We start from the raw sequence: 144,179 nt of genomic DNA, 5'->3' as shown, positions 1-144,179 counted from the left end.
ATTGGCAACATCCTTCTGAGGCGCGTAGCCGGTGGCCGGAGCACCGAGGAAGTAACAGACTCCACGCATTACTTCAAACAGCGGCAGGACAGTTGATTACAGGTTGGCTGTCTGACTTAAATCACCTAAACGGACATAGGAGGCAATCGTGGGAGAGGGGCGTCTCTAGGGTCCCAGAATAACTCCAGGCCTACCTGTCATAAAGGTGCGTCCTAGCCATATAATCTGGGGGACGGAGGGAGACAAGGAACAGATACGACAGTTGTGAGGACTATCCCGTGGTGCTCAGCAGGGAAGGACTACAACACACAGGCGCTAGAAGGTAGACACTGATTCCCACCTGCAAAGGGAACTCTGGATGTGCCTTCGGACCGGCCGGTCTCAGCCAGCCCCGTTAGCAGTGCTCTGAACTGCGGACCCCAAAGCCTTCAGTAAAGGTAAAGAGACTACAACCCTGTGTCCTCGTTATTCCTCGCACCTTGCACCACGCACCATCACCTTTCATTGGACGCCCCTTAAAAGGGTCACGGACCGGGTCTAGCCACCGTGCCAACCCCGGATCGAGTACCCCATGGCCCTGTGTCTGGGGGCGCTCCAACTTGGCGTCACGAACAGGATGTACTTAAGCCTGAAGAATCAGGTCATGTGTGCCTTGGAACTGTGATTGAACTGTGACTTGTTGCAAAGACTGTGTATCGCTATTTGCCGCCAAAAATCCACCATTGTGGAGTGCGAGGGGAGGAGCCATAGCTTCGTGGGTGGAGCCGGCTGGAAAAGAGCGCGGAGCGGAAGACGCGGTAAGGTGCCGATCCCGGAAGAAGAGCCCGACCCCGGCGCCGATCCCGAAAGGAGAACCCCAACCTCGACAGGTTAGCAAGGGGGGAAGAACGGCCATGTCGGATCCCGGAGGAGCGGAGGCGGCGGCCACAGCTGCAGACTCGGCAGCACTTCCAGATTCCGCCGTAGACGCAGCCATGGGTCTGGCATCACCGCCGTATGCCGTTGGGCTTGCCGCTACCATCAACCAGCCGGATACTGCCGCTGCTACAACAGCCATAATGCCCTTCTCTATGCCGTACCTACCAGGAGCCGCCTTGCTCCAGCGATACTCCGGAGAAGCTCATACGTTAACTGACTTTAAAGAGAGGATTTGTAGCCTGCTCGAGTTTTATCTCTTGACAGAGCCTCAGAAAGTTCATATGATAACCGGCCAACTCTTTGGAGCGGCATTGAGGGAAGTGAAGTCCTGGCCCGTTGCAGACAAGAAAACTGTGCAACAGGTATTTGCAAAGCTTAAAACCATCTTTGACACCCGCACCGCTACGGAAATTAAATTGACGTTCTATGGGTGCAAGCAGAAGCCGCAGGATAGCTTACGGGACTATGCCCTTAATCTTCAGGAGGCGCTGCGGGCCATCAAGCAAAGTGACCCAAACAGCATGCAAGATGAAGATAAACTCCTGAAGGAGCGGTTCATCGAGGGGCTCCTGTGCAGTAACCAAAGGGCCCAGCTACACTTCCCGGCCATGCAGAATCCAGACCTGACTTTTGCGCAACTCAAAGATAAAGCCATCCAGGCACTACGAGAGCGACAGCCCAGCCGTGCCACACTTCCCAGGCGTCAAGCCCTCACGTACCACCAGGAGGTGGCGCCGGACGCACCCTTCTCCGCCGAGGCCGATGCCCAGATCCTGGAAGACGACTCCCCTGCAGGACTGCGCCTCCAGGTACAGGAACTGACCAGGAGCGTTGCTGCCCTAGCCCGGACCGTCCAGTCCCTACAGGAGGCCCCCAAGGAGAAGACCCAGCTGGCTTCCAGACCGGAAGATGTCCCCTGGCAGCGACCAAGGAGAGTTCCATCGACCAGAGGCAGAGACGATGATCGCTTTCATCGGGATGGACGACCTATCTGCCGCCGCTGCCAGCAGGTGGGCCATCTTGCAAGGTACTGTCAGTTAAACGAGCAACCCCTGGGGCCAAGGGCCGACCCCCAGGAGTAGAACGCCCAGGCCCGCAAAATTGGAGAGCCAAATACATCGGGGGGCGACCAGTTCTCCCCATCGTGATCGACGGTATCCCCATGAACGCTTTGCTGGACACCGGTTCCCAGGTGACAACTATGCCCTACATTCTTTATAGACGTTATTGGGAGGACACCGACATTACCCGTGCCCCCGATGATGATTTTACCATAATAGCTAGTAATGGTCAGCCGCTGCCGCAAGTGGGGTATAAAGAGGTCACTATTAAGGTGGGACGGGTAGAATTGGAGGCCCAGGGAATTGTCATTGTTGATATTGACCGACGCGAATGTAACCCCATGATGACCATCGGTACTAATGTCATAGAAAATTGTCTTGCAGAAGTTATTGTCTTGTTGCAGCAAGTAGCAGAGACAGCTGGTTACAGTGAACAACGTGCCTTGCAGAAAGAAATCAGAGCCCTAATGCGGAGACAGCAGGTGGAGCTGACTGGTGGTGAAATTGGCCGGGTCACAGTGAGTGATTCGAACCCCATTGCAATACCCCCCAGGAGTGAAATGTTAAAGGGAACCTGTCACCTGAATTTGGCGGGACTGGTTTTGGGTCATATGGGCGGAGTTTTTGGGTGTTTGATTCACCCTTTCCTTACCCCCTGGCTGCATGCTGCCTGCAATATTGGATTGAAGTTCATTTTCTGTCCTCCATAGTACACGCCTGCACAAGGCAAGATTGCTTTGCGCAGGCGTGTACTATGGAGGACAGAGAATGAACTTCAATCCAATATTGCAGCCAGCATGCAGCCAGCGGGTAAGGAAAGGGTGAATCAAACACCCAAAAACTCCGCCCATATGACCCAAAACCAGTCCCGCCAAATTCAGGTGACAGAGTCCCTTTAATATGGTGTCGGGCAGCCATAGGCCTCGGGGGTAAAGACTATCAGGCCCTGGTAGAACCCGTGTATTCGGATAATAGGCCTACCCTCCTGACAGCCAGAGGGGTGGTTGACGTCCGCAAGGGGAGGGTGCCGGTACGTGTTCTTAACTGCGGGGAGGAGGAAGTCCACCTAACCAAATATGTCACACTTGCCAAGCTGTTTACTGTTAATAATAGCGTGATACAGGCACCCGGGCCCTTGGCTCCATCCAAGTCGGCGGAGGACAATGGCTCTGCAGAGCAATCGAAAGATTGGTGTAAAGAATTACATGTGGGCACTGATTCTACTCCATCTCACCAGATACAGGGGGCCTACAGGGCGGTTCACGAGTATGAGCGGGTATTCAGCAAACAGCCCCTTGATTTCGGGCGGGTAAAAGGGATTCAACATCACATCCCCACAGGAGATCACCCACCCGTAAAAGAAAGATACCGTCCTGTACCCCTAGCTCATTATCAGTGTGCCAAGGACATGTTGCGAGAGATGAAGGAGGCTGGGGTAGTGAGAGACAGCTGTAGCCCCTGGGCAGCTCCATTAGTCCTCGTTAGGAAGAAAGATGGCACCATGAGGATGTGTGTGGATTATAGGCAATTAAACCGCATTACACATAAGGACGCATACCCCCTGCCTAGGATAGAGGAGTCCTTGGCTGCATTAAAGTCTGCTAATTACTTCTCTACCTTAGATCTCACCAGTGGGTACTGGCAGGTTCCCGTGGCAGAGGCGGACAAGGAAAAGACAGCCTTCACGACGCTGATGGGTCTCTGCGAGTTCAACTACATGCCCTTCGGATTGTGTAACGCCCCAGGGACGTTCCAGAGGATGATGGAGTGCTGTTTGGGACACAAGAACTTTGAGACCGTGCTGCTATATCTGGACGATATCACTGTCTTCTCTAAGACCTATGAAGACCATTTGAAGCACCTGGCCGAGGTATTTGAAGCGCTGTCCAACTATGGCTTAAAGGTGAAACCGTCCAAATGCCATCTGCTAAAACCCAAAGTACAGTACCTGGGCCATGTGGTGAGTGCTGAAGGAGTGGCCCCAGACCCCGACAAGGTCACAGTGATCAAGGACTGGCCGCAGCTCGGTAACCTTCATGAAGTCCAGCAGTTCCTCGGGTTAGTGGGCTACTACCGGAGGTTTATCAAGGACTTCACCAAGAAGGCCGCGCCGTTGCAAGACCTGTTGGTGGGCCAGCCCAAGAAACCCAAGGGTAAGAATACCTCGTTGGATTGGAACGACGGACTGGAAGGATCGTTCACTTGCTTAAAATCGGCACTGACAGGAGAAGAAGTACTAGCCTACCCTGAATACGACCAACCGTTTGTATTGTATACAGATACCAGCAACGTGGGGCTGGGAGCTGTGCTGTCCCAGGTCCAGAAGGGCAAGGAACGAGTAATCGCTTACACCAGCAGGAAACTTCGCCCCACTGAAAGGAACCCAGCCAACTACAGTTTCTTTAAGCTGGAGTTCCTCCCCGTCGTTTGGGCCGTGACGGAGAGGTTCAAGCACTATCTGGCCTCAGCAAAATTCACCGTCTTCACGGATAATAATCCACTAACGCACTTGGACACAGTGAAACTCGGTGCCTTGGAGCAGCGGTGGATGGCCCGGTTGTCCAATTACGACTTCCCCATCAAGTACCGGGCGGGGCACAAGAATGCGAATGCCGATGCATTGTCCCGAATGCCTCACCTGCCCGAAACGGAGGAAGATCCAGAAGCATTTGAAGAAGTAGAGCTGCCCGCCTTTCATCGCCCCAAGGCAACTCAGTGTTCCCATCAGGTGGAGAACAGGCGCAGAAACAAACAGGGCGCCCCGTTGAATCCCCTGACCCACCACGGGTGGACAGAGAACCAGGATGGTGACCCTGCGGTCCGTCGGGTGAAAGAGCTCCTGACGCAGGCAGGTTTGCATCCCGGCCCGGATGATCCACCGGAGGCATTACAGTTGTGGAAGGAGAGGGGCAAACTGTTTATTCACGATGGCAAGCTGTGCCGAAGGAGCATCGACCCCCGCACTCACGAATTGGTATGGCAGATCGTGGTCCCAAGACAAGATGTGCCGATGGTCCTGGGAGTGTACCAAGATGGGGCAGGACACTTCAGATGGAGGAAGCTGGAGAGGCTACTCCGTGGGAGGTTCTACTGGATCAGCATGAAGAAAGCCATCGAGAAGTGGTGTCGAGAGTGTCGCCCCTGTAGCCTATGCCGGAAGGATCGTGACAGCCGACGGGCTCCCTTGCAGCCCATCATCACCAAACAGCCGCTCGAGCATTCTTTGCGTCTGGAGGAGAGAAGGTTTTTCCACCAACATAGAAGAGGATTCTTTACTGTTAGGGCAGTGAGAATCTGGAATTGCTTGCTTGAAGAGGTGGTGATGGCGAACTCAGTCGAGGGGTTCAAGAGAGGCCTGGATGTCTTCATGGAGCAGAACAATATTGTATCATACAATTATTAGGTTCTGTAGAAGGACGTAGATCTGGGGATTTATTATGATGGAATATAGGCTGAACTGGATGGACAAATGTCTTTTTTTGGCCTTACTAACTATGCTACTATGTTACTATGAGTTGGTCGCGCTGGATTACGTAAAGCTAACACCTAGCCGGTCAGGTTATATCTACGCCCTCACCATGATGGACCACTACTCCAGATTCCTGATAGTCGTACCAGTCAAAGATCTAACAGCTAGGACGGCTACCAAAACCTTCCAGCAGTACTTCTGTAGACCCCATGGGTACCCGGAGAAGGTGTTGACCGATCAGGGGCCAGCATTTGAAGCGGAGGTGTTCCTTGAGTTCTGCAATTTGTACGGGTGTAAGAAGATCAGAACCACGCCGTACCATCCACAGACCAACGGGATGTGTGAGAAGATGAACCAAGTGGTGATCGACTTACTGAAGACCTTTCCTGTATAGGAGTGGAACTTGTGGCCCACAAAGTTACCAGACTTGGTAGATATGTACAACCACATCCCGGTGAATTCCACCAACTGCACCCCAGCGTACCTGATGCAAGGAAGGTCTAGCAAGTTACCCGTCGATCTGGACATGGGGGTCCTGACCCCCGAAGATATATCGCCAGATGCAGATTGGGACACCGAGAGGCAACAAAGGTACCACAAAGTACAGGAATGTGTAGAAAGGAGTCTCGCTCAAGCCAGACAAAAGCAAGAGAGGGACTACAACCAGTATGCTCCCGCGGCTCCATTGTCACCTGGTGAGCAGGTACTCAAACGAAAGAGGAGGCTACACAAGCTTGATGATCAATGGGAAGCGGAACCGTATACCATTCTGTCCTCCGATTTCGACAATACGAAGGTCTGTCTCATCAGTAAAGACGGAGGGGAGACCTCAACGGCCATATCCAGAGACCACCTGAAAATATGCCCTGATAAGCTGAAAGATGGGGAAACAGATCCCAGGACTTCTCCGCCCGTGGAAGAGGAGAAGATGATACACACTGTTCTTGGCGATTTTCCAAAGTCCTGGACTCAAATAAATCAGGCCATTGTGGTACCTGTCTTAACGTTTCGTCAACTGAGACCTCCAGAACTAAATGTGGTGCAAGGGCATCTGGACCTGCAAGCGCAGCTGACCCCACCAGAAGATGCGATGCCAACGGTCGAACCAGCGGGCCCTCCCTCTGCCATTGGTGAATCTGCCATGCCCACCACTAATAGTGGCAGCACTGGGAACTCCAGCATGCCAGTGCTGCCCAGACTCACTAGAAGTGTAGCTAGAAGACAGTGCACTACACCAGTGATAGCAAGCGTAGCGGACCCGGTTAGGCCAATAGCCACCCCTGCGCTGCGAAGGTCTACACGTAGCACCTAGAATCAGACTCCACTTCGCTATAAAACGTGGAGATATTAACGATAGTTGCTATTTGGTTGAAAATGCTTGTGTAAATATCTGTGTTATAGGTTTAAAAATGGACAATGGTGTGATGGACAGTGAATCACTCCAAAACTTTCACAGGGGCCCCTTTGTTTACCCGGGGTCCCTGCTGTTCTCTGGTTGCACCTACTGAACTGGGAGTCATGGACTGTGCATGACCAATCTTTTGCAACGTTCAAGCGTCCTTACCTTCCATAACGGAAAGCACTGTTATATTTACTTGTTCATAGTATGTAAAAATTTTGTGTGTTTTCTATTAACATGTATTGTTATTCTTCTTCTCTCAGTCCGGGAGTACTGGATTTAACCAGGGGGGAGTGCAGCGCCCCAGAGTCCTGGTTGTTGCAGTAATGTCGCTCTGCCGCTAAGGGGAGTGATGTTATGTCTGATTGCACTAAAGGAGTTCACCTGACCAGGTATCACAAGCACACATTACACTTCACACTCCGGCCACCAGGGGGAGCAAAAGGCACTATGTATTAGGCCACTCCTCACACTTTGGTAGAACTGGGGGTTGGATAGGAAGTTAGGGGAGAACGCAGCCTGGGAGAGCTCCAGGGAGGACCTGTCAGAAGTGGGAATCTGGCAGGTACCTAGCAGAAAGGACAGATTGTTACGGGACCGCGCCTGCACTACCTTGCGGCGGTATTTCAAGGAAGGACACGAAGAGAAGGATATTGTGGAGAAGTGAGAAGTGGGATCATAGTACGAAGGAGATAAAACCAGAAGGAGTCGTGCCCCGAGATTGGCAACATCCTTCTGAGGCACGTAGCGGGTGGCCGGAGCACCGAGGAAGTAACAGACTCCATGCATTACTTCAAACAGCGGCAGGACAGTTGATTACAGGTTGGCTGTCTGACTTAAATCACCTAAACGGACATAGGAGGCAATCGTGGGAGAGGGGCGTCTCTAGGGTCCCAGAATAACTCCAGGCCTACCTGTCATAAAGGTGCGTCCTAGCCATATAATCTGGGGGACGGAGAGAGAGAAGGAACAGATACGACAGTTGTGAGGACTATCCCGTGGTGCTCAGCAGGGAAGGACTACAACACACAGGCGCTAGAAGGTAGACACTGATTCCCACCTGCAAAGGGAACTCTGGATGTGCCTTCGGACCGGCCGGTCTCAGCCAGCCCCGTTAGCAGTGCTCTGGACTGCGGACCCCAAAGCCTTCAGTAAAGGTAAAGAGACTACAACCCTGTGTCCTCGTTATTCCTCGCACCTTGCACCACGCACCATCACCTTTCATTGGACGCCCCTTAGCAGGGTCACGGACCGGGTCTAGCCACCGTGACAACCCCGGATCGAGTACCCCGTGTCCCTGTGTCTGGGGGCGCTCCAGTTTCATAACTAAAATGGAGGTTGATTTTGGCTATAAGTTCGTTCCTAGAGGGAACAATAGGAGACTTCCAGTATTTGGCAATGCAAAGCCTAGCTGCTACTAGAATGTTAGAGATCACAGGTTGAAGGGGGGAAGGGAGGTCCAGTAAAGAAATACCCAGTACTGCCAAGGGGCCAGTCAGGGCGAGGGGGAGATGGGTCACTTCAGCAAGAATAGATTCAACCTGGCGCCAAAAAACTTGGATCTTGGATGTGCAGACAGCTCCACCACACATGGGCAAGGGAGCCATTGGCATTGCATTCCTTCCAGCAGAGCGGGGCGGAGGCACGATGGAATTTAGCCCATCTGACAGGAGTGATGTACCATTGGAGCTGAATCTTTTTAGACTGCTCAAGATGTCCGAGGCACGAGGAAAATTTAGAGAGGTGAATCAGCATATGCCAGTCTTCCAGAGAGGCTTCGAAAAAGAGGGAGGACTCCCAAGATACCATGAAGGGAAGCTTGTCTGCAACACCGTGGGTCAATAGTGCCTTATAAATGATAGAAATACCATGAGGAACGGTACTCTGGTTTTTGTGTACAAATTTTACCCATGGAATAACACTAGATGAAAAAATTCTGCAGGTGAGAAACCCCTATGCTGTGAAATTGCACTAAAAATGCATGTAATCTACACACATTAATAAGATTTTGTCACAGCCAAATGCCAGGAAATGTCAAAGACAAAGCAGCTTCATTTAAATCATGATAAACCAAAAATAGACAAAAATGGAATAAAAACGCACTAAAAAATGCAATGAAAAAAAAACGAAAGTAACCTAATTTAGCCAATAGGTGGAGAAATGGCACAGAAAGTCTGAAACATGAAAAACATTACACAACAGCCAAATCGGCTACAAATCAGCTCCCAAAACAGAATGTAATAATGAGGTCACAGGAAGGGAGGAGTCAGGAGTCACATGATCAAGGGCCTCAGTCAGTGGCGTAACTACAAAGTTATGGGCCCCGGTGCGAACTTTCAAATGGGGCCCCCCACCATGCCAAAATATTTTCCACCCAAATTCACATTTTCCCTATTAATATTGCACACTATAGCTTTATTGCAAAGTTGTATAGTGTGACCTCAGTTGCATAACTATCCAGTGCCCCATCCTGGCATATATTTGTCCCCCGTACTGCCATTGTTATGTAATGTATAAAAGAAAATAAACCATTATACTCATCAGGGGTTAACATAGAAGTCATGGGGATCCATATGAGAACTATAATGTACTCCTTATAGTATAATACACTCCCCATAGTCCCTCATATAGTATTGTACACTCCTCAGTCCTCCATATAGCATAATACACTCTTCGTAGTGCTCCATATAGTATAATACACTGCTCAGTCCTCCATATAGTATAATACACCCCTCATAGTCTTCCATATAGTATAATACACTCCTCAGTCCTCCATTTAGTATTATACACTCCACATAGTCCTCCATATATTAAAATACACTGCTCAGTCCTCCATATAGTATAATCCACTGCTCATAGTGCTCCATATAGTATAATGCACCCCTCATAGTCCTCCATATAGTATAATACACTCCTCAGTCCCCCATTTAGTATTATACACTCCACATAGTACTCCATATATTAAAATACACTGCTCAGTCCTCCATATAGTATAATACACTCCTCATAGTGCTCCATATAGTATAATGAACCCCTCATAGTCCTCCATATAGTATAATACACTCCTCAGTCCTCTATTTAGTATTATACACTCCACATAGTCCTCCATATATTAAAATACACTGCTCAGTCCTCCATATAGTATAATATACTCCTCATAGTGCTCCATATAGTATAATGCACCGCCATCGTCATCCATGTTGTACAATTCACTTCCCATAGTATGATGGACCATAGTTCTTCATATAGTATAATATATTCCCCATAGTCCTCGATTCAGTATAATGCAGCCCACATATAGTATAATACAGCCACCCCACAGAGTATACTGCAGCCCGGCCATACAATACAATGTAACCCCCATAGAATATAATGCAGCCCCCCTCACAGTATAATGCAGCCCCTCATACAGGGGCAGTGAGAAAGACATGAGCAAATGGTGACTAGGGGGCAGGGGACAAGGACACAAGGGGAGTAGGGGAGACAGGCACAATAGTAATATAGGGGGGCTAGGGAGCAAGGAAGACAGGCACAAGGGGACACTTGGGGGCTAGGGGGCAGGGGAGAAGGTTAAAAGGGGACTAGTGGGCAAGGGAGACTGACACAAGGGGACAAGGGAGACTGGCACAAGGGGACACACAGGGACTAGTTGGCCATGGAGACTTAGAAGGGGACACACAGGGACTAATGGGCAAGGAAGACTGGCACACGGGGACAAGGGACACAAGCATAAGGGGACAAGGGAGACAGGCGCAAGGCGACACACAGGGACTAGTTGGCAAGGGACACTGACACACGGCTACACACGGGGACAAGGGATAGAAGCACAAGGGGACTCATAAGGACTAAGAGGAAGGGGAGAAGGGCACAATGGGACACACGGGGACTAGGGTGCAATGGAGACAGGCACAAGAGGACACAAGGGGACTCCGAGGGCAGAGTAGATAGGGACGCAAGGGGACAGAGGAAGATGGGGGGGGGGAAACTTGGGAGGAGGGAAGAAGGGGGCACAGGGATTACAAGGACAGGGTAGATGGAGAACACACGGTGAGAAAGGTGACAGGGGAGACTTGAGAGCAGGGCAGACGAGTCACACGGGGACAAGGGGCAGGGAATGCATGGGGGGTGCAGGAGGACTCAGGTCATGGGAGATGAGGAGCATTGGGAGACCAGGGGAGGAGGAACAAGGTGTGTACGGGGAGCCCAGAGGAGCACCATGACCTGAACCTGGGGACCTACTAAGACATGGGGCACGGGACAGCAGGGAGGAAACGGGGCTGGTGTCACAGGGGGCCAGGGACGCTGGGGGCCGAGACGGCGACACACGGGCAGCAGACACACCTCACTTCCGCCGGTCCCGTACACCTCCATGTTCATCCCCGGATCCTCCATATGGCTGAGCCGCTGCGGCATCCCCCTCCTGGGCGGCTTGGTCCACGTGCCCCCCACTAGCTCCGGCACTACCTGTTCCCGGTCCCAGCAGCCGCCTCAGGCTTTGCCAATATGGCGGCCACCATCACCAGAACCTGCAGAGCTGAATCCTGACATTGCAGCTTCTGAATTCTCACAACGCATGCACTGCACACTACTAGGATTCTCCCTTGCCGGTGGACGGTCATGTCAGCACAAGTATGCGATTTATATACCTCTGGCCACATTCCAACTAGACATGCCCGGCCTCGCTCAGTTCATTTTCACTGACGGAGGCTACACATGTCTAGTCAGCATGTGACCGCACGTATGTAAATCGCCAGCACGACAGAATCCTGACAGCGTGCAGGGCGCACTGTGAGAAGTCAGAAGTCTGCAGTCACAAAGAATGACTGCAGACTCATTACAAACCTGGACAACCCCTTTAAAGCTCCTAACATAAATAAAAACATGAGAGTTAGTCAGTATCACAAATAACATTTACATCCAGGTACCTTATAGATGACGTCGTCTCTGGAGCCATTCTTCTTTTCTTCATCTTGTCCAGATCCCATGATGAGTTTTCTCATCCACAGCCGTCTCTGCAGACTTCCATCTTTTCCGCTCTTTTGCAGAAAGTCTCCACAAGATGCTCTTAAAGATACAAGTGTCATTATAATGCTCTGGAATAAAAAATTGCCCCTCACTATATTGTCTGCACAAAATATGACCCCCACACTGTCCTTCTTATGGTACATACTCTTCACACTGACCTCTCCTTTCTATACCGGCCCCCTCTTCACACTGTCCACTCACACTGTGTCCCCCCTATAGGGCCCAGTATTTATACTCCATATTTATACTCCATCCTCCCACCCTGTGTGCATGGCTCCCCCATCCTTCTCCCCTGCGTTCACGGCTCCCCCATCCTTCTCCCCTGCGTGCTGGGCTCCCCCATCCTTCTCCCCTGCGTTCACGGCTCCGCCATCCTTCTCCCCTGCGTTCATGGCTCCCCCATCCTCCCCTGCGTTCACGGCTCCCCCATCCTTCTCCCCTGCGTTCACGGCTCCCCCATCCTTCTCCCCTGCATTCATGGCTCCCCCATCCTTCTCCCCTGCGTTCACGGCTCCGCCATCCTTCTCCCCTGCGTTCACGGCTCCCCCATCCTTCTCCCCTGCGTTCACGGCTCCCCCATCCTTCTCCCCTGCGTTCACGGCTCCCCCATCCTTCTCCCCTGCGTTAACGGCTCCCCCATCCTTCTCCCCTGCATTCATGGCTCCCCCATCCTTCTCCCCTGTGTGCTGGGCTCCCCCATCCTTCTCCCCTGCGTTCACGGCTCCCCCATCCTTCTCCCCTGCGTTCACGGCTCCCCCATCCTTCTCCCCTGCGTTCACGGCTCCCCATCCTTCTCCCCTGCGTGCTGGGCTCCCCCATCCTTCTCCCCTGCGTTCACGGCTCCCCCATCCTTCTCCCCTGTGTTCACGGCTCCCCCATCCTTCTCCCCTGCGTTCACGGCTCCCCCATCCTTCTCCCCTGCGTTCACGGCTCCCCCATCATTCTCCCCTGCGTTCACGGCTCCCCCATCCTTCTCCCCTGCGTTCACGGCTCCCCATCCTTCTCCCCTGCGTTCACGGCTCCCCCATCCTTCTCCCCTGCGTTCACGGCTCCCCCATCATTCTCCCCTGCGTTCACGGCTCCCCATCCTTCTCCCCTGCGTTCACGGCTCCCCCATTCTTCTCCCCTGCGTTCACGGCTCCCCATCCTTCTCCCCTGCGTTCACGGCTCCCCCATTCTTCTCCCCTGCGTTCACGGCTCCCCCATCCTTCTCCCCTGCGTGCATGCCTCCCCTATCCTCCCACCCTGCATGCATGGCTCCCCATCCTTTTTCCTTGTGTGCATGGCTCCCCATCCTTTTTCCCTGTGTGCATGGCTCCCCGTCCTTTTTCCCTGTCATACTTACCTCTTACCGCGCAGCACAGAACAGAACTTCCTTCCTGGCATCTCTTCTGCAGCGTCTTCCTTCCTGTCTTCAGCGGTCACATGATAGCGCTAATTAAGGTCATGAATATGCGCATATTCATGATCTTAAATTAGCGGTACCATGTGACCGCTGAAGACAGGACGCGCTGCCGGCGCTGAGATGCAGTTGCAGCCACCGCTGGAGGAAGGTGAGTATTACGTCTTCAGGGAGGGGGAGCGGGAAGGAGGGAGGAGGGGGGGCGGGAAGGAGGGAGGTGGGAAGGAGGGAGGAGGGGGGGTGGGAAGGAGGGAGGAGGGGGGGTGGGAAGGAGGGAGGAGGGGGGGCGGGCACTTGACCCCAGAGTTTTATAAAAAAAAAACAAAAACTAGCAGCGCAAATCCAGTTCTGCCGCCCTCTCTTCTGCCGCTAGTAGCGTCCCTGGCCGCACTGCAGGGGCCCCCCAGAGCTGCACCGGTTGAACCGGCGGTATGTCCGCCCATGAACATGGTGTCGGCCGGTGCCTCTGATCTGCCGGGGGGAGGGCCCCTGACCAGCCCGGGCCCCGTCGCAATGGCGACCGCTGCGACCGCGGTAGTTACGCCACTGGCCTCAGTGTAGTGCAGGACTCTGCTGGTTATCATGGTGCTGGACAAGGGTAAGCTTTTGTGTGGGGTCAGGAATGGTTAGTGTGGATGTAGCAGAGCTGTGTATGTACGAGGTGTACAGAGCGGAAGCCGTGTGTGCAAGGTGTATGGAGCGGAGCTGGGTATGTACGGAGCGGAGCCGTGTGTGTACGATGTGTACAGAGCGCAACTGGGTGTGTGTACGAGGTGTACGGAGCGGACTGGGTGTGTGCAAGGTGTATGGAGCGAAGCCGTGTGTGTACGAGGTGTACAGAGCGGAACTAGGTGTGTGCAAGGTGTATGGAGCTGAGCCATGTGTGTACGAGGTGTACGGAGTGGAGCTGTGTGTGTACGAGGTGTACGGAGCAGAGCCACGTGTGTACGAGGTGTACGGAGCGGAGCCGTGTGTGCAAGGTGTATGGAGCTCAGCCGCTTGTGTAGGAGTAACTAGGTGTGGCCATTATACTGTATGCAATATGTGTGTGTGTTTGTGCGTGCAAACTATAAAGTAGAATAAAGGTAAAAATAAACCAAATACTACAGTAGTAGTATTTGGTAGTATTTAGTATTTGGTTTATTTTTACCTTTATTCTACTTTATAGTGGCGATAAGTGTGACCAGTCTTCTATATATATCGCTGATGGATTTCGGCATTACATTGCGCATGCGTCAGCTTTACCCTGCTGTAGCGGCAGCTACATATATGCGATCTACTCCTAGTATCCTTGACTTCGGCACTCCGGGGATACACTGCGCATGCGCGCGCTTTATCTCTCACTTCGGGTTTTTCCGGACTATTTAGGAATCCTGTACTGGAAGTGACATCACTTTTTTTGAGGCATTTAAACCCCGCTTCCAACTACAGTGTACACTCCACCTCCTGGGAGCACTGGACACACACCGGCCTTTTACCCCGCTACAGGTATATTTGATTGTCCACTTAGGTTAGCAATTTGTCTATTTATATCATCTTAGAGACATTGGGTCACTTATTGTAAATATTTATGGACTTTGCTTCTGATTTTTTTATTTTTTGTTTTAGCGCTGTTTCACCTATTTGCCTGAAGGCACTTGATATATCTTACGTACTTCTTACCTCATACAGGTATTTTTTGACCGCTTTCCTTCTAGTGGCTCCATTTAGAAACGTATTATTTCCTTCTTTTTTCCGGTGTTGACATGTTAATGTTGGGGTTAGTATGTGTATTGACACATTCTATATGGGATTTTTCTTTGTTCTTTTTTTTGCTTATTTTGCTTTTTATCCACCTCCCTAGGACTTTTGTGAATTTGCTATATCTGGTTTTGAGGACACTGTTGTCCCTCTTTTCTTGCAGCTGTCTGCTCACATGTGTTAAACTGGTTTTCTGGTCCCTTTGTCTTGCACTATTTTTACTATACCATTTCACTGGTTATATTTCTATCATTGGTTCTCATTCAGCCGTATGTCAGTGACTTGCTTTATTGTGTTTATTAATTTTTGACGATGAATATTTTTTATTATGATATTGTTCATTTGTTTTTTTTCTAATGTTATAGACTTCCTTGAAAAAGGCAGAGTTTGCCGAAAAGTTGGAATACTATGATGTCTGTTGTTCTATAATGCCGGCTGATTGTTAATAAAGCCACCTTTCCAAAGCAAAACTATCGTGGACTACTTGAGTGCTAAAGGTTATCTCTTTTTGGAACACAACTCCAGTCACATTTATGGGAGGTGAGGGACACTTAAGGCCGGCCTCACACTAGCGAGTTTTACGGACGTAAGAGCGCAGAAACTACGTCCGTAAAACTCGCATAACATACGGCACAATTATTCTCTATGCCCCTGCTCCTATTTGCCGTATTTTACTGATCAGTATTATACGGCTTTCTACGGCCGTAGAAAATCGCAGCATGCTGCGTTTGTCACCGTATTGCGCAAATAAAACGTCAATGAAAGTCTATGGAAGCCCCAAAAATACGGATTACACACGGACCAGCAGTGTGAATCGCGAGGAATACGCAGCGCTGTTAGAGAGAAAAGCCGGTAATTCAGTGCGGTGTACAGTAAAATCACACTGACAGCTTACAGTAGAATAGGTAGAATAAATGTGTACACATAGAATAGGTATATATATATATATATATATATATATATATATATATATATATATATATACAGTGGGGCAAAAAAGTATTTAGTCAGTCAGCAATAGTGCAAGTTCCACCACTTAAAAAGATGAGAGGCGTCTGTAATTTACATCATAGGTAGACCTCAACTATGGGAGACAAACTGAGAAAAAAAAATCCAGAAAATCACATTGTCTGTTTTTTTTAACATTTTATTTGCATATTATGGTGGAAAATAAGTATTTGGTCAGAAACAAACAATCAAGATTTCTGGCTCTCACAGACCTGTAACTTCTTCTTTAAGAGTCTCCTCTTTCCTCCACTCATTACCTGTAGTAATGGCACCTGTTTAAACTTGTTATCAGTATAAAAAGACACCTGTGCACACCCTCAAACAGTCTGACTCCAAACTCCACTATGGTGAAGACCAAAGAGCTGTCAAAGGACACCAGAAACAAAATTGTAGCCCTGCACCAGGCTGGGAAGACTGAATCTGCAATAGCCAACCAGCTTGGAGTGAAGAAATCAACAGTGGGAGCAATAATTAGAAAATGGAAGACATACAAGACCACTGATAATCTCCCTTGATCTGGGGCTCCACGCAAAATCCCACCCCGTGGGGTCAGAATGATCACAAGAACGGTGAGCAAAAATCCCAGAACCACGCGGGGGGACCTAGTGAATGAACTGCAGAGAGCTGGGACCAATGTAACAAGGCCTACCATAAGTAACACACTACGCCACCATGGACTCAGATCCTGCAGTTCCAGACGTGTCCCACTGCTTAAGCCAGTACATGTCCGGGCCCGTCTGAAGTTTGCTAGAGAGCATTTGGATGATCCAGAGGAGTTTTGGGAGAATGTCCTATGGTCTGATGAAACCAAACTGGAACTGTTTGGTAGAAACACAACTTGTCGTGTTTGGAGGAAAAAGAATACTGAGTTGCATCCATCAAACACCATACCTACTGTAAAGCATGGTGGTGGAAACATCATGCTTTGGGGCTGTTTCTCTGCAAAGGGGCCAGGACGACTGATCCGGGTACATGAAAGAATGAATGGGGCCATGTATCGTGAGATTTTGAGTGCAAACCTCCTTCCATCAGCAAGGGCATTGAAGATGAAACGTGGCTGGGTCTTTCAACATGACAATGATCCAAAGCACACCGCCAGGGCAACGAAGGAGTGGCTTCGTAAGAAGCATTTCAAGGTCCTGGAGTGGCCTAGCCAGTCTCCAGATCTCAACCCTATAGAAAACCTTTGGAGGGAGTTGAAAGTCCGTGTTGCCAAGCGAAAAGCCAAAAACATCACTGCTCTAGAGGAGATCTGCATGGAGGAATGGGCCAACATACCAACAACAGTGTGTGGCAACCTTGTGAAGACTTACAGAAAACGTTTGAACTCTGTCATTGCCAACAAAGGATATATTACAAAGTATTGAGATGAAATTTTGTTTCTGACCAAATACTTATTTTCCACCATAATATGCAAATAAAATGTTAAAAAAACAGACAATGTGATTTTCTGGATTTTTTTTTCTCAGTTTGTCTCCCATAGTTGAGGTCTACCTATGATGTAAATTACAGACGCCTCTCATCTTTTTAAGTGGTGGAACTTGCACTATTGCTGACTGACTAAATACTTTTTTGCCCCACTGTATATATATATATATATATATATATATATATATATATGTCAGTGAGACACATATATGTATATATATTAATATTTCATCGAGCGCGATATAGCAGAAAGCCGGTAATTCAATTACCGGCTTTTGCTTTCTCCTTCCTAAACCCGACATGATATGAGACATGGTTTACATACAGTAAACCATCTCATATCCCCATTTTTTTTGCATATTCCACACTACTAATGTTAGTAGTGTGTATATGCAAAATTTGGCCGTTCTATCTACTAAATTAAAGGGTTAAATGGCAGAAAAAATTGGCGTACAATTTTCTCCGCCAGAGTAGTAAAGCCAGTGACTGAGGGCAGATATTAATAGCCTGGAGAGGGTCCACGGTTATTGGCCCCCCCCTGGCTAAAAACACCTGCCCCCAGCCACCCCAGAACAGGCACATCTGGAAGATGCGCCTATTCTGGCACTTGGCCACTCTCTTTCCATTCCCGTGTCGCGGTGGGATATGGGGTAATGAAGGGTTAATGCCACCTTGCTATTGTAAGGTGACATTAAGCCAGATTAATAATGGAGAGGCGTCAATTATGACACCTATCCATTATTAATCCAATACTAGTAAAGGGTTAAAAAAAACACACACATTATTAAAAATTATTTTAATGAAATAAAAACAAAGGTTGTTGTAATAATTTATTCTACGCTCAATCCAATCACTGAAGACCCTCAATCTGTACCAAAAAAAAACAAAAAAACAACAATATCCATACCTTCCGAGGATCTGTAAAGTCCAACGATGTAAATCCATCTGAAGGGGTTAAAATATTTTGCAGCAAGGAGTTCTGCTAATGCAGCGCAGCTCCTTGCTGCAAAACCCTGGAGAATGAAGGTAAAGTAGGTCAATTACCTATATTTACCTTCATTTGCGATGAGGCGCCCTCTGCTGGCTGTTCCTAGATCGTGGGAACTTTCCTAGAAAGCTCCCAGGCTCGAGTTCATATGAGGACAACCAGCAGAGGGCGCCTCTTATGAACTCGAGCCTGGGAGCTTTCTAGGATAGTTCCCACGATCTAGGAACAGCCAGCAGAGGGCGCCTCACCGCAAGTGAAGGTAAATATAGGTCATTGACCTACTTTACCTTCATTCTCCGGGGTTTTGCAGCCACGAACAATGCAAAGCTCGTGGCTGCAAAATATTTTAACCCCTTCAGATGGATTTACATCGTTAAACTTTACAGATCTTCGGAAGGTATGGATATTGTTTTTTTTTTTTTTTTTTTTGGTACAGATCGAGGGTCTTCAGTGATTGGATTGAGCGTAGAATAAATTATCACAACAACCTTTGTTTTTATTTCATTAAAATAATTTTTAATAATGTGTGTGTGTTTTTTTTAACCCTTTACTAGTATTGGATTAATAATGGATAGGTGTCATAATTGACGCCTCTCCATTATTAATTTGGCTTAATGTCACCTTACAATAGCAAGGTGACATTAACTCTTCATTACCCCATATCCCACCGCTACGCGGGAATGGGAAGAGAGTGGCCAAGTGCCAGAATAGGCGCATCTTCCAGATGTGCCTTTTCTGGGGTGGCTGGGGGCAGATGTTTTTAGGCGGGGGGGGGGCCAATAACCGTGGACCCTCTCCAGGCTATTAATATCGGCCCTCAGTAACTGGCTTTACTACTCTGGTGGAGAAAATTGTGCGGGAGCCCACGCCAATTTTTTCCGCCATTTAACCCTTTAATTTAATAGCTAGAACGGCCAAATTTTGCATATACACACTACTAATATTAGTAGTGTGGAATATGCAAAAAAAAGGGGATATGACATGGTTTACTGTATGTAAACCATGTCTCATATCATGTCGGGTTTAGGAAGGAGAGAGCAAAAGTCGGTAATTGAATTACCGGCTTTAAAGCCAACTAGCACTGTATGAAGTAATAATATATATACATATATGTGTCTACTGACATATATATATATATATATATATATATATATATATATATATATGACAGTATATATGGTTTTTTTTTTTTTTAAACATGGATCCCTTGTATAGCCGTATGTTGGTTTTGCAAGCCTGCAAGAAAAACACGCAGTACGGATGCCATACGGATTACATACGGAGGATGCCATGCGCAAAAAACGCTGACACACCCTGCCTACGGAGGAGCTACGGACCACTATTTTGGGGACTTTTCAGCGTATTACGGCCGTAAAAAACGGACCGTATTTTCATACGCTGAGTGTGAAGCCGGCCTAAGTGTCACATCAGACAGTTCAAAATTGCTTACATAAGCGTGTTCTGCGTGCTAGACGACCTGCAAGGGTACAGGAAACCTGACCACACTACCAGGCACAGGCGACTGTTTTGCATGGGCCAGAGAGCATCTACGCTAGACGAAGAACCAGTGGGCCTCAGTACTGTTCACTGATGAAATTGGCCGGCAACAATATCGGAGACACCAAGGAGAGCGCTATGCATTAGCCACTGTTGTCACCAGAGGAGTCTTTGGTGGTGGTGATGTTACAGTGTGGGCAAGTGGTCTAGTCAATACACAACTGCCCTTTATTTTGTTAATGATACAGTCACAAATCTCTACTACTTGAATAGCATCATTAATCCAGTCATTTGACTAGAAACAAACAACACTGGCCTAATTACATTTTTATGGATAACAATGCTCCTTCTCATCGAGGTGGCATTATTAGGGAATGGCTGCTGGAGACTGGGGGACCTCAAATAGTGCAGGCTGCTGTTTCTCCAGGCCTGAATCCCGCAGAAAACCTATGGAAGCAGCTGAGTTGCTGTGTAGAGGCTCGTGACTCTGTACCCTAGAGCCTCAATGACCTGAGGGCCCCCTTTCAAGAAGAGTGGGACACCGTGCCTCAGCAGAGAATAAGTCCACTTGTGAACAGCATGAGGTGACGTTGTCAAGTTGTAATTGATGCTCAAGGCCTCATAACAAGTTATTGAGACACTGACATTTATTGTGGGAGCAGGGGCGCCGCTATCATGAGGCAAGTCGTCACTGAAAGACAGGGGGCGGCAGAGCGGCAGTCAGAACACGTGCCAACTCTCCATAATCCCTGACATTTGCTGAGTGTCACTAGTGCAGTGCGTGCCCCTGCTCACAACCCACAACCTAACCGTTAGGTTAGTCACAACCCACGGTGTGCAATATCAGCTGGTCATCCCTGCACCCACAGACCAGCACACCACATATTGGCTGCTCTGTGCACACAGGACCTGTGATGAGGTCACAGGAGGGGAGGAGTTGGGGGGTCACATGATCGGGAGGACCGCCGTGGATTGCAGGACTCTGCTGTGCTGGTTGCCATGGTGCTGCTGGAGGTAAGCTGCCTTATGTGTGGGGCCAGTGTTATGTTTGCTAATGACAGGTGTTATGAAGGCAATCCAGAAACACAGTGTGCTTAGCGATCAGAGCGCACACAGTGATCTGACAAATACCCAAAAATACAAGAACGAGCTCTGAGACGTGGAAACTCTGTAGACTGCACACCTGATCCTATCCTAAACACAACTAAAAGCAGCTGTGGATTGCGCCTAACAACTACCTAGGCAACTCGGCACAGCCTAAGAAACTAGCTAGCCTGAAGATAGAAAAATAGGCCTGACTTGCCCCAGAGAAATTCCCCAAAGGAAAAGGCAGCCCCCCACATATAATGACTGTGAGTAAGATGAAAAGACAAAAGGTAGGGATGAAATAGATTCAGCAAAGAGGGGCCCGATATTCTAGGACAGAGCGAGGACAGTAAAGCGAACTTTGCAGTCTACAAAAAACCCTAAAGCAAAACCACGCAAAGGGGGCAAAAAAACCCACCGTGCCGAACTAACGGCACGGCGGTACACCCTTTGCGTCTCAGAGCTTCCAGCAAAACAAAAGACAAGCTGGACAGAAAAAAAGCAACAAAAAAGCAAAAAGCACTTAGCTATACAGAGCAGCAGGTCACAGGAACAATCAGGAGAAGCTCAGATCCAACACTGAAACATTGACAAGGAGCAAGGATAGCAGCATCAGGCGGAGTTAAGTAATGAAGCAGTTAACGAGCTCACCAGAACACCTGAGGGAGGAAGCTCAGAAGCTGCAGTACCACTTGTGACCACAGGAGTGAATTCAGCCACAGAATTCACAACAGTACCCCCCCCTTGAGGAGGGGTCACCGAACCCTCACCAGAGCCCCCAGGCCGACCAGGATGAGCCGCATGAAAGGCACGAACAAGATCGGAAGCATGAACATCAGAGGCAAAAACCCAGGAATTATCTTCCTGAGCATAACCCTTCCATTTAACCAGATACTGGAGTTTCCGTCTAGAAACACGAGAATCCAAAATCTTCTCCACAATATACTCCAATTCCCCCTCCACCAAAACCGGGGCAGGAGGCTCAACAGATGGAACCATAGGTGCCACGTATCTCAGCAACAACGACCTATGGAATACATTATGTATGGAAAAGGAGTCTGGGAGGGTCAAACGAAAAGACACAGGATTGAGAACCTCAGAAATCCTATACGGACCAATAAAACGAGGTTTAAATTTAGGAGAGGAAACCTTCATAGGAATATGACGAGAAGATAACCAAACCAGATCCCCAACACGAAGTCGGGGACCCACATGGCGTCTGCGATTAGCGAAAAGTTGAGCTTTCTCCTGGGACAAGATCAAATTGTCCACTACCTGAGTCCAGATCTGCTGCAACCTATCCACCACAGAATCCACACCAGGACAGTCCGAAGACTCAACCTGTCCTGAAGAGAAACGAGGATGGAACCCAGAATTGCAAAAAAATGGAGAAACCAAGGTAGCCGAGCTGGCCCGATTATTAAGGGCGAACTCAGCCAACGGCAAAAAGGACACCCAATCATCCTGGTCTGCAGAAACAAAACATCTCAGATATGTTTCCAAGGTCTGATTGGTTCGTTCGGTCTGGCCATTAGTCTGAGGATGGAAAGCCGAGGAAAAGGATAGGTCAATGCCCATCCTACCACAAAAGGCTCGCCAAAACCTTGAAACAAACTGGGAACCTCTGTCAGAAACAATATTCTCAGGAATGCCATGCAACCGAACCACATGCTGAAAGAACAAAGGTACCAAATCAGAGGAGGAAGGCAATTTAGCCAAGGGCACCAGATGGACCATTTTAGAAAAGCGATCACAGACCACCCAAATGACTGACATCTTTTGAGAAACAGGAAGGTCAGAAATGAAATCCATCGAAATATGTGTCCAAGGCCTCTTTGGGACCGGCAAGGGCAAAAGCAACCCACTGGCACGAGAACAGCAGGGCTTAGCCCTAGCACAAATCCCACAGGACTGCACAAAAGTACGTACATCCCGTGACAGAGATGGCCACCAGAAGGATCTAGCCACTAACTCTCTGGTACCAAAGATTCCAGGATGACCAGCCAACACCGAACAATGAAGTTCAGAGATAAGTTTATTAGTCCACCTATCAGGGACGAACAGTCTCTCTGCTGGACAACGATCAGGTTTATTCGCCTGAAATTTTTGCAGCACCCGCCGCAAATCAGGGGAGATGGCAGACACAATGACTCCTTCCTTGAGGATACCCGCTGGCTCAGATAAACCCGGAGAGTCGGGCACAAAACTCCTAGACAGAGCATCCGCCTTCACATTTTTAGAGCCCGGAAGGTACGAAATCACAAAGTCGAAGCGGGCAAAAAATATTGACTAACGGGCCTGTCTAGGATTCAAGCGCTTGGCAGACTCGAGATAAGTCAAGTTCTTATGATCAGTCAATACCACCACGCGATGCTTAGCTCCTTCAAGCCAATGACGCCACTCCTCGAATGCCCACTTCATGGCCAGCAACTCTCGATTGCCCACATCATAATTACGCTCAGCGGGCGAAAACTTCCTGGAAAAGAAAGCACATGGTTTCATCACTGAGCAATCAGAACCTCTCTGTGACAAAACCGCCCCTGCTCCAATCTCAGAAGCATCAACCTCGACCTGGAACGGAAGAGAAACATCTGGCTGACACAACACAGGGGCAGAACAAAAACGACGCTTCAACTCCTGAAAAGCTTCCACAGCAGCAGATGACCAATTAACCAAATCAGCACCCTTCTTGGTCAAATCGGTCAATGGTTTGGCAATGCTAGAAAAATTACAGATGAAGCGACGATAAAAATTAGCAAAGCCCAGGAACTTTTGCAGACTTTTCAGAGATGTCGGCTGAATCCAATCCTGGATGGCTTGGACCTTAACTGGATCCATCTCGATAGTAGAAGGGGTAAAGATGAACCCCAAAAATGAAACTTTCTGCACACCGAAGAGACACTTTGATCCCTTCACAAACAAAGAGTTAGCACGCAGGACCTGAAAAACCATTCTGACCTGCTTCACATGAGACTCCCAATCATCTGAGAAGATCAAAATGTCATCCAAGTAAACAATCAGGAATTTATCCAGATACTCACGGAAGATGTCATGCATAAAAACTGAAACACAGATGGAGCATTGGCAAGTCCGAACGGCATCACTAGATACTCAAAATGACCCTCGGGCGTATTGAATGCAGTTTTCCATTCATCTCCTTGCCTGATTCTCACCAGATTATACGCACCACGAAGATCTATCTTAGTGAACCAACTAGCCCCCTTAATCCGAGCAAACAAGTCAGATAACAATGGCAAGGGATACTGAAATTTAACAGTGATCTTATTAAGAAGGCGGTAATCAATACACGGTCTCAGCGAACCATCCTTCTTGGCTACAAAGAAGAACCCTGCTCCCAGTGGTGATGACGATGGGCGAATATGTCCCTTCTCCAGGGATTCCTTCACATAACTGCGCATAGCGGCGTGTTCGGGCACGGATAAATTAAATAATCGACCTTTAGGGAATTTACTACCAGGAATCAAATTGATAGCACAATCACAATCCCTATGCGGAGGTAGAGCATCGGACTTGGGCTCTTCAAATACATCCTGATAATCAGACAAGAACTCTGGGACCTCAGAAGGGGTGGATGACGAAATCGACAAAAATGGAACATCACCATGTACCCCCTGACAACCCCAGCTGGATACCGACATGGAATTCCAATCCAATACTGGATTATGGGTTTGTAGCCATGGCAACCCCAACACGACCACATCATGCAGATTATGCAACACCAGAAAGCGAATAACTTCCTGATGTGCAGGAGCCATGCACATGATCAGCTGGGCCCAGTATTGAGGTTTATTCTTGGCCAAAGGTGTAGCATCAATTCCTCTCAATGGAATAGGACACCGCAAAGGCTCCAAGAAAAACCCACAACGTTTAGCATAATCCAAATCCATCAGATTCAGGGCAGCGCCCGAATCCACAAACGCCATGACAGAAAACGACGACAAAGAGCATATCAAGGTAATGGACAGAAGGAATTTGGACTGTACAGTACCAATGACGGCAGACCTAGCGGACCGCCTAGTGCGCTTAGGACAATCAGAAATAGCATGAGTGGAATCACCACAGTAGAAACACAGACCATTCAGACGTCTGTATTCCTGCCGTTCAACTCTAGTCATAGTCCTATCGCACTGCATAGGCTCAGGTTTAACCTCAGGCAGTACCGCCAAATGGTGCACAGATTTACGCTCGCGCAAGCGTCGACCGATCTGAATGGCCAAAGACAAAGACTCATTCAAACCAGCAGGCATAGGAAATCCCACCATGACATCCTTAAGAGCCTCAGAGAGACCCTTTCTGAACAAAGCTGCAAGCGCAGATTCATTCCACTGAGTGAGTACTGACCATTTCCTAAATTTCTGACAATATACTTCTATATCATCCTGACCCTGGTACAAAGCCAGCAAATTTTTCTTAGCCTGATCCACTGAATTAGGCTCATCGTACAGCAATCCGAGCGCCAGGAAAAACGCATCGACACTACTCAATGCAGGGTCTCCTGGCGCAAGAGAAAATGCCCAGTCTTGAGGGTCGGCCGCGCAAAAAAGAAATAATAATCAAAACCTGTTGAATAGGATTACCAGAAGAATGAGGTTTCAAGGCCAGAAATAGCTTACAATTATTTTTGAAACTTAGAAACTTAGTTCTATCTCCAAAAAACAAATCAGGAATAGGAATTCTTGGTTCTAACATAGATTTCTGATCAATAGTATCTTGAATTTTTTGTACATTTATAACGAGATTATCCATTGAAGAGCACAGACCCTGAATATCCATGTCCACACCTGTGTCCAGAATCACCCAAATGTCTAGGGGGAAAAAAAAAAGTGAACACAGAGCAGAAAAAAAAAAAAAAAAAAAAAAATGATGTCAGAACTTTTTCTTTCCCTCTATTGAGAATCATTAGTTAGGCTCCTTGTACTGTTATGTTTGCTAATGACAGGTGTTATGAAGGCAATCCAGAAACACAGTGTGCTTAGCGATCAGAGCGCACACGGTGATCTGACAAATACAAGAACGAGCTCTGAGACGTGGAAACTCTGTAGACTGCACACCTGATCCTATCCTAAACACAACTAAAAGCGGCTGTGGATTGCGCCTAACAACTACCTAGGCAACTCGGCACAGCCTAAGAAACTAGCTAGCCTGAAGATAGAAAAATAGGCCTGACTTGCCCCAGAGAAATTCCCCAAAGGAAAAGGCAGCCCCCCACATATAATGACTGTGAGTAAGATGAAAAGACAAAACGTAGGGATGAAATAGATTCAGCAAAGAGGGGCCCGATATTCTAGGACAGAGCGAGGACAGTAAAGCGAACTTTGCAGTCTACAAAAAACCCTAAAGCAAAACCACGCAAAGGGGGCAAAAAAAACCCACCGTGCCGAACTAACGGCACGGCGGTACACCCTTTGCGTCTCAGAGCTTCCAGCAAAACAAAAGACAAGCTGGACAGAAAAAAAGCAACAAAAAAGCAAAAAGCACTTAGCTATACAGAGCAGCAGGTCACAGGAACAATCAGGAGAAGCTCAGATCCAACACTGAAACATTGACAAGGAGCAAGGATAGCAGCATCAGGCGGAGTTAAGTAATGAAGCAGTTAACGAGCTCACCAGAACACCTGAGGGAGGAAGCTCAGAAGCTGCAGTACCACTTGTGACCACAGGAGTGAATTCAGCCACAGAATTCACAACAGGCCAGGAGGGGTTTACAGTGTGGATGCAGCAGAGCTGTGTGTGTACGAGGTGTCTGGAGCGGAGCTGAAAGTGTACGAGGTGTACGGAGCGGAGCCGTGTGTGTATGAGATGTACGGAGCGGAGCCGTGAGTGTATGAGGTGTACGGAGCAGAGCCATGTGTGTATGAGGTGTACGGAGCAGAGCCGTGTGTGTACGAGGTGTACGGAGCGGAGCCGCATGTGTATGAGGTGTACGGAGCAGAGCCGTGTGTGTACGAGGTGTACGGAGCGGAGCCACGTGTGTACGAGGTATACGGAGCGGAGCCATGTGTGTACAAGGTGTACTGAGCGGAGCCCAGTGTGTACGAGGTGTACGGAGTGGAGCCGGGAGTGTATGAGGTGTATGAAGCAGAGCCGCATGTGTACAGAGCGGAGCCATGTGTGCAAGGTGTGCGGAGCGCAGCCAAGTGTGTAGGAGTAACTATGTGTAGCCATTATACGGTACACAGTATCATGTACGGCCAATATACAGTATGGAGCATCATGTGTGGCCATTATACTGTATGGAGCACTATATGGTACCCAAAATACTGTGAGGAGCAATATATGTGGCTCATTATACTGTATGGAGCAATATATGGGGCATGTTATTCTGTATGGAGCACTGTGCGGTGCCCACAATACTGTAAAGAGGACTATGTGGTGCCCATAATACTGTATGGAACAATATATGGGGCTCATTATACTGTATGGAGCAATATATGGGGCATGTTATTCTGTATGGAGCGCTATGTGGTGCCCACAATACTGTATGGAGGACTATGTGGCGCCCATAATGTATGGAGCCATATATGGGGCTCATTATACTGTATGGAGCAATATATGGGGCATGGTATTCTGTATGGAGCGCTACGTGGTGCCCATAATACTGTATGGAGCATTATGTGGGGCTCATTATACTGTATGGAGCAATATATGGGACATGTTATTCTGTATGCAGTGCTGTGTGGTGCCCACAATACTGTATGGAGGACTATGTGGTGCCAATAATACTGTATGGAGCAATATATGGGCTCATTATACTGTATGGAGCAATATATGGGCTCATTATTCTGTATGAAGCACTGTAATGCCCAGAATACTGTATGGAGGACTATACTGTCTAATTTGTGACCTACTGTAGAATCTACAATAGTTATCACTCATGTAATGTATGGGGGGACTGTATATGAGATGGGAGCCCTATAGGGGGTCTATACTGTATATGTGTTTGGGGGGAGCGCCGTTTTGAAGTTCGCCTCAGGCAGCAGGTTCACCCATGTGTGGGAGTATACCCCCCACTGTTGTTGACTCTTGTTTCAATAAATTGTTTGAGATGAGGAAATCACCATTGCATACTTCTACTTAAATGCCCAGTTTTCATTTTCATGATATATTACTGTAGTGTGAACATTTTGTTTTCCATAAATTTCACCCAAAAGACAAATATCACTAACTTTTTGAGAGTAGTGTAGATAAATGCAGACTCCCAAAATTATGACGTATGTGACATATAAAAAGGGATAGAGAAATCCAGGTACAAAGAGCCGAAAGAGCAACAAAAGACTAGTGAATCTGAAGAAATAGCACAGCTCCACATAGGAGGGTCTAACAAAAAAAGATACAGTGGTGTAAATAAGTATTTGATCCTTTGCTGATTTTGTACGTTTGCCCACTGACAAAGACATGAACAGTCTATAATATTAAGGGTAGGTTAATTTTAACATTGAGAGATAGAATATTAAAAATAAAATCCAGAAAATCACATTGTATAAATTATAGAAATGTACCGGTAACTTATTGATTGTGGGGTCTGACCACTGGGACCCACACTGATCAGCTTAATGGGTCAGCGCTGCACATGCCCACCAGCCACTCCATTCATTCTCTATGGGGTTGCCAAAAAGCTGAGCTCAGTGCCATAGAGTGAGTGGAACATTGTTCACATGTGCACTGCTGCTGAATTCTAAAGCTGTTTGGAAAAGGTTCAGGATTTTTTGCATTTTTTTGCTTTTTTTCGCTATAAAAATGCTTACAAAACGCATACATATGCACCCCATGATTTATAATGCATTCCGCAATTTTTGTGCATATGTTGCGTTTTTTTCCTGCAATGCGGTAAAAAACGCATGTTCATTAATTTTGCGTATTTTTCACGTTTTTACCGCTATTTATTTGCATGGGAAAGCTCCGGAAAAAAAGCAGTAAAAACGCAAAAAAAACGCATGCGGATTTCTTGCAGAAAAAGTCCGGTTTTGTTCAGGAAAATTCTGCAGAAAATCCTGACGTGTGCACATAGCTTAAGGCTATGTGCACACATTCAGGATTTCTTGCAGAAAATTCCGGACATTTTCTGCAAGAAATCCGCAAGAAAACCGCATGCGTTTTTGCCGCGATTTTGCCGCGGTTTTGACGTGTTTTTGCCGCGGTTTTGACGCGTTTTGTGCCGCGGTTTGTTCCGGACACTTCCCAATGCATTTTGGAGTGGGAAATCCGCAAAAAAAACGGAAAATTAATTAACATGCTGCGTTTTTTGCCGCAATGCATTTTTTTCGCGGAAAAAAAACGCATCTTGTGCACAAAACATGCGGAATTCATTCTAAATGATGGGATGCTTATTGTATGCGTTTTTTTGTGGTTTTATAGCATTTTTATCGGGAAAAAACGTGAAAAAAACGCCAAAAAAACGCAAAGTGTGAACACAGCCTAACAGGGAGAGAAGCGTCCTACTTTGCCGATCGGTGCTGGTCCCAGTGGTCAGACCACCACGATGAGTAACAGACTCCACTGATCAACTAGGTCTCATCTATCAGATGGATACGTTATGACTGGGGGATTTTCCGACATGTCAGATTTAGTCCCACTTTTCAAGACACTTGAAGATCTAGGTGCAAACATCTTTTTTGATATTTATCATTTATAAATATGTCTGTTAGGGTATGTTCACACGTTCCTGATTTCCCTCCTTTTTTTTTCAGGACTGAAACCGCAGCTCTTTGCAGAAAACGCAGGTCCTTTTTTTGGTGCTTTTTTGGTGCTTTTTTGGTGCGTTTTTTGATGCGTTTTTTGATGCAGTTTTCTATGCAGAGTCTGTGTGTTTTCTAGGAAGTTTTTTAGGGTTAAAATGGTTGAAAATACCCTAACCCTACCCCTAACCCTACCCCTACCCCTAACCCTATTCTAACCTTAGTGGAAAAAAAAAAAAAAAAAATCTTAATTTTTTTATTGTCCCTACCTATGGGGGTGACAAAGGGGGGGGGGTGTCATTTACTATTTTTTTTATTTTGATCACTGAGATAGGTTATATCTCAGTGATCAAAATGCACTTTGGAACGAATCTGCCGGCCGGCAGATTCGGCGGGCGCACTGCGCATGCGCCCGCCATTTTGCAAGATGGCGGCGCCCAGGGAGAAGACGGCCGGACGGACACCGGGAGGCCGGTTAAGTATAAGGGGGGGAGATTAGGGCACGGGGGGGGGGGCATCGGAGCATGGCGGGGGGCATCGGAGCACGGGGGGGGCATCAAAGCATGGGGGGTGGGATCGGGGCAGCCACACTCCGCCCACGCACTTCCGCCCGCTTCCCCGCACTTCCTGCTGCAGCGGTTCGGCACCACAAACCGCAATAAAACCCGCAGATATATTTTTGATCTGCGGGTTTTACTGCGGGTTTGACCTCACAATGGAGGTCTATGGGTGCAGAACCGCTGCGGCTCCGAAAAAAGAAGTGACATGGTGGTACTTTTTTACCGCGGCTATTCAGCGCGGCTTTTTTTCCCGATTCCCGCATCATGTGCACAGTGGTTCCTGTTTTCCATAGGGTACATTGTACTGTACCCTGCATGGAAAACAGCTGCGGAACCGCAGCAGCAAAAACGCTGCGGTTCCGCAGAAAAAAACGCATTGTGTGAACATGGCCTTAAACAGTTTTTATTTAAAGTTGTTTTTTTTTTTGTTTCAATAAAATTTACAAATAATTAAATTGTTTCAATAAATAGAAATGAGAGAATATATCCAAATAAGATGAGTTACACATTAATTATTGGCCTAGTAAAAAAGTAATATGAATGTACATTTTAGCAAGAGAGGAGAGGCTTATAAATGGGGTCACACGGCAAGAGAAAAGAAGAGGGAGAATGGAGCCTTTTTTTTATAGGGGAAGATTGACAGAGTAGGTTTTCCATAGATCCTAAATGGTAGAAAACATATCCATTGTATTGTTAAGAAAAGCAGCCATATACATAAATCTCTTTTAAACTGATTTGTGCCAAAATTCTCCAATATTGTGGTCTGGTGCAACTGCAATAATTAATCTGCCCCATTGTGTCTAGGAAGTAGCTGGATGTGCGCATTTGATTATCTAAAATTCCACAGCTGTCAATTATGTAAGAGTTAGGCCGGCGTCACACTAGCGAGTTTTACAGACGTATGAGCGCATAAAATACGTCCGTAAAACACGCATTACACACGGCCCAATTATTTTCTATGCCCCAGCTCCTATCTGCCGTATTTTACTGATCCATATCATACGGCTTTCTACGGCCGTAGAAAATCGCAGCATGCTGCGTTTGTCACCGTATTGCGCAAAAATATCACCAATGAAAGTCTATGGAAGCCAGAAAAATACGGATTACACACGGACCAGCAGTGTGACTTGCGAGAAATACGCAGCGCTGTTACAGAGAAAAGCCGGCAACTCAGTGCGGTGTACAGTAAAATCACACTGACAGCTTAGAATAGAATAGGTAGAATAAATGTGTACACATAGAATAGGTATATATATATATGTCAGTGAGACACATATATGTATATATATTAATATTTCATACAGCGCTAGATAGCTTAAAAACCGGTAATTCAATTGCCAGCTTTTTCCTATCTCCTTCCAAAACCCGACATGATATGTGACATGGTTTACATACAGTAAACCATCTCATATTCCCAATTTTTTTGCATATTCCACACTACTAATGTTAGTAGTGTGTATGTGCAAAATATGAGCGTTCTAGCTATTAAATTAAAGGGTTAAATGGCGGAAAAAATTGGCGTGGGCTCCCGCGCAATTTTCTCCGCCAGATATTAATAGCCTGCAGAGGGTCCACGGTTATTGGCCCCCCCCTGGCTAAAAACATCTGCCCCCAGCCACCCCAGAAAAGGCACATCTGGAAGATGTGCCTATTCTGGCACTTGGCCACTCTCTTCCCATTCCCGTGTAGCGGTGGGATATGGGGTAATAAAGGGTTAATGTCACCTTGCTATTGTAAGGTGACATTAAGCCAGATTAATAATGGAGAGGCGTCAATTATGACACCTATCCATTATTAATCCAATAGTCTGAAATGGTTAAAAAAAACACAAACACATTATTAAAAAGTCTTTTAATGAAATAAAAACACATGTTGTTTTAATATTTTATTATTCTGGTAATCCACCTGAAGACCCTCGCTCTGTGACAAAGAAAAAATAATAAACCAACAATATCCATACCTTCCGAGGATCTGTCACGTCCCACGATGTAAATCCATCTGAAGGGGTTAATTTTTTTTACAGCCAGGAGCTCTGCTATAATGCAGCTATGCTCCTGACTGTAAAACCCCGGCGAATGAATGGAAACTAGGTCAATGACCTGTAGTTACCTTCATTTGCGGTGAGGCGCCCTCTGCTGGATGTCCTTCGAGCGTGGGAAAAAATCAGAAAAGTTCCCAGGCTCGAGTTCATATGAGGACAGCCAGCAGAGGGCGCCTCACCACGAATGAAGGTAACTACAGGTCATTGACCTAGTTTCCATTCATTCGCTGGGGTTTTACAGTCAGTATGAAAACCATGTCTCATATCATGTCGGGTTTAGGAAGGAGAAATGAAAAGCCGGCAATTGAATTACCGGCTTTTAAGCTATCTCGCGCTGGATTAAATATATATATATATATATATATATATATATATATATATATCTCTATAATATAATGCTGGGAGCGTCACTCTGTCCGAAGCCTTTATAGACTGCGCAGGCGCAAGCGCCGGCGCAGTCTGGCCCCCACAGAGTGACGCTCCCAGGAGATCGCGGTATGCGTAAACACTGAACGCATACCGCGATCTCCACCGGAGAGTCAGGGACCGCCAGGAGGGTAAGTATATTCACCTTTCCCCGTTCCAGCGCTGCGTGCGGCTCCGTCTCCCGGCTCCTCTGCTGTGACAGTTCAGAGGGCGCGATGACGCGCTTAATGCGCGCCGGCGCCGCCCTCTGACTTACCAGTCACAGGCAGAGGAGCTGGAGTGTGTCTTCAAGAAAATGGCGCCGGAAAGCGCGGACTGCGCAGGCGCCAATTCCTGCTGCCAGAATCGGCGCCTGCGCAGTCCGCGCTTTCCGGCGCCATTTTCTTGAAGACACACTCCGGCTCCACTGCACGTGTGTCTTCAAGAAAATGGCGCCGGAAAGCGCTGACTGCGCAGGCGCCGATTCCTGCTGCCGGAATCGGCGCCTGCGCAGTCCGCGCTTTCCGGCGCCATTTTCTTGAAGACACACCTGCAGGGGAGCCGGAAGATAGGTGAGTATGGTATTTTTTTTTTTTATATGGCAGCAGCATACGGGGGCATACACACTGGAGCGTCTTATGGGGGGCATATCATACAATGGTGGCGCAGGATGGGAGCAGCACATGACAGAACGGGGGCAAGATGGCAGCAGCACATGACAGAACGGGCGCAGGATGGCAGCAGCACATGACAGAACGGGCGCAGGATGGCAGCAGCACATGACAGAACGGGCGCAGGATGGCAGCAGCACATGACAGAACGGGCGCAGGATGGGAGCAGCACATGACAGAACAGGGGAGCAGGATGGGAGTAGCACATGACAGAACGGGCGCAGGATGGCAGCAGCACATGACAGAATGGGCGCAGGATGGGAGCAGCACATGACAGAACGGGCCCAGGATGGCAGCAGCACATGACAGAACGGGCGCAGGATGGCAGCAGCACATGACAGAACGGGCGCAGGATGGCAGCAGCACATGACAGAACGGGCGCAGGATGGCAGCAGCACATGACAGAACGGGCGCAGGATGGCAGCAGCACATGACAGAACGGGCGCAAGATGGCAGCAGTACATGACAGAACGGGCGCAGGATGGCAGCAGCACATGACAGAACGGGCGCAGGATGGGAGCAGCACATGACAGAACAGGGGAGCAGGATGGGAGCAGCACATGACAGAACGGGCGCAGGATGGCAGCAGCACATGACAGAACGGGCGCAGGATGGGAGCAGCACATGACAGAACGGGCGCAGGATGGCAGCAGCACATGACAGAACGGGCGCAGGATGGGAGCAGCACATGACAGAACGGGCGCAGGATGGCAGCAGCACATGACAGAACGGGCGCAGGATGGGAGCAGCACATGACAGAACGGGGCGCAGGATGGGAGCAGCACATGACAGAACGGGGGCGCAGGATGGGAGCAGCACATGACAGAACGGGGGCGCAGGATGGGAGCAGCACATGACAGGATGGGGAAGCAGGATGGAGCAGCACATGACAGAATGGGGGCGCAGGATGGAGCAGCACATGACAGAATGGGGGCGCAGGATGGAGCAGCACATGACAGAATGGGGGCGCAGGATGGAGCAGCACATGACAGGATGGGGGCGCAGGATGGAGCAGCACATGACAGGATGGGGACGCAGGATGGAGCAGCACATGTCAGGATGGGGATGCAGGATGGAGCAGCACATGTCAGAATGGGGGTGCAGGATGGGAGCAGCACATGACAGGATGGGGACGCAGGATGGAGCAGCACATGACAGGATGGGGACGCAGGATGGAGCAGCACATACCAGGATGGAGACCATATACCAATATAAATGCTCGCCACCCGGGCGTAGAACGGGTTCAATAGCTAGTATATATATATATATATGTGTGTCTCACTAATATATATATATATATATATATATATATATATATATATATATATATATATATAGACAGTACATATGTTTTTATTATTTTTTGAGCACATGGATCCCTTGCATATCCGTATGTCGGTTTTGCAAGCCTGCGAGAAAATCTCGCAGTACGGATGCCATACGGTTTACATACGGAGGATGCCATGCGCAAAATACGCTGACACACCCTGCCTACGGAGGAGATACGGACCACTATTTTGGGGACTTTTCTGCGTATTACGGCCGTAAATTATGGACCGTATTTTTATACGCTGAGTGTGACGCCGGTCTTACTGAAGAGTTTAGCACCCAATGTGCCCCAAAATCTGATTGTATTATTCCCGTTTCAGTTGTCACTCAGAACTGTGATTGTACCGCTGCTCATCTGTCCTGACCCCATCACTGACTCCCATCAGTTTGTATCTGGGATTCTGGTTTCTCCCTTTGCGTTGCTGTACTGCAGCTACTTCCTGCTACTGCACTGCCAGACATGACATTTGGCCCTAGAGGGGTGGCAAGAAATGTATGTGGACACTAAAGATGGTATGTTCTAAATTCATTAGATATGAAAGTGAGATTACCTGTGTTCTAAGCCTGTGATGTGTTATGTGGACATGCGGATCTTAAGGGTATGTTTCCACGTTGTGTATTTGCTGCAGATTGGACACTCCGTACAGCAGCAGCATCCAATCCGCAGCGTCCAGATGTTACAGCATAGTTGGGATTTTATGAAATCCCATATCCACTATGCGTACAAAAACGCAGGTGGCAGACCTGCGTATACGCACATGTGGCTCGTCTTTATAGACCGCAGCATGTCTATTTATCTTGCGAAGATGCTCAGTCTGGGACAGGCCTCAACTTCAGTCCTATGCTTTTAGAATTTTGTTGTTTTTAGTATGCAGCGGTGATGGAATTATGGCATCAGAGACAACCCCAGGTTCTCTCACCGGAGCAATACTGAGGGAACCCTGATGTGTACGGCTACGCTCCCATCATGAACTTTTGATGTTGCAGATTTTCTACACCTGTTATGTAAATCGGGTTACTTGTGATTTTTTTTTTTTTCATTGTGTTTTTATTATGTTTTTGACACTGCAGTTTTTTGTCTGTTGTTGGTTTGTCTTGTTTTATACAAAGTTGCTTTGTTTTTGATACTTCCTGGTATTTGGCTTTGACAAAACCTTATTTATCAGGTGCAGATTACATGATTACATGAGTTTTTTTTACTTTGGATTTTCTGCATCTAATGCAAGACTGCACTTATCTCGGCGTACCAGGAAGAGAAATTTTGACATGCACCACAGTTCAGTTCACACTGAGTAAAGAAGCACAGTAGGTGCAACATGTCTATAAATCCCATCCAATTTTGCTAGAACGGATAACGCCGGTGTGTTTGTGCCTTGTGTCCCCGGCGTTACTCTGCGTTTCTGTGCTCTTACCCTTTATACCTTTCCCCCAATCAGCTGGGATACTGTTGACTGTTAGGGTACAATCACACAGTGGCACTTTGGTCGCTATGACGGCACGATCCGTGACGTTCCAGCGATATCCTTACGATCTCGCTGTGTCTGACACGCTACTGCGATCAGGGACCCCGCTGAGAATCGTACGTCGTAGCAGATCGTTTGAAACTTTATTTCGTTGCTGGATCTCCCGCTGTCCTCGCTGAATCGGCGTGTGTGACACCGATTCAGCGATGTCTTCACTGGTAACCAGGGTAAACATCGGGTTACTAAGCGCAGAGCCGCGCTTAGTAACCCGATATTTACCCTGGTTACTAGTAGTGTTGAGCGATACCTTCCGATATCGGAAAGTATCGGTATCGGATTGGATCGGCCGATATTCAAAAAATATCGGATATCGCCGATACCGATATCCGATCCCAATGCAAGTCAATGGGACCAAAATATCGGAATTAAAATAAAGCCTTTCTTTCCTTGTAAGTTTATTCTACATGAAGGTGAACAACTAAGAATAATGCAGGATGTATTTGGGGAGGTGGCGGAGACATTAAAGTCATAGAGGCGTAGCCCAATCAAATAGAATAACATGATTTTTTATTTTTTTAAAGATGTTAGGATTGACAAAGATATTGACTATGTATTTTTATTTTAAATATTGATGTTTCACTATTCCACGCCCTTCCCCTTTTTTTTTTTTTTTTTTAAATTTTCCCACACTTTCATCTTCATCATCATCAGCATCTTTGACATCAACTTCTTCACCTTATTCATCTTCTTCTAAATCTTTTTTTTTAATTACATTCTTCATATTCATTTTATCCAACTAATATTATTCTTCCTATTCTACTTTTACATGATATACACATTTGTGACAGGCATTCCCGTAGTTGTTATCTATAAAAGTTTGAAGATTACACCTTCCGTTCTGCCAGTCACAAAAGTTACATTTGTCCGCGTTCAGTTTGGCCTGCAGCATCAGGCTTTATCCAGGGGCACCACGAGGAGGAACGGACTCACCCCCATACACTGCTTAGTCTTCTTCTGCATATAATTTACATATCTTTTGCTCTGATATTAAGTGTTATGCTTAATGTTCTTCTGCTCTTTGTTCTGCAGCCTCTTGTTCTTCTGCTTCTCGGTCTTCCATGTCGTCGTCTCCAGGGTCGTCGTCTCCGCCGTCGTCGTCTCCGCCGTCGTCGTCTCCGCCGTCGTCGTCTCCGCCGTCGTCGTCATCGGGGTGGTCTTCAGGGTCGTTATCTCCAGGGTCGTCGTCGTCATCTTAGGGGTGGTCTTCCGTGATGTCGTCTTTAGGGTCTTCAACGTGAAAACGTAGCAGAAGGTACAAGAAGGCTGAGAAAATGCCGAGAACCAGCTGATGGAACTGGAACTCGGCTGGCTACCCGAAGGTCCAAGAGCCAATGGAACTACTGAGGACCAGCTGACGTTACTGGAACCCAGTTACTAAGCAGGAGGTACCCGTGCTAAAAAGCACTACCAAGGACTGCCTGACGTTGGCGGAACTCGGATACCCAGAAGGAGGCACCTAAGCCAAAGGCTCTGCCCGGAACCAGCTGACATTACTGGAACCAGGATGGGGAGCAGAAGGTACAAGAGCAAAAGACACTGCCGAGAACCAGCTGACGGTACTGGAACCCGGATGGGTAGCCGAAGGTCCAAGAGCCAATGGAACTACCGAGGTCCAGCTGACGATACTGGAACCCGGTTACTAAGCAGGAGGTACCCGTGCCTGAAAGCACTACCAAGGACCACCTGACGTTGGTGGAACTCGGATACCCAGAAGGAGGCACCTAAGCCAAAGGCTCTGCCCGGAACCAGCTGACGGTACTGGAACCAGGATGGGGAGCAGAAGGTACAAGAGCAAAAGACACTGCCAAGAACCAGCTGACGGTGCTGGAACCAGGTGGTGGACCCGAAGGTCCACAGGAGAGAACAGCTAGGCCGCGAGGCAGCCGCAGTTACCGAACCCCAACAGTCCTACAGGGGGAGCTGGGCCTACTGGCACTACAGAACCAGCCTTGACTACCAGTTCACGCAGCCCACATAGGAAGCTCCTAAACTGGAGGCACCCTGGAGTTGGCTAACCCGACCGCACCACGACGGGGCAACGCATAGGCGTCTCAGTGAGCTTGACACAACCCGGAAACAGCTGACGGTGCTGAAACCAGGCTTGGCACGAGGGAGTACCTGTGACAAGAACACTGCCGAGAACCAGCTGGCGGTGCTGGAACCCAGATGCGTTGCCCCAGTGTGCAAGAGCCAATGGCACGACCGAGGACCAGCTGACGGTGCTGGAACCCGGTTACTAAGCTGTAGGTGCCCGCGCTTAAAAGCACTACCAAGGACCGCCTGGCGATGGCGGAACTCGGATACCCAGGAGGAGGCACCTAAGCCAAAGGCTCGGCCCGGAACCAGCTGACGGTGCTGGAACCAGGTGGTGGACCCCATGGCCCACAGGAGAGGAGAGAACAGCTAGGCCGCGAGGCAGCCGCAGTTACCGAACCCCAACAGTCCTACAGGGGGAGCTGGGCCTACTGGCACTACAGAACCAGCCTTGACTACCAGTTCACGCAGCCCACATAGGAAGCTCCTAAACTGGAGGCACCCTGGAGTTGGCTAACCCGACCGCACCACGACGGGGCAACGCATAGGCGTCTCAGTGAGCTTGACACAACCCGGAAACAGCTGACGGTGCTGAAACCAGGCTTGGCACGAGGGAGTACCTGTGACAAGAACACTGCCGAGAACCAGCTGGCGGTGCTGGAACCCAGATGCGTTGCCCCAGTGTGCAAGAGCCAATGGCACCGAAGACCAGCTGACGGTGCTGGAACCCGGTTACTAAGCTGTAGGTGCCCGCGCTTAAAAGCACTACCAAGGACCGCCTGGCGATGGCGGAACTCGGATACCCAGGAGGAGGCACCTAAGCCAAAGGCTCGGCCCGGAACCAGCTGACGGTGCTGGAACCAGGTGGTGGACCCCAAGGCCCACAGGAGAGGAGAGAACAGCTAGGCCGCGAGGCAGCCGCAGTTACCGAACCCCAACAGTCCTACAGGGGGAGCTGGGCCTACTGGCACTACAGAACCAGCCTTGACTACCAGTTCACACAGCCCACATAGGAAGCTCCTAAACTGGAGGCACCCTGGAGTTGGCTAACCCGACCGCACCACGACGGGGCAACGCATAGGCGTCTCAGTGAGCTTGACACAACCCGGAAACAGCTGACGGTGCTGAAACCAGGCTTGGCACGAGGGAGTACCTGTGACAAGAACACTGCCGAGAACCAGCTGGCGGTGCTGGAACCCAGATGCGCTGCCCCAGTGTGCAAGAGCCAATGGCACCGAAGACCAGCTGACGGTGCTGGAACCCGGTTACTAAGCTGTAGGTGCCCGCGCTTAAAAGCACTACCAAGGACCGCCTGGCGATGGCGAAACTCGGATACCCAGGAGGAGGCACCTAAGCCAAAGGCTCGGCCCGGAACCAGCTGACGGTGCTGGAACCAGGTGGTGGACCCCATGGCCCACAGGAGAGGAGAGAACAGCTAGGCCGCGAGGCAGCCACAGTTACCGAACCCCAACAGTCCTACAGGGGGAGCTGGGCCTACTGGCACTACAGAACCAGCCTTGACTACCAGTTCACGCAGCCCACATAGGAAGCTCCTAAACTGGAGGCACCCTGGAGTTGGCTAACCCGACCGCACCACGACGGGGCAACGCATAGGCGTCTCAGTGAGCTTGACACAACCCGGAAACAGCTGACGGTGCTGAAACCAGGCTTGGCACGAGGGAGTACCTGTGACAAGAACACTGCCGAGAACCAGCTGGCGGTGCTGGAACCCAGATGCGCTGCCCCAGTGTGCAAGAGCCAATGGCACCGAAGACCAGCTGACGGTGCTGGAACCCGGTTACTAAGCTGTAGGTGCCCGCGCTTAAAAGCACTACCAAGGACCGCCTGGCGATGGCGGAACTCGGATACCCAGGAGGAGGCACCTAAGCCAAAGGCTCGGCCCGGAACCAGCTGACGGTGCTGGAACCAGGTGGTGGACTCCAAGGCCCACAGGAGAGGAGAGAACAGCTAGGCCGCGAGGCAGCCGCAGTTACCGAACCCCAACAGTCCTACAGGGGGAGCTGGGCCTACTGGCACTACAGAACCAGCCTTGACTACCAGTTCAAGCAGCCCACATAGGAAGCTCCTAAACTGGAGGCACCCTGGAGTTGACTAACCCGACCGCACCACGACGGGGCAACGCATAGGCGTCTCAGTGAGCTTGACACAACCCGGAAACAGCTGACGGTGCTGAAACCAGGCTTGGCACGAGGGAGTACCTGTGACAAGAACACTGCCGAGAACCAGCTGGCGGTGCTGGAACCCAGATGCGCTGCCCCAGTGTGCAAGAGCCAATGGCACCGAAGACCAGCTGACGGTGCTGGAACCCGGTTACTAAGCTGTAGGTGCCCGCGCTTAAAAGCACTACCAAGTACCGCCTGGCGATGGCGGAACTCGGATACCCAGGAGGAGGCACCTAAGCCAAAGGCTCGGCCCGGAACCAGCTGACGGTGCTGGAACCAGGTGGTGGACCCCAAGGCCCACAGGAGAGGAGAGAACAGCTAGGCCGCGAGGCAGCCGCAGTTACCGAACCCCAACAGGAGCTGGGCCTACTGGCACTACAGAACCAGCCTTGACTACCAGTTCAAGCAGCCCACATAGGAAGCTCCTAAACTGGAGGCACCCTGGAGTTGGCTAACCCGACCGCACCACGACGGGGCAACGCATAGGCGTCTCAGTGACCTTGACACTACCCGGAAACAGCTGACGGTGCTGGAACCAGGCTGGGCAGGAGGGAGTACCCGTGACAAAGACACTGGCGAGAACCAGCAGACGGTGCTGGAACCCGGATGCGTTGCCTATTCAAGATTGTCTTCCTAAAGCCACAACTAGCGGTGCTGGAGCAAAGGGTAAGCAGGGGGAGCAGAGTGTAAGCCGAAGCCTGCACTGGAGGCAGCTTTGTGTCTGCGTTGCGTTTGCAGGACACGTTGCTGGCTACACAGCGGGGGAACAGCTGGCGTAGCTGAACCCCACTGACACATTGGCTGGTGTTTTTCTCTGTGCAGCTAGCACGTCCGGGCCCCAAATGGCGGTGTTAGAGCCCAGGGTCAGCAGGAGGAGGAGAGGAGCAGAGTGTAGGCCGCAGCCTAATTGAACCAATTTCAAAGGTCACCTTTAACCCACCCTCAGGTGTTTAACTTTAGAAGAGCCACATCTTGTGCAACAGTAATGCTACACAAGTGAAAGGTTGCTCTTTACATTTTGCTTATTGCACACGCAGAATGAAAGACGTACACAATTTAGCCCAGTATACAGTAGAACTGTAGTGGAGGCGTGACTTGTCTTTTTAATGACACGCAGCACAGGTGTCGAAAAATAACGCCTTTGTGCTGGGCGCTGCTTCCTGAGCGTTGTTATTTGCTGTACAGGAGTCTGCGCTCTTGTGTTATCCCTTGGCAACGCCCTGTGACTGTGAGCGCTGCCAATCTTCTGACCTCATTTCATGTTGGCCGGTGCGGTTAGCGATGGCCATGAATCCCAGAGCCACAGTGTGATTTCTAAAATTCACACTGCGGGTCTAGAATTCATGGCCTTGTGCAGTAAATATGTCCGCCGCTCACTCATGTCCTTACACCTGCCTCAGACTGTGCGGCCTCAGCTGATCCCTTATCGCATGCCGCGGCCATGAGGCCGCATAGTCTGAAGAAGGCGGAAGGAGGGGAGTGAAGACAGGCGAATATATGCACTGCTTGTGCCCATCAAGCACACCCTCGCTGTCAAAATAAATGAGACAACGAGGGGCGTTGTGTTGGGCAGGGCGTACGCACAGGCACAGCCAGCCAACCAATGATGTCAGAAGACGGGCAGCGCTACCAAGGGGGGTGCTGCATGTCATTGAAAAGGAAAGTCACACCTCAGGGACAATGTAATGGTCTCTACTGAGACACATTTTGTACGTGTTGAGTTCCACGTGGGCAAGGAGAAAAAGTCAGCCACCTTGTACAAATGCAGCAGTACTGCTGTACAAGGTGGCTGTTATACATAGAAACACCTGGGGGTGGGGGGCAGGCTTCCTTCAATTTCAGTTCAGGTGCCTGCGTGGCGTTTGCAGGTCACGTTGCCGGCTACACAGCAGGGGAACAGCTGGCGGTGCTGAACCCCACTAACACATTGGCTGGTGTTTTTCTCTGCGCAGCTAGCATGTCCGGGCAAAAACTGGCGGTGTTAGAGCCCAGGGTCAGCAGGAGGAGGAGAGGAGCAGAGTGTAGGCCGAAGCCTGCACTGGTGGCAGCTTTTGGTCTGTTGTGCCAGCGTGGCTTGTGCTGGACATGATGCCGGCTACACAGCAGGGGAACAGCTGGCGGTGCTGAACCCCACTGACACATTGGCGGGTGTCTTTCTCTGTGCAGCTAGCAATTCCGGGCAAAAACTAGCGGTGTTTGAGCCCAGGGTCAGCAGGAGGAGGAGGAGGAGAGGAGCAGAGTGTAGGCCGAAGCCTGCACTGGTGGCAGCTTTTGGTCGGTTGTGCCAGCGTGGCTTGTGCTGGACACAATGCCGGCTGATCAGCAGGGGAACAGCTGGCGGTGCTGAACCCCACTAACACATTGGCTGGTGTTTTTCTCTGTGCAGCTAGCACGTCCGGGCCCCAACTGGCGGTGTTAGAGCCCAGGGTCAGCAGGAGGAGGAGAGGAGCAGAGTGTAGGCCGCAGCCTAATTGAACCAATTTCAAAGGTCACCTTTAACCCACCCTCAGGTGTTTAAATGTTGAAGAGCCACATCTTGTGCAACAGTAATGCTCCACAATTGAAAGGTTGCTCTTTACATTTTGCTCATTGCACACGCAGAATGAAAGACGTACACAATTTAGCCCAGTATACAGTTGAACTGTAGTGGAGGCGTGACTTGTCTTTTTAATGACACGCAGCACAGGTGTCGAAAAATAACGCCTTTGTGCTGGGCGCTGCTTCCTGAGCGTTGTTATTTGCTGTACAGGAGTCTGCGCTCTTGTGTTATCCCTTGGCAATGCCCTGTGAGCGCTGCCCGTCTTCTGACCTCATTTCATGTTGGCCGGTGCGGTTAGCGATGGCCATGAATCCCAGAGCCACAGTGTGATTTCTAAAATTCACACTGCGGGTCTAGAATTCATGGCCTTGTGCAGTAAATATGTTCGCCGCTCACTCATGTCCTTACACCTGCCTCAGACTGTGCGGCCTCAGCTGATCCCTTTGTCGCATGCCGCGGCCATGAGGCCGCACAGTCTGAAGAAGGCGGAAGGAGATGAGTTAAGACAGGCGAACATATGCAGTGCACATGCCCATCAATCACACCCTCGCTGTCAAAATAAATGAGACAACGAGGGGCGTTGTGTTGGGCAGGGCGTGCGCACAGGCACAGCCAGCCAACCAATGATGTCAGAAGACGGGCAGCGCTACCAAGGGGGGTGCTGCGTGTCATTGAAAAGTAAAGTCACACCTCAGGGACAATGTAATGGTCTCTACTGAGACACATTTTGTACGTGTTGAGTTCCACGTGGGCAAGGAGAAAAAGTCAGCCACCTTGTACAAATGCAGCAGTACTGCTGTACAAGGTGGCTGTTATACATAGAAACACCTGGGGGTGGGGGGCAGGCTTCCTTCAATTTCAGTTCAGGTGCCTGCGTGGCGTTTGCAGGTCACGTTGCCGGCTACACAGCAGGGGAACAGCTGGCGGTGCTGAACCCCACTGACACATTGGCGGTTGTCTTTCTCTGTGCAGCTAGCACTTCCAGGCTACAACTGGCGGTGTTATAGCCCAGGGTCAGCAGGAGGAGGAGAGGAGCAGAGTGTAGGCCGAAGCCTGCACTGGTGGCAGCTTTTGGTCTGTTGTGCCAGCGTGGCTTGTGCTGGACACGTTGCCGACTACACAGCAGGGGAACAGCTGGCGGTGCTGAACCCCACTGACACATCAGCTAGTGTTTTTTCTGTGTAGACAACACTTCCAGGTGGCAACTGACAGTGTTGAAGCCCAGGGAATCAAAGAGGAGCAGAGTGTAGGCCGAAGCCTGCAGTGGAGCAAGTTGAAAGGGAACCTTTAACCCCCCCCCCAGGCATTTGTTGCTGAAAGAGCCATCTTGTACAGCAGTAATACTGCACATGGAAAATGGTGGCTCCTAAAATTATGCTCCTTGCAAACGCTGAAGTACACACTCATATAATGTGTCCCCTCATACTGTCAAACCGTCCCGGAAGTGGGACTTTCCTTTGTAATGTGACACAGCACAGCCGTCATTCCAACCCCCTTGGTGCCGTGCGCCACCTCCTCAACGTTGTTTGGTTCTGTCACGGAGCCCGCGCTGTAATGTTATCCCTTGGACATGCACAGTTAGCGGTGCCCGTCTTCGGACATCATTTAGGTGTCAGGCTGGCAGTGCCTGTGCGTCCAAGCTGCCCGAGATCCAACCTTGCAGTGTCATCTAATGTAATCCCACTGCGGGCCAGGGTTCCATGGGCATGCGCAGTGCATATCATCGTCTCTCACTCACCTCCTTCCTGCTTCTTCAGACTGTGCGGCGTCACGGCCGTGGCATGCTATAAGGGATCAGCTGACGCCGCCTAGTCTGAAGAAGCGTGAAGAAGGGGAGTGAGAGGCTAGTATATGCACTGCGCATGGCCATGGATACCAGGCCCACTGTGGGATCACATTAGACAACACTGCGAGGTGGGATTTCGGGCAGCGTGGACGCACAGGCGCAGCCAGGATGACAACAAATGATGTCAGAGGACGGGCAGCGCAAACTGTGCATGGCCAAGGGATAACATAACAGCGCAGGGTCCATGACGGAATCAAACAACGTTAAGGAGCCAGCGCACGGTGCCAAGGGGGTAGCAATGACGTCTGTGCTGCGTCACATTACAAAGGAAAGTCCCACCTCCAGGACGGTTGGACGGTGTGAGGGGACACATTACATGAGTGTGTACTTCAGCGTTTGCAAGGAGCATACTTTCAAGAGCGACCTTTTCCTTGTGCAGTATTAGTGCTGCACAAGGTGGCTCTTTCAGTAACAAACGCTTAGGGGGGGGGGGGACAGGTCCCCTTACATTTTAGTTGTGCCAGCGTGGCGGTCGCATGACACGTTGCCGGATACACAGCTGGGGAACAGCTGACGTTACTGAACCCCAATAACAGAGGAGGGACTGTTGACTGTGCAGACAGCACTTCCAGGCACCAACTGGCGGTGTTAGAGCCCAGGGACAGCAGGAGGAGCAGATTGGAGGTATTGCCGCACACACAGCTGGGGATCAGCTGACGTTACTGAACCCCAATAACAGAGGAGGGACTGTTGACTGTGCAGACAGCACTTCCAGGCACCAACTGGCGGTGTTAGATCCCAGGGACAGCAGGAGGAGCAGATTGGAGGTATTGCCGCACACACAGCTGGGGATCAGCTGACGTTACTGAACCCCAATAACAGAGGAGGGACTGTTGACTGTGCAGACAGCACTTCCAGGCACCAACTGGCGGTGTTAGAGCCCAGGGACAGCAGGAGGAGCAGATTGGAGGTATTGCCGCACACACAGCTGGGGATCAGCTGACGTTACTGAACCCCAATAACAGAGGCGCGACTGTTGACTGTGCAGACAGCACTTCCAGGCACCAACTGGCGGTGTTAGAGCCCAGGGACAGCAGGAGGAGCAGAGGAACAGAGTGTAGGCCGAAGCCTGATTGGAGCAAGTTGAAAGGGAACCTTTAACCCCCCCCCAAGACGTTTGTAGCTGAAAGAGCCATCTTGTGCAGCAAGATGCAAAAGGAAAAGGTTGCTCTTTTAATTATGCTCCTTGCAAACACAGAAGTAAACACTAAAAATGTGTCCCCTTATACCGTTAAACCGTCCCGGAGGTGCGAATTTCCTTCGTAATGGGGCGCAGCACAGCTGTCATTCCTATCCCCTTGGTGCCGTGCGCTGCCTCCTCAGCGTTGTTTTAAGCTGTCACGGAGCCTGCGCTGTTCTGTTATCCCTTGGCCATGCCCAATTAGCGCTGCCTGTCTTCTGACATAATTTGGTGTCAGGCTGTCAGTGCCTGTGCGTCCACGCTGCTCCAGATCCCACCTCGCAGTGTCATCTAACGTAATCCCACTGCGGGCCTTGGATCCATGGGCATGCACAGTGCATATCCTCGACTCTCACTCCCCTCTTTCCCTCTTCTTCAGACTGTGCGGTGTCACGGCCGTGGCATGCTATTAGGGATCAGCTGACAGCGCACAGTCTAAAGAAGGCGGAGGGAGATGAGCGAGAGCCCAAGGGGAAGATATGCACTGCGCATGCCCATGGATCCCAGGCCCCCAGTGTGATTCAATCAGAAGACACTGCGAGGCGGGATCTCGGGCAGCGCGGCCGCACAGGCGCAGCCAGCCTGACACCAAATTATGTCAGAAGACAGGCAGCGCAAATAGGGCATGGCCAAGGGATAACAGAACAGCGCAGCCTCCGTGACAGCTTAAAACAACGTTGAGGAGGCAGCGCATGGCAGCAAGGGGGTAGGAATGACGGCTGTGCTGCGTCACATTACGAAGGAAAGTCCCAGCTCCGGGACAGTATAACGGTATCAGTGAACACATTTTATAAGTGTTAAGTTCTGCGTGTGCAAGGAGCTAAACTAAAAGAGCTACCTTTTCCTTGTGCAGCATTACTGCTGCACAAGGTGGCTCTTTCAGTAACAAATGACGGGGGGGGGGGGACAGGTTCCCTTCCATTTAGGATGTTGTGCCAGCGTGGCGGTCGCAGGACACATTGCCGGCTACACAGCTGGGGATCAGCTGACGTTACTGAAACCCAATAACACTGGGTCGTATGTTTTTACTGTGCAGCCTGCACTTCTGAGCCGCAACTGGCGGTGTTGGAGCCCAGGAATAGCAGTTCAGGTGGTAGAAAGATGAACACAGCAGGAGACCTGGATGACACCCAATTACTTAATCAGGCAGAGGAGTGGCAAATTCCTGCGAGATCCAGGCTTGGTTCATTTTCAGGAAAGTAAGCCGGTCAACGTTATCGGAGGATAGTCGCATGCGACGGTCTGTTAGTACACCACCTGCGGCACTAAAGACACGTTCCGATAAGACACTAGCCGCAGGGCAAGCCAGCACCTCCAATGCATACTGGCTTAGCTCTGGCCATGTATCCAGCTTAGAGACCCAAAACTTGAACGGGGAAGAGCCGTCTGGGAGTACAGTAAGAGGGCAAGCCATGTAGTCTGTCACCATCTGACGGAACCGTTGCCTCCTGCTGACTGGAGCCGCCGGTGATGGTGTAGACATTTGGGGCGGGCACACAAAAGTTTGCCACAGTTGTGCCATACTGGGCTTGCCTTGGGCAGAGGCACTGCTTCTGCTCCCTCTTTGGGCAGAGCCTCCCCCACTGCCTCGACGCACTGAGCTGCTTTGTAAAGCACTAGCAGCACTCCTCTCAGTTGGACTGGAGAAGATGATGGAATTCACCAGTGTGTCGTGGTACTCCCGCATTTTACGCTCCCGGGTCAACGCTGGGATGAGGTTTTGGACGTTGTCCCGGTAGCGAGGATCGAGGAGGGTGAACACCCAATAATCAGGCATGTTGAGAATGTGGTCGATGCGGCGGTCGTTTCTCAGGCACTGCAGCATGAAATCCACCATGTGCTGCAGACTGCCAACTGGCCCAGAAACGCTGTCCCCTGCTTGAGACATGATCTCTGTCCGCTCGTCATCACCCCACCCTCGCTGTACACACTGACCACTGGACAATTGTGTCGCTCCCTCCTCTGGACGGAGCTCTTCCTCCTCCATTGACTCCTCCTCATCCTCCTCACAAAGTGGCCCCTGCGTACCCCTTTGTGAGGAACCACGTGGCGCTGACTGTCCAGAAGCTGATGGAAAAGGTGACTCCTCATCCTCCACCTCTTCCACAACATCATCCCTTAACCCTTGCAAAGTTTGCTGAAGCAGGCAGATAAGGGGGACAGTCATGCTGACTAGTGCATCATCTGCACTTGCCATCCGCGTGGAATAATCAAAAGGACGCAAAACCAGGCAGACGTCCTTCATAGTGGCCCACTCTGTGGTTGTGAAGTGTGATCGGCGCTGACTGCGACTTTTTTGCGCATAACTGCTTGCTGCTGCTCACACAACCGCTCCAACATATGTAACGTGGAATTCCACCTGGTAGGTAGGTCACATATGATGCGGTGTTCCGGAAGGCAGAATCGGCGCTGCAGAGCAGCAATGCGGATCTTGCCAAGCTGGAACGCCACAAGTGAGCACACTCTAGGCGGACCTTGTGCAGCAGTGCATCAAGATCCGGATAGTCCCTCAGAAAACTCTGCACAACCAAATTGAGCACATGTGCCAGACATGGGATGTGAGTGAGGTTGCCAAGGGCCAAAGCTGCCACCAGATTTCGGCCATTGTCACACACTACCATGCCTGGCTGGAGATTCGCTGGCAGTAACCACACATCGCTCTCCTGCTTGATGGCATTCCAGAGCTCCTGCGCTGTGTGGCTTCGATTCCCCAATGAAACTAGTTTCAAGACGGCCTGCTGACGTTTGGCCACGGCTGTGCTCATGTCGGTCATAGGTAAACGTTCACGGGAGGTGGACTGTGACGGCTCCTGCAGAGATGATTATGAGGAACTTGTGTATGAGGAGGAGTCAATGCGTACAGACTGGATTCCTGCAATCCTTGGAGTGGGCAGGACACGTCCTGCGCCACTCGCACGATCTGTACCTGGCTCAACAACATTAACCCAATGGGCAGTGAGGGAAACGTATCGCCCCTATCCATGCTGACTGGTCCACGCATCGGTGGTGAGGTGGACCTTGCTACTGACGGCGTTCAGTAGCGCATGTTTTATGTTTCCCTCAACATGCCTGTGCAGGGCAGGGACAGCTTGCCTGCTGAAGTAAAAGCGGCTGGGCACCTTATACTGTGGGACTGCCAATGCCATCAAGTCACGGAAGCTGTCAGTCTCCACCAGCCTGAATGAGAGCATTTCCAGGGACAACAGTTTGGCAATGCCTGCATTCAGAGCCTGTGCTCGGGGGTGGTTGGCCGAGAATGCCCGCCTTTTCTCCCATGCCTGTACTACCGATGGCTGTAGAGTACACTGGGAGTGTGAGGATGACTGGGAAGGTGGTGCTGTGGGTGGAATTACACGAGGTGTCTGGACAACAGTGGAGGAAGAGGCAACACGAGCTGAAGAGGTGGTAGCTGCCGCTGTTGGTTGGCCTACGTCTTCACTGTGTTTCTGTAACTCCACCGCGTGCCTGGTCCGCACATGTTTCCACATATTTGTGGTATTGAGGTTGCTGACACTTTTACCTCTTTTGACTTTCTGATGACACAGCTTGCATTTGACAAAACAAATGTCATCTGCAACTGTGTCAAAAAAGGACCAGGCACTGCAAGTCTTGGGAGCGCCCTTTTTGGCTTTGGAAAGAGACAGGCTCCTAACGGGCGCAAAAATGGAGGCTACAGGCTCCGCAGTCTTCCCCCTCCCTCTCCCTCTTTGGCCCGTAAGGGGAATCTCTTCCTCTGAGCTGCTCCCACCACCTTCCTGTTCCTCACGCCACGATGGGTCAAGGACCTCATCATCTCCACTACCCTCTGCCACCAACTGCTCCTCCTGGGTAGTCTCGGCAGCACAGTACGCACCAGAAAGCGGCACCTGAGTTTCATCATCAGATGCGTACTGCGCTGTGGTCACCGCAGGCACTGGCCCACCCGCCTCTTCAGAGTCAGAGAGACAAAGCTGTTGGGCATCACTGCACACTGCCTCTTCTTCCATTTCTCCAATGCTGCTTGGCTGGCCCCCTGTTTCCAAGCCAAGAGATTCAGAGAACAGAAGTAGAGACGGCTCCTGTCCTGGGCTCTCTGACTGCCTGGCCAATTTGGCAGGTGGTGAAGAGACAGATGGCTGCTCTCCAGTGCTCTGTGCCTGAGAGGATGTGGCACTAACTGAAGTCGATGCCGAGGCGTTAGCTGCCATCCACCCAACAACGGCTTCAATTTGATCTTCACGCAGCAGCGGTGCACGGCGCTCTCCGACAAAGCTGCGCATGAAGGACTGTTCCCTGCTGAAACTGAGTGACGACGAGTCACCGGTGGCCGCAGCAGGCACAGAATCACCACGTCCTCTCCCTGCTCCGCGCCCACGTGCCTTACTCCCTGCCCTCTTCATCTTGGTTGACAGATAAAGATAAGCAGAAAAGTACTAAGGCCTTAGTGTGCTTATTCCTGAAATGCTCCTCCTAACAGGTGTAAGAAACACTAATGTTGTAAAGTGTGGACTAAACTTTATTATTTTTCAAATGTGGCCTACACAAGTGTTAAGTGGTGTTTGGTGAACTTTACTTTTTTTTGTTTTCTGCAAATCGGACTACAGAGCAAGTTTAACTCACACGGGGACCGTGCAGACAGCCGTAAACGGCGCTGCAAGGCCCAAAAACCCTCCTCTAGGTTATCCTATGTAGTGTTTTTCCACAATTTAGCTGGAGACGGGTGGAAAAACACTAATAGGAAATTTTTTTTTAAATTTTAAACAGGCTGCTCTATTTGAAAAAAAGGAAAATTTTTTTCAAAATATGAGGCAGTAACGAACCCTGAGCTGAATCCAACCGGCTATGGCTGCACACAGACTACAGGGCGAGCTGCACTCACACCGAGACCGTGCAGACAGCCGTAAACGGCGCTGCAAGGCCCAAAAACCCTCCTCTAGGTTATCCTATGTAGTGTTTTTCCACAATTTAGCTGGAGACGGGTGGAAAAACACTAATAGGAAATTTTTGTTTAAATTTTAAACAGGCTGCTCAATTTGAAAAAAAAGGAAATTTTTTTTCAAGGTATGAGGCAGTAATGAACCCTGAGCTGAATCCAACCGGCTATGGCTGCACACAGACTACAGGGCGAGCTGCGCTCACACCGAGACCGTGCAGACAGCCGTAGACGGCGCTGCAAGGCCCAAAAAACCCCCTCTAGGTTATCCTATGTAGTGTTTTTCCACAATTTAGCTGGAGACGGGTGGAAAAACACTAATAGGAATTTTTTTAAAAATTTTTCAACAGGCTGCACTAGTTGAAAAAAAGGAAAATTTTTCTCAAGGTATGAGGCAGTAACGAACCCTGAGCTGAATCCAACCGGCTATGGCTGCACACAGACTACAGGGCGAGCTGCGCTCACACCGAGACCGTGCAGACAGCCGTAAACGGCGCTGCAAGGCCCGAAAAACCCCCCTCTAGGTTATCCTATGTAGTGTTTTTCCACAATTTAGCTGGAGACGGGTGGAAAAACACTAATAGGAAATTTGAGAAAAAATGTGCAGCAGGCTGCACTAGGAGCAAAAAAGGACAACTGTGTGAGGCAGTGTGAACCCCCCCTGAGCTGAATACAACCGGGTATATGGCTGCACACAGACTACAGAGTGAGCTGCACACACACACACACAGAGACCTTGCAGAACGCTGTTAAAACAGCGCTGCAAGGCAAGAGCAAGGTGAACAGTGAAGAACACACAGCGTTTTGCTAAATTAGCCTTTGGAAAGGAAAATAAAGCAATCAGCGATCTCAACTGGCCCTCAGTTAGAACACAGCGTCCTGTCCCTAACTGAAATCACAGCAGAGTGAGCGCAAAATGGCGGCAGCGTTTTTTTATAGTGCTGAGTGACATCATTTCAGCATCCAATCACAGCCTTGCCAGTAGTTACATGCCCACCATGTTAAACAGGATATGCCCACACTTCAATTCATTCCTCATTGGCTGCTGCGTGCTGTTTGAATTTCGGCAACTTCCGATTCCGGTATCCGATACGCGGGAAGTATCGGAATTCGGTATCGGAATTCCGATACCGCAAGTATCGGCCGATACCCGATACTTGCGGTATCGGAATGCTCAACACTAGTTACTAGGGTAAATGTTAATAAAAAATAACACTACATACTTACATTTCCGGTGTCTGGTCATGTCCCTCGCCTTCAGCTTCCCGCACTGACTGGTGAGCGCCGGCCAGCTGTAAAGTACAGCGGTGACGTCACCGCCCTGCTTTCCGGCTGTCCGGCGCTGTCAGTGCAGGGAAGCACAGCGCCGAGGGACGCGACAGGAATGTAAGTATGTAGTGTTTGGTTTTTTTAACGTTTACGTTGGTAACCAGGGTAAACATCGGGTTACTAAGCGCGGCCCTGCGCTTAGTAACCCGATGTTTACCCTGGTTACCGGGGACTTCGGGATCGTTGGTCGCTGGAGAGCTGTATGTGTGATAAAGTTATAGTCCTGAGAATAAAGCGATGCAAAAATAATTATTTTTTCTATAAAATAGTTTTTATCGTATAAAAGCGCCAAAACATAAAAAAATGATTTAAATGAGGTATCGCTGTAATCGTACTGACCCGAAGAATAAAACTGCTTTATCAATTTTACCAAACGCGGAACGGTATAAACGCCTCCCCCAAAAGAAATTCATGAATAGCTGGTTTTTGGTCATTCTGCCTCACAAAAATCGTAATAAAAAGCGATCTAAAAATGTCACGTGCCCGAAAATGTTACCAATAAAAACGTCAACTCGTCCCGCAAAAAACAAGACCTCACATGACTCTGTGGACCAAAATATGGAAAAATTATAGCTCTCAAAATGTGGTAACGCAAAAAATATTTTTTGCAATAAAAAGCGTCTTTCAGTGTGTGACGGCTGCCAATCATAAAAATCCGCTAAAAAACCCGCTATAAAAGTAAATCAAACCCCCCTTCATCACCCCCCTAGTTAGGGAAAAATAAAAAAAATGTATTTATTTCCATTTTGCCATTAGGGTTAGGGCTAGGGTTAGGGCTAGGGTTAGGGCCACAGTTAGGGTTGGGGCTAAAGTTAGGGTTAGGGTTGGGGCTAAAGTTACGGTTAGGGTTTAGATTACATTTACAGTTGGGAATAGGGTTGGGATTAGGGTTAGGGGTGTGTCAGGGTTAGAGGTGTGGTTAGGGTTACTGTTGGGATTAGGGTTAGGGGTGTGTTTGGATTAGGGTTTCAGTTATAATTGAGGGGTTTCCACTGTTTAGGCACATCAGGGGCTCTCCAAACACGACATGGCGTCCGATCTCAATTCCAGCCAATTCTGCGTTGAAAAAGTAAAACAGTGCTCCTTCCCTTCCGAGCTCTCCCGTGTGCCCAAACAGGGGTTTACCCCAACATATGGGGTATCAGCGCACTCAGGACAAATAGGACAACAACTTTTGGGGTCCAATTTCTCCTGTTACCCTTGGGAAAATACAAAACTGGGGGCTAAAGAATATTTTTTGTGGGAAAAAAAAGATTTTTTATTTTCAAGGCTCTGCGTTATAAACTGTAGTGAAACACTTGGGCGTTCAAAGTTCTCACAACACATCTAGATGAGTTCCCTGGGGGGTCTAGTTTCCAATATGGGGTCACTTGTGGGGGGTTTCTACTGTTTAGGTACATTAGGGGCTCTGCAAACGCAATGTGACACCTGCAGACCATTCCATCTAAGTCTGCATTCCAAATGGCGCTCCTTCCCTTCCGAGCCCTCCCATGCGGCCAAACAGTGGTTCCCCCCCACATATGGGGTATCAGCGCACTCAGGACAAATTGGACAACAACTTTTGGGGTCGAATTTCTCCTCTTACTCTCGAGAAAATACAAAACTGGGGGCTAAAAAATAATTTTGGGGGGAAATTTTTTATTTTTTTATTTTCACGGCTCTGCGTTACAAACTGTAGTGAAACACTTGGGGGTTCAAAGCTCTCACAACACATCTAGATGAGTTCCTTAGGGGGTCTACTTTCCAAAATGGTGTCACTTGTGGGGGGTTTCTACTGTATAGGTACATTAGGGGCTCTGCAAACGCAATGTGACACCTGCAGACCATTCCATCTAAGTCTGCATTCCAAATGGCGCTCCTTCCCTTCCGAGCCCTCCCATGCGGCCAAACGGTGGTTCCCCCCCACATATGGGGTATCAGCGCACTCAGGACAAATTGGACAACAACTTTTGGGGTCGAATTTCTCTTCTTACCCTCGGGAAAATACAAAACTGGGGGCTAAAAAATAATTTTTGTGGGAAAAAATGTTTGTTTTATTTTTACGGCTCTGCATTATAAACTTCTGTGAAGCCCTTGGTGGGTCAAAGCGCTCAAAACACATCTAGATATATTCCTTAGGGGGTCTACTTTCCAAAATGGTGTCACTTGTGGGGGGTTTCAATGTTTAGGCACATCAGTGGCTCTCCAAAAGCAACATGGCGTCCCATCTCAATTCCTGTCAATTTCGCATTGAAAAGTCAAACGGCGCTCCTTCCCTTCTGAGCTCTCCCATGCGCCCAAACAGTGGTTTACACCCACATATGGGGTATCAGCGTACTCAGGACAAATTGTACAACAACGTTTGGGGTCCAATTTCTTCTCTTACCCTTGGGAAAATAAAAAATTGGGGGCGAAAAGATAATTTTTGTGAAAAAATATGATTTTTTATTTTTATGGTTCTGCATTATAAACTTCTGTGAAGCACTTGGTGGGTCAAAGTGCTCCCCACACCTCTAGATAAGTTCCTTAGGGGGTCTACTTTCCAAAATGGTGTCACTTGTGGGGGGTTTCAATGTTTAGGCACATCTGGGGCTCTCCAAACGCAACATGGTGTCCCATCTCGATTCCAGTCAATTTTGCATTGAAAAGTCAAATGGCGCTCCTTCGCTTCCGAGCTCTGTCATGCGCCCAAACAGTGGTTTACCCCCACATATGGGTATCGGTGTATTCAGGACAAATTGTACAACAACTCTTGGTGTCCATTTCTCCTGTTACCCTTGGTAAAATAAAACAAATTGGAGCTGAAGTAAATTTTTTGTGAAAAAAAGTTAAATGTTCATTTTTATTTAAACATTCCAAAAATTCCTGTGAAGCACCAGAAGGGTTAATAAACTTCTTGAATATGGTTTTGAGCACCTTGAGGGGTGTAGTTTTTAGAATGGTGTCACACTTGGGTATTTTCTATCATATAGACCCCTCAAAATGACTTCAAATGAGATGTGGTCCCTAAAAAAAAATGGTGTTGTAAAAATGAGAAATTGCTGGTCAACTTTTAACCCTTATAACTCCCTAACAAAAAAAAATTTGGTTCCAAAATTGTGCTGATGTAAAGTAAACATGTGGGAAATGTTACTTATTAAGTATTTTGTGTGACATATCTCTGTGATTTAATTGCATAAAAATTCAAAGTTGGAAAATTGCGAAATTTTCATAATTTTCGCCAAATTTCCGTTTTTTTCACAAACAAACGCAGGTACTATCAAATAATTTTTACCACTATCATGAAGTACAATATGTCCCGAGAAAACTGTCAGAATCACTGGGATCTGTTGAAGCGTTCCAGAGTTATAACCTCATAAAGGGACAGTGGTCAGAATTGTAAAAATTGGCCCGGTCATTAACGTGCAAACCACCCTCGGGGCTTAAGGGGTTAAAGTAATGATGGCCACTCGTTTTTCTTTACTTAGCTGCTTTTTTCTTGCCATAATACAAATTCTAACAGTCTATTCAGTAAGACTATCAGCTGTGTATCCACCAGACTTCTGCACAACACAACTGATGGTCCCAACACCATTTATAAGGCAAGAAATCCCGCTTATTAAACCTGACAGGGCACACCTGTGAAGTGAAAACCATTCCCGGTGACTACCTCTTGAAGTTCATCAAGAGAATGCCAAGAAAAGTGCAAAGCAGTCATCAAAGCAAAAGGTGGCTACTTTGAAGAACCTAGAAAATAAGACATATTTTCAGTTGTTTCACACTTTTTTGTTAAGTATATAATTCCACATATGTTAATTCATAGTTTTGATGCTTTCAGTGTGAATGTACAATTTTCATGGTCATGAAAATACAGAAAAATCTTTAAATGAGACAGTGTGTCCAAAATTTTGGTCTGTACTGTATATAGCCACACACACATACATGTATATATTACATAGTCTCCTCTATTGTGTATATTGCCGTCCCTTATTATACAGTGCCCTCTCTTTTTATGTACAGCACCGTCCCTTACATATTGGATTTTATAGAGCCCTGATTTTTATTACATACCGTCCTGTCTTGTTAGCTGTATAATGCAATGATGGCTGATGGAGCATGGGAAAGCTTCTTTTCTAAAGGAGGAGCTGATGGACTGGTAGTCTGGTCACCGGGTCCTCCATCCGTAGTCATTTTCTATCTAACAAGAGAGGGGACTATGTAATAAAAGAGTGTGCTGTGAATAACAAAAATAACAAGAATATATGTAAGAGATAGCACTATACATAGCAGAGGAAGCTATATAAAGTAGGGCATCATATATAACTAGAGAGGATGGTACGTAATAAGGGACGGTGTTATGCGTAACAAAAGAGGAAACTGTAACGAAGGATGGTGTTATACATAATAAGTGAGTACACTATATACTAAGGGACTGTGCTATACATAATAAGTGAGTACACTTTATACGAAGGGACTGTTAGACATAATCGATAATAACATCTTCCTCCACTTCCCCCTGTTCCTAAATACATTATAAATCCCCTTTCTTCCCATCCCAATATCCCTCATTGTCCTCCTCCCCCTGCATTTAATTATTGCCCTCTCCCCCACCCCCATGATTACCCTCTTCACCACCTTCATCATTGCTTTCTCCCCACCACCCTATTATTGTCCATTCCACCACCTCCATCATTGCCTCCTCCCCACCACCCCCATAATTGTCCTTTCCACTGCCACCATCATTGCCTTCTCCCCCACCACCCCATCATTACCCATTCCTCCACCTTCATCATTTCCTCCTCACCCACCATCCCCATCATTGCCCTTTCCACTACCATCATTATTGTCTTTTCCCCCACCACACCATCATTGGTATTTCCACGGCCATCATCGTCTTCTCCCCATCATTACCCATTCCACCACCTCCATCTTTTCCTCCTCCCCACCATTGCCCTTTCCACCACCACGCCCATCATTACCCATTCTACCACCTCCATCATTTCCTCCTCCCCACCACCCCATTATTGCCCATTCACCACATCCATTTCCTCCCCCCATCACCCCCATTATTGCCCTTTCCACCACCTCCATTATTGATTTCTCCCCACCACCCCTATCATTGCCCTCTACGTCAACCCAATCATTGCCTTCTGCCCCATCATTGCTCTCGGTCAACCCAATCATTTCCCTCTCTGTGTCAACCCAATCATTGCCTTCTGCCCCATCACCCCCATCATTGCCCTCACCTCTACCGACACACACAGCACCATTGAACTCTCTGCATACACACACACCTCACCTCAGAATATGGTATCCTGAAGCAGCACCATTGCCGGCAGCTTCCTGTCTCGCACAGCCACGGCGCTGAATGATGATGGCATTCAGCCACTGCTGCGTGAGACAGGAAGTGCGGGCAGGACGGATCCATTCCCTGCTGCTCCGCTGCCATTTTCTCTTGCATGCAGTGGAGCTGCAGGTATTTTTCCCTGCCCACCGCACATGAGGGCAATCTGGCCAGGGGCCCTACAGAGCCGGATAAACTGGCCAGATTGCCCTCATTATTAGCCGCCCTGCATGGGCCCCCAGGAGCCTCTGGGCCCTGATGCAGCCGCATTTGTTGAACAGACGGTATATCCGCCCATGACGTGTATCCCGGCTTGCAGCTGCTGCCAGGTGCCTTATGTTTCAGTTCCTGTGCTGGTTGTGCTGTACTGGTTTCTGTCTGTGTTTAGGGTGTGTGCTTTTATTAGGGGCAGTGTGTGTGCTTGAATTGCTGTCCCCAGCCTATTGCTGAGGGGAAGCTCCTATTTAAAGTTCCTCTTACCTGTTGGGCGTGGCCAGAGCTTCTCATTAGGTTGCAGAACCTATTCATGTGTGTTTGGTCCTCCATGTTGCTCCTGGTCTTCAGCTTCTGTTCTGCCTGCTATCAGTTCTAGGAAAGCTGATGTCTTTGTCCCTGGACCTGTCCGGTCTATGTGTTGGTACCAAAGTCCTTGCCCTTGAATGGGAATTCCTGCTGTGTGATATTATTGAAGTCCTTATGTGTCTTGTACCAGTACCCAGTGACTTTGAGTTTCTAGAGACCGGGGTCTTGAAGATTAACCTGTGTTTGTCTTTTGAAGATGGGAGTCTGGTGTTCCTGCTGAGTGTCTACTATGCTGTGCTCAGCTTATGCGGTGGTAGCTTGCCCCATACTGCTTGAGTTCCTTTCTAGGATGTGTCTGATGTCCGGCAACCGCTGTCTAGTGACTGAAGCCTGACGACCGCTGCTCGATGTCCTGCCGATGGCTCTGATGGCCTGCCTGGATCCTGATGTTCTCTACCTGGAGCCGTGTCAGGTGTCCGGATGTCCTGCTTTTGTCCTAGATGTTCAGCTAATGTCTAGATATCCAGTCCGTGGTCCAGCTGGTGTTTTAGAGTTGGTCCCACTCGTGTTCCTGGACGGGCTCCTCCGTGTTTCTGGGGAGTCTCCAGTCTTGCTTCCTGGTGATGGCTCTGCCTGTGAGTCCTGGATCTGACCAGCCAATATCCTGAGCTGCCATGTCTATGTTCCTGTGTTGTCAGTGTCTTGCCTGTGTCCCTATGTCCAGCCGGCGTCTTGATATCCAGTCCATGGTCCTAGTGGTCCAGCCCTGCACTATACTTGAAGCCTGAGAGAGGTTCTCCTGATATGCCTGTGCCAGATGACCCTGGACTGCATGAACCCGTGATGACCTCTTACCATTGTGTGACGTCTGCTGACCTGTGATTTTCACCCTTGCGTGATATGCGGAATCGGGAGCCTAGCATTAAGTATTGTTTCTGTTGTGACTTTGTTTTGGTAAACATGATTCTTCATACCTGAAGTGCCATCTAGTCCTGCATGTTACCACCTTGCCCACATGCTCAGCTACCACAGACCCCGGTCGCTGCCCTTCCCTAGTCCGGGTATGCCTGGGTTCCCCTCTATGGTCCAGTGGGGCCACATTCTATTACTACCTGGGACGCACGCCCCATGTCGTTGTAGCCTGGTGACGTGGGAGCGTACACTATTGTCTATCGTATGCAAACTCGGCTTCAGGAAAATGGCCGCCGCGATCTTCTACGCACGCGCGGCATCCCGCGGCCATTTTCCTGAAGCGCCGTGCAGCAGAGCACTCCATCTGCGCACGCGCGGCCCCAGGAAGATGGCCGCCCCCACCGAAGACAGTAATAGCGCAGATCACGCGGTTTCTTCACGTGCGCGCAAGTGGATTCGGCACTGGGACATGCGCACACCACTACGCCACCAACGTAAAGCTGGGGAAGAAACAGCGCTGTGACCACGCCCACCCAACCCGACCAGCCTGATTTGACCACGCCCACCCGACCAGCCTGATTGACAGGCGAAAACGGCGACTTTGGTAATGTATTTCGCAGCATAGGTGGGGAATCAGGGTACACTACATACACTATTGTAACGCACAGCGCAGGCCCTATTTAACAGTATTTATATCTCAATCTGAAAAAACGGGGTGACAGGTTCCCTTTAAAGGAACTCTGAGTGTGGCGGTTTATCCTTGGGATTACATTTTGTGGATTACTCCACGTTCAGTCAGCACCACCGTGGCAAGAGTGCACTTCTTTTTTCTTTTCTAGCTCCAATGAGTGGCGCTAGTGAGGAGGCGTCTTCCTTCTGGCAGAGAGCTAATTTGCATAGTTCTGTTTCCCAGGAATCATTGCCTGGCTTCAGTCTACCTCAGCTGGTGGCCCATGTCTACCCCCGGGGCAGCGCCCCCACATGTCCTGTACGGGTCACCAGGAGCCTCCACTGCAGGGCACAGGGTATAAATAGCGGCTGCTGCCGGACAATGAGCTGCGCTGACGACTAGAATAGAGGGAAGTCATGGAGGAGGGTCCTGGGGCCTCCGCCTGCCCAGTCACACTGGAGGCCTCCTGCAGTGTAGTCCCAGACGTGACCCCTGGGGCCCACCCAGGAGACAGTGGCCATCCCAGCCTAACACTAGCCCCAAACGGGGCTCACATCAGGCCGCTGATCGTGCAATCACCCCCGCACTAGCTTTTCTCTGCCATTCCCGGCCACTCCATGGAGGGGGGGAAGGGAAGGAAACACCAGGGCGGTGCTGGGAGTTGTAGTCTGTTCACGCCACTTACTTTCATTTCCTGCAGTAGCAGCGCATGCGGCCCAGAGACTACAAATCCCGATGGGCTGTGTGAGTTTGGCGCATGCGCGCTGCTCACTTCGAACTCTTCTATTATGCTGCCTTGGTGAGGATAAAAAGAAGAGGCGCTGGAGGGGCTGTGCGGGGAACATTACGGAGCGGCGGGGGCGAAGTAATGCTCGGCGCTAGCCCTTCTCTTCTTGTGTCTGTGGCTCTGTGTGCGGACTGTGGGGTGCGCGGCCGCCGCCGAGGGAGGGGGCAGAACAGCCGCGGACCAGGGGCTCCCCCTCCCCCGCCGCTCTGTGGTAGCGGCCGCTCCGGACGAGCCTTTGTGATACATTGTAAAACAAAAGCTTCCGCGCGGAGCGCACTGATACATTGTGGCCGCCGGGAACGGACGGGTGGGAAGCCGGGGCGCCGCTGCCTTCCCGGGCGGGCCGGGGGCTGCCGAAGGAACTCCCAACCCGGGGAGCAGGGGACATCTTCCCTGCCCGCCATCTTTTAAAGGGGAGATATTCAGGGAGGGGGAGCAGGAGGCGGATCCGGACAGCGGCCAGGCTGAGAGTGAGACTGGCCGGGCCTTCATCAGTGCGGTACCGGAGGACCCAGCAGGTAGAGGCGGCTGTAGTGTCCGGTCCGAGTGATGTGTGATGAGCCGCGATTACCCGTGACTGAACTTGCCACTGCCGGCGCTGTGTGTGACAGGTCAGCTACCTGGGGCCGGCTGCGACCGGTGCAGGGGTGAGGTGGATGGTGGCCGGAGTAGTGTGTGTATGGTGGCTGGAGCAATGTGTGTGTGTGTGTGGATGGTGGCCGGAGTAGTGTGTGGATGGTGGCTGGAGCAATGTGTGTGTGTGTGTGGATGGTGGCCGGAGCAGTGTGTGTGTGTGTGGATGGTGGCCGGAGTAATGTGTGTGTGTGGTGGATGGTGGCCGGAGTAATGTGTGTGTGTGTGGTGGATGGTGGCCGGAGTAGTGTGTGTATGGTGGCTGGAGCAATGTGTGTGTGTGTGTGGATGGTGGCTGGAGCAATGTGTGTGTGTGTGTGGATGGTGGCCGGAGCAGTGTGTGTGTGTGTGGATGGTGGCCGGAGTAATGTGTGTGTGTGGTGGATGGTGGCCGGAGTAATGTGTGTGTGTGTGTGGTGGATGGTGGCCGGAGTAGTGTGTGTATGGTGGCTGGAGCAATGTGTGTGTGTATGGTGGCCGGAGCAGTGTGTGTGTGGTGGATGGTGGCCGGAGTAATGTGTGTGTGTGGTGGATGGTGGCCGGAGTAATGTGTGTGTCTGTGGTGGATGGTGGACGGAGTAATGTGTGTGTCTGTGGTGGATGGTGGACGGAGTAATGTGTGTGTCTGTGGTGGATGGTGGCCGGAGCAATGTGTGTGTGGTGGATGGTGGCCGGAGCAATGTGTGTGTGGTGGATGGTGGCCGGAGCAATGTGTGTGTGTGTCTGTGGTGGATGGTGGCCGGAGCAATGTGTGTGTGTGTCTGTGGTGGATGGTGGACGGAGTAATGTGTGTGTCTGTGGTGGATGGTGGACGGAGTAATGTGTGTGTCTGTGGTGGATGGTGGACGGAGTAATGTGTGTGTCTGTGGTGGATGGTGGACGGAGTAATGTGTGTGTCTGTGGTGGATGGTGGCCGGAGTAATGTGTGTGTGTGTGTGTGGTGGATGGTGGCCGGAGCAATGTGTGTGTGTGTGTGGTGGATGGTGGCCGGAGCAATGTGTGTGTGTGTGTGGTGGATGGTGGCCGGAGCAATGTGTGTCTGTGGTGGATGGTGGCCGGAGTAATGTGTGTGTGTGTGTGTGTGGTGGATGGTGGCCGGAGCAATGTGTGTGTGTCTGTGGTGGATGGTGGCCGGAGCAATGTGTGTGTGTGTCTGTGGTGGATGGTGGCCGGAGTAATGTGTGTGTGTGTGTGGTGGATGGTGGCCGGAGCAATGTGTGTGTGTGTCTGTGGTGGATGGTGGCAGGAGCAATGTGTGTGTGTCTGTGGTGGATGGTGGCCGGAGCAGTGTGTGTGTCTGTGGTGGATGGTGGCCGGAGCAATGTGTGTCTGTGGTGGATGGTGGCCGGAGCAGTGTGTGTGTCTGTGGTGGATGGTGGCCGGAGCAGTGTGTGTGTCTGTGGTGGATGGTGGCCGGAGCAATGTGTGTCTGTGGTGGATGGTGGCCGGAGCAGTGTGTGTGTCTGTGGTGGATGGTGGCCGGAGCAATGTGTGTCTGTGGTGGATGGTGGCCGGAGCAATGTGTGTGTGTGTGTCTGTGGTGGATGGTGGCCGGAGCAATGTGTGTGTGTGTGTCTGTGGTGGATGGTGGCCGGAGCAATGTGTGTGTGTGTGTCTGTGGTGGATGGTGGCCGGAGCAATGTGTGTGTGTGTGTCTGTCTGTGGTGGATGGTGGCAGGAGCAATGTGTGTGTGTCTGTGGTGGATGGTGGCCGGAGCAGTGTGGGGTTGGCGGAGGTAGATGGTGGCCGGAGCGGTAGCGTTTGTGTGGGGGGGTGCCGGATGGTGGCAGAGCAGTGTGGTGGATGGTGGCTGGAGCAGTGGTCTGTGTGTGGGGTTGGCGGAGGTAGATGGTGGCTGGAGCGGTAGCGTGTGTGGGTGTGCCTGATGGCAGAGCAGTGGGGTGGCAGAACAGTGCCTGTGTGGTGTATTGTGAGGTTTCTTCTATTGCTCCGAGGGTCTGAACGTGGCTCCATATGTGCTGTGCTCCCTTTTTCCCTGGTTCGTAGTACTGACCCCTTGGTTGTCTCCCACCTGGCATGGCATCGGATGTGATCATGTAGGTGGCCGACGGTCACATCTCCTCTCCATTTACCTTGTATGTGTGATATGTATATATGTGTGTGTTCTAGTAATGTTTCATCTGCGTCTCTCCAGTTGTTGTGAAACTACAACTCCCAGAATAGTGTTGCCCCCTGGAGAGGATGGGAGTCTGCTGTCCTAGATGTTTGTTGTGACAGTGTAGTGGGGAGGGGGCTTGCCCTGTGTCTGTGGGTTACTCAGTATTCCTTCAGGGCACCTGATTACCGGCTTCTGCTCTGGGGGATCAGATATTCTGTCTTTTGGGGAATAACCTGATGCTTTTGTTTGTCTGTGATTAGTAGACACTGATTTTCCGCCATCTCGTGTTTGTCTTTGCTGAAACCTTAGAATAGGTTTCCTCCTGCCTCTAGGATGGTAGCGTGACACCCCGCGGTCACTCGGAGGCAGCCGCTCTGCTGCTGTAGAATGAGAAACGCATGGGCGGTTTATGACTCCGATCTCGTGATGTTCTTGTATGCAGGACTGGATGTAGTGTAGTAGTTAGGCCATGCTGGGAGTTGGGATGTCTCCTGCCGCAGACGTAGGAGCCAATGTGCCCAAACTGTCACTTTTTCTTGCTGTCGGAGTGCCCACCCTGTCCAGAGCATCTTGTGTTCTGACACTGGGCACACCATGTTTGCTTTTTATATCCGCAGACTTCGCCCCGTTGGTGTCCTGCAGCGGTCGCCTGTGTTGGCAGCGGTGTCGGGCTGTATGACATGCACTGCAGCCCTGGTCGTACTTGTAGACAAACTTTGTTATCTTATGTACAAGATCTGCAGCGAATACACTACATTATAATCTAGCTGAAAGATGGAAGTTTCCATTTGGTTGCCATGGCTTCATCCAGTTTTGTATATGCCGTGTGTATGGATTTCTTTTATTGCAGCTCATTAAACGTCACACATGGCTGTAGATGCGACAAATGAAAACTCAGATTCCCGTTCTGTATACTGCAGCCTGGATCCACAGACCTATAGATCCAGCCAGGCATCTTCTATATCTGCACACTGATCCTGCAAAGTTAACATAGAAACTTATTTCAGAATTGATGCAGTGTGACCTTATGCTGTGACTGAAGACGCTGTAACATCTGTGCTCATTTCCTATGATCTGGGCATGTAGTGGTCTGATCAAGCAGCTTGTATATTAGCCCTGTGTCTTGTGGAAGTCCCTCAGTTATTAGGCAGCTTTCAGAATTAAACTGGAATGTGGTCATGTGACCTCCAGTGGCCGCGCGGGCATGAGAGGGTCTCCGTAACAGCTCCCGTTCACATGGAAGTTTTGTAGGCCATATTCACATGTGGCGGTTGTGCTGCGGATTTCCAGGATTTGCTGGTGGAAGATCTGCACCTATTACAGTAACAGCAGAGTGGACGCCATTTTATCAAATTTCATCCACAACATGTCAAATTCTATTGCTAATTCTCATTGCTGATTTTCAACTTGTAATGTCTGCAACAAATCGGCTCATAAAGTGTGACTGCACCCTGAAAGTGTAAGGCCATGTGCACACGTTCAGGTTTTTTCGCGCTAAAAACGCTATAAAAACTCATTAAAAACGCATACATTATGCATTCTATCATTTAGAATGCATTCTGCATGTTTTGTGCACATGGATGCGTTTTTTTCCACACAAAAAACACATCGCGGTAAAAAAATGAGCATGTTCATTATTTTTGCGGATTTTCTGCGTTTTTCCCGCAATTCTATGCATTTGGGGAAAAACGCACAAAAAACGCATCAAAAACGCGTCAAAATCTCAGTAAGAACGCATGCGGATTTCTGGCAGAAATGTCCAGTTTTTGTCAGGAAAATTTCTGCAAGAAATCCTGACGTGTGCACATACCCTTAGGCTTGCGAGACACCGGTGTGCGGTTGGTGGCAGTCGCCACTGTTATTCATTCATTCATTTTGGTCAGGCCTGGACTAGTTGGACTTGCTTGTTAAGGGGCAGATGTGTAGTGTCTCATTGGTCCTTACTGTCGGCGTTTGTCTTTTCAGGCTGATGGGAGAGCAGTGTGTGGGTCGATTATGGCGTACCTGCTTGGGACAGCTCTTCTGGGGGATGAAGGGATGATTGCCTCTTACGCTGCATGGGTTCTTGGGTGGGGGGTGCTATGTGTGGCCAGGGCTGTGGAGTCTGTGTCCATTTTGTTGGAGTTGGTATAAAATGGACAGACTCCTAAAATATATAATACATTGGGTACAATAGTACAATGCAATGCAATTTTCTTAAAAAATTTGGGAAAGTTCTGAAATGTCATATAAATGTCTGTTTTGTTCCTGATATAAGGATCTGGGCTTTTAGTTGAGATGAATCTGTGCTGCACTTTTTGTATATGTTTATGCTCAGCAGTGACCAGTGCTGAGGAGTCGGCCCTGCGTTGGTGACTGGCAATGGCAGAAACTGGATTCCTTGTTTTCAGTTATTGGCAATTTGTGCAGTAATTGGGTCCTGTTTACATTAATCGGTTCCATGTATGAGAGCAGCTCCCGTGTGGATCAGACCGATCTCTGACCATTAGTCATTGAACCACTTTCGTGTGAGGGTCTGTGTGTGCAGCCGTTGCTTTGCTTTGGTCCCATTCCTGGATGATTCGGTGTGCAGCGTGTGCTTGTGGGCCGCACTGACCTCGTCTGAACAAAGCTCATGTGCATTCATTATTTTATGGTTTCCCGTTTATATTACATAAAAGTTGTCACTCTGTGGCACAGCGTCCTCATGTTGTACCTCCTGGTAGTGCTATCACTGCTGTCTGTATAACATGAAGCCTTCTGTTCTCTGGATGTTTGACTGGTTCAGATGACAATCTGCCGATTCTCTGCTTTGCCGCTTTATTTTCCTTGTTGGGTGCAGAAGGTGTCTGATATTTTTGACAATCAGTGCTTCTGGTCCTGTAAATGTGTACATGGCATTGATCCAGAAATACGTGAAGTAATGCAGCCGGGGGTCTCGTTGTTTCAGGTCTGATATAACAGCAAGGTTCATCTGTGTTGTAAGGAATAGTCCTAAATGGAGGAAAGAACAGTCCCCCAACACTAGAGTATTTCAGGAGAGGCGGGTGCTGATCTTGCAGGTGGTTTTAGATGGTCAAATAGGAGGTGTAGGGCTTCATAGCGGCACATAGCATTTCAGGAGAGACGTGTGGTGATTGGGGCAGAGCTCCTCTAAACTGGATGTGACGTGTTTATAAGGGGGTAGGGGATCCATTGCCATCTCTGTGGTCTTGTGGTCCTGCTTTCTCCCCGCTGTGTATGTGATCGTTGTATGGATTCCTCACTGGGCGTTTTGCTTTTTTGGAAATATCATTAATTTGCTGATTTTTACACCGCAGTCTTGAGCCTTTTCTTGGTGTTTCTGAGGAAGCAGAACGACAGCCGGTGAGGAATCTAAATGCTGAACTATAGGTCCTCTTGAGAATGGCCTCCTGATCCACGATGGCAGCCTCCTGACCTCCGCACAAGAGCGTAAGAGCACCCCATTTTATCTCTTGTCATCCTGAGTCCCTTAGGGCTGCATATATTGAACGTCTGAAGCTTGCAGTTGGCTCCTGGGAGCAGACCTTTGAGTGACTTGGATCTTTCCTGCTGTCCTGAAACCTTCTAGTTAGTTTGGATGTATGTGGCACAGATGCTGTAAGTTGCATTGTAATGGTTCTTCCTGACGCTTTTTTCTTCCCGCCCTGTAGGTTCTATGGTCGGACTCCTGAGATGGGATGTCCTTCCTCGGCAAGGGCCATAAAGGTAGAGATTGTGTTGCCGATTTACTGTGAAAGGAAGTGACCCAGAGGAGAGCAACATGTCTGCTGTCACAGTTGCGGCTCAGGCCCCTCAGGGGCCCGTGAACCCACCGCCCCCAGAAATCACAAACTCCAACAAGCCAGGCCGCAAAACCAACCAGCTGCAGTACATGCAGAATGTGGTGGTGAAGACTCTGTGGAAGCATCAGTTCGCTTGGCCCTTCTACCAGCCCGTGGACTGCATCAAGCTGAACCTGCCCGTGAGTCTTCTCAGCGATGGCAACCCAAATTCTTCAGCTTTATACGATCAGTTTCTCACCAGTTTCAGCATCTCTGCTTGGTGTCAGGGGCTAAAAAACTTACCGAAATTTGCAACCAGAGACAGAAGACATATCCTGGCCTTGCTTTGCTCACACAGCTGTTGGTTTGCTGCAGTTTCATCCAGTGGAGATAAACCTCTGTAACCTAGACAGGCAAATATCCTAACCACACGGACACATTGTAACAAACCATCAGATTTTGTGTCCCAGCTGCTCATGGAGTAACGTTGTAGCAAACACGTGGCTGCAGTTTTGTTTTTCCTCTGACAGAAAGCAGAGATCTTAGCCTGTGAACTGTACTTCCTCTGCATTAGTCATCTGCTTGCTGTGAAGCCTCTGAGCCTTTTCTGTTTCTGTAGACGTGCAGATGTTGAGCCGCTGCAGCTCCGTGTGACTCGCTTTACCACTGCACATCGGCCTCTGACGTTTGCTCATGATGTGACTTTTACTTTCAGGACTATCACAAGATAATTAAGAACCCAATGGATATGGGGACGATAAAGAAGAGACTTGAGAATAATTACTATTGGAGTGCCAACGAATGCATGCAAGACTTCAACACCATGTTCACAAACTGTTACATCTACAACAAGGTAGGCGCTGGATCAGGAGAGCAGGGGGATATTGCTGTGTGGTCTTGGTGAGCAGGCATAAGTTTCGCGTCAGGTCTGGAGAGATGGCACGCTGCTGGACTACAACCACATACACAGCAGCTCCACTGAGATGGGGTCCGACCTCCCCCGTGTGTCAGAGCAGGTGCTGAGATGCCACGTGAATGACTGTTGTCTAGTTTCTTGTTCTTCACTTAATGGCTGTTTATCTGCCTTAGTCCACAGATGACATTGTCCTGATGGCTCAAGCCTTGGAAAAGATTTTCCTTCAAAAAGTAGCACAGATGCCACAGGAAGAAGTGGAGCTATTGCCTCCTGTCCCAAAAGGCAAGGGGAAAAAGCTGCCGCCCCCTCCGTCCACGCAGACACCAGGTACCCACATAATCTATCTCCTAATCACTCTGAAGCTTGACCAGAGGGGCACCTGTCTCTGCACGTGGTTAAAAGACCTGCTCCGAATGCAGCCTCTATCAACATACACAAGGCTGTCCAAGTCACAATCGTTCGTTTTAGTAATGGCGTCCTCGTAACCAGTTGTGTGTTTTTTTGTTTTTTTTTCAGTAATCACAGAACCAGAGCCACCTGTTGAGAAAGCTGCTCCATCTCCCAAACCGGTGGCTGTGGAGCGCAGCCCTCCCAAAGCACCTGTAGTGGAGCGCAGCCCCCCCAAGCCTGCTGTAGTGGAACGCAGCTCTGGAAGACGAGCCGAGCCACCTGTGGAGAGGCGCCGGGAGCGATTTAAAGGTCTCCAGTAGTTTTGTGTAATGACTTGAGACCCAGGCTTGGTGTAATGACTGCATGGATCACTACCAAAGATGCAGCACCGTTGTGTCCGGTGTAGAGGTGACTTGCAGGATAGGTTTGTTCTGGCAGGACCATTCTGCATGTCTTTCACTCGCCTCTGGTCTGTAGCTGATCCTCCAGTCTGGCATCTCGCCTGCGTTCTATGGGGTGGATGATGGGGGACGTCACTGGGCAGTCTCCATGTTAGATGCGAACGACGATGATCTTGCTGCCAGTTACATTTGTCCGTATTGTCTCCTTTCAGCCGCGGCCCCGGCCTCCAGCATCTCCACAGTCAATCCCACAGTCCAGCTCACCAACATCGCTCCTCTAGTGTCCCAGACGCCAGTCATCGCTGCCACTCCTGTGCCAACTATCATTGCTAATGTAACAGTACCAGTTGCCACCGCTGCTCCTCAGCCGCCTCCAGCCGCCCCAGTCCCAGTAGCACCAGTTGTTCCTCCGGCTGCCCCAGTTGTTAAGGTAACGGAGAATATTTGTTGTTTTAGAAATTTTTTTTTTACCCCCTCATAGGCTCAAGGTGCTCTAGTCAACCAACCCGTCTTTTGTCCCCCATGCTTTACACTGCCATTGCAACACACTTTTAGCAGTTACATTAATGGATGATAAACTACAAGTAGCTAGAAGATAATCAACAAAGTCTACACCATGAAATGACCCCAACAATTGAGAACCTGGTATGGCAGTGCACTTAAATAACCACCCAGCCTTAAAGCAGCTGTATGTTTGTGCAGCTCCAGTTCCCTCATTATGTTCTCCTGGTCATGCAGAAGTTCTGAGCCCCTCATTTTACAGGAGACTTGTTTAATTTAAGCTTACCTTTAACCCCTTCCTGACTTCTGCCGTACATGTACCGTGCAGTGGAAAGTGCGTACTTGGAAGCCCAACTCGCAAGCAGAACTATTAAAACAGTGGGCGTCAGCTGTCCCTCATATCGGACACTGCTGTAAAGTTTACAGTCAGTGCTAGCTCTGATCATGGCCGTTTAACCTTTCAGGTGTTGCTGTCAATACGGATGGCGGCATCTGCTTGCATATGTGATTGAGGGGGCTCCCTCTCTATCCCCATCGGCACCCCGCGATTGCAATGTTCCTATGGTAGCCATAATGACCCCAGACTGACGAATTGCTATGGGTCACCCAGCTACAGTGGCATGTAAAAGTTAGGGCACCCCTGGTCAAAATTAGTTATTGTGAACAGTTAAACAAGTTGAAGATTAAATGATTTCTAAAAGGCCTAAAGACACTTTTCCTTTGTCTTTTAGGCAACAAAAACAATTTGTTCTTTTACATTTTAAGAATTGCAAAAAGGAAAATGGGCCGATGCAAAAGTTTGGGCACCCTGCATGGTTAGTGCCTGGTAACACCCCCTTTTGAAAATATCACAGCTTGTAAATGCTTTTTGTAGCTAACCAAGAGTCTTGGAAATTTTTTTTTTTTTAAACTCTTCTGATTGAAGGATTCCTCAAAATAAGATAAAACATATATCATAACGTCAAAATAATCCATATATTAATATTGACATAGATACGACAATACCTTCAATAATAAAGTATACAAACAAACCATAACTTTCAGTATAATACATTCTACCAAGCATTGCACTTCCTAATCAACAGAGTTTTTATGAAGGTTTTAAAGCTCATATCCGATCAAGTTATAATAGATACATGTTATTAATCATACATAGGTAATCGCATTCATAATCCAGAATAGATATACACATCAGGGACTATATCGCAAGATTGAAGAGACCATAGCTCCAGGAGTCAGGTGCGTCAGTGGCGAGTCATACCACCTTTACCAAATCTTCTGAAATTTCTGGGGACCTCCTCTTTTCCTGTATAGTATGTTTTCATAAGGAATTAACGTCATTCACAAGTTTCTTCCACTGATTAATCGAAGGAGATTTCCCCCATCCACCTCAATACTATCGCTTTACTAGCCATAAATAGAGCTTCCCGAAGAAGTATTCTATCATGGTGAACCCACATCTCCTCATCCACGACCCCCAGAATGCACAAGTCGGGTCCACATTCAATCAGTATTCCCATTATCCGCTCCAATGTATTGGAATTCTTTTTTGAGGGATTTTTATCCATTCTTCCTTTTGAAAATTCTTCCAGTTTTGTGAGATTCCTGGGTCATTGTGCATGCACTGCTATTTTGACGTCTAGCCACAGATTTTCAATGAGGTTCAGATCAGGGGAATGTGAGGGCCATTGTAAAACCTTCAGCTTTCATCTTTTGAGGTGGTCTATTTTGGATTTCGGTGTGTGTTTAGGATTATTATTCATTTGTAGGAGCCATCTTCTTTTCAACTTCAGGTTTTGTACAGATGGTGTTGCATTTGCATCAAGAATTTGTTTAAATTTCATTTAATCCATTCTTCCCTCCACCCCTGCAATGTTCCCCGTGCCATTGGCTGCAACACAACCTCAAAGCACGATTGATCCACCCCCATGCTTATAATGGTTGGTGAGATGTTCTTTTCCTGAAATTGTGCCCTTTTTTCTCCACACATAACTTTTGATCTTTGTGGCCATAGAGTTCTATTTTCACTTCAGCAGTCCACAGGACTTGTTTCCAAAATGCATCAGGCTTGTTTAGATGTTCTTTTGCATACTTCTGATGCTGAATTTTATGGTGAGGACACATTTGAAGTTTGCTTCTGATGACTCTTTAATGAGGCCATATTTGTGCAGGTGTATCTGAACAGTAGAACAATGTACCACAACTCCAGAGCCTACTAAATCTTTCTGAAGGTCCTTTGCAGTCAAGCGAGCTTTCTGATTTGTCTCTCTAGCAATCCTACGAGCAGTTCTCACTGATATTCGGCTTGGTCTTCCAGACCTTATCTTGACTGCAAGTGTTCTGCCATTTCATTCCATTTCAAACTGAGGAAAGGGCAATTTGAAAATGCTTTGCTGTCTCCTTTATAGCCTTCTCCTGCTTTGTGGGCTTCCATCATTTTTCATTTTCAGAGTGCTAGGCAGCTGCTTAGAAGAACCATGGCTGCTGTGTTTTGGCGCAAGGTTAGAAGAGGCTGGGTTTTTATAAAGCTGGGAAATTTGCATAATCTGGCCTTTCCTAAAGATGATGGTGTCTGAACAAGCCATAACCCTAAGAGGCTAATTAACGTCTTTAACCCAGAAGGTCGTTTGCACATTAATGACCAGGCCAATTTTTACAATTCTGACCATTGTCACTTTGAGGTAATAACTCTGGAACTCTTCAACGGATCCTACTTAAGGCCCCTTCACATTAAGCGACGCTGCAGCGATACCGACAACGATCCGGATCGCTGCAGCGTCGCTGTTTTGTCGCTGGAGAGCTGTCACACAGACAGCTCTCCAGCGACCAACGATCCCGAAGTCCCCGGGTAACCAGGGTAAACATCGGGTAACTAAGCGCAGGGCCGCGCTTAGAAACCCGATGTTTACCCTGGTTACCAGCGTAAAAGTAAAAAAAAACACACTACATACTTACCTACCGCTGTCTGTCCCCGGCGCTGTGCTTCTCTGCACTCCTCCTGTACTGGCTGTGAGCACAGCGGCCGGAAAGCAGAGCGGTGACGTCACCACTCTGCTTTCCGGCTGACCGACGCTCACAGCCAGTACAGGAGGAGTGCAGAGCACAGCGCCGGGGACAGACAGCTGAAGGTAAGTATGTAGTGTTTTTTTTTTTTTTTTTTTACTTTTACGCTGGTAACCAGGGTAAACATCGGGTTACTAAGCGCAGCCCTGCACTTAGTTACCCGATGTTTACCCTGGTTACCAGTGAAGACATCGCTGGATCGGTGTCACACACGCCGATCCAGCGATGTCCACAGGAGATCCAGCGACGAAATAAAGTTCTGGACTTTGTTCAGCGACCAACGATCTCCCAGCAGGGGCCTGATCGTTGGTCGCTGTCACACATAACGATTTCCTTAACGATATCGTTGCTACGTCACAAAAAGCAACGATATCGTTAACGATATCGTTATGTGTGAAGGTACCTTTATTCTCAGACTTTTTCCCGTGACATATTGTACTTCATGATGGTGGTAAAATGTCTTTGGTGTGACTTGCACTTATTTTTTATTAAAACAAAATAACTGAAATTTGGCAAAAATTTTGAAATTTTCCAATATTTGAATCTTAATGCTTTTAAATCAGATATGTCACGCAACATAGTTAATAAATAACATTTCCCACATGTCTACTTTACATCAGCACAATTTTGGAACCCAATTTTTTTTTTTTTATAGGGCGTTGTAAGGGTTAAAAGATGACTAACGCTTTCTCATTTTACCAAGAAAATTTGCAAACGTTTTTCTCTATCGCTTCATTGGGGGACACAGGAACCATGGGGTGTATGCTGCTGCCACTAGGAGGCTGACATATGCAAATAAAAGTTAGCTCTTCCTCTGCAGTATACACCCTACCGACAGGAAGTAGGATATCCAGTTTAGCTTAGTGTCAGTAGGAGGTGGACACGGGTCTTTCATTAGACCCTTATCTACCTCAATGTGCGTGAGACGTTTGGCTCACCTTCCTGCCGGGACTTGGCTCCGCCTCAGCACTTGGCTCTGCCCCTGGTCCCACGGCTTAGCTCCGCCCCTTTTCCTGTTTCAGAGCAGGCTTTTCAGCATGTGTCCCTGCAGTGTGCGCTTTTTCACTCCTGGACCTGGGCACCCTCTTGTGACTGCCATTTTTCCTCTTGGTGGATCTAGATTGTACCTTTTTTTTTTTTCTTTCTTTTTTTTTTTTTTGTCCTGTGGAGCCTCCTCTTCCTGGCACAGCAGCCCTACAGTCTGGAGCTGAATACAGGATGACTGCACGTACTGTAAGTAGCTGCTCTGCAGCCTGACACTCTCCTCGGCTCTCCTGTCCCCTAGCCTTCTGGCATCAGTTAATGGGTCTGCTCATTATGCCTAACTAATTCTAAGGGAGAGCGCTCTCGTCTTCCCACCTCCTCTTCTACTTCTTCTTCTTCTGCTCTCATGAAACACTTTGTGCGCTCTTCGTGCAAATGCAGGCTCCCTTCAGGTCAGTCCTCTCCCCTCTGTCAGTACTGCAGCAGCCCCCTGTGCCCACCGCCTAGGAGTGCCCTTCTGTCCCAGGTGGGAGTGAGGCCCTATTCCAGGGTGGGCTTCCTCTGTCAGTCTGTAGTGGATCTCACCAAGGTGTCCCAGACCCTGGTGTCCATACTTGATAGGTTGCCCCTCCTGACTTCCGTAATTGCTAGTGGGTCACAGGATTCTCCGTCTGGGCCTTCCAATGCAGATGCAGGAGCACCATCTTTGGTTCCTCATCCCGCTCCATCTCACCCCCCCACCCCACCCCCACACCCGGTCCTTCCTGGCAGTCTGCCTCTTCCCAATCTTCCTCTCCCGAGCCAGGCGAGGCTTTTTTCGGATGCACCATCAGAGGATGATTCAGACCTTGTTTCGGAACAAACCTGCAACATGAGGGATATGATCCAGAGCCTCATTGTTGCGGTCAACCACATCTTTAGCATCATGGACACCTCTACGGAACCCTCAGATCAGGCGGGTTCGTTTAGACTGTCTAAACCATCTTCCAAGGTCTTTGCTCCTCATAAAGAATTTGAGAAGGTACTTGCCAGGGAAAGAGAACCCGACCAGGCGCTTTCAAAGAGGGAAGCGCCTTTGTGTCCTGTATCCCTTTTCTCCCGAGCTCACCGTCAACTGGACCGCTTCTCCGGCGGTGGACCCGCCAGTTTCCAGACTGTCCACCAACACGGTCCTCCCACTTTCTAATGGAGCATCCTTCAAGGATGCCAATGACAGAATTATAGAATCCTTTGCAAAATCAGCCTTTGAAGCGGCCGCTTCTACATTATGTCCGGCTTTTGCCTCTGTTTGGGTCTCGAAATCCATAGCCAGATGGGCCAAACAACTCCGTCAGGGCATTCTTGCTGGAGCTCGACCGGAAGATCTGGCAGATCTCGCTGACCAGATTTCTCACGCAGGGAACTACCGTATATACTCGAGTATAAACTGAGATTTTCAGCCCAAATTTTTGGGCTGAAAGTGCCCCTCTCTGCTTATACTCGAGTCATGGTCGGCGGCGGGTGAGGGGGAGAGAGGACTGTCGCATACGCGCCTGCTTCCGGGGCTCCTGGCGCTCCCCCTGCCTGTCCCATGGTCTTCGGGTGCCACAGCTCTTCCCCTGTTCAGCGGTCACGTAGTACCGCTCATTAAAGTTATGAATATGGACTCCACTCCCATAGGAGTGGAGCCGCATATTCATTCCTCTGATGAGCGGTGCCAGTGACCGCTGACAGAGGAAGAGGCTGCGGCACCCAGAGACCATCTGTCCGGGATAAGGAGCCAGGTATGCCGGGAGCAGGTGAGTATTACATATTTACCTGTCCACGTTCCACCCGCCGGGCGCCGCTCCGTCTTCCTGTCCTCTGCACTGACTGTTCAGGTCAGAGGGCGCGATGACGTACTAATCTGCGCGCCGCCCTCTGCCTGAACAGTCAGTGTGGAGAGACGCCGAGACGGGATGCTGAGGAGCTGCGGGCAGCAAGAGAGGTGAGTATGTCATTTTTTTTATTTTTTTTTTATTGCAGCAGCATTCTATATGGCACAGCTTTATATGGAGCATCTATGGGGCCATAATGAACGGTGCAGAGCATTCTATATGGCACAGTTTTATATGGAGCATCTATTGGGCCATAATGAACGGTGCAGAGCATTCTATATGGCACAGTTTTATATGGAGCATCTACGGGGCCATAATGAACAGTGCAGAGCATTCTATATGGCACAGCTTTATATGGAGCATCCATGGGGCCATAATGAATGGTGCAGAGCATTCTATATGGCAGTTTTATATGGAGCATCTATGGGGCAATAATGAAATGTATGGAGCATTATATGTGGTACAGTTTTATATGGAGCATCTATGGGGCCATAATGAAATGTATGGAGCATTATATGTGGCACAGCTTTATATGGAGCATCTTATGGGGCAATAATGAACGGTATGGAGCATTTATTTTTATTTTTGAAATTCACCGGTAGCTGCTGCATTTCCTACCCTAGGCTTATACTCGAGTCAATAAGTTTTCCCAGTTTTTTGTGGCAAAATTAGGGGTGTCGGCTTATACTCGAGCATATACGGTACTTGTAGAAAAATAGAAAGAGTCCACAGCACTGTTGTGCCTATGTATCACCACTTCCTCAGATACAAAGTGCTGCTGAATGCCGCTGCTGTGCCATATTTGCCATTTATAGACGCTGAGACCCGTAGAAGCGCGGCAGCGCGAAACGGCTGTCGTCTTTTGTCCACGTTCTCCCTAAGTGTGCCTGCACATGTTCTGAATAAAGGACTATCGCACAAGAGACCGGTGAGTGGATTTCTGTTTCTTTTTCTTCGGTACTTGGTTTCTGCCTCCATGGATGCCGCGTCTTGCGCAGCTCAGGCGTCCAGCAATATTGTGGCTATACGTCGGAATATTTGGCTTAAGGCCTGGCAGGCAGACTTGTCATCAAAAAATTCCCTTACCAGCCTGCCTTTCCAGGCGTCACCTCTGTTGGGCTCCATGTTGGACCAAATTATTAAGGATGCCATCGGGGGCTCGAGTTCCTTTCTTCCCCAGTCCAAATCTCGCCGGCCTGCTCCGAAGCTCCGTTTCGGTCCTTTTGCCGTTTTACGGCGACAGAGGAGATTTCCTACCAGCAGAGGCCGCAGTCTCGCCAGGTTGGGAAGAAGGTTTCATTTAAACCCACCAATTCCTGGCATTCCAGTAAATCCCAAGGTAGATCCTCCAGACCTGGACAGGGCAGATCTTCCTCGGCATGACTCGTACCAAAACCTCAGTGTAACTCCCAGGCTGGGCGGTCGTCTTTTTTTTTTTTTTTTTTATTTTTTTTCCCCTTCCAGAGACATTTGGCTCACCTCAGAGGAGGACACAAGGGTCAGGGAGGTTGTATCATCAGGATACAGAATAGAGTTCGATTAGTGACCCCCGAGATCGATTCTTCGAATCCCGTCCCCTAAGAGATCCTTCTCTGGTGCCGGGTTTCTTTGCATCCATCGCCTCCCTTCTCAGTTTGGGGGTAATCACTCCAGACCGGGAACGTTTCACAGGTTTCTATTCGAACCGGTTTGTGGTGCCGAAGAGAGACAGAAGAAGAGAGAAGAAAAAAAAAAAAAAAGCGCGGTTCGGCCCATCCTGGATCTCAAGTTACTGAACAAAATGGTGCTCCATAGACATAATACATACCATGAGATACGGCCTTCCCAAAACCCTGTCTGATGACAAATGCACACTTAGCAGGATGCAGCAGGCCTCCACTGAAAAAAGGCTAGGGGCGGCACAGGTGCAAACTACTTGATAAAAACAGCCACCCGAACCAAACATTGCAGGGGTTGGCTGCCTAGCAGAAAAAATGCACATTGATAAAACTCACATAGGATGCCAGTCACACTGATAAGTGTGGTGCACAGTGTCTGGTATGCAACCTATTAATGACGCCCCTTGTATTAACAGGCGGGCTGCCCAGCACTAAAAAATGCAGCACACAGTGACAGACGCCCCAGAAAAACCTAGCCAACATAGAGGCCTGGCCGCATCCTGCAAAAAAGGATATGATATAGTGCAAAAAAATGCATGCATATGATAAACACATACACTATATGGGGTATTGGTTTAATATTTTGGCCAAAATAAAGTAAGCCCGCAACCCAACGTCAAGGGTCCCCATAATATTGCGGGTCCTACCACTAATATCAAAAAACAGCTAACATAGAAAAAACTCAGAAAAAATACATACAATGAGATACGGCCTTCCCAAAACATCCAAGACGCTTATCTCCATGTTCCTATTTTCCCAGGGAATCAGAGATACCCGCGTTTTGCGGTACAGCACGACAGTTTCCAGTTTGTCACCCTGCTGTTCGGACTCGCAACTGCTCCCAGGGTTTTCACAAAAATCATGGCAGCGTTGATGGCCATTTTGTGGATCAGTGGTTTAGGGCTCTTGCTGTATCTCGATATCATCATAAAGGCTCTGTTTTTTTTTCTTTCTCAGGCCCAAGAAAGCCTGGCCATCTTTCTCGACACCTGTCCCGTTTCGGGTGGCTTGTCAACAGGAAAAAGTCCTGCCTTGTTCCGACTCAGCGCTTGTTTTTTCTAGGCATGCTGTTCGACACCTGTCAGACAAGGGTTTTTCTTCCCAAAGAGAGGAGAGCAATCATCCAACAGGGAGCTTCTCTCTCTACAGGGCCTTCAGCTTCTACCCTTCCTGAAGGTCCTAGGGAGGATGGTGGCGGAGGCGATCCCTTCCACCCAATTCCACTTAGGACCACTTCAGCAGGCCATCCTTTCACAGTGGGATGGGTCTGTTCTCTCTCTGGATCGTCCGGTTCGGCTCTCTTCCAGAGCCAAACGATCTCTCAATTGGTGGCTGTCATCCCCTCTCATCCTACAGGGCCGGTCCTTCCTAACCGTTTACTAGTAGGTGGTGACGACGAACGCCAGCCTTCTCGGCTGGGGTGCAGTGTTTCACCATCTGACTGTCCAGGGACGTTGGTCGGCAGAGGAATCCTGTCTGCCGATCAACATCCTCGAGATAAGGGCCATTCTTCTGTCCCTCGGTCACTGGGGAAAGGCTTCTCATGAATCTGCCAATCCGAGTTCAGACGGACAATGCCACGGCGATGGCATATGTTAATCACCAGGGAGGGAATCGAAGTGCCTTGGCAATGGCCGAGGTATCCAAGATCCTCCTTTTGGCAGAGGTGACACTTCCAGCGATATCCGCGGTGCATATTCCCGGTGTGGACAACTGGGCCGACTATTTTCAGATTTGCCTTCGATAGGGGACCCCGGATGTGTGCTTCATGGAGTCCCGACTGATCATGAAGGTTCCACGGATCGTCTCCAGGTCCTGTGATCCTCTCGCGGTTGGCGCCGATGCCCTGGCCATTTCTTGGTCGCAGTTCGTGCTTCCCTTTCTGTTTTCCTCCCCTTCTTCCCAGGCTGTTGAAGAAGATCAAGGCGAATGGGGTGCCGGTCATTCTGATGTTGAAACTGCGGTTCTGAGAGCGTCAGTATTTTCTGATCGGGTGATTCACACCATGATCCAGGCTAGGAAGCCGTCATCTTCCTGGGTCTATAAGCAGACCTGGAAAGCCTTTTTCTGCTGGTGTGAGTCTAATGACATTCCGCCGATGTCCCTTTCTCTCCCTTCCATTCTGGCATTTCTCCAGGCAGGACGCTGACGCTGGCCTTGCCCTTAGTTCACTAAAGGGTCCGGTATCAGCCCTTTCCATTCTTTTCCAGAAGACCTTAGCTTCCCGCTCTCAGGTCAGAACCTTTCTTCAAGGAGTTGCGTAAGCGGCTCCTCCGTACCGGACTCCTGTGGACCCCTGGAACCTCGATCTTGTTCTGAAGGCCCTGAGGGGCTCTTCCTTTGAGCCTCTCCGGGAGGTTTCCCTGTCCGTTCTGTCCTGGAAGGTGGTGTTTCTTGTGGCCATCACCTCCATTAGGCGCGTCTCGTGGTTGGCGACACTTTCCTGTCGCTCCCTTTCTTGGTTCTTAACCAGGATAAGGTGATTTTGCGACCTCCGCCTGCCTTCCTTCCCAAGGTGGTGTCCACCTTTCACTTGAATGAGGGTATTGTCCTCCCTTCCTTTTGTCCTGCTCCGACTCATTCTCTGGAGCGTTCACTGAACAGGTAGGTCCTCCCCACCCTGACCAGGACTAATATGGCTAGGACCGCCCCCTTTAGGAAGAATGACTCTCTATTTGTCATTCCAGATGGTGCGCGAAGAGGCCTGCTGGCCTCCAAGGCTACGATTGCTCGCTGGATCAGAACTGCAATTTCAGAGGCTTACCGGGTCAAGAACAGAATGCCTTCCCCCGGGATTGAGGCCCACTCTACCCGGCAGTAGGTGCCTCCTGGGCGGTACACCATGGGGCATCTGCCCTACAACTTTGCAAAGCGGAAACCTCGTCTTCCATTCACACGTTTGCCAAATTTTATAAGGTCCATACCTACGCTTCGGAAGATGCCAGCCTAGGCAGAAGGATCTCTCTTACAGCAGTGACGAGTTCTCCGACCTGAATTGAGTTTTCTGCTGTCCCCTCCCCGGGGACTGCTTTGGGATGTCCCATGGTTCCTGTGTCCCCCAATGAAGCGATAGAGAAAACAGGATTTTTGGTTGCTTACCGTAAAATCTGTTTCTCGGAGCCTTCATTGGGGGACACAGCACCCTCCCAAGTTGAACTGCTCTGTTTTATTGTGTTATATTGTTAGTTTGAGTTTTCTATCTTTTACATGGTGCTTCTCCTACTACTTTCTCACTAAGTGAATATCCTACTTCCTGTCGGTAGGGTGTATACTGCAGAGGAGCTAACTTTTTTTTATTTGCATAGTGTCAGCCTCCTAGTGGCAGCAGCATACACCCCATGGTTCCTGTGTCCCCCAATGAAGGCTCTCTGAAACAGATTTTACGGTAAGCAACCAAAAATCCTGTTTTTTCTTTAGGGACCACATCACATTTGAAGTCACTTTGAGGGGTCTATATGATAAGATACCAAAAAGTGACACCATCCTAAAAGCTGCACCCCTCAAGGTGCTCAAAACCACATTCCAAGAAGTTTATTAACCCCTCAGGTGCTTTACAGGAATTTTTGGAATTTAACTCCCCCGCCCACCCACAAAAAAAATGTATTTCAGATCCAATTTTTTTTGTTTTGGCAAAGGTAACAGGAAAAAATGGATCCCAACATTTGTTGTGTAAGTTCTCCTTAATACGCCGATACCCCATATGAGAGAGAAAACCACTGTTTGGCCGCACGGCAGGGCTCAGAAGGGAAGGAGCGCCATTTGACTCCTTGAATGCAAAATTTGCTAGAACAATTGGCAGACGCCATGTCACTTTTGGAGAGCCCCTGATGTGCCTAAACAGTGAAAATCCCCCACAAGTGACATCATTTTGGAAACTAGACCCCCTCAGGGAACTGATCTATGGATGTGTGGTGAGCACATTGGACTCCAAGGTGCTTCAGAGAAGTTTATAATGTTGAGCCGTAAAAAAATAATTTCCTCACAAATATTTTTAGCCCAAAATATTGCGTATTAATAAGGGTAACAGGAGAAATTGCACCATAAAATTTTTTGTGCAATTTCTCCTGAGCACGCCGATACCCCATATGGGGGAGAAAATTACTGTTGGGGTGCACGGCTCGGAAGGGAAGGAGCATCGTTTGACATTTTTTTTCCTGAATGCGTCAATACCTTACACGTCATAGGGAGATCTTTTTCAGGCACAGTACTAAGCTCTATTCTGATTTTTCTGGAGACTGAAAAAAAAAAAAAAACCGAGTGAGGAAGTTTTGGTGGTGGGGCAGGTATTATGCCATTTTGTGTGTGGTAAAATTGATAAGGCAGCTTTATTCTTTGGGTCAGTATGATTACAGCCATACCTAATTTATTATTATTTTTTTTTGTGCTTTTACACAATACAAACTATTTTCTAGAAAAAAAATATTTTTGCATCGCTACATTCTGAGAGCTATAACTTTTTTTTAATTTTCCGCTAATGGAGCTGTATGGCCGCTTGTGTTTTGCGGGACAAGATCATGTATCAGAGCTGCCATGTTTATTTATATCAGTCTTTTTGATTGCATTTTACTGCACTTTTTGTTTTGCACTGACAGAGAAAGTTGTTGATCATGCACTGCGCATAATCAACTTTTCTAGCTCTGGTGACTCGGATGTTGTCATGACAACATCAGGTCACCATGGCAGCGATTGGCACCCCGTATCACGCCGTGGGGTCTCCCATTCAAAGCTAGAGGGGCGGTCACCCCTATGACTGCTCCTGGAATGCTGCAATTGCATTCGATCGCAGCATTTCAGGGATTAAGTGGCTGGTGTCAGAATCAGATGACACCCGGTGGCGATTGCCCACGCACAGCCGGTGTGCTCTGGCGATCGAGAGGATGTAATAATCCGTCCCTGGTCAAATGGGCCCAGGGCGTATGGAAGGATTATTACGTCCGCTGTCAGAAAGGGGTTAAGGTCTGAAACCTTGGTCAGTTATCTGCGCGCATAAAGCTCCAAGGGTGTCCCAAACTTTTGCATTGGCAAATAATAGCCTTTTTTTGCCTAAAATACAAAGGAAAAGTGTCAACTTTAACTTTAGGCCTTTTAGAGATCATTTAATCTTCAACTTGCTTAACTGTTCACAACAACAGTAATTTTAACTTGTGCCCAAACTTTTACATGTCACCTTACAAAACCTACAATAAGCAAAAGGAACATAAACCCTGCTGTAACTAAGTAAAAAGCAAAAGTGGGTTTAAATAACATGAGTTTTGTAGTAACGCCTTATATATATTTTTTTTTTAATTAAAAAAAAGCATAAAAGCCATTCCACAGTTGGCAAGGTGACCCCAGCCGGGATGGTCCTACACTGTCTAATATTAAAAACCTTACCATGTGTCAAAGTTGACATCAGTGTGTGAATGGGCAGACAAATGACCGGGTCCCAAACTGTGGACCTCAGCCTTGAGAAGCTGTTAACTCAGCTTAATGAAGGGAGTCCATGCCCCGGCTTGCATAAAATGCAAAAATACTGAAAAAAAAAACAAATTGAGCTTGGTTTAAGTTGGTATAAATGCAGCACATAAACGCATGTTCAAACTGGCCATAAAGCATATTGTGTGGTGGCCTGTAAATTCCTGCCATCAGCAGGACCCAACCATGCTCCTGTGAGTGCAAGAATAGTCATCCTCGCATTTACCACACAGTGAGCAGCGTTTAAACCCCAACTATTTCTGATTTGCTGCTTATTAATTTGTTCTGTTCCACAAAAATCGGAATAAACAGATTAAAAAAAAAAAAAAAAAAGTTCTCCAAATGGCACCCATAAGATTTCAAATTGTCTCGCCAAAACCAAGCCCCAATTAGATCTGTCAACGGAAAAAGTTTTCACGTCACCAGTAGTTCCAAAGGTGCTGGAGAAGCAACATGGCTCGCAAAAAAACAATGGAGTGACATGCATACTCCCAAACCACAGCTAACATCAACACGTACGGCATGGCTGCAGAGGGGATCAAGCACTTAAAGGGGTTTTCCAGGTTTATTCATTTATGAGCTCTCTACCTGTTGGGTGATCAAAATGAGATCAGTGGCGGCTGAGTCTAAGCAACTTGCTGGCGGAACACGGCAGCCCTACACACTAGGCCACAGACGAGACTGCGCTTTATCTCCCAGTGTAATGAATGTGCTGCAGCCCTTTGCAATGTATGGGAGAGGTGTTGCTGTATTCAGCCCATACATCACTTAGGTGGGCTTTGCTGGAGCAGTTTTCAGCTGATTAAGGGAATGTCACTCACCCAGTCTCGTGTTGAGATGAGTCATTATTAGATTCCTGTACCACCCACCCACCAATTTGTAGCGCGTTTCTCCAGAGGCACAAGCCCTACACTAAAATGTCAACCTCTACTGCGCACTTACTATATCTGGAAAATGCCAGTGGGGTCAATATTCAGTACACTCACTCACCAATGATTCTGAATATAACTTGCAAATTTGGGGATTTCTGTTTGGCACCACAGATGGGGAATCTGCAGATGGCACCAAGATGCTGTTCCAGGAAACTCTGGGCCCCAAAAGCAACTGGTGCTCCTCGTCCCCTGAGCCCTGCTGTGTCGAACTAAGTATTTGACTACATATGTGGTATTGCTGTACTTGGACAAATGGCGTAATCAATTAGGGGGTGCCGCTCCCTTTTTAGTCTTGGTAAATATGAAGCAAAATGATCAAAGTCTAATCATTATTGTAAGAAATGTTTTTTTTTTTTGTTTGTTTTGTTTTTCATTTTCCCAGCGTCCGATGGTAAATCTGTGAATCTGTGGGGGTATAAATGCTCAGTACCCCTGATGAATACTGAGGTGTGTAGTTTCCAAAATGCTGTCACTTTGGGGGTTTTCTGCTATACCGGCACCTTGGGGGCTCTACAAGTGGTGACTGCAGACTACCCCAGAAAAATCTGCTATTTAAAAGCCAAATAGTGTTGCTTCCCTTCCAAGCCAACTGCATTAACTGTAGTTACCAACCACATGTGGGGTATTGCCCTCTTCAGTAACTGCCCATTATTTCTGCTTACAATTGTAAAATTGAAAAATTTGGGGCTAAAACATTTTAGTTGAAGGAATGTAATTTTTCACTTCATTCCACTTTCCATGAATTCCTGGGTTTGGAGGGTGGGGGCTTTTCTTATAAAACACTGCAAACCTGAATCTAACACCTTTCTGACATGCGCCATATCTATATGGTGCTGCGTTCCTGCAAATCTAATAAAATAAAAATATTATATTATACAACCCCTGGCAAAAACTATGTAATGACCAGCCTTGGAGGATGTTCCTCAGTTGTTTAATTTTGTAGAAAAAAAAAAAGCAGATCAGACATGGCACAAAAGTCATTTCAAATAGCAACTTTCTGGCTTTAACCCCTTCCTGACCTGTGACACAGCGTATGCGTCATGAGTCTGTGCCAATCCGACCTATGACGCATATGCTGGGTCACAGAATGATCGTGTTCCTGCAGGTCGTGTGAAGGGGTTAACTGTAATTTCACCCGACCCGCAGGGACAGGGGGAGAGCTGTTAAAAGTGACTTTCACTTTCAATCAGAGCTCGTAATATTTCACCAATGAAAATTGGTGAAATATTACTATCCAGCCATGGCCGATGCAATATCATCGGCCATGGCTGGAGACCACGATCTGCCACCGCCTCCGATCTCCTCCCCTCCGTCCTGTCCTCTACTGTCCTCCGCTCCCCCCGTGCTCCGATCCCAACCCCCATACTTACCGAGCTCCGGTGTCCGTCCGTCTTCTCCATGGTCGCCGCCATCTTCCAAAATGGCGGGCGCATGTGTAGATTCATTCCAGGTACATTTTGATCACTGTGATGGGACCTATCACAGTGATCAAAATAAAAAAAAAAAGTAAATAACTTCCCCCCCCCCTTATCACTCCATAGGTAGGGAAAATAAAGAAAATATATTTACTTTTATTTTTCCACTAGGGTTAGGGTTGCAGTTAGGGTTAGAATTGGGCTATGTGCACACGGTGCGGATTTGGCTGTGGATCCGCAGTGGATTGGCCGCAGCGGATTCGTAGCAGTTTTCAATCACGTTTACCGTACCATGTAAACCTGTGGAAAACCAAATCCGCTGTGCACATGGTGCGGAAATTACAGCGTGGAAACGCTGCGTTGTATTTCCCGCAGCATGTCAATTCTTTGTGCGGATTCTGCAGCGTTTTAAACCTGTTCCTCAATAGGAATCCGCAGGTAAAATCCGCACAAAAAACACGGGAAATCCGTGGTAAATCTGCAGGTAAAACGCAGTGCCTTTTACCTGCGGATTTTTCAAAAACTGTAAAAATCCTCACGCGAATCCGCAACGTGGGCACATAGCCTTAGGGTTAGGGTTGGAATTAGGGTTTGGGTTCGGAAATAGGGTTAAGATTAGGGTTAGGGGTGTGCTGGGGTTACGGTTATGGTTGGGATTAGGGTTAGGGGTCTGTTGGGGTTAGGGTTGGGATTAGGGTTAGGGGTGTGTTGGGGTTAGTGTTGGCGTTAGAATTGAGGGGTTTCCACTGTTTAGGCACATCAGGGGTCTCCAAACGCGACATGGCGCCACCATTGATTCCAGCCAATCTTGCATTCAAAAAGTCAAATGGTGCTCCCTCTCTTCCGAGCCCCGATGTGCTCCCAAACAGTGGTTTACCCAAACATATGGGGCATAAGCGTACTCAGGAAAAATTGCACAACAACTTTGGAGGTCTAATTTATCCTGTTACCCTTGAGAAAATAAAAAAACATGGGGGCTAAAAAATTTTATTTTGTGGGAAAAAAATTATTTTTTTATTTTCACGGCTATGCGTTATAAAATTCTGTGAAGCACTTAGGGGGGGTTCAAAGTGCTCACCACACTAATTTACGCTTGGGGCGACGGTTCCGATTCCCCCCATCCCCTGTAAGATGGCGAGCACATAGAGTTCAGGCTCTTATATACCACTCCTGGGCTCCACCGCATATCAAAGCCCTCACCTGATGGCGTCATGTAGTCCCCACGACAGCTGTAAGTCCCCTGCGACAGGCACAGATGACGGAAGGTCCTCTCCATCCCCCGACAAAGGGAGGATGGATTGAGCTCATACCCTCGCAATGGAGGCTGCATTCCTACTCTGTGGCGGTCAGTAGTTCCCTTCCTCACGCTGCCTGCATGGGAATGTGCGGTTCTCGTCCCCGGGGAGAGGTGCTGCTGACTGGACGCCAGCGGTAGTCAGTCGGCGCTCCGTCGCAGCGCGCAATGTCGGCAGGCTCCAGAAATTTAGTCCCCGGCTTTTCAGCCGGACTAGGCTGCAAGCTTAATTCCCCACCCACCGCCGGAGCTCCGCCCTCTATCCAGGTGCTTCTTTTTTGGAATGAGAAGCGCCCTGCAAATCTCGGGGGGCCATCTTGGGACTCCACTTCTGCTGGAAAACTGGCCAAAACGCTGACCTCACTACTCTGAAGGCGCCGATCTCCTATTCCTCCCTGGGGACACAGGCACAGGACTGCGGGGTAAGCTGTACAGGAGAGCTTAACCCTTCCCTGCAAGCGCATACTCCTGCATATCTGGTCCTCATCTTTAAAGGCACACTATGTCTCACCCTAAAGAGGCTAAAAAGGTTAACAAAAAGCACACTGTGTTTTTTACCTCATGTGCCACTTGTCATACTGCCTTGCCTTGCGCTCCAATACCCCATTATGTGCGGATTGTGATCTGGCCTGTGTGCAGTCGCCTCCCGCCGCCTTTGACCCTGCGGAGCCTAGTCCCCCTGAGTGGGCTGCTTCCCTGTCACGTTCTATGACTTCACTGGCCAAAGCAATATATTCCCTCTGGGGTCCCTCTGTCAGAACGCCATGTTGTCTACCGCAGAGGACTCTGGCGACCTGTCACTAAGGGCTCAGGGTGCCAGAAAACTGACCCATGTCGCGTCCCCTGTCCACGGCCGCGCTTGTGCTTCAGCCTACGCGAGTTCAATATCTCGTTCTCCTTCTCCTGAGAACCGCAATGCACATGAATGAGTCCGATGCATCTTTAGTTCAGGATTCCTCGACTTCTCAAGAGACGCTGGATTCTCTTATTGAGGCAGTCAACAAGACCCTGAAGGTGGACGAGGAATCCGTTTCCACTCAGGAACACGTGGTGTTCAAAGGGTATTTGTCACTCATCCTGAATTTAAGGACATTGTCCAGAAACACAGGGACCGGCCCGATAAACGTTTCACGGGTCAAAAGTAGATTGAGTCAAAATACCCCTTCGCTCAGGAACTAATGAAGGACTGGCTGCAGTATCGCATCTCACCTCCAAGACGCTCCTTTCTTTGTCTGACGGTTCTTCAGTCAAAAATCCCTCTGACTGCCAAATTGACTACATGGCTCGGTCTGTCTTTGAGGCGACAGGAGCGTCGCTCTTTCCATCTTCTGCCACTACTTGGGTAGCTAAGGCTGTGGTCGCTTGGGCTGAGGTACTGACCACAACCATCCACGACAGTAATCTCCCCCCTGAGGCGATCAACCTGGCCAACCAGATCGCTCAAGCTGGGGACTTCGTAGTTAACGCCTCAATAGACGCGGCCAATTGCGCTGCACAAGCAGCCGCAAATGCAATCTCTTATCAGAAGAGCTCTGTGGCTCAGAGATTGGCGAGCAGATTCGGTTTCCAAAAAATCTTTGACATCTCTGCCATACCAAGTGGGTCGCTTATTCGGTGAAAAGCTAGACCAAATTAGCTCTGACGCCACCGGAGGAAAGCGTAAATTTCTTCCTCAACAAAAGTCTACCCGGCTGTTTCGATACCAACAACAACCTCGATTCCGGCCCTTTCGCAACAATCCCAATTGGTCTCAACCCCCCCCCCCCCCGTTCCCGGATCAGGACGAGCTTCGTATGGAGACGGGGGTTCCCAGGTCTCATACAGACCTAACCGTAGCTGGAAACCCAGACCGAGGTCATCTGGATCTAAGGGATCCAGATCCCTTAGACCTTCCACTCAATGACTCGTTGCAACATCCGGGGACCATCAAACTAGTAGGCGGTCGTTTACTTTCGTTCCGCCAAGCCTGGCTCTCGGTCGTCCACGACGAGTGGGTCAGAGAACTGGTGTCCTCCGGATACAAAATATCCCCCCCCCCCCCCGACACGTTTCCCTTAGTCGTGTCCTGCCAAAACAAAGACAACGGCTTTTCTCCAGGCCATAAGGGCACTACAAGGGGACGGAGTCATCATTCCGGTTCCCTAGACCAGGGGTGTCAAACTGCATTCCTCGAGGGCTGCAAACAGGTCATGTTTTCAGGATTTTTTTGTACTGCACAGGTGATAATTTAATCACCTACACACATAATGATTGCAGCACCTTGTGCAATGCTAAGGAAGTCTTGAAAACACGCATGGTTTGCGGCCCTCGAGGAATGCAGTTTGACACCCCTGCCCTAGACCAAAGTTTCAAGGGGTTTTACTCGAACCTATTTGTGGTCCCAAGGAAGGATGGATCGCTAAGACAGATACTGGACCTAAAGCTTCTGAACCACTTTGTAAAAATTTGGCGCTTCAGAATGGAATCCGTCCACTCTGTCGTCGCATCTATGGAAAAGGGAGAGTTCCTAGCATCCATAGACATCAAGGATGCTTACCTCCACATCCCAATTTTTCCTCCTCATCAACAGTTCCTTCGCTTCACCTTTCGCAAGGAACACTTCCAGGTTGTGGCCTTACCTTTTTTGGTATCGCCACCGCTCCCAGAGTTTTCACCAAGGTCATGGCCTATCCTTCATGCTCGGGGAGTGGTGGTACTTCCGTACCTGGACGACCTGCTGATTAAAAGGCCCGTCATATCCAGCCTGCGAGGAGTCCGTAGACAAAACGGTGGATACTCTTTCTCGCCTGGTTTGGAAGATAAACTTCGAAAAATCTTCCCCGGTTCCAGCTCAGCGGATTTCCTTCTTGGAAATGACCCTGGACACTTCCCGCGGCTTGGTCATTCTCCCTCCAGAAAAGGCCTTGCAGCAGGGAGCTCGGAGTCTCTCCCGCCCAGTCTCTCACTCCATTCATTTCAGCATGCGCATTCTCGGCAAATAGTAGCCGCCATGGAAGCAGTTCCATTCGCGCAGTTCCATCTCCGTCCCTTACAACATGAGCTGCTGTTGGCTTGGAATGGGAACCCCTCTTCTCTCGACCGTCGCTTCCGAGTGTCTTGGCAGGTCAGGCAGACTCTCAGGTGGTGGACGCTGAAGTCCTCTCTGAACCAGGGGAAGTCCTTTCTCCCAGTGCACTGGCTGGTAGTGACCACAGATGCCAGCCTTTTGGGCTGGGGTGCAGTGTTCAGTAACCACACAACTCACGGGCGGCGGTCCACTCTGGTCGCGAAGTTTTCCAGCAGATTTGCCATCGCTGGGGGACCCTGGATGTGGACCTCAAGGCTCAACAAGGTCCCCCAGTTCATTGCCCGATCACTCGATCCACGTGTCATCGGAGCAGATGCCTTGGTTCTACCGTGGCCTCAGTTCCGCCTTCCGTACATTTTTCCTCTCCCCCTGCTACCGAGGGTCATCGAGAAGATCAGGGCAGAGAGGGTAACAGTGATCTTAATTGCGCAGTACTGGCCGCGGCGGCTTCCAGATCGCATGGATCTCCTCTCACAGAGCCTGATGCACCACCAGAACTCTGGGGCCCTGTCTTTGACGGCGTGGCCATTTTAGCCTGGATTCTAGCCCAAGCTGGATTCTCTCCTGAGGTGTCCTCCACCATGATTAGTGCTAGAAAGCTTGTCCATGCGCATTTATCACCGCACCTGGCGAATCTTAGCGTGGTGCAACGCCCGTGAGCAATCCCCTCTGGTATTTTCCATCCCTTCCATACTGGAATTTCTCCAATCAGGACTAGAATCAGGTCTCGAACTTAGCTCCCTCAAGGGACAAGTGTCAGCATTGTCAGTTCTTTTTCAACTAAAAATTGCCGCCAGATTACAGTTAAGACGTTCATTCAGGGGGTTTCCCGTGTGGCACCTCCCTATAAAATGCTTTTGGATCCATGGGATCTTAATTTGGTCCTTGGAGCTCTTCAGGAAGCCCCTTTCGAGCCACTGCAGGACGTCTCTCTGACCTTCCTTTCCTGGAAGGTAGTCTTTCTAGTGGCTATTACGTCAATCAGACGTGTCTTGGAGTTGGCGGCTTTCTCCTGCTGACCCCCGTTTCTAATTTTTCACCCGGATAAGGCAGTCTTGAGGACTTCTCCCTTTTTTCTACCCAAGGTAGTTTCCTCCTTTCACCTCAATGAAGAGATTATTCTGCCTTCATTATGTCTGGCACCAGTCCATCGCGTTGAGAAAGCTCTGCACTCTTGATGTGGTTAGGGCTCTTCGACGGTACATCTCACGGACAGCTCCCTTCTGCAAGTCAGATGTTCTGTTCGTGCTTCCAGAGGGACAACGGAAGGGCTTGCCCACTTCCAGGGCCACTCTAGCCAAGTGGATCCGATCGGCTATTCAGGAATCCTATCGTGTCAAGCGTGCTCCTATCCCAGCAGGGATTAAGGCCCATTCTACTCAGTCAGTGGGCGCCTCTTGGGCCATTCGGCACCAGGCGTCGGCACAACAGGTCTGCAAAGCTGCAACTTGGTCCAGCTTGCATACTTTTACAAAGCATTACCACATTCATTCTTTTTCCTCTGCAGATGCCGCCCTTGGCAGGCGCATTCTGCAGTCGGCAGTAGTACCTTGTCTTTCGTTTAATACTCCTACTGCTTTTCTACCGAACTGGTTTGAATATTGCCCAGTGAGAGGGTGTGCAGGGCCGGCGTCAGCACCCGGCACAGCGGGCAAATGCCGGGGCCCTGGGGAGAGGGGGGGGGCACTCATGCTGTCATACATACAGCTGGGAGAGCAGAGCAGGAGATAACATGCTCTCTCCCCCCACAAAGTCAGCTGGCTGTGTTCTCTTAACCCCTATGTGCCAGCTCTAACACAAGCATCTTCTCACTCAGTCAGTGCAGCCAGGCAGACACACATAGGGGTTAACAGAAGGCAGCCAATGTGACATTGTGGGCGGAGAGAGCACGTTCTCTGCTCTCCCCACTGGGTGGCTGCAGACAGTGCTGAAGTTTATCAGGCAGATTCCGAGGAGCTCCGTCCTACTAGTGCCTGAGTGAGTGTTATGGTATCCAGCAGTGGTTGCAATTGTGGCTCAGTCTGCTGTTGTCTTTCTCCGCTGCCTAAAAATGTGGGTGATGTCTGGAGGAGCAGCTGGTGGGGTGCAGCCTGTAGCCGCCCAGCTCTCCCAGAATACATGCATGCTGCACCAAACCTGCACCAGTGGGGTAGGAAGAAGCTTAACCCCTTCCCATCTGTATGAAGGTTATTGCTGAACCTTAAAGATAACAATCCGACCCGCATAAATGGGGTTAACCAGATGCCAGGAGGAAGGGGAGCTGCTGCCATGGATAAAACTGAGCTGTGGGCTGTACATTGGGGCCCCGTGGCCCCAGGCTGGTGACTGGAGGGACTCTGCCCAGTGCTGGCATGTGGGTGATTTCTGCTCCGGAGTCTCAGCTTCTCTCCTCCAGGTCATACTGTGCAGTCACAGCAACATTGGTTGTCTCTGTCCAGGTCCCAGCAGCTGCCACTGCTCCCACCAAGGACATGGCATCACTTAACCCTTCCCCTGCAGCCACCGGCAACAAATCCACATTATTCCCTGATTAAATCAGGTTCCAACCCAATAGAGGAGCAGACATTTCCTGCTGCCATTAGGGTCCGGGAGGGGGTGACATTGGCTGCCCTGCTACTCTGTAGTGGGGGGTGACAAGTGTAACATGGGGTAACGATGACAGAGAAATGCACAGGATAATAGTGAGAGCGACAAAGGGCAGTGTATGGTATGGAGCAGTCAGGGGGTGGGCTGCAGATCCCCCCCCATACTGTACATGACTGCTCGGGACAGGGAGGCGTTTAATGAGCTTCTAATGACAGGGCACTAATTGGGTCATTAGGGTTTGTGGAAAGGATTCAGCATCAGGTTCCTCATTAATGCCCGAGCCGCCTGTTACTTTGTAGCACAGATCTGTTGGGGCCGCAAAACCAAACAACGTTGTTTATGTAGAAAAGTCTTTGTTTCATAGAAAAACTCAAAACAGAAAAGCACCTCTCCTGTATATATACACTGCACAGCACCTTTCCTCCTGTATATATACACTGCACAGCACCTTTCCTCCTGTATATATACACTGCAGAATCTACAATAGCTGTCACTCATGTAAGTGAAATCTGGCATTGTACTATACATTTCTCTGCCGTATCTGTGCATCATAAATCGGGGTATGTGTTAAAGGGGGGGCCCACTGAGACTTTTTCGCCCGGGGCCCTCGAAAACCTGGAGCCGGCCCTGAGGGTGTGTATACTGCAGGGGAGGAGTTTACCTTTGTGTTGACATAGTGTCCTCCTAGTGGCAGCATAACACCCATGGTCCTGTGTCCCTCAATGTTTGGCTCAGAGAAAAGGATTTTACGGTGAGTACACAAACATCCCTATTTTCATTTGTATGGATCAATTTGTGAAGCACCTGGGGGTTCAAAGTGCTCACTATGCATCTAGATAAGTTCCTTGGGGGGTCTAGTTTCCAAAATGGGGTCACTTGTGGGGGAGCTATAATGTTTAGGCACATAGGGGCTCTCCAAACGTGACATGGTGTCCGCTAAAGATTGGAGCCAATTTTTCATTCAAAAAGTCAAATGGCGCTCTTTCCTTTCCGAGCCATGTCGTGCGCCCAAACAGTGGTTCCCCCCACATATGGGGTATCTGCGTACTCAGGACATATTGTACAACAACTTTCGGGGTCCGGTTTCTCTTTTTACCCTTGGGAAAATAAAAAAAAATGTTGCTAAAAGATTATTTTTGTGACTAAAAAGTGAAATGTTCATTTTTTCCTTCCATGTTGCTTCTGTTGCTGTGAAGCACCTCAAGGATTAATAAACTTCTTGAATGTGGTTTTGAGCACCTTGAGGGGTGCAGTTTTTAGAATGGTGTCACTTTTGGGTATTTTCAGCCATACAGACCCCTCAAACTGACTTCAAATGTGAGGTGGTCCCTAAAAAAAAAAAAAAAGTTTTGTAAATTTTTGTTCTAAAAATGAGAAATCGCTGGTCAAATTTCTCCTTCGCCTCATTGGGGGACACAGACCATGGGTGTATGCTGCTGCCACCAGGAGGCTGACACTAAGTAACACAAAGAAAGTTAGCTCCTCCCCTGCAGTATACACCCTCCTGCTGGCCCCCAGCTAACCAGTTCTTGCTTAGTGTCCGTAGGAGGCACACGGACGGGTCTGCTATTCAGACCTAAAGATTTTACCTTTTACAACGGACGAAGGGGGCGACGGATTCTTTCATGGTCCGATCTCCCCCGAACCAACAACAGGCGAGCACGGGAGTTTCACCTCTCCGTATCCTCTCCTGCGACGTGGGAAGCCACTGCCTGAGCTGATTTTAGGGGCGACGGGCCTCTTCATGGGCACCGATCTCCCCCCTCCCTTATCAGACGAGCACTGGAGTTTCACCTTCAGTATCCTCTTCTGCAGCCAGGCCTATTTCCGGACATTCAGCCCTGTCCACCAGGTTTTACCCTCGGCTGTACAGAGGCACCTTCCAGCGTGGCGTCCGAGCAGCCCCCACTGCATCACCACTGAAAAAGCGGATGATGGAAGGAGGCAGACGGTTCCTCTCCACCCCTCTTCTGCAGGTATGGTGGATGGAGGCTCCCCAACCCTACACCGTCCTATCTTCCCGGGCACAGCTCCTACCTGTACGGGGTAAGTGCACGTTAATAATTGACTTTTTTGGCGGTCATAGGTGGGCTCCATAGCGGCAGGATCCCCACAGAGCTTCGCGGTCCCTTTCCCTTCAGTCCGCGGGTGCGCGCCGGCCGACTCTATAAATTTAGTCCCCGGCTTCGGCCCTGTTTAGGCCGCATTCCAGGAAGCCCCGCCCCCCGCCGGCTTCACTCTAGCGGCTCCGCCCCCCTATTCTGGCGCTTCTCGTGCAGGACGAGATCTTGGCGGCCATCTTCTCCCTGACCTCAGGAAGGGGCTGCGGAGTTTCCGGCCCCTAGTTCTTCTGGAAGGGGCTGCTGCCGGCGGTTTTCAGCGCTGAAGTCAGCGCTATTCCAGACGGGGGACTCAGAATCCCGGTAAGGTGAATCGCTCCCCTCCCCCGCAAATCCGCACGTCCGGCAGCATAAAGGGACTAACATCACGGTTTTAAATACTTGGGACCCGCATTCTCTGGGGCTCAGGTCCCCTGGTCTTTAAGTCTCTTGCCCAGTAGCCGCTGGGCTTGTCTCATGCCCAGTAGTCGCTGGGCTTATAGGTGCATCCCCAGTCTTTTTCCATGGTTTTTCTCATAAACCCTTCACCAGATTCCCTGGTCTTAAGAGTTCCCTAGTGTAAAAGGAGCACATTACCAGCGGAGCCGGTCACTTTTCTCATAGTGCTTAATCAATTGAGCTCAGGAGCCTTCGCTGCGCCTATCCCGGCTCCTCCCAGAGTACCTAGTTCCCCTCCTGGGATTCCATCTCTGGCATTATCCTTTTAAAAGATGCCCCGGTCTTGTCCAGCATTCCTGGTCTTAAAGGAGCATGACCAGCATTCCCGGTCTTAAAGGCACACGACCACACATGACAAGTATGCCCTGGCCTTAAGGGCACGTGACCAGCATGCCCTGGTCTTAAAGGCACGTGACCGGTACTCTTCGGTCTTAAACGCTAGTGACCAGTATGCCCTGGTCTTAATCTCCCATGACCAGTACGCTCATGACCAGTATGCTCTGGTCTTAAAGGCACATGACCAGTATGCCCTGGTCTTAAGGCGTTTGTGCAGCATGCCGTGGTTTTTAAAGGTGACCAGTACACGGGGACTTCTACTCTCCTGCTTTTAAAGGTACTCGACCAGTATGCCCTGGTCTTAAGGCGTTTGTCCAGCATGCCGTGGTTTTTAAAGGTGACCAGTACACGGGGACTTCTACTCTCCTGCTTTTAAAGGTACTCGACCAGTATGCCCTGGTCTTAGAGACACGTGACCATTATACCCTGGACTTAAAGGCACATGTCCAGTATGCTCTGGTCTTAAAGGCACATGACCAGTATGCCCTGGTCTTAAAGGCACATGTCCAGTATGCCCTGGTCTTAAACGCAAATGACCAGTATGCCCTGGGTTTTAAGGGCTCATGACCAGTATGTCTTGGACTTAAAGGTGCATGTCAAGTACGTCCTGTTTCTTAAAGGCACATGACCAACAGGCCTTGGTTCTTGATGGCACATGACGCACATGAACAGTATGTCCTCCTCTTAAAGGCACAGGACCAGTATTGACTGGCCCTAAGAGCACATCAGCAATCCTAAACTGGTCTCCCTAACTGAACTCTGGAGCACTCAACATGCTCCCTCTTCTACATTAGGAGTCGCCGGCTAGCAGGGGCCACAAGTATCCTTGAATAACGTACAGGTTCTACAAAATGGAAGTTTTCTTTTCCTGATCTCTCCCCCATGTTTGGTTGAGAACAATGCGAAATATGGATCGGATATCGCCTTGATTTGCCAGAGCTTCTGAGAAAGAGGGTCTCTCTCTCACTCTCACACACACACACACACACACACACACACACACACACACACACACACACACACACACACACACACACACACACACACACACACACACACATCAACAGTGGGACGGGCGATGCACTGGACAGAAGCCTCTAAGCTGGATGCCATACCGGGTCGGATTTTTATGGCAACGGGTCCTTTTAAGGGCTCCGATTTCCGCCCACACCTTCAACAGACGAGCATATGGATTGTCGCCTCCGTGTATCCTCTTCTGCATTTAGGCCTATTGCCAGACATCTGCCCTGTCCACTCGGGGACTTCTTCTCTGAGGATGTACGGAGGCACACATTTTTGGCGTCCAAGCACCCCTCCCTTTGTATCATCACTATTTAGCGGATGATGCAAGAAAGCGGACGATTCCTCTCCACGCCCCTGTTAAGAGGACGGTGGATTGAGGGTTCCTTTTTTTTTCTACTCTGCACATCGATGGCTAGAGACCTGCTGGTCGCAGTCCCGTATTCTGTCTCTTGGCAGACTATCCAGGTTGTATTTCTTGTGGTATACCTACTGGTATTCCTGCCCGATGTATCATTTACCACAGACGGTCGGATAGCAAACCTAGCTCGTTCCGTCTTGTGGTTTCGGGTTCAGCGCTTTTCCCTTCCTTAGCCACCACACGGGTGGCTTGACCAATGGTCTCCTGGTCAGAGACCTTAGCTACTTTGTTTTCAACAGTATAGCTGGCCAATCTAATTTTCTGAGCGGGAGACTAGCAGGGATCGTATCTCCTCTACAGACCCAACCAGCAGTGGAAGCATTGTCCAGGATAGTCTAGATCTAGGGATCTTGGTTCCAAAATGGAGGGAATGTCACCATTCCTGGACTTCAAACTTCTAACAACCTTTGTCAAGGTCCTCCCCTTTTTCCGATGGAGTTTCTCCGCTCAGCCATTACTTCATCAGAAAGAGGTGGATTTTTCTGGCATCCTTAGTCATTCGGGAGTCTTACCCTCACATGCCTATTTCTCCCCGCTACAACAATCTCTTCAGGGTCAGCTGATGGCTGAGTGGTTAAGCTCTTTGACTATTGAGTGGGAAACATGGGTTCTATCCCCAGTGAAAGTAAATTTCTTCCTTTCCATTTGCGAACAGCATTTTCTAGTCACGACCTTGTCCTCCGGCCTGGCTACCACACCAGTGTGGTCGCAAGGGTCATGTCGGTTGTCGTGTACTTCTTCCATCATAGAAGCATGGTCGTCCTTCTCTTTTTGGTCGACTTTGTAGCTGCTCTTCTAGGACTACGCTGAGTGGTCTATATCTCTTGCAATATCCTTTCTCTGGGCTAGCAGCTAAACTTAGACAAGTTTCTTTTCCTCTTTCCCAGTTCAGCAGATCCTTTTTTCAGGATGATCCTGCCCAGCAGGATGGTTTTTTTCTCTCTCGAGTCAAGCTCGTGGTTCTTCAACAGAGAGCTTGCGCACTTCATATCTCATTCCCTCCGTTCATTCAATTCGCTAGGAGGGTTCTGAGGAAAAGGACGACAATGGAAGCAGTTTCCTTCGCTGCGCCCTTTTTTTCTGCAGATCTATCAGGCTTTCAAAGAGTATTCTCTGAGCTCCTTCCTCTCCCAGAGCCTTCTCCTGGTCCAATGGTCATTGGGGAATTCCAAGGCCAGTCTTCTTCCGATCTTTTCCCTGGAGTTCTGAACGGTACGTCTAATCCTGCAGCAGGCCCACTGACTTTAGGCGGGTCTTTGGTCTACCCACAGTCAAGCGCCATGGCCCAGGCACCTCTCTCTCTCTGACGAGCCGAGATCTTTCATTCGGGGATCTCAACAGTACATATCCCTGGAGTAGTGCTCTGGGCAGAACACATGTTCAGCCGTCAGGGTTCCTCCTCTAGTGAGTGGGAACTTCATTCGGAAGTCTTCCATCGGATCTGCCTTCACTAGACTTCTCCAGATGTAGGTCAGATGGCGTCCAAGCTGAACGCCTATGTGCTCCGGTTCTTGGTTTGGCCTTGCCTTTCAAGACCATCGCAGTGCATGCTCTGCTCTTCCATGGGACCAATTTCTATAACTCCTCTTCTACTTCTTCTGAGATCTTTTCGGAAGCAGGAAGGGCTCCAGGGATCCCGGGAGTACCGCACTGACCATGTCAGGGTTTTCTCGCTTGCTGTTCTTCTAGCTTTCCGTCTTATTGCGACAAATCTGGGAAGATGGACTTTCTTGCAGGGAGCCCTAACCTGTAGTTCTTCCCTACCGCGTACCGTTAGATCCGTGGGACCCTAATGATCCTCGGCATTTTACAGTGGACTCCTTTTTTGGACCCGGACAGCCTTCACTATCAGGGAAGGTCTCTTCCATTCTTTCTTAGCGTTCTTGTACTCCTGATGAGTCTTTGGAACTCGACGTTCTGTTCTTTGTCTTTTTTCCTTATTACCTCAAGGCAGGGTTGCCCTCTGGACATCCCCTTCCCTCATTGCCAAGGTGGTATTGTATTCCCACTGTTGCAGGGGAATTGTTCTCTCATCTCTTTCGGCTCCGATCTACACACCTCGGAAGGGATCCTCTATAACCTGGAAGGAGTGAGTGCTTCGACTGGGTACGTATCGAGAATGGCGTCCTGCCAAGGGTTGGACGCTTTACTTAGCTTTCTCGATGGTAAGTAGGCTTCCTGACAGTCGCAGGAAGGGTCTAACCGTTTCTTCGGCCAGGTTAGCCTGGTGGATTGTTTTCTCCATCCAGGAGTCCTTCCGAGCTAGATGTCAGCCTATCTCCCTGTCTAAGGGCTCTAGGTTCCAGACTTCGGCAAGCACGACCGCAAGCTTGTGAACTCCTCCAGTCCGCATACATTCTTGAAGCACTTTTATTCACATACTTCCACAGATGTGAGTCGGGGCAGGCGGACCTTGCAGGCCGCGGTGGCGCACTTGTAAGTAGCGGTTACACGGCCTGATCTGATGATGTCCCCACTCAGGGACTGCTTTGGGACGTCCCATGGTCTGTGTCCCCCAATGAGGCGAAGGAGAAATAGGGATTTTTGTGTACTCACCGTAAAATCCTTTTCTCCGAGCCATTCATTGGGGGACACAGCTCCCACCCTTAGCTTATGCTTTGTTTTTATCTTTTGATATTTTTATACTCTCTTATATAATGTGACATGCTATGTTTATATGTTGCTATTGATCTCCTACTGCTTTTGCACCGAACTGGTTAGCTGGGGGCCAGCAGGAGGGTGTATACTGCAGGGGAGGAGCTAACTTTCTTTGTGTTACTTAGTGTCAGCCTCCTGGTGGCAGCAGCATACACCCATGGTCTGTGTCCCCCAATGAATGGCTCGGAGAAAAGGATTTTACGGTGAGTACACAAAAATCCCTATTTTAACCCTTATAACTTCCTAGCAAACATTTGGTTTCCAGAATTGTGCTGATGTAAAGTAGACATGTGGGTAATGTTGTTTATTAACTATTTTGTGTCACATAACTCTCTGGTTTAACAGAATAAAAATTGCGAAATTTTCAAAATATTCGCCAAATTTCCTTTTTTTTTCACAAACGCAAAAATTAGAACCTCTCTCAGAACCGCTAGGATCCGTTGAAGCGTTCCTGAGTTATTACCTCACAAAGGGACACTGGTCAGAATTGCAAAAAATGGCCAGGTCATTAAGGTCAAAATAGGCTGGGTCATGAAGGGGTTAAAGGGAACCTGTCACCCCCAAAGTCGTAGATGAGCTAAGCCCACCGGCATCACGGGCTTATCTACAGCATTCTGGAATGCTGTAGATAAGCCCCTGATGTATCCTGAAAGATGAGAATAATAATAATATAATAATAATTTTTATTTATATAGCGCCAACATATTCCGCAGCGCTTTACAAGTTATAGAGGGGACTTGTACAGACAATAGACATTACAGCATAACAGAAATACAGTTCAAAACAGATACCAGGAGGAGTGAGGGCCCTGCTCGCAAGCTTACAAACTACGAGGAAAAGGGGAGACACGAGAGGTGGATGGTAACAATTGCTTTAGTTATTCGGACCAGCTATAGTGTAAGGCTCAGGTGTTCATGTAAAGCTGCATGAACCAGTATGTAGCAGTACAGACACAGAGGGCTAATACTGCATAAAGTGTATGAGAACATGATGCGAGGAACTTTTTTTTTTTTTTATTTATTATAAATAGGCCACACAGGGATCATTAGGTTAATGCATTGAGGCGGTAGGCCAGTCTGAACAAATGAGTTTTTAGGGTACGCTTAAAACTGTGGGGATTAATCGTATTAACCTAGGTAGTGCATTCCAAAAAATCGGCGCAGCACGTGTAAAGTCTTGGAGATGGGAGTGGGAGGTTCTGATTATTGAGGATGCTAGCCTGAGGTCATTAGCGGAGCGGAGGGCACGGGTAGGGTGGTAGACTGAGACCAGGGAGGAGATGTAGGGTGGTGCTGAGCCATGGAGTGCTTTAAAAAAAAATGAGAAAAAGAGGTTAGATTATATTCACCCAGGGGAGGTCCGGTCCGGTCCGATGGGCGTCGCGGTCCGGTGCCTCCCATCTTCTTACGATGATGTACTCTTCTTGTCTTCACTCTCCGGCAAACTTTGTCTGCCCTGTTGAGGGCAGAGCAAAGTACTGCAGTGCACAGGCGCCGGCAAGGGTTAGAGAGGCCCTCAGGGCAGACAAAGTATGCCTGCGCCGGAGCTGCGGCGTGAAGACAAGAAGAGGACGTCATCGTAAGAAGATGGGAGGCCCCGGACCACGACGCCCACCGCAGCGGGACCGCCCCTGGGTCAGTATAATCTAACCTTTTTCTCATCTTTTAGGATACATCGGGGGCTTATCTACAGCATTACAGAATGCTGTAGATAAGCTCCTGATGCCGGTGAGCTTAGCTCAAAGACTATTCTGGTGGTGACAGTTTCCCTTTAAGAAACATCTGACATCTCTCGTGTTGGAGCCATGATTCAGGTCAGTCCACATGGTGCAAAAAGCTTTCCAAGGTATGATCACTCCTTTTCAGATGCAGAATAACGAGCAGATCTAATTTGATGCAGGTGTTTTTGGGAATGAAAATTTACAGGGCGATTCCATAATTACTTCCCTCATAACCGAGTGACTCCTCTATAATTTTTACCCTATGCTTGGTTACAAAAAGTAACCATTACTGACTACCACATTTTTTGTTCTTGATTTCTTTTACTATTTTTTTTTTTTTTTTTTTAAAGCCAGAAAGTTGCCATTGGAAATGACTTTAATTTTGTAAAAAAAAAAAAAGCAGATCACAGACAGGACATAAAACTTAAGTCATTTCAAATGGCAACTTTATGGCTTTAAAAAAAAAAAAAAAAATAGTAAAAGAAATCAAGAACAAAAAATGTGGTAGTCAGTAATGGTTACTTTTTGTAACCAAGCATAGGGTAAAAATTATGGAGTAACTCTGTAAATTTTCATTCCCAAATCTAACCCCTGCATCAAAATTAGATCTGCTCGTTAGTCTACATCTAAAAGAGGAGTGATCACACCTTGGAGAGCTGTTGCACCAAGTGGACTGACATGAATCTTGGCTCCAACCTGAGAGATGTCAATTGAAACCAAGGAGAGGATTATCAATCTCTTAAAAAAGGGCAAATCATCACGCAATGTTGCAAAAGATGTTGGTTGTTCAGTCAGCTGTGTCCAAAATCTGGACCAAATACAAACATGGGAAGGTTGTTAAAGGCAAAGACCAGGGAAGACATCAAAGCGTCAAGACCGGAAACTTAAAGCAGTATGTCTCCAAAACCGGAAATGAACAACAACAAAAAAATGGGTTTAAATTGTAAAAGAAATCAAGAACAAAAAATGTGGTAGTCAGTAATGGTTACTTTTTTTTAACCAAGCATAGGGTAAAAATTTTGGAGTCACTCAATTATGAGGGGAAAAAATTATGGAATCATGAAAAACAAAAAAACAATCCAAAACATCACTAGTATTTTGTTGCACCACCTCTGGCTTTTATAACAGCTTGCAGTCTCTGAGGCATGGACTTAATGAGTGTCAAACCGTACTCTTCATCAATTTGGCTCCAACTTTCTCTGATTGCTGTTGCCAGATCAGCTTTGCAGGTTGGAGCCTTGTCATGGACCATTTTCTTCAACTTCCACCAAAGATTTTCAATTGGATTGAGATCCGGACTATTTGCAGGCCATGACATTGACCTTATGTCTTTTTTTCAAGGAATGTTTTCACAGTTTTTGCTCTATGGCAGGATGCATTATTATCTTGAAAAATGATTTCATCATCCCCAAACATCCTTTCAATTGATGGGATAAGAAGTGTCCAAAATATCAACATAAACTTGTGCATTTATTGAAGATGTAATGACAGCCATCTCCCCGGTGCTTTTACGTGACATGCAATCCCATGTCATCAACGACTCTGGAAATTTGCATGTTCTCTTCAGGCAGTCATCTTTTATAAATCTCATTGGAACGGCACCAAACAAAAGTTCCAGCATCATCACCTTGCCCAATGCAGATTCACGATTCATCACTGAAAATGACTTTCATCCAGTCATCCACAGTCCACAATTGCTTTTCCTTAGCCCATTGTAACCTTGTTTATTTCTGTTTAGTTGTTAATGATGGCTTTCATTTAGCTTTTCTGTATGTAAATCCCATTTCCTTTAGGCGGTTTCTTACAGTTCGGTCAGACGTTGACTCCAGTTTCCTCCCATTCGTTCCTCATTTGTTTTGTTGTGCATTTCCTGTTTTGGAGACATATTGCTTTAAGTTTCCAGTCTTGACGCTTTGATGTCTTCCTTAGTCTACCAGTATGTTTGCCTTTAACAGCCTTCCCATGTTGTTTGTATTTGGTCCAGATTTTAGACACGGCTGACTGTGAACAACCAACATCTTTTGCAACATTGCGTGATGATTTACCCTCTTTTAAGAGTTTGATAATCCTCTCATTGGTTTCAAATTGACTTCTCTCGTGTTGGAGCCATGATTCATGAAACAACTTAAAATACAGGTCCTTCTCAAAAAATTAGCATATAGTGTTAAATTTCATTATTTACCATATTGTAATGATTACAATTAAACTTTCATATATTATAGATTCATTATCCACCAACTGAAATTTGTCAGGTCTTTTATTGTTTTAATACTGATGATTTTGGCATACAACTCCTGATAACCCAAAAAACCTGTCTCAATAAATTAGCATATCAAGAAAAGGTTCTCTAAACGACCTATTACCCTAATCTTCTGAATCAACTAATTAACTCTAAACACATGCAAAAGATACCTGAGTCTTTTATAAACTCCCTGCCTGGTTCATTACTCAAAACCCCCATCATGGGTAAGACTAGCGACCTGACAGATGTCAAGAAGGCCATCATTGACACCCTCAAGCAAGAGGGTAAGACCCAGAAAGAAATTTCTCAACAAATAGGCTGTTACCATTGAGGTGCCTTGATACAGCACTCTGGGAAGTCTGTTGGAAGGAAACAATGTGGCAGAAAACGCTGTACAACGAGAAGAGGAGACCGGACCTGAGGAAGATTGTGGAGAAGGACCGATTTCAGACCTTGGGGAACCTGAGGAAGCAGTGGACTGAGTCTGGTGTGGAAACATCCAGAGCCACCGTGCACAGGCGTGTGCAGGAAATGGGCTACAGGTGCCGCATTCCCCAGGTAAAGCCACTTTTGAACCATAAACAGCGGCAGAGGCACCTGACCTGGGCTACAGAGAAGCAGCACTGGACTGTTGCTAAGTGGTCCCAAGTACTTTTTTCTGATGAAAGCAAATTTTGCATGTCATTCGGAAATCAAGGTGCCAGAGTCTGGAGGAAGACTGGGGAGAAGGAAATGCCAAAATGCCTGAAGTCCAGTGTCAAGTACCCACAGTCAGTGATGGTGTGGGGTGCCATGTCAGCTGCTGGTGTTGGTCCACTGTGTTTCATCAAGAGCAGGGTCAATGCAGCTAGCTATCAGGAGATTTTGGAGCACTTCATGCTTCCATCGGCTGAAATGCTTTATGGAGATGAAGATTTCATTTTTCAGCACGACCTGGCACCTGCTCACAGTGCCAAAACCACTGGTAAATGGTTTACTGACCATGGTATTACTGTGCTCAATTGGCCTGCCAACTCTCCTGACCTGAACCCCATAGAGAATCTGTGGGATATTGTGAAGAGAAAGTTGAGAGATGCAAGACCCAACACTCTGGATGAGCTTAAGGCCGCTATTGAAGCATCCTGGGCCTCCATAACATCTCAGCAGTGTCACAGGCTGATTGCCTCCATGCCACGCCGCATTGAAGCAGTCATTTCTGCCAAAGGATTCCCGACCAAGTATTGAGTGCATAACTGAACATTATTATTTGATGGTTTTTTTGTTTGTTATTAAAAAACACTTTTATTTGATTGGATGGGTGAAATATGCTAATTTATTGAGACAGGTTTTTTGGGTTATCAGGAGTTGTATGCCAAAATCATCAGTATTAAAACAATAAAAGACCTGACAAATTTCAGTTGGTGGATAATGAATCTATAATATATGAAAGTTTAATTGTAATCATTACAATATGGTAAATAATGAAATTTAACACTATATGCAAATTTTTTGAGAAGGACCTGTATGTCTTATATTCTGGGTTCTTCAAAGTAACCACCTTTTGCTTTGACTGCTTTGCACACTTTTGGCATTCTCTTGATGAGCTTCAAGAGGGAAGACCATTCCCGGTGACTACAACAATCTTGAAGGAGTTCCCAGGGATGCTTAGCACTTGTTGGCCCTTTTGCCTTCACTCTGCGGTCCAGCTCACCCCCAAACCATCTCGATTGGGGTCAGGTCTGGTGACTGTGGAGGCCAGGTCATCTGGCGTAGCATCCCATAACTCTCCTTCTTGGTCAAATAGCCCTTACACAGCTTGGAGGTGTGTTTGGGGCCATTGTCCTGTTGAAAAATAAATAATGGTCCAACTAAACGCAAACCGGATGGAATAGCATGCCTCAAGATGCTGTGGTAGCCATGCTGGTTTAGTATGCCTTCAATTCTGAATAAATCCCCAACAGTGTCACCTGCAAAGCACCCCCACACCATCACACCTCCTCCTCCATGCTTCACGGTGGGAACCAGGCATGTAGAGTTCATCCGTTCACCTTTTCTGCGTCGCACAAAGACACAGTGGTTGGAACCAAAGATCTCAAATTTGGACTCATCAGACCAAAGCACAGATTTCCACTGGTCTAATGTCCATTCCTTGTGTTCTTTAGCCCAAACAAGTCTCTTCTGCTTGTTGCCTGTCCTTAGCAGTGGTTTCCTAGTAGCTATTTTACCATGAAGGCCTGCTGCACAAAGTCTCCTCTTAACAGTTGTTGTAGAGATGTGTCTGCTGCTAGAGCTCTGTGTGGCATTGACCTGGTCTCTAATCTGAGCTGCTGTTAACATGCGATTTCTGAGGCTGGTGACTCGGAAAAACTTATCCTCAGAAGCAGAGGTGACTCTTCGTCTTCCTTTCCTGGGGCGGTCTTCATGTGAGCCAGTTTCTTTGTAGCCCTTGATGGTTTTTGCCACTGCACTTGGGGACACAATTTCAAAGTTTTCCCAATTTTTCGGACTGACTGACCTTCATTTCTTAAAGTAATGATGGCCACTCGTTTTTCTTAGCTGTTTTTTTTCTTGCCATAATACAAATTCTAACAGTCTATTCAGTAGGAATATCAGCTGTGTATCCACCAGACTTCTGCACAACACAACTGATGGTCCCAACCTCATTTATAAGGCAAGAAATCCCACTTATTAAAGCTGACAGGGCAAACCTATGAATTGAAAACCATTCCCGATGACTACCTCTTGAAGCTCATCAAGAGAATGCCAAGAGTGTGCAAAGCAAGTCATCAAAGCAAAAGATTGCTACTTTGACGAACCTAGAATATAAGACATTTTCAGTTGTTTCACACTTTTTTGTTAAGTATATAATTCCACATGTGTTAATTCATATTTTTGATGCCTTCAGTGTGAATGTACAATTTTCATAGTCATGAAAATACAGAAAAATCTTTAAATAAGGTGTCCAAACTTTAGGTCTGTACTATATGTAATACATACATGCATGCATGCATACATACATACCCACCCATTCAGAAGTTTAGGACCAGGGGTATTTCCATTTTTTGCTCCCCTTCCCACAGCGATCACTTTTTATGTTTTTTTCATCAATATGGCCATGTGAGTGCTTGTTTTTTGCGGGACGAGTTGTACTTTTGAATGGCACCATTGATTTTATCATATCGTGTACTGGAAAATGGAGGAAAAAAAATCCAAATGCATGGAAATTGGCAAAAGTGCAATTCCACAATTATTTTTTTACATTTTTTTTTTTTTTTTAGTGTTCACTAAATGCTAAAACTGACTTGACATTATGATTATCCAGGCCATTAAAAATTCAGATACCAAACATGCTTAGGGTTTTTTTTTTTTTTTTTAAGTGTTGAAATTTCTTTTTCAAAGTTATTGTTAAAAAAAAAAAAAAAAAAAGAAAAAAAGCCATTTTCCAGGATATGGGGGCCGGGTGAGGGCCTATTTTTTTTTTTTTTTGTGTGTGTATACTATCTTTTGATTGCCCGTTATTGCATTTTATTGCACTTTATTTAGGAAAACAGAAGGCCAAATCAAAGCTCATCCATAAATAGCGTATAGAAAACCAAACAAAAAGATATGGACCACAGAGCAATACAAGATGTAAATCATACAAATCTTTATTTAGAAAAATACATTAAAATAGTATTAAAGATGATACAAAAATGTAAAAAGAAAAAAAGGAGGGGGGGGGGGGATTGTGACACCTTTGGGTGCCACGTCCAAAATGGAAGGTATGTAAATGTGTCAGACTAGTTATAGGCAGACTAAAGGTGGTAAGATTTTCTATATAGCAAGATGGAACACATCCACAGCATAAAATATACCTATCAGATAGCAGTGCAAAATGCAAAAAAAATGTATATAGAGGAGACTCAAGTCATATCATATAAAGTGCCGAGTGCATATTGATGATGATAATAATAATAATAATAATTTTATTTAGCACCAACATATTTTGCAGTGCTTTACAAATTATAGAGGGGACTTGTTCAGACAATAGACATTAAAGCATAACAGAAATCACAGTTCAAAATAGATACCAAAAGAAATGAGGGCCCTGCTCGCAAGCTTACGAACAATGAGGAAAAGGGGTGCCCCCCGAAGAAGCTACACAGCGAAACGCGTGTTGGGGTTCTCTCTCCACATCCATTTAAGGTTGCTTTACTTCTATGGCATTCTATTGTGGGTATCTACTTCTCTGCTTTTCATTATACGGTATGTATGCCTTATAGAACAATTTGTGGAACACTGTCTTTACTTTGGCAGTTACCTTTTTTTATATATAGGGACTTTTACAGCTATTATCAATATGCACTCTGCACTTTATATGATATGACTTGAGTCTCCTCTATATACATTTTTTTTGCATTTTGTACTGCTATCTGATAGGTATATTTTATGCTGTGGATGTGTTCCGTCTTGCTATATAGAAAATCTTACCACCTTTAGTCTGCCTATAACTAGTCTGACATATTTACACATCTTCCATTTTGGACGTGGCACCCAAAGGTGTCACAATCCCCCCCCCCCCCTTTTTTTTCTTTCCACATTTTTGTATCATCTTTAATACTATTTAAATGTATTTTTCTAAATAACTATTTGCATGATTTACATCTTATATTGCTCTGTGGTCCATATCTTTTTGTTTGGTTTTCCATTTTATTGCAATGTAGCATCGACCAAAAAAAAAACACAATTCTGGCTTTTCGATATATATTTTTGTTTGTTTTCTCGCTACGCTGTTTACAGATTGAATTAATTATTTTTATATATTGATCGGGCGATTCTGAATGTGACGATACCAAATGTGTATTTGTTTTTTTGTTTGTTTTTTAATGGGGCAAAAGGGATGTGATTTGAACTTTTATATTTGTATTTAATATTTTTAAACTTTTTTTTTTTTTTTTTTTACTTTTGGCATGCTTCAATAGTCTACATGGTAGACTAGAAGCTGCCATAACTCGATTGGCTCTGCTACATGCAGGCGATGGTCAGATCACGTGCATGTAGCAGAATACCACACTTGCTAGGAGTGCCGACCACTGGGCGTGCTCATAGCTATCCGGTATTGACAACCATAGGGGTCTCCTGCTGACCCTGGGTTGTCATACCAACCCATCGGCGACCCGCAGTCATGTGACACGGGTGCCGGGTGCTGATAGAAGGTAATGATGTGCTCCCTGCTCATTCATGTTAAATGCAGCTGTCAGATCAGCTGACATTTGCGGGCTCATCGCCGGAGCCCGCACCAAACGAGGGGAGGCGTCCAGTGACAGACTCTGTCCATCATTGGACTATAAGGGGTTAAAGCAAGTCTAGACTGAAGAACAAAGCGTCCGAAGAAACTTCTCGACAGAAGGAGCGCTGAGACGCACTCTGTCCAGATACAAAGGATTCCAAGAAAGTGCTAGGAGGAATGTAGTAAAGTGTTTGACCCAAAAAGCGGGCTCTCCCAAAGATGCACGGGAAGCCGCTAGGAATTAAGTGTGCACTCCCCTGGAAAATTCGAACAAATAAAAGGAGAAACTGGTTTCCCTAAAAGGAAAACTGAAACCTGCCCCAAGGGGGTCGAGTGACAACAAACTAGGCTCCAGGACCGACAACAAGGAGGGGAGAAAGGGAAAATAAAAGGGAATCCTCTACTTTAATCGTACTGTGAGTGCAGGAACAGTAGCTTTGGTGCTGCAGTTCACTAGCAGGGTGTGAAAAACTAAACTGGAAACCGTTAAATTGAAGAAAACAACGTGATGGATTTGAAGAAAAACAGATACAGCAGTTTCCAAGAGGAGAGTGAGGAGGTAGACTACCACAATGATAGTAGAATGCAAGCAAAAAAGGAAGAACCTGAGAGGTAGGCCACTGCGAACGTGCTGGAGAGGAACCGCTGAGTCGAGGGGGCTGGAAGTGAACTGAAAGCAACTTTGTATAGCACCCTGGATCTGTTCGTCATGATGGAGGGCGTGCTCCATGAAAACGACTATGCAAAAGAACCATCTAATGATACAACCCCTTTTCACATCGAAGGCCCTTTGCAGATTAAGGCTATGTGCGCACGTTACGTATTTGATGCGTTTTTCCGCGTATAAATGGTCCAAAAAAGGCAATGAAATACTTATGCAAGGTAATTGTGACAATCCTGAAGTGTTGTGCATATGATCATTAAATTTCTGTCCGTATTTGCAATGCGTTTTTTTTTCCTGCAGCATGTCAATTTTTTGTGGTTCTGACTCATTGAATGCACAAGAAAAAAACGCATGCAAAACGCATGCAGCGTATCTTTCTGCAGCATTTTTGCTGCCAAGAGATGCAGAAACCTTGCAGAAATTTCTGCAAGCAAATGCGCATCGTGTACACACAGCCTAAGAAGTAGCAAGAAAGTAGTCCACAGTGGACGACTCAGCGGACTCTGATCCATTCATGATCCGATGCCTCCGCCGAGATTGACGCAGATGGTGGAATGGCTGGGAAGTCGAGAGAATCCTCGGTTCTTGCATGTAAGGGGAAATAAATGGAGAAAAACTACCACTCTGGGTTCTAAATGAAAAAATGAGGGCAGAATTAGATTGCAGGCAATTCTGAGCACTGCGACCCTGAACTTAAGGTTCCTAGCTGAGAAGCCAAGAGATGCCAGGCGTCCTGAACCTTCCTCTGTCTGAATGAACTATTATGAGGCATGCGGGTCGAACCTTCCAGTAGGCAAGATTAAGAGAAAAACACCGGCGAAAGAAAGCACAGGAGGGAAGGCGTAATGGAGTTCCAAGAAGGAAAATAGAGAAGTCTTCAGGAAGGAGTGCTGCGCACTTGAGACAGCATGTTCCTAAAAAATAGAGATTGGGTTGAACAAGGTGCAAACTTGACCTAATGAAGCCCGAGCGGTAGATTGCTCCGGGCAAAAGGGCAAAGCATATCACAGCATGTAGAGAAAGATCAGCCCTGGATTCAATGTGAGATCCTTGCAGGGATGCTAAGAAAATGGCTAGGCCGATGACCACCCCTAGGGGTGGCAGTGAATCAAGGAGTCTCTGCAATCCGGGAGAAATGCACTGGGGCAAACTCAAGTGTACGGGGATGAGGATAGTCATAGAGACTATGGTAAAAGTTGTCATGGGCATTGTAAGGCACATCAGTATATGAGCCGTTGAACCCCAACAGAGAAAAAGAAACCTTCCCACTTTGAACAGGAATAAATTAGGAAAGTCCCTGAATAGCTGTAGTAAGCCACACAACATGTGGGACGAGATCAGCCAACTCCTTGTGAAGTTGGCCATGGGAAAGAGCCGAAAAAGAAAATCCAGCTCACCATAGTAACAGTTCAACTCGGAGCACGGAAACGCTGTGTCAAGGTGTGGGGAATCCAAAAAGCAAAAAAAGAATATCCAGCTCAACGAGACAGTGAAAAGTAAAAACTTGATACTTTATTCACTTCATATAGAAGCAGAGGATAAAAACATCAGCACAATAAGGATAAGAACACTATCTATCTACGCGTTTCAGGTGGCAAAGCACCCTTAATCATGATATCATCATATCATGATATCATGATTAAGGGTGCTTTGCCACCTGAAACACGTAGATAGATAGTGTTCTTATCCTTATTGTGCTGATGTTTTTATCCTCTGCTTCTATATGACGTGAATAAAGTATCAAGTTTTTACTTTTCACTGTCTCGTTGAGCTGGATATTCTTTTTTTGCCTTATGGGAAAGAGCACCTGGAATCCAGAAAAAAGCCTGACTGACACAGAAAAACCTTCCATATGACGTTTTGGGTGACGTTTATCCGGCCTGGACCATTTGGGAAGGGAAAGGGTGTGTGTGTGTGTGTGTCCGTGTCTGTGTCCATTTACCTTGGTATGATTACAACACAACCAATGATAACGGTGAATCTAGTAAAAGTTGAACTCTGAAAGAACAACACCAACAAAGAGTATTATGTACAGCGAGGACCCACCCTTTAAGATAGGGTGGGTGGGGACCCCCGGGATGACGCCTGGCCCCAGCAACAACATAACTGGTGTAAGCCATGGAAAAGAGGCGGAGGCCGGCTGGACACAAGAGCTGACCTGTATATCACGGGGTCAAATATAGCCAGGGATATTGTAGATTGGATTAGCCGTGTGACACAGAGATGGGCCTGGAAAACAAAATGTAGTAATCAGGAGAGAATATAAAAATATGGCTCTAAATAATGATACGATTCTTGCCGAAGCAAAAAACTTGTTTTCACAATGCTCCTACATCGGATCCAGGCCTGGAGCAGCTCTTACAATGGTCAGTGCTTGCAAAGAGTAAGATGTCATCCGATCTAATCCTTGCCAGAGGGGGAACCTGCTCCTGTGATATTCAGAAATTGAATTCCGGAGCTGAAAGGCTCTTTTTTTCATTGCTTTATCTGGTATCTGAAAGGAAGAAGAGGTAAGTACTGACAAACAGGCAGGGAGCTCAGATGTTGATAGGTCAAGGCCTCTTAGGATCCCACTGCAATCAGTCGTGAGAATCATGGTAAGTGTAAGATCTGACTCACTAAGAAACAATGCTTAAACTATTGGTGAATCATACAGTCATGGCCAAAAGTATTGACACCCCTGCAATTCTGTCAGATAATACTAATTTTCTTCCTGAAAATGATTGCAAACACAAATTATTTGGTATTATCTTCATTTAATTTGTCTTAAATGAAAAAACACAAAAGAGAATGAAGCAAAAAGCAAAACACTAATCATTTCACACACAACTCCAAAAATGGGCCAGACAAAAGTATTGGCACCCTCAGCCTAATACTTGGTTGCACAACCTTTAGCCAAAATAACTGTGACCAACCGCTTCCGGTAACCATCAATGAGTTTCTTACAAAGCTCTGCTGGAATTTTAGACCATTCTTCTTTGGCAAACTGCTCCAGGTCCCTGATATTTGAAGGGTGCCTTCTCCAAACTGCCATTTTTAGATCTCTCCACAGGTGTTCTATGGGATTCAGGTCTGAACTCCATTGCTGGCCACCTTAGAAGTCTCCAGTGCTTTCTCTCAAACCATTTTCTAGTGCTTTGTGAAGTGTGTTTTGGGTCATTGTCCTGCTGGGCGGCACGGTGGCGCAGTGGATAGCACTGCTGCCTTGCAGCGCTGGAGTCCTGGGTTCCAATCCCACCAAGGACAACATATGCAAAGAGTTTGTATGTTCTCTCCGTGTTTGCGTGGGTTTCCTCCGGGTACCCCGGTTTCCTCCCACATTCCAAAGACATACTGATAGGGAATTTAGATTGTGAGCCCCATCGGGGACAGTGATGATAATGTGTGCAAACTGTAAAGCGCTGCGGAATATGTTAGCGCTATATAAAAATAAAGATTATTATTATTATTAATACCCATGACCTCTGAGGGAGACCCAGCTTTCTCACACTGGGCCCTACATTATGCTACAAAATTTGTTGGTAGTCTTCAGACTTCATAATGCCATGGACACGGTCAAGCAGTCCAGTGCCAGAGGCAGCAAAGCAACCCCAAAACATCAGGGAACCTCTGCCATGTTTGACTGTAGGGACCGTGTTCTTTTCTTTGAGTGCCTCTCTTTTTCTCCTGTAAACTCTGTTGATGCCTTTGCCCAAAAAGCTCTACTTTTGTCTCAGCTGACCAGAGAACATTCTTCCAAAACGTTTTAGGCTTTTTCAGGTATGTTTTGGCAAACTCCAGCCTGGCTTTTTTATGTCTCGGGGTAAGAAGTGGGGTTTTCCTGGGTCTCCTACCATACAGTCCCTTTTCATTCAGACACCGACTGATAGTATGGGTTGACACTGTTGTACCCTCGGACTGCAGGGCAGCTTGAACTTGTTTGGATGTTAGTCGAGGTTCTTTATCCAACATCCGCACAATCTTGCGTTGAAATCTCTTGTCAATTTTTCTTTTCCGTCCACATCTAGGGAGGATAGCCACAGTGCCATGGGCTTTAAACTTCTTGATGACACTGCACACGGTAGACACAGGAACATTCAGGTCTTTGGAGATGGACTTGTAGCCTTGAGATTGCTCATGCTTCCTCACAATTTGGCTTCTCAAGTCCTCAGACAGTTCCTTGGTCTTCTTTCTTTTCTCCATGCTCAATGTGGTACACACAAGGACACAGGTTGAGTCAAATTTAATCCATGTCAACTGGCTGCAAGTGTGATTTAGTTATTGACAACACCTGTTAGGTGCCACAGGTAAGTTACAGGTGCTGTTAATTACCCAAATTAGAGAAGCATCACATGATTTTTCGAACGGTGCTAATACTTTTCTCCACCCCCTTTTTTTATGTTTGGTGTGGAATTATATCCAATTTGGCTTTAGGACAATTCTTTTTGTGTATTTTCATTTAAAACAAATAAAATGAAGATGATAATAATACCAAATAATTTGTGTTTGCAATAATTTTCAGGAAGAAAATGAGTATTATCTGACAGAATTGCAGGGGTGTCAATACTTTTGGCCATGACTGTATGTGGTAGGTGTAAGGCCCTAGATAGTGGGTAGAGCACGTGGACAGCAATAATGCGGTCCGCCAAGCTGGAGATCCTGATGTTCTGGCTAGATAGCGGTAGGTCCGAAGAACTGGATGGTGAGTGAGGTACCTGGGGAGCAAACGAAAACAGGAAAAAGCGCAAAGGCAGAAGGCAAATCTGCTTGTCATCTGGTACCCGATACCTGCGTGTCTGACCTACCTGAAAGTTGACTGGGCACTTATGCTGCTGCAGTGATCAACCATGTGGTTCGTGGTAGATTGCCTGGCTCAAGGGTAGAACAACGTGAACTCTGGTGTCCTCAATAACTAGGCACATGGTGAATTGTGACTTACCCACTGTTATTGACCATGAGACATGTGGTAGAATCTGTGCTTGAATCGCCTGAAAACGAACCAGTACCGCTGCTGCAGTCATTCACAACTGATGAATGCAGGGCACATCAAATTCACCGAAAATGGGACAGAACACTGATACCGCTGCTAACGTGAGGTACGTGATAGAGGTTGCTTCTGACTCGCCTAAGTATGGGACAGACCACCGGTACCACCGCAGGGGTCAACCCAAAGCATGTCTGATTCACTGGAAAGAAGGCTGCTGCTATTGATAGTGTTGTACCTGGTAGGTGGTGCTTCTGAATCTTGGATAGCCGATTGAGCACTGCTGCAAACGGCTCTCAGAATCCTGCGACTGACTCACCGTGGACAGAACCAAGTGGAAAAGAGTATAGGAGAGAGTGTCTGTGCTGTGGTCAAGGCCTGGATACCTGACAGCAGACAGAATAACTGTGTCATTCGTCTGGTAGTATGTCCTGTCCTGCCATCTCTCCCGAGGAGGGAACAGTTGGGGCTTGGAGATCAGAGGGAGAATGCTGGATGATACGGTGTCTTTTACTCAGCCGGCGGTTGTTCCCAACACTGTAATAGTGAGGACTAGGTGCAGCTCCCCTTTTTACTAAAGTGGTGTAATGCCTGCCTCAGGAGAGGGGCTGCAGGGAGATTGCAGGAGGACTGCCTGTGTGCCTGTTAACTCCATCTTCTGGTTTCAAGGGCCGACATATGGCGATCGCAGGGAGGAAGAGGTGGGCCTTCTAATAGAGAAAGGAGAACGCAGCTTCCGTGCCACTGAAGGAGGAAGAGGGGGTGTGCCTGCAACGGGCGGAAAAAAGCTCTCGTGTGGAAAAAAAAAAAAATAGGGAGGAGGGGGGCAGAACAAACCACCGTGACAAGGCCACACAGAAGGCGGGGTCTGAATTGATAGATGGGGGTGGGCATCTTGGGAGGCCTGGAAATATAGCGAGAAGGACCCTGTGCTTCATGTAACATCCACACAGGAACATATAGACCAACAGATCCAATCTGAATCCTGTCTCATGTAAAAATCCCTCCCAGAGGCATTTAGACCAAAGGTCTAATCTAACCCACAAAGCCCTATGGAAAAAAAAAAGGGGAAGGCGGGGATGTGGAGATTTAAAAAAAAAAAAAACTCTTGAAATTCCATCTTCGGTCATCTTCATCCACATCTTCTCCTCAGCACCTCTGGAAAGTAACCTGATGGAGAGAGAAGAAAAGGATGTACCTCTCCATCTCTGAAGATGTCTGAATCATCCATAGACGTCCGAGCCTCTTGGTGGGTTGTCCATGCCTCCTGAAACAGACAGGCTCTGGTGGGCCAATGATCACCTAAACACTCGTGTTAGGGGCTGAGGTCCTGCCCGATAGACGTACGAGGATACGGGGTGGCAGTTCAAGCTATAGTCATAGTCTCTATGTGGGAGTACACTGTGACTTTTCACACTGTATACCTCCAGAGTTAAGTTGAAGATCCCTCTGAAAGAGAAAAATGACAAAAACCGAGGTAGATATGGGTCTAGTAAAAGACCCGTGTCCACCTAACACTAAGCTAAACTGACTAGCTTCGCTCTGGTCGGTGGGTGTATACTACTGAGGAGGAGCCTCCTAGTGGCAGCTGTATACACCCATGATTTCCTGTGTCCTCCTATGACACGATGGAGAAATAAAAATTGAAAATGTCATTCTGTTTTGCAAATAACAAGCAGTCATACAGTTCGATCAGCATAAAAATAATTTGCTCTCAGAATAAAAAGATGCAAAAAATTTTTTTTTTCTGTAAGTTTTTATTGCATAAAAGCGCTAAAACATAAAAAAAATATAAATGTGGTTTTGCTGTAATCGTACTGACCTGAAGAATAAAGCTGTCTTATCCATTTAACCACACATGGAACGGCATAAAAACCCAGAAAAAACTATTCGTGAATTGCTAGTTTTTGTTCATTCTGCCTCACAAAAATTGGAATAGAAAGCGATCAAAAAAACATCATGTGCCCAAATATGGTACCAATAAAAAGTCAATTCGTCCCGCAAAAAACAAGCTATTACATGACTCAGCTGAAATAAGGAAAAATTATGGCTGTCTAAATATGGGGATGCAAAATCTAGTGTTTGCAATATAAAGTGTCTACTAGTGTGTGACAGCAGCCATACATAAAAACCCAAATATAAATCTGGTATCACTGTAACCGTGCTGACCCGAAGAATAGTTGTCTAATCACTTATTTCGCACGAGGAACAGTGTAAAAAAAATAAAACCAATTCTTCACCTGTTGTCCCCCCCCTCCCAATTCTGCCTCCCAAAGATCACAGGAAGGCTCCGCTCACATTTATCCTGCACTGTATGCTGAGCACTTACACAGATGCAGATTGAGGCACTGTGGATGCAGTGTGACCTGTGATCCAACGGTGTCTCTTTTTAGGCGCGCATAAAAGTGTGGTCCACTACAGTTTTGTGCACTTCTGAAAAAGACATCGCTGAACAGAGGCCAGAGGGATTCCAGAGTAACTCTGCTGCCTTATTATAGTGAATGGATCCCTCGGGGTTTCATCTGCATCACATCACACGCAGATTAAGGCCAGGGTCACACTTGCGAGAAACTCGCACTTATCTCACGTCTCAATACCCGGAGTGTGCAGCTGCATGTATTTCTATGCAGCTGAACGGTCCCAGTGCCTGGATATTGAGATGCGAGACTCATGCGAATTTCTCGCAAGTGTGACCCTAGCCTTAGATGGAAACCACAATGTAAGTGCTCAGCGTAGAGCACTGGATAAATGTGATCCCCAATGTTATGTAAAATATTCCAACAAAAGCTTCGACTTAATCCACACAAAAAAGCAAATTCTCACTTAGGTCCGTCATCTTAACGGAAATGTAGGGGGCTTCCATGTTACTGGTAGTACAAAGGTTCTGGAAAACCTCTACAGCTCATCGCACCCCAAATGAAATTCAGCAAATTCTGCGCTTCCAAATGCACCCTCCCTTCAGAGCCCCAAAGTGTGTCCAAACCACATCTAGCGTCCACATGTTTTGCATTTGGTGATAACAGCCTAATTTATGGGTGCATGTCTCTAGAAGTATGAGCTGGGCCCAATGTACTGGTGACTACAACGGTAGTTTGTAATTTTTTTTACTCTGCAACATCCACTGCTGCTTGTTTCTTAAGCGCCTATGGAGTCAAAATCATCACTACACCTGTAGATAAACTCCCAAAGGGGTATAATTTCCAAAATGGGGTAACTTGAGGGGAATTCTTCTCTTCTAGCACTTAGGTGCTTTGTATATGAAGTCCGCAAATTATTCTAGCAAAATCTGCGCGCCAGGAGGCAAATCGCACTCAGTCCCTCCCGAGTCTTGCCAGGTGGCTAAGCAGTACTGTACAGCCACATATGGGGTATCTCTACATTCAGCAGAAATTGTGGGACACATTTCGGTGCAATTTTTACCCATTTTCCTGTGGGAAAATTTAAAATCTGGGGCTAAAACAAAAGTTTGGTGGTAAAAATGTTGTTTTTTTTCTTCACCTCCCAATGGTATAAAATGCTGTGACAAACCTGTGGTGTCAATATGATCACTTCTCCCCTAGATTACTGTAATTAATTGAGGTGTAGTTTGTAAAATTGGTTCACTTGTGGGGGTTCTGCTGTTCTGGCACCTCCAGGGGCTCTACCAAGGTGACATTGCACCCTCAAACCAGTCCAGCAAAATCTGAAGTCCAACATGACGCTATGTACCTACTGAGCTTCGCATTGTGCCTCAAAAGTAGGTTTCCACCACATATGGGGTATAAGCGTGCTCAGAAGAAATTGCACATGAAATTATATGGTGCATGTTCTCCTGTTACCCTTTTGTAGAATAAAAAATTGAAGCTAAAAACATTTTTTGTGGGAAAATGTGGCTTGTTTTTTTTTTTTTTTTTTAATTACGGCTCAACGTTATAAACTTCTGTGAAGCACCTGGGGGTTCCAGGTGCTCGTCACACATTTACGTACATTCCCTGAGGAGTCTAGTTTCCAAAATGGGGTCACTTGTTGGGGGTTTCCACTAAGGCACATCAGGGGCTCTCAAAATGCGACATGGCAGCTGCTAATTATTCAAGCAAATTTTACATAAAAAACAAAATCAAATGGCGCTCCTTCCCTTCCAAGCCCCTGCTATGCACTCTAACAGTGTTTACATCATATATGGGGTATTGGCAAACTCGGGAGAAATTACACAACAAATTTTGGGGTCTATGTTTACGTGTAACCCTTGCAAAAAGAAAAGAAAATTGGGTCAAAAGTAAAAAATTTTGTGAAAGAAAAATTAATGTTCATTTGTTTCCCTTCCACATTCCATTAATTCCTGTGAAGCAGATGAAAGGTTAATAAACTTCTTGAATGTGGTTTTGAGCACATTGATGGGTGTAGTTTTTAGAATGGTGTCACATTTTTGTATTTTCTGTCATATAGGCCCCCTCAGTCACTTCAAATGTGAGGTGTTCCCTAAAAATAAAATGGTTTTGTACATTTTGTTAGTAAATTGGGAAATCGCTGGTCAGCTTCTATATTCTATCTCTTCTTATAACTTCCTAACAAAAAAATGTTTAATAAAATTGTGCTGATAAGCAACATTTCCCACATGTCTACTTATTAACTATTTTGTGTGACATAATTTCCATGCCCTTAAATCGGAGTTAAACTTGAAAATTGCAAAAGTTTTGCCAAATTTCCAATGTTTTCACAAATAAATGCAAGTCATATCGAAGAAATTTTACCACCATCATAAAGTACAATATGTCACGAGAAAAGATTCTGAGAATCTGGGGGATCCGTTGAAGTGTTCCAGAATTTTTATCACAAAGTGACACTGGTCAGAATGATAAAATTTGGCCTGGTCATGAAGGTGAAAACAGGCTTTGGGGTGAAGGGGTTCAAAATATTGACGTTTTAACTTTTCTGACAACCTAACAAAATAAAACGTGTTTTAAACATGCCTCTGATGTAAAGAGGACACCTGGAAAAAGTTATTTATGAAGTTTTGTGTGCTCAACCATCTGAAGTTGTTTCAAAATTGCAAATTTAAAAAAAAAAAAAAAAAAAAAAAAATCACCAGATTTCCCATATTTTCGTACGTTTTATTGACCTAATCACTATCTTGAAGTAGGTGAGTCACTGGGATGTGTGGGAGCACCAGTTATTTCCACATATTTTCAGATTTGTACAATGGGGCTCGGTCAGGAGGTGAAAATGGGCTTTGGCAGTAGGGGATTAATGAACACAGCAGATTCTGCTTGGAGTTTCTATGTTTTTACCACATGTATCAGATGCTTCTTGTTGCTCCTGCACAGACTGCCTACTCTTCTTCTTCTAAATTAGAAAAAAGGTGTAAAAAGAAAAGCGGACACCACCACCCCCACCACATCTGCCATAACTGCCAGCCGCAGTGAGTCGCCCGTGCCCATCTCTGATCCGAAACAAGCTAAAGTGGCAAACAGGAGAGAGAGCACTGGGCGCCCCATCAAACCACCAAAGAAGGATCTGGAGGATGGGGAGATCCCGCAGCATGCCGGTAAGAAGGGCAAACTGACCGAGCACCTGAAATACTGCGACAGTATCCTGAAGGAGATGCTCTCCAAGAAGCACGCCGCCTATGCCTGGCCCTTCTACAAACCGGTGGACGCGGAGGCCCTGGAGCTGCACGACTACCACGACATCATCAAGCATCCTATGGACCTCAGCTCTGTAAAGGTTTGCCCTCTCTTCACATCTTCACACTTTGCTTTCACTTTGTGCACATTTGACATTTCCAGTCTTGGACAAGTAAAACATAGCTGGAGATGAAGCGGGGGGAATACAATGTCTGGCATTGCTCAGCTAAAAATAAGTAAAAACCTCTGCTTGCTGTCCGTAAATGACATTTTTCTGCAGACTGGGCAATCCTCAACAGAGTGGCAGCACTAATATCTCCTGGGTGACTGCTTTCACCTTACTGGTACATTACAGCAAAACCTCAGCTGTGGTTTAGCGTAATTTAGAAATGACAGGATTTCAGCAGCTGGATGTAAAAGCTGGACTTGGGCTATGTGCACACGCTGCGGATTTGACTGCAGATCTGCAGCGGATTTGACGCTGCGAATCCGCAGCAGTTTTCCATGCATTGTACGGTACCATGTAAACCTATGGAAAACAAAATCCGCAGTGCACATGCTGTGAAAAAAAACACGCGGAAACGCAGCATGTCAATTCTTTGTGCGGATTCCGCAGTGGTTTACACCTGGTCCATAATAGGAATCCGCAGGTGTAAAACCGCAGGTGGAATCCGCACAAAAACCGTGGTAAATCCGCAGTGCGGTTTACCTGTGGATTTACCAAAATCAGTGCGGAAAAATCTGCACACCATTCCGCAGCTTGTGCACATAGCCTTACTGATGCAGTGCTTAAAACTGGTGACCCATGTAAGCACCATGGCCCTGTACTCATCAATGCAACAATGGGAGAATTGCAGTAAGAAGTGCCACACTTTGCCAGCTTGTAGCAGAGCAATCATTCTGTCGGGGAGGTGGCGTGTCCCCCTGGGTGCTTGGTCTGTAGTGGGAGCCCAGGTTGTCCTGCAGCTTTTCTCCAGGTCATCGCCCTGGACCCCTTCAGCTGTTTCCTTTGATTCCTCCTTACACCTCCCCTCTTTCATTACAGAAGAAGATGGATGGACGGGATTACCAGGACGCGCAGGCTTTTGCAGCTGATATACGGTTAATGTTCTCAAACTGTTACAAGTACAATCCCCCCGATCATGAGGTGGTTGCCATGGCCAGAAAGCTCCAGGTACAGTGCAGCTCCTGAGTGTTGGGTCTGAGACCGTTTATATTAACTGTATGCTGTGAGTTCCCCCACCACAATTATTAGCGGTACATCCCAATTTAGTAACCTATGTATAAGCCCCCCTGTAGATGTGTAAGTAAAAAGGGCAGCACACTGTAGCGCCAAAACATGCAAACTTGAAAACACGAAATTTGAACTGCATTACTGCACTAGAAATATGAAAAATGAGAGCTTTTAGCGCATAAAAATGGCCATATTTATGTGTACCTCGTAGCCACTTTACGGCATCTCTCTTATACGAGGTCCTACGCTTGACCTACCTCACTGAGAATAAACGTCTCCATCTGAATGGGTACATGTGAAACCTCTTCTTGGACTCAAATTCTCTCTTTCTGTGGAGGGGTATTGGACCTACTATAATTAAAACACATGTGGCTAGGAGGCGGGGAGTGCACGATCAGAAGGCTAAAGAATACATTTCAAAAACCTGACCTGCACATCCAAACATAGACTGAGTGTGAACAGGTGCTGAACCCAGAGTCGCCAACTCGTATATAGTTAAGTAAAAAGGGCAGCACACTGCAGTGCCAAAACATGCAAACTTGAAAACACGAAATTTGAACTGCATTACTGCACTAGAAATATGAAAAATGAGAGCTTTTAGCGCATAAAAATGGCCATATTTATGTGTACCTCGTAGCCACTTTACGGCATCTCTCTTATACGAGGTCCTACGCTTTACCTACCTCACTGAGCATAAACGTCTCCATCTGAATGGGTACATGTGAAACCTCTTCTTGGACTCAAATTCTCTCTTTCTGTGGAGGGGTATTGGACCTACTATAATTAAAACACATGTGGCTAGGAGGCGGGGAGTGCACGATCAGAAGGCTAAAGAATACATTTCAAAAACCTGACCTGCACATCCAAACATAGACTGAGTGTGAACAGGTGCGTATATAGTTAAGTAAAAAGGGCAGCACACTGCAGCGCCAAAACATGCAAACTTGAAAGTTCAAATTTCGTGTTTTCAAGTTTGCATGTTTTGGCGCTGCAGTGTGCTGCCCTTTTTACTTAACTATATACGAGTTGGCGACTCTGGGTTCAGCACCTGTTCACACTCAGTCTATGTTTGGATATGCAGGTCAGGTTTTTGAAATGTATTCCCCTGTAGATGTGAACCTCACTCGTCTATGTCGTTACCAGCGGCTCTCGCATGTAATGGTCAGTGAGGTGGGTGACGTGAGCTACTCCTCTTTCCTGAAGCTTCTCGCTCATGACCTGCGCGTATTTGTAAGATACTTGGCACTTATTAACTATGTTCAACAGGAGTATGTTACGTCTAAGTGGAGGATGCCGCAGACTTCCCTTCTACGCTGCCGTTTGCAGTTTCTCCTGATCCAGGGGACTGATGATGAAGGTCTTGTTGACCGAAACGTCTTATTCTTTTCTGGAGATTCCACGTTTAATAAAATTCTCCTGCTGAACATGGTTAATGAGTGTCAAATATCCTTTACATACCATTAACGGATCAGGATCCTACTTGTGCATCTTTGTATCCTGAAGTGCCGTGCTTTTCTTCACTGCATGTGTTTGTGACATGATCTTTCCTCAGGATGTTTTTGAGATGAGATTCGCTAAGATGCCAGATGAGCCGGTGGAGGCTCCCGACCCTCCCCCAGCAGCGGCCCCGGTGGTCAGTAAGAGCATGGAGAGCAGTCACACCAGCGAGGAGAGCTCCTCCCAGTCCGATAGTTCAGACTCTGAGGAGGAGCGCGCCACGCGTCTGGCCGAGCTACAGGAGCAGGTGAGACATGGATAATGGACAACCTCCTCCACTGAGATCTGGCATCCCCATGAAGAAATGTTGGCTTTTTGAAGATATTTGCTTGCTGGCAGGTGTTTGTTTTTTTTTTATGCATCTATGGGCTAAAAACTTGTCTAGATGAGGGTTGTATTACATGTGTTCAGTCTGACATGTTTTTCTGTGCAGCTAAAGGCCGTACACGAGCAGCTGGCTGCGTTGTCCCAGGCGCCAGTCAATAAACCAAAGAAGAAGAAAGAGAAAAAGGAAAAAGAGAAGGAGAAGAAGAAAAAGGACAAGGAGAAAGAGAAGGAAAAAGAAAAGCACAAGATGAAAACTGAGGAGGAGAAAAAGATAAAGTCTGTGCAGCCAGCAAAACCGCTGCCTCCGAAAAAGGCTCCCGCCAAGAAGCCAAACAGCACGACAGCGACCACTACATCCAGCACACCCGCCCCGACTGCCAACAGGTGCGCATACAACCCGCCATATGTAATCCATCCAGACGTCATGGCTTCTGCCCATGATACTAATGCCTGGTGTCACTGCAGTGTGGTGTTGCCCCGTCTATACAACACGAGCAGTTGCCTACATTATTTTCCCTCCCTTTATTTAGGCTGTGTCTTGTCACCCACAGCAAACAGCCGAAGAAAGGTGGAAAGCAGCCTCCATCCGCAAACTATTACTCCGAGGAGGAGGAGGAGGGTCTGCCCATGACATACGATGAGAAGAGGCAGCTCAGCCTGGACATTAACAGGCTCCCGGGGGAGAAACTGGGCCGTGTGGTTCAAATTATTCAATCCCGAGAGCCTTCCCTAAGAGATTCCAACCCCGACGAAATAGAAATTGACTTTGAAACATTGAAACCAACGACCCTGCGAGAGCTGGAGCGATACGTCAAATCCTGTCTACAGAAGAAGCAGCGGAAGCCTTTCTGTGAGTAGCTGGAGGCCTACAGGCACATTCTCCCTGGTTATTAGGAGGGCTGAATCCCACTGTTGTGACACCATAGCGGCCCCTCCTTCCTAATTGGTAGTGGGCTCCATAGGTGTTCAGATTTGGGTACCACATCACTATTGCTTTTCTGATGCCCTTTTTAGCCAAGAGCCCAATCCACGGTAATTCATCTCCATTACAGCCAAAACATTGTGCTTGTAATGGCATCTTAATATAATGTCTGAGGAGGACCCCTTAGATTATTGTCTCTGCTCATGGGTGCACGTTAACCTTTCTGATGAGGAGCTCTGATGACCTGCATCCCGATGTGTCTTCTACTTCCATATTTCAGACTTCCCTTTATCATCTCCATTTCCATCACTTTCCTGCAAAGTTTTGGGTAGCTGTGTGCCTGCCATCATAAATCACATATAGCTGTCCTATAGAATGTCACCATCTGTTGCTTTCACACATGAGCTCTAACATCTAAACTTTTCACAATTTGCTTCTCGTTGAGAACATTTCTGCTCAGACGTCCCTATTGGATTGCTAAGCCCAATCACGGCATGGACGCAGGTGGGTCGCTCGCTGTTTTGCTCACGTCTGTTGAGCCCTGCGCTCATGCAATGATTAAGCTTAAAATTTGGCCTGTTGGGAGTCCTGCAAAGTTCCCTCGAGCCCTCCAGAGCAGTGTTTTCCAACTCTTGTCCTCGAGCCCCCCCAACAGGTCAGGTTTTGAGGATAATCCTAGGTCCTGGCAGGCGCTGGTGAGCTGTGTGTTGCCTCTTACCTGTCTGCACAGAGGGTATCCTTACAACCGGCCATGGCGGGGCTTGAGGAGCAGAGTTGGCAAACACTGCTCTAGAGGTTGTTCTATGAACCTCTGTCTGTTGGCATCTAGCTGATTGCTTCACTTTCCCAGCAGCGTCGGGGAAGAAGCAAGGTGTAAAGTCCAAGGAGGAGTTGGCTCAGGAAAAGAAAAAGGAGCTGGAGAGGAGACTCCAGGATGTGAGCGGCCAATTAAATAACAAGAAACCCGCGAAAAAAGGTACCGTTATAGTGGAACCCCTTCCCCAAAGAGTTATGGGAGGGGCGCAGTGTTACAGTTATATGAAAAAGTTTGGGCACCCCTATTAATCTTAAGCTTAATGTTTGATAAAAATTGTTTTTTTTGCAACAGCTATTTCGGTTTCATATATCTAATAACTGTTGGACACAGTAATGTTTCTGCCTTGAAATGAGGTTTATTGTACTAACAGAAAATGTGCAATCTGCATTCAAACAAAATTTGACAGGTGCATAAGTATGGGCACCCTTATTTCCTTGTTTTAAATACTCCTACCTACTTTTTACTGACTTACTAAAGCACTTTTTTTGGTTTTCTAACCTCATTGAGCTTTGAACTTCATAGCCAGGTGTATGCAATCATGAGAAAAGATACTTATAGTGGCCACTTGCAAGTTGTTCTCCTGTTTGAATCTCCTCTGAAGAGTGGCATCATGGGCTCCTCAAAACAACTGTCTAATGATCTGAAAACAAAGATTATTCAACATGGTTGTTCAGGGGAAGGATACAAAAAGCTGTCTCAGAGATTTAACCTGTCAATTTCCACTGTGAGGAACATAGTAAGGAAATGGAAGAACACAGGTACAGTTCTTGGTAAGGCCAGAAGTGGCAGGCCAAGAAAAACATCAGAAAGGCAGAGAAGAAGAATGGTGAGATCAGTCAAGGACAATCCTCAGACCACCTCCAGAGAGCTGCAGCATCAACTTGCTGCAGATGGTGTCACTGTGCATCGGTCAACTATACAACGCACTTTGCACAAGGAGAAGCTGTATGGGAGAGTGATGCGAAAGAAGCCGTTTCTGCAAGCACACCACAAACAGTCAGCTGAGGTATGCAACACATTTGGAGAAGCCAATTTATTTTTAGAAGAAGGTCCTGTGGACTGATGAAACCAAGATTGAGTTGTTTGGTCATACATAAAGGCGTTATGCATGGCGGCCAAAAAACACAGCATTCCAAGAAAAACACTTGCTACCCACAGTAAAATTTGGTGGAGGTTCGATCATGCTTTGGGGCTGTGTGGCCAATGCCGGCACCGGGAATCTTGTTAAAAGTTGAGGGACGCATGGATTCCTCTCAGTATCAGCATATTCTTGACAATAATGTTCATGAATCAGTGACAAAGTTGAAGTTACGCAGGGGATGGATCTTTCAGCAAGACGATCCAAAACATCGCTCCAAATCTACTCGGGCATTCATGCAGAGGAACAATTACACTGTTCTGGAATGGCCATCCCAGTCTCCAGACCTGAATATTATTGAACATCTGTGGGATCATTTGAAGTGGGCTGTCCATGCTCGGCGACCATCAAACTTAACTGAACTGGAATTGTTTTGTAAAGAGGAATGGTCAAAAATACCTTCATCCAGGAACGCATTAAAAGCTACTGGAAGCGACTAGAGGCTGTTATTTTTGCAAAAGGAGGATCTACTAAATATTAATGTCACTTTTCTGGTGGGGTGCCCATACTTATGCACCTGTCAAATTTTGTTTGAATGCAGATTGCACATTTTCTGTTAGTACAATAAACCTCATTTCAAGGCAGAAACATTACTGTGTCCAACAGTTATTAGATATATGAAACTGAAATAGCTGTTGCAAAAATTTTTTTTTTATAAAACATTAAGATTAATAGGGGTGCCCAAACTTTTTCATGTAACTGTACGTGCAGAGCTGCGGATATTCGATTCCAGTCTCGTTGAGAAGCTGCAGTCACTGCAGTTATTGTCCACTGACCCCTGTCCAGAGCTGCACAAAGTACTACAACTCCCAGCCGCTATCATTGCTGCTCTACTCTGTAGTTGTCATGGTCAGCGCAGGCTTTAGCTGTGGCCTCACTGAGGATGGGGCATGTCCAGGATCAAAAATCAGATGGGTGATTGATGCGACAGGGACTGGCACACATCTGGAGTAGCACTTTAGGCTCTGGTTGCTGGTGGAAAACATGATTTGGTAAGTCCCATCCATCATGCAGGAAATGAGCTCCATGTGGCTGGTTAATGCAGCATGAAGCAGTCATCCATTCTTTTTTCAGGGATCAGTGGTCCTTACAGCCACTGCCTTCATTCCCTCCCATGCAGATGCTTCCTCCACCTCTGGCTGCTGCTTTCCCCGAGGGTTTACTGTCCAGACTTCTCCATATCTGTGCATTCTGCCTAATGGTGACATATTTAGTTTCTATCTTTGGTTTGCACATTCCTGCCTGATATTCTCCTGTTCTCCACAGAGAAGTCCAGCTCGGGGGTGGCAGGAGGACCCTCTCGGCTCAGCAGTAGTAGTAGTTCATCAGAATCCGGCAGCAGTAGTTCCAGTGGCTCCAGTTCAGACAGCAGTGACTCTGAGTAAAATCCCCCTTGAGACGGAGCTGTGGACGTCGCGCTGTTCCTCCCCGCTCTGCCTGTTTTGCAGCCTCATGTAAACACTTTTGGTGTGTGGTTTAAAGGAAATGAAGAGGAAATTTTTTTTTAAAGAAACAAACTTCCCAAATGAAAAAAGGAGGCTACATACAAACTATTTTTAAAAACTACACAATGGTAAATTCTGCAGTCTGGGGGCGAGGAGTCAGCAATAACCGGCCGGCGGAGCCTCCTGGGAGATCATGAAGGTTTACTATATATTAATAAAGAAGTTTTAATTCTGTTTTTAATTTCTTTTCCCCTCTTGTTTGGTGTCTCTGGGATGAGAGGGGACTGTGCCGGATTGAGTTCCCCCGTGCTGGCAGCAGCTCCTGTGACGGTCCGCCCCTGGAGGACTCTGCCTTGTAATTACATAGATGTCTGCCTCGTGTAGTTCGTAGATGACTGATCACACGTTTACAGCTTCTGCTTTTTGCCTGGATTCGCTTTTCTTAAATATCTATTTTTTTTTTTCCTGTCTTTGGATCATGGACACGGTGTGCACCAAGCACTTGTAGCTCGTAGCGGATCTATGGGGGATCTACTCTTGTGGTCGGGATATAATATTTTTAATGTATTTTCTTATTTACCTCAGAACAAAATATACAGACGCAAACATTATTTTTTAACTGGTTAAGATTTTTTTTTTTTTTTTTTTGCATGGTCCAGAATAGTCTGTGCCCCCCTCCTCTGCAGCGACACATTCCATTAGCTTCCGTACTCCCATTTTGTATGTACATAGAAACACATTATTTATTAACCATATATTACCCTGATTTTTTTTTTTTTTCATTCTAAAATAAATTGCAAAAAAAAAAAGTGAAGAGGGATTTTCTGTTGATAATTGGGAGGGGCGTCGGAGGCTCGGCGTCCAAGTTTACCCTGTAGAGACATGAGTGCCGCTGCACTTGCTGTTGGGAGTGGGACAATCTCCATGTTGTGCTGTGTGTATATATATATATTCTCTCATGACATCCATGTTTTATATATTGGGGATCTTTTGGAGTTTAATGACAAATATATATAAATCATTTTTTTATGCTGAAAAGTGGCGGTGGACGGTTGTTGCCGCACGGTATGAACAGAACGCTTTGTCGCTCCTTCTTGCATGAATTCGGACTTTTGCATTTTCCTGATAATCTTTCTGGAGGGACTTGGTGTAAGTTCCAGAAGAGACTATAACTATAGATCTCATGGTCAACCTGGAACTCTCTGAATTTAATTACTTTTTAGTTTATTTTTTATTTTTTTGTTTTTCTTTTCTGTATAGTTTTTACTTCAAACCCTCGGGCTCTAGGATAATTTTAAAATGCCTTGTCCTGATTCTGGGATATTTTTTTTTCCATATTGTGTTTTTCAGAGGTTTAGGCCATTTTGTTTCAATTCATTTTTAGCAGCTACCAAAAAAAACAACACAAAACCAGAAACCAACGTGGCAGCTGTGCCTGCCGTAGCTCACTGTTCATACTGGTGCATTTTAAAGGGTTTGTGAACAATAAAAGTAGTTGTCTATTTTTACCTGTGTGATTTCTCTATCTCTTATAAGCAGCCGCTCAGCCATCGCTAGTGCTAATAAATATAGATTTTGTTAATCTGGATTTCATGCAAGGACTGGAGAGAGTTGTAGACATCACAGGGGGATGACTGGTACTAATATTGGGGTCCTGAGTTCTTGTCCGTTGCAGTATGACCTCAGCATTGCGCAATCGTTAATGAAGGGCAAAGTTGTGTGCAAATCCAGAAACTTCTGCAGGAGTCAGCCCCAAATTAATCTCCATAGAGAAGCATTGAGGCTGCATTGTTCCGGTGGTCCCAGAGAGAAGCCATCATCCGCATTCAGCCGTTCTAGGACTGATCTATAGAAGCACGTACCCGCACTCTGAGTGCTACTGGTTTTGGATTTTGTATAAATTCCAGGTACGATTCAGTTCTTCGACCCCCTATTACGTGGATCAACTTGTTGGCTTCTACCTCTTGCATATTCTTCAAGTCTCCTCCATGTTCACAAGCTAGCGTCATGCTGTAAACTTCGACCAGACGTCCCTCGTGTGCAAGTGCAGTGTCAGTGTGCGTGTAGGGCCATGAGAGTAAGAGCTAAGAATAACTAAAATGACTTGAGATTGTAACAAACCCACACAGAAAAGTCTGCAAGGCATCCTAACTGCTTAAAACCTTGTTCTTGCCGTAAATATTCTAACATAATATTTTACTTTGCCGCGGGAAAAGTCTGTGGCTGTATTCCAAAAAAAGTGTGGCTCTTGCTGGATTTTATTCTGTATGTGACCAGTAATTGTGCTGTTCCCCATCTTGTCCGTCACCTGGTACAGTAATACTTGATGCAAACTGCATGGATAATTCTCCACCTTTTGTGATCCAGTGTCCTTTCTTTACGGAGTGGATTTTCCATGCTTGATGGCTGTGGTTTTCTCATGAATCACTGTGGTTTTCAAGTTTACATTGTAGCCCTTCCTTGTGGACAATTCAGTATAGACTGTACCTGCTAAGCAGATGATGTTTGCAACCCATGAGCGCTAGCCCAGTGCCATCATTCTTCTCCATCAGTGACATTTTAAGTTGCCCCCCCCCCCCTTTCTGAGGTGCCAGGTGTTGCCCTTTGACCTGATCAGCTGTTCAGGGTAGAGCCAGTGGTAGCGGTGGTGGCCATGGAGAAGTTAGTGATGTGGTTGCCAGCAGCTGCTACATGTGACCTATGTACATTGGGGGTTTGATCAGGTTATTTATATGTAGCTTCTAAAACCAAATCCTGGTAATGACCGACAGTAGCTTCCCATATCTGCAGTGGGGGCTGCTTTTACACATCGGCAACAGCCTGTCATGTATAATTTGGCCAAACTCAGAGTTATATATGCCTATGAGGACCAGTGCAAAGCCAGAGACCCATGGTCCCTGTGGCCATCACAGCCCATATCCACAGTGAGACTAGGAACCAGACTTTAACATGTAGAAAAATTTACCCAAATTTAAGGACAACTGTCAGGCCTTCAGCATCACTGAGCCAGGCTCAGTGGCTTACTGTGTACAATATTGTACAGGGATATATTTGCTCCCCCCCCTCAGGCTGACACCCCTGCTATTTGCTCTGTTTCTTGCTGTTGTCAGAAATGATAGGTGTAGTATAATATTTTGTGAAATATGGGGAATGGACAATTAGTTTGACTACATACAGGAGCTAACAAAATTAGAATATCATTAAAAAGTTAATTTATTTCAGTTCTTCGATACAAAAAGTGAATCTCATTAGTCATTAGACAGTGATCTATTTCAAGTGTTTATTTCTGTTTATGTTGATGATTATGGCTTACAGCCAATGAAAACCCCAAAATTGTTATCTCAATAACTTAGGAAGCCTTTGCAGGTGTTTTTGTTAATTATTCTAAGTGGTTAAAAAGGTCCCTTAATCTGTCTCAGTAGCTCCACAATCCTGGGGAAGACTTCTGGCTTGACAGATGTCCAGAAGGCAGTCGGTGACACACTCCACAAGGAGGGTAAGCTGCAAAAAGGTCATTGCTAAACAAGCTGGCTGCTCAGAGTGCTGGATCCAAGCATATTAATGGAAAGTTGAGTGGAAGGAAAAAGTGTGGTAGAAAACGGTGCACAAGCACCGTTTGATAACTGCAGCCCTGAAAAGAATGATAAGAAAAGGCCATTCAAAAATTTGGGGAACATTCACAAGGAGTGGACTGCTGCTGGAGTCATTGCTTCAAGAGTCACCACACACAGAGGTATCCAGGACATGGGCTACAAGTGTCACATTCCTTGTGTCAAGCCACTCATGACTAATAGACAACGCCAGAAGCGTCTTACCTGGGCCAAGGAGAAAAAGAACTGGACTGTTGCTCAGTGGTCCAAGGTGTTTTCAGAGGAAAGCAAATTTTGCATTTCATTGGGAAATCAAGGTCCCAGAGTCTGGAGGAAGAGTGGAGAGGCCACAATCTAAGCTGCTTGAGGTCTAATGTGAAGTTTCCACAATCAGTGATGGTTTGGGGAGCCATGTCATCTGCTGGTGTAGGTCCACTGTGTTTTATCAAAACCAAAGTCAGCGCAGCCGTCTACCAGGAAATTTTAGAGCACTTCATGCTTCCCTCTGCCGACAAGCTTTATGGAGATGGAAATTTAATTCTCCCGCAGGACTTGGCACCTGTCCACACTGTCAAAAGTACCAACACTTGGTTTACAAACAACAGTATCCCTGTGCAGCAAACTCGCCTGACCTTAGCCCCATAGAGAATCTATGGGATATTGTCAAGAGGAAGATGAGAGACACCAGACCCAACAATGCAGACAAGCTGAAGGCTGCTATCAAAGCAACCTGGGCTTCCATAACACCTCAGCAGTGCCACAGGCTGATCAACTCCATGCCACGCCACATTGATGCAGTAACGGATTTAAAAGGAGCCCCAATCAAGTATTGAGTGCATTTACTGAACATACATTTCAGTAGGCCAACATTTCGGGTTTTAAAATCCGTTTTCAAGCTGGTGTTATAAAGTATTCTAAGGGTAAGTTTCCACGTTCAGGATTTGACGCAGGTAAAATCTGCACCCGAGGTCACTGGCAGGTCACCTGCATTTTTTGATGCATTTTTCATGCGGATTTGTGTGTTTTTGTAAGCTCAATAAAGATATAAAAAAAAATGGTGATGTCATTTCTTGTCCAACCTCTTCATTTACATACTCCATTGAAGAATATACACACAGATAGATACGTTAGATGGATACGATCTATATCTATCATATTTATCGATATCTATCAATTTATCTATCTATAAATATCTATACAGTATATCGATATATTGATAGATGGATACGATAGATATCTATCGTATCCATCGATAGATATGTCGATAGATGGATCACACAAGCGAGAAACTCGGACGAGTCTCGCATCTTAATACCCGGCACTGCCGCCGGCACTCAGGAGTGGAGCGTGCAGCTGCACGCTCCACTCCTGAGTGCCAGCGCCAGTGTCTGGTATTAAGATGCGAGACTCGTCCGAGTTTCTCGCATGTGTGATCCTGGCATTAAAGAAAAGAGACACACGTGAAATCTGCATTACGCCGGGGTCACACTCGCGAGAAACTCACACAAGTCTCTTGCTTCAATACCCAGCACTGCCACCGGCACTCGAGAGCAGAGCGTGTGGCTTTATGTATTTATGTAGCTGAATGCTCCGGTCCCGAGTGCCCGCGGCAATGTCGGGTATTGACCCCAGCCTTAAATCCAATATGTTTAATAAAATAAAAAAAATGGCGTGGGCTCACGCGCAGTTTTCTGCGCTAGAGAGGTAAAGCCAGCGCCTGAGGGACTGATGTTTGTAGCCTGGGAAGGGGTTAATACCCATGGAGCTTCCCAGGCTATGAATATCAGCCCGCAGTTGTCTATGTAGCCTTTGCTGGCTATAAAAATAGGGGGACCCCCCAAAAAAAAGATGCGGGGTCCCCCTATATTTTATAGCCAGAAAGGTGACACAGACAGCTGCGGTCTGATATTCATAGCCTAGAGAGGGGCCATGGATATTGCGCACCCCCTTTCCCCCCCCGGCTACAACTACCATTCCATAGCCGCCCCAGAAATGTAAGATGCGCCAGTTCCGGCACATAGCCCGTCTCTTCCCACTCCCCTGTAGAGGTGGGAAATAGGGTAATAAGGGGTTTATGCCACCTTGCTAATATAAGGTGACATTAAGCCCGGTTAATAATGGAGAGGTGTCAATAAGACGCCTATCCATTACTAATCCTATTGTAGTGAAAGTGTAAAAAAAAAAAGACAGCCAGAAAAAAGTATTTTATTATGCTTAATTTCACCATACTTACCATACTTGAGCGCCTGCAAAAAAAGTAAAAATAATTAACCAACTGTATACTTACTTTCCGCCGTAGTCCAATTAATAACGAATGTTCCACGACCATCTCCCCTATAGAACAGTGACAGCAGGTGATGTCACTTCTCTATAGGCCCTCCAGCGACACACTGACAGGAGACAATGGCTCCTGCAGTGTATCACTGAGGTTACCTTAGTTCAGAGTCTCACTTTATGGCAAAGCTGTGTGGGAATTTTCCCATACAGCAGTGAGACTAGGGACTGATCAGCTGTTGTGAGAACCAGACTAGTGACCGGAGATAACTCCCGGTCACGTGCACGGCAGTTCTCGCGATAAGATAAGTTGTCGCGAGAACTGCAGTGGACGAGGGACCTCCAGCGGCGGGACTGGTGACCTGGCATGGACATGCGCAGGAAGCTGCGTTTACGCAGTTTCTACGCATGTGACTAATCATTAGATGCGGTTTTACCGCATCTAATGATAGTCTATGGTAAATTAACGGTGCGGCGTCGGAGCGTCGCCGCATTGTAAACAGACATGCTGCGTTCTGAAAAGACGCGCCACATGTCCGTTTATACGGGTCTGCTGCTTGCGTATTTTACCGCATAGTGGAGATGGGATTTCATGAAATCCCCTCCACTATGCTGTAACATCTGGACGCTGCGTGTTTGACGCTGCGGCTCTACGCAGCGTCAATCATGCAGCGTTTCCTGAACGTTGAAACATAACCCAAAAGTCATTATCTCAGTACATTAGGGTTTCATTGGCTGTAAGCCATAATCATCAACATTAACAGAAATAAACACTTGAAATAGATCACTCTGTTTGTAATGACTCTATGAGTTACACTCTTTGTATTGAAGAATTAAATGAACTTTTTGATGATATTCTAATTTTATGAGAAGCAACTGTATTATGAAAAATCCCTGAAGCAGTCTCCATGCAGACACTGAAGAAGCAGGGGATGGTAGAAGATTTCAGCTCTGGACAAAAGTGTTCACAGTGGTTTATTATGAATACAGCAAGAATCCACAATACAATGACACCAATGAGGAAAATGCCACCACAACCGCCACTACTCCCCTCCATGACAAGGGATCGTTGCTTATCTGACGCCATCCAGATTTTCCAAAAATGCGTTCCAGGTATCCGTTCTATTCATGTGAATCCCTGGTTAGCAAGCATTTCTTACATTAGGGGATTGCACTTGTCACTTTAGCCCACGCAGAACAGTGGAGTTATGCACTGGATGCTTTGGTATCACATCGCAAAGAGAACAAACCCCCATATTCTGTATAACATCCTTTATACGAGTACTGGCTAGAGGTTAAATCACCTTTGTGTAAACGTACATTATCTCTCCCGCTGTCCCTTTCCCTTCGTGTTGCACTATTAACGCTAACAACAGCCGTGCCATATGTGTCATCATTGGATGTTAGATCTTCATGATAACAGCAAAAAACAAAAGGGGGCACCGCCGTGTATAAGGGAGAGGCCACAGTATAACGTAGATGGGTGCTCAGTGCATATATGAGGCGCTAAGAAATCACATGAAATTGCGTAACACTGGATCACATGACTGCACAGAACTTGGACTGGCCCGTGTCCCGAGAAATGCTGTTCTTATCTCGGACCAGTATGGACTGGTTCCCATACTGGGAGTACCACATGCTCTGACTGCGGCTCAGGTAGGTGCCGGGAGGAGCGGCCTCCAGCTTCTGCTGCTGCTGCTGCCAGATGAGTAGTGAGGTATCTCGGTATCTCAGCCTGGCATAGCCCTCCGACATGGCCTTTTCCGCCAGTGGCATGCACCCTGTGCTCATTCTGGATCAGCACTTCTGCGTACCTTCTAGCAACTTCTGTGCATCACCCCAAAACTGCGGAACCAGTCTCATTTTAAACGTTGAGACCCCGATACCGGCAGGGGAACGAAACAACCATCAGATGAACTGCATCAACATGAATCACATGACCTGCGAGAGAAAGTCACCCGAAATAAGTGTTACATCACTCACCCAAAGTATCATCATCCCGTACCCCGAGTGTCAGCATCATCATCATCATCATCATCCCGTACCTCAAGTGTCAACAACTTTATGCTGTGCCGGAGTATCAGTGTCATCAGCCCGTACCCAGTGTGATGGCGTCAATATCCCATATCTAGAGTGTCAGTGTTATTATTCCGGACCCAGAGTGTCAGTGCCATCATCCCGTACCCAAAGTGTAAGCGTCATCATCCCGTACCCAGAGTGTCAGTGCCATTATCCCGCACCCAGAGTGTCAGCGCCATTATCCCGCACCCAGAGTGTCAGCATCATTATCCTGTACCAGAGTGTCAGCGTTATTATTCCGTACCCAGAGTGTCAACTTCATTATCTCATACCCAAAGTGTAAGCAACATTATCCCGTATCCAGAGTGTCGGCGCCATTATCCCGCACCCAGAGTGTCAGCGCCATTATCCCGCACCCAAAGTGTCAGCGCCATTATCCCGCACCCAAAGTGTCAGCGCCATTATCCCGCACCCAAAGTGTCAGCGCCATTATCCTGTACCCAAAGTGTCAGCGCCATTATCCCGTACCCAAAGTGTAAGCAACATTATCCCGTACCCAAAGTGTCAGCACCATTATCCCGTACCCAAAGTGTCAGCGCCATTATCCCGCACCCAAAGTGTCAGCGTCATTATCCCATAACCAGAGTGTCAGCGCCATCATCCTGTACCCAGAGTGTCAGCGCCATTATCCCGCACCCAGAGTGTCAGCGCCATCATCCCGTACCCAGAGTGTCAGCACCATTATCCCGTACCCAGAGTGTCAGCTCCATTATCCCGTACCCAGAGTGTCAGCACCATCATCCCGTACCCAGAGTGTCAGCACCATCATCCCGTACCCAGAGTGTCAGCACCATCATCCCGTACCCAGAGTGTCAGCGCCATTATCCCGTACCCAGAGTGTCAGCACCATTATCCCGTACCCAGAGTGTCAGCACCATCATCCCGTACCCAGAGTGTCAGCACCATCATCCCGTACCCAGAGTGTCAGCACCATCATCCCGTACCCAGAGTGTCAGCACCATCATCCCGTACCCAGAGTGTCAGCGCCATTATCCCGTACCCAGAGTGTCAGCACCATTATCCCGTACCCAGAGTGTCAGCACCATCATCCCGTACCCAGAGTGTCAGCGCCATTATCCCGTACCCAGAGTGTCAGCACCATCATCCCGTACCCAGAGTGTCAGCACCATTATCCCGTACCCACAGTGTCAGCACCATCATCCCGTACCCAGAGTGTCAGCACCATTATCCCGTACCCAGAGTGTCAGCACCATTATCCCGTACCCAGAGTGTCAGCACCATCATCCCGTACCCAGAGTGTCAGCACCATTATCCCGTACCCAGAGTGTCAGCACCATCATCCCGTACCCAGAGTGTCAGCGCCATCATCCCGTACCCAGAGTGTCAGCACCATTATCCCGTACCCAGAGTGTCAGCACCATCATCCCGTACCCAGAGTGTCAGCACCATTATCCCGTACCCAGAGTGTCAGCACCATTATCCCGTACCCAGAGTGTCAGCACCATCATCCCGTACCCAGAGTGTCAGCACCATTATCCTGTACCCAGAGTGTCAGCACCATCATCCCGTACCCAGAGTGTCAGTGCCATTATCCCGCACCCAGAGTGTCAGCGCCATTATCCCGCACCCAGAGTGTCAGCATCATTATCCTGTACCAGAGTGTCAGCGTTATTATTCCGTACCCAGAGTGTCAACTTCATTATCTCATACCCAAAGTGTAAGCAACATTATCCCGTACCCAGAGTGTCGGCGCCATTATCCCGCACCCAGAGTGTCAGCGCCATTATCCTGTACCCAAAGTGTCAGCACCATTATCCCGTACCCAAAGTGTCAGCGCCATTATCCCGCACCCAAAGTGTCAGCGCCATTATCCCGCACCCAAAGTGTCAGCGCCATTATCCCGCACCCAAAGTGTCAGCGCCATTATCCTGTACCCAAAGTGTTAGCGCCATTATCCCGTACCCAAAGTGTAAGCAACATTATCCCGTACCCAAAGTGTCAGCACCATTATCCCGTACCCAAAGTGTCAGCGCCATTATCCCGCACCCAAAGTGTCAGCGTCATTATCCCATAACCAGAGTGTCAGCGCCATCATCCTGTACCCAGAGTGTCAGCGACATTATCCCGCACCCAAAGTGTCAGCGCCATTATCCCGCACCCAAAGTGTCAGCGCCATTATCCCGTACCCAAAGTGTCAGCGCCATTATCCCGCACCCAAAGTGTCAGCGTCATTATCCCATAACCAGAGTGTCAGCGCCATCATCCTGTACCCAGAGTGTCAGCGCCATTATCCCGCACCCAGAGTGTCAGCACCATCATCCCGTACCCAGAGTGTCAGCGCCATCATCCCGTACCGAGTGTCAGCGCCATCATCCCGTACCGAGTGTCAGCGCCATCATCCCGTACCCAGAGTGTCAGCGCCATCATCCCGTACCCAGAGTGTCAGCGCCATTATCCCGTACCCAGAGTGTCAGCACCATCATCCCGTACCCAGAGTGTCAGCGCCATCATCCCGTACCCAGAGTGTCAGCGCCATCATCCCGTACCCAGAGTGTCAGCGCCATTATCCCGTACCCAGAGTGTCAGCGCCATCATCCCGTACCCAGAGTGTCAGCACCATTATCCCGTACCCAGAGTGTCAGCGCCATTATCCCGTACCCAGAGTGTCAGCACCATTATCCCGTACCCAGAGTGTCAGCGCCATCATCCCGTACCCAGAGTGTCAGCACCATCATCCCGTACCCAGAGTGTCAGCACCATCATCCCGTACCCAGAGTGTCAGCACCATCATCCTGTACCCAGAGTGTCAGCACCATCATCCTGTACCCAGAGTGTCAGCACCATCATCCCGTACCCAGAGTGTCAGCACCATCATCCCGTACCCAGAGTGTCAGCACCATTATCCCGTACCCAGAGTGTCAGCACCATCATCCCGTACCCAGAGTGTCAGCGCCATCATCCCGTACCCAGAGTGTCAGCGCCATTATCCCGTACCCAGAGTGTCAGCACCATCATCCTGTACCCAGAGTGTCAGCACCATCATCCCGTACCCAGAGTGTCAGCACCATCATCCCGTACCCAGAGTGTCAGCACCATTATCCCGTACCCAGAGTGTCAGCACCATCATCCCGTACCCAGAGTGTCAGCGCCATCATCCCGTACCCAGAGTGTCAGCACCATTATCCCGTACCCAGAGTGTCAGCACCATCATCCCGTACCCAGAGTGTCAGCACCATTATCCCGTACCCAGAGTGTCAGCACCATTATCCCGTACCCAGAGTGTCAGCACCATTATCCCGTACCCAGAGTGTCAGCACCATTATCCTGTACCCAGAGTGTCAGCGCCATCATCCTGTACCGAGTGTCAGCGTCGTTATCAGCGTTATACCCCGTGTGTCGGTGTCACTATCCTATTCCTCGAGTCCTCTGCAGCCCTCGGGGTGTTGGGGTCACGGTACATATTTGGTTCCTCTCTCTCGTGTTTCCGGTTGGGGTCCCTCTTTCCCCGACACCCAGCACTCACCTGCCAATCACTAGGGCTCCTGCAGCCATGGTAACGCAGCTCCTAATGACACGTGTGCTGCCAAACACTTCCCCCAGACACAAGACTTGAGCTCCAAGGTTCCGCCCTGAGTCTTGCCCGCGCCGCGGTGGACGCTCCTCCTCTGCCCGCACACCAAGGAAAGACTGAGAGACACGGAAGGAGGTAAATTACCAGAGAACAACAGACTTCCTGTGTGTACTGAGTATCTCGCAGGAAAGATTAGACACAGTGTCCCCTACTGCAGTGTGTTTTGGTTGATATGCGGCTGCGATACAGTGTATCTGAGCTGTCACTGGGTGATGCACTCATTATGGGGCTTGAATTCTATTACAATGGAGGGATCATTCGTCATTTTTTGTAAAAACGTCTTAGTGTAAGGGTGTGCAGATTTATGCAACTGAATTTTTTTCTTTATTTTTCCACCTGAAAAGATTTTAGATTTTGTCAATAGATTTGTACAGATTAGGGGTGACATTAAAGGGGGAAACTGTTCTGAAAAGATTCTTCTACATGACAAAATCTGATATTTTGACAAGGGCATGAAGATTTTATACACTGCGTATATTGTGCAGATTTATTATCTGGTCCTCGCTGAGTTTCTCACCAAAGGAGACATCTGGAAGAGAAATTTCAATAGATTGATGGTTAAATGCAGAATGTTTGCCATGTAAGGTTGCCTGATGGGAGTTGTAGTTTAGAGGATTATTTTTTTCCCCATCAAGTCAGTGAGGTGTCGCTATTTACGTTAATGGCGCATTTCCATGATACCTGGCGCCGGGTCTCATTATTCCCCAGCCCCCATACCGGGACGCCCCCACCCTCTAATGATCAGGTCACGCAGCGCTGCATACAGACAGGCCGCCATCTTCCATCCTGCCGGCAGTGGTTGATATATGCTCGTTACTTCTACACTGTTGTCATATTTGTGTTCGCCAACAATAACCTGAAGTTCATCAGTGTAGTAAACCCACCAGCATCATGTGGTCAGAGGGTCCTTGCACCCGCAGCAACCGCCTCTGCATCTTTTTGTTTGCTTGTACTCAGGGCCGTATTTAGAGTTTCTGCTGCCCTAGGCACTTTTAGTGCTGCCTCCCCCTTTGGTGAGTATGACACTATCGGCAGTGACTTTGGCAAAAATCGCTGATGTGAAAGTCGCCTTTTGCAGCAGATCCGACAGTTTTTCCGCATCTGCCGCGTAATGGATCACTTAGGGCAACACTGCGTTCGGCCTCATTCATTCCCTATGGGACTTACAGACATGTGCGGCTCTTGCGGTTTTGCCGCCATCCGGCAAATGCGGTACTTGCAGCAATGAGAAAAAACACTACTAGCAGTGTTTTATGTATCATCGTAAGTGCAAAACCGCAATTGCCGCACATGTTCGCAAGTAGCCATCATTACCTGTCCCTGCACCTTGCTAGCTCATCCCTATCCAACCCTCCCTGACCTAAAACTACACTATAAAGCTTCAGAAAAGCAATTTATTAACTGCCATATTCCTATGATAATGAGGGCTCTAGGCTACGGCGTAGACTGGGACGGGCAGTCTCCGGGTCTCCATCCTCTCTGTGCACACCCTCAGTCCCTGCCTCACTGCCTGTGCACAGACCACCCTCCACCGCACCCGGTAATCACCGCTCGCAGTAGCATACCAGCAGAGGTGTATCTAGGGTTTCTGGCACCCGGGGAAAGAATTCATTTTGGTGCCCCCCCTCCGCCAAGGACATATGTGATTTGCACACTCAGTCATGTGCCCACGAGCTCCTCTCCCTAATGCTCTCAATGTTCAGTGAAAAACTAAGAGAAGCAGAAGAGAAGCTCGATGTCGCAGGACCATAAGAGTATGTGTCCACGTTCAGGATTGCATCAGGATTTGGTCATGATTTTTCATCAGTATTTGTAGCCAAAACCAGGAGTGGAACAATTAGAGGAAAACTATAATAGAACCATATGCTCCACTTCTGTATTTATCACCCACTCCTGGTTTTGGCTACAAATACTGATGTAAAATACTGACCAAATCCTGATGCAATCCTGAACGTGGACACACACCCTAAGTCTGAAAAATCGCATATGAGTGACGTGTCCATGTGACGACTACTGGAACTTGCAGAGCTGAATCCTGACATCGCAGCTTCTGAATTCTCACAACGCATGCACTGCACTTTTAGGATTCTCCCTTGCCGGTGGACAGTCATGTCAGCACAAGTATGTGATTTGTAGACTTCTGACCACATTCTGACTAGATGTGCCCGGCCTCGCTCAGTTCATTTTCATTGACGGAGGTCACGCATGTCTAGTCAGCACGTGATCGCATTAATGTAAATCCCCAGCATGAGAGAATCCTGACAGCGTGCAGTGTGCACTGTGAGAATTCAGAAGTCTGCAGTCACAAAGAATGACTGCAGACTCATCACAAGCCTGGACATCCCCTTTAAAAGGGACTCTGTCACCTGAATTTGGAGGGAACAATTTTCAGCCATAGGGGTGGGGTTTTCGGGTGTTTGATTCACCCTTTCCTTACCCGCTGGCTGCATGCTGGCTGCAATATTGGATTGAAGCTCATTCTCTGTCCTCCATAGTACACGCCTGCGCAAGGCAAGATTGCAGATTGTGCAGGTACAGTATGTACTACGGAGGACAGAGAATGAGCTTCAATCCAATATTGCAGCCAGCATGCAGCCAGCGGGTAAGGAAAGGGTGAATCAAACACCCGAAAACCCCACCCCTATGGCTGAAAATTGTTCCCTCCAAATTCAGGTGACAGTGTCCCTTTAAATCTCCTAACATATATAAAAACATGAGAGTTAGCATCACAAATAACATTTACATCCAGGTACCTGATAGATGACGTCGCCTCTGGAGCCGTTCTCCTTTTCTTCATCTTGTCCAGATCCCATGATGAGTTTTCTCATCCACAGCCGTCTCTGCAGACTTCCATCTTCGCCGCTCTTTTGCAGAAAGTCTCCACATGACGCCCTTAAAGATACAAGTGTCATTATAATGCTCCCAAATAAAAAATTGCCCCTCACTATATTGTCTGCACAAAGTATGACCCCCACACTGTCCCTCTTATGGTACATGCTCTTCACACTGTCCTCTCCTTTCTATACCAGTCCCCTCTTCACACTGTCCTCTCACACTGTGTCCCCCTTATAGGGCCCAGTATTTATACTCCATATTTATACTCCATCCTCCCACACTGCGTTCATGCCTCCCCCATCCTCCCACCCTGCGTTCATGGCTCCCCCATCCTTCTCCCCTGCAAGCATGGCTCCCCCATCCTCCCACTCTGCGTTCATGGCTCCCCATCCTTCTCCCCTGCGTTCATGGCTCCCCCATCCTTCTCCCCTGCGTTCATGGCTCCCCCATCCTCCCACTCTGCGTTCATGGCTCCCCCATCCTCCCACTCTGCGTTCATGGCTCCCCCATCCTCCCACTCTGCGTTCATGGCTCCCCATCCTTCTCCCCTGCGTTCATGGCTCCCCATCCTTCTCCCCTGTATGCACGGCTCCCCATCCTTCTCCCCTGTGTACATGGCTCCCCATCCTTCTCCCCTGTGTGCACGGCTCCCCATCCTTCTCCCCTGTGTGCACGGCTCCCCATCCTTCTCCCCTGTGTGCACGGCTCCCCATCCTTCTCCCCTGTGTGCACGGCTCCCCATCCTTCTCCCCTGTGTACATGGCTCCCCATCCTTCTCCCCTGTGTGCACGGCTCCCCATCCTTCTCCCCTGTATGCACGGCTCCCCATCCTTCTCCCCTGTATGCACGGCTCCCCATCCTTCTCCCCTGTGTGCACGGCTCCCCATCCTTCTCCCCTGTATGCATGGCTCCCCATCCTCCTCCCCTGTGTGCACGGCACCCCACTTTTTTCCCTGTCATACTTACCTCTCACCGGCGCGCAGCACAGAACTTCCTGGCATCTCAGCGTCTTCCTTCCTGTCTTCAGCGGTCACATGGTAGCGCTAATTAAGGGTGATGAATATGCGCATATTCATCACCCTTAATGATCGGTACCATGTGACCGCTGAAGACAGGACGGCGCTGAGACGCAGTTGCAGCCACCGCTGGAGGAAGGTGAGTATTACGTCTTCAGGGAGGGAGGGAAGGGGGCGGGAAGGAGGGAGGAGGGGGGGGGCGGGAAGGGGGGAGGGAGGAGGGGGGGCGGAAACTTGACCCCGGAGTTTTATAAAATAAAAAAAAAAAAAAAAAGGAAAAAACCTAGCTCAAGGGCGCCCCCCCGCATCCCGCCGCCCTAGGCACGTGCCCTCAAGTGCCTAGTGGCAAATACGGCCCTGCTTGTACTTTGCATTTTCAGCAATCTATGTGGCCCTCATGCTGCCCCTGGCAATGAATGGGCATGGCAGCTTGTCAGAGCTACCGCCATTTTTTGCCCATAGAATGTAAGTCCGCAAGGACTGGGTCCTCTCCCCTCTGTACCAGTCTGTCACTGTAAATTTGTTTACTGTAAACGATATCTATAACCCTGTACGTAACCCCTTTTCTCATGTACAGCACCATGGAATTAATGGTACTATATAAATAAATAATAATTAGATGGCAGCAAATAAATATTTTGGGTGGGTTGAGTGTTTACAGAATCATTAAGCTGCAATCCTCCATTTGTTATGGAAATACAGCTCCCATCATGCTCTGTGAACTGGCGTTTGGCTTTGTTTGTGAAGCAACATTTTGCCCCCATTCTGCAACTAAAAGCCCCTTTGCAATGAATTGACATGAATAAGCTTGGTTCCTAGGAGGTACCTTGACTGTATTTTGCCACTAGATGGCAGCAAATAGCTAGCCTTTTGCTTGATGCTGCCTCTACCAGCTGCGCTGCACACCTGCGGCTATCGGCATACTGGGAGTTGTAGTTTTGCAGCAGCTGTAGCTGCTCACGTGGGACAGAACTGGTGTAAATGATTCTGGGACATTTACCTTTGAAAATTTCCCACTTTTATTAGTGGGAAGTGACTCAGTTTGTGATGTAAGCTCGTGGGATATGTCCTGGTCCCCAGAAATGACTGATCCAAATATTAGTAGGTGGAACCGAACTGGACCCACTGATCCTACAACCCCTGGCAAAAATTATGGAATCACCGGCCTTGGAGGATGTTCATTCAGTTGTTTAAGGCTACTTTCACACTAGCGTCGGATTCGGCCCGTCGCATTGCGTCGGGCCGAGATTCCGACGCTAGCGTTTGATGCGCCGCACAACGGGTGCAGCGGATGCAGTTCTCCGGCGCATCCGCTGCCCCATTGTAAGGTGCGGGGAGGTGGGGGCGGAGTTCCGGCCGCGCATGCGCGGTCGAAAAAAGCGGTCCGTCGGCAGCAAAAAACGTTACATTTAACGTCGCACGACGGTTGCGACGTGTGTCAATACGTCGCAATGCGTCGGTAATGTTACTCTATGGGGCAAAAACGCATCCTGCAAACAACTTTGCAGGATGCGTTTTTTCCCCTAAACGACGCATTGCGACGTATTCCAAAAAACGCCAGTGTGAAAGTAGCCTAATTTTGTAGAAAAAAAGCAGATCACAGACATGGCACAAAATTAAAGTAATTTCAAATGGCAACTTCCTGGCTTTAACCCCTTTCTGCCATCCGACGTACTATTCCGTCCATGTGGGGTGGGCCTTAATTCCCATGGACGGAATAGTACGTCCAGGGCGATCGGCCGCGCTCACGCAGCTGACATCCGGCGCTATGTGACAGGAGCGGTCACGGACCGCCCCCGGCACATTAACCCCCGGCACACCGTGATCAAACATGATCGCGATGTGTCGGTGGTACAGGGAAGCATCGCGCAGGGAGGGGGCCCTGTAGCAGGTCCGGATCCAAGATGGCCGTGGCATCCGGGTCCTGCAGGGAGGGAGGTGGCTTACCAAGTTCCTGCTCAAAGCAGGCGCTTGGTAAGCCTGCAGTGTTCTAACTCAGATCGCTGATCTGACAGAGTGCTGTGCAATCTGTCAGATCGACGATCTGTGATGTCCCCCCCATGGGGCAAAGTAAAAAAAAAAAAATTCCTAAATAATGAAAAAAAAAAATATTATTCCCATAAATACATTTCTTTATCTAAATAAAAAAAAAAAAAAACAAATAAAAGTACACATATTTAGTATCGCCGCGTCCGTAACGACCCCACCTATAAAACTGGCCCACTAGTTAGCCCCTTCAGTAAACACCGTAAGGAAAAAAAAAACGAGGCAAAAAACAACGCTTTATTATCATACCGCTGAACAAAAAGTGGAATAACACGCGATCAAAAAGACAGATATAAATAACCATGGTACCGCTGAAAGCGTCATCTTGTCCCGCAAAAACGATCCGCCATACAGCATCATCAGCAAAAAAATAAAAAAGTTATAGTCCTCAGAATAAAGCGATGCAAAAATAATTATTTTTTCTGTAAAATAGTTTTTA

General features: G+C 47.9%; 2 protein-coding genes across 15 annotated transcripts; one reads left to right on the top strand and one right to left on the bottom strand.

Annotated features, from left to right (window-relative positions):
• The first annotated feature begins 60,420 nt into the window (after window positions 1-60,420).
• Window positions 60,421-127,816, top strand: BRD3 (bromodomain containing 3). Of its 14 annotated transcripts, none has more exons than XM_069747446.1 (14): window positions 60,446-60,473; window positions 66,514-66,646; window positions 66,868-67,178; window positions 67,694-67,831; window positions 68,068-68,221; window positions 68,411-68,593; window positions 68,898-69,115; window positions 118,657-119,028; window positions 119,974-120,102; window positions 121,715-121,906; window positions 122,093-122,370; window positions 122,517-122,836; window positions 123,759-123,884; window positions 126,130-127,816. In XM_069747446.1, the coding sequence occupies exons 3-14, from the start codon at window positions 66,978-66,980 to the stop codon at window positions 126,246-126,248; spliced, it is 2,430 nt and encodes an 809-aa protein (XP_069603547.1). In that variant the 5' UTR covers window positions 60,446-60,473; window positions 66,514-66,646; window positions 66,868-66,977; the 3' UTR covers window positions 126,249-127,816. The 14 variants fall into 14 exon arrangements, with proteins under 14 accessions (XP_069603550.1, XP_069603555.1, XP_069603545.1 ...); XM_069747453.1 differs by having other exon boundaries at window positions 60,465-60,979; window positions 122,538-122,836; window positions 123,762-123,884; XM_069747452.1 differs by having other exon boundaries at window positions 60,465-60,979; window positions 122,538-122,836.
• A 5,764-nt stretch (window positions 127,817-133,580) lies between these two features.
• On the bottom strand, window positions 133,581-134,101 carry BRD3OS (BRD3 opposite strand). The gene has a single exon (XM_069747442.1). The coding sequence runs from the start codon at window positions 133,961-133,963 to the stop codon at window positions 133,712-133,714; it is 252 nt and encodes an 83-aa protein (XP_069603543.1). The 5' UTR covers window positions 133,964-134,101; the 3' UTR covers window positions 133,581-133,711.
• Window positions 134,102-144,179: the final 10,078 nt, after the last annotated feature.

The sequence above is a fragment of the Ranitomeya imitator genome, chromosome 2 (genome assembly GCF_032444005.1).
Source record: "Ranitomeya imitator isolate aRanImi1 chromosome 2, aRanImi1.pri, whole genome shotgun sequence".
Taxonomy (NCBI): Eukaryota; Metazoa; Chordata; class Amphibia; order Anura; family Dendrobatidae; genus Ranitomeya; species Ranitomeya imitator.
Note: the sequence above shows the minus strand (reverse complement) of the source record. Positions and strands in the feature narration are given on the sequence as shown.

Bases quoted from the DNA above. Each gene is read 5' to 3' on its own strand.
- BRD3OS (XM_069747442.1), bottom strand. From the start codon at position 133,963: ATGAGCACAGGGTGCATGCCACTGGCGGAAAAGGCCATGTCGGAGGGC.
- BRD3 (XM_069747449.1), top strand. From the start codon at position 66,978: ATGTCTGCTGTCACAGTTGCGGCTCAGGCCCCTCAGGGGCCCGTGAAC. The intron at 67,832-68,067 runs GTAGGCGCTGGA...TATCTGCCTTAG, and splicing joins ACTGTTACATCTACAACAAG to TCCACAGATGACATTGTCCT. The intron at 121,907-122,092 runs GTGAGACATGGA...TTTTCTGTGCAG, and splicing joins TGGCCGAGCTACAGGAGCAG to CTAAAGGCCGTACACGAGCA.